At 42.1% G+C, this 132,558-nt stretch overlaps 3 protein-coding genes and 1 pseudogene across 4 annotated transcripts; 1 reads left to right on the forward strand and 3 right to left on the reverse strand.

Annotated features, from left to right (window-relative positions):
- Positions 1-10,253: 10,253 nt before the first annotated feature.
- Positions 10,254-26,006, reverse strand: LOC121329958 (synaptojanin-2-binding protein-like). Of its 2 annotated transcripts, none has more exons than XM_041276084.1 (4): positions 25,728-26,006; positions 16,872-17,008; positions 15,970-16,065; positions 10,254-12,455 (listed from the first exon to the last, which is right to left on the reverse strand). In XM_041276084.1, exons 1-4 carry the CDS (start codon positions 25,816-25,818, stop codon positions 12,309-12,311), a joined length of 471 nt encoding a protein of 156 aa, XP_041132018.1. In that variant the 5' UTR covers positions 25,819-26,006; the 3' UTR covers positions 10,254-12,308. The 2 variants fall into 2 exon arrangements, with proteins under 2 accessions (XP_041132018.1, XP_041132019.1); XM_041276085.1 differs by lacking the exon at positions 25,728-26,006 and adding an exon at positions 23,638-24,074.
- Positions 26,007-36,318: 10,312 nt separating this feature from the next.
- On the reverse strand, positions 36,319-51,021 carry LOC121329805 (mediator of RNA polymerase II transcription subunit 6-like). The gene is made up of 8 exons (XM_041275646.1): positions 50,985-51,021; positions 49,769-49,928; positions 43,002-43,093; positions 42,443-42,525; positions 41,652-41,760; positions 40,446-40,561; positions 37,891-37,918; positions 36,319-36,875 (listed from the first exon to the last, which is right to left on the reverse strand). The coding sequence occupies exons 1-8, from the start codon at positions 50,995-50,997 to the stop codon at positions 36,748-36,750; spliced, it is 729 nt and encodes a 242-aa protein (XP_041131580.1). The 5' UTR covers positions 50,998-51,021; the 3' UTR covers positions 36,319-36,747.
- A 10,263-nt stretch (positions 51,022-61,284) lies between these two features.
- LOC121329806 (tetratricopeptide repeat protein 9A-like) lies at positions 61,285-68,359 on the forward strand. Its single transcript, XM_041275647.1, has 3 exons — positions 61,285-62,148; positions 65,873-66,055; positions 66,404-68,359. The coding sequence occupies exons 1-3, from the start codon at positions 61,668-61,670 to the stop codon at positions 66,481-66,483; spliced, it is 744 nt and encodes a 247-aa protein (XP_041131581.1). The 5' UTR covers positions 61,285-61,667; the 3' UTR covers positions 66,484-68,359.
- Positions 68,360-84,846: 16,487 nt separating this feature from the next.
- LOC121329658 lies at positions 84,847-110,966 on the reverse strand (annotated as a pseudogene).
- Between the last annotated feature and the right edge of the window lie 21,592 nt (positions 110,967-132,558).

The following is a 132,558-nucleotide window of genomic DNA, read 5'->3' on the forward strand; positions in this document are numbered from 1 at the left end:
CTCGGAGACAGCAGACGTGCTGAGCAGTTCAGTAACAGTAAAAAGAACACACCAAAATGATATACTATTGAGTGAACAATAAGAAATATTATTGGTTGCATTTCGCTTTTCAGAGCAACCCAGTCTCATTAGATGTGTGCAGTCTGAGCACAGCTTTCTACATGGTGGAGACTCAGCAGGGTGATGGAAGGTGTTCCAAGAGATTAACCCATTCAGTCAGTAATATTTCACGCACTTGGTGCAGAGGGGCAGTGTGAGGCGAGAGTGTATTAAATGGAATGTCCAGACAGTAATTTATGTGTACAGAAATAAAATAATTTATTTTTATTTTCTATACACAACAAAAGGATTAAATAACAAACGAAAAACAAAATGGTGTGAGGGAAGGAGTGCAGGGGTGAAATCCAAAACAAACTGATGACTCGTCTTTAATTTGTCTTCGTGGTGACCATAAACAAAAAAAAGACAAAAGAAATGTTAGTATTTCAAAAAATCCCGCTGCACAAAACCAGTCTCTCCCTTCACCCGTTACTCCTCCTACTTTACTTTCGGACCAACCCCGAACACAGTAGTACGTTCCCTTTAGTATGTAATGTCCCGCCTCTGTAGTCAGTGGAACACCAATCCCCAACCGACACGTGTCCTTCTCCTTCACTTGACTCCAGTGGCTGGAAGTTACATACTCGTACTTCCGCCCCTCACCAAGGTGCCGCCCCTCAAAAGATGACTTTTGCCATGGTCACGAGATCTTGGTAAGGGAAGTCCCGAGTTGGTTTGATGCCATCTACTGTCGGGAGGCTGAATCACAGACCGAAACCCCTTTGACTCATCACATATCCCACCCCTCAGAGTGGAGCCGAAGGAACACTCGGAAACCTCTAACCCTTCCCTTTTACCTCCCTCCCGGGAAAAAAAATCAGCATTTTGATGTAACTTACCCGCACGATACCTTATTTGAAAGGCGAAGGGTTGGAGCGCCAGGTACCACCGCGTAATCCTAGCGTTTGAATCCTTCATCGTGTCTAACCACTTTAAAGAAGCGTGATCTGTGATGAGTACAAAGGGTCGTCCCAGAAGATAGTATTTTAAAGATTCCACTGCCCATTTCACTGCCAGGCATTCTTTCTCCACTACCGAATACCTCTGTTCTCTGGGCAGTAACTTCCGACTGATGTATAGTATCGGGTGTTCTACACCATCTCTCTCCTGGGACAGAACCGCCCCCAGACCAGTCTGCGATGCATCTGTCTGCAGGACGAACTCTCGGCTGAAATCCGGGCTTATTAATGCTGGGGCCTGACTCAAATTAGTTTTAATAGATTCAAAGGCTGTCTGACACTCTGCACTCCACTTAATTTTATTTGGAGCGTTCTTTTTAGTGAGATCAGTGAGAGGGGCGGCTATAGTGGAAAAGTGTGGAATAAAGCGGCGGTAATAACCAGCCAACCCTAACAGTGATCTCACCTGGGTTTTCGTGGTAGGTACCGGTGAATCCAACAAAGCCTGGACTTTTGAAACCAACGGTTTCACTCTACCCTTACCCATTATGAAACCTAAATATTTAGTTTCTTCTTTTCCAATAGCGCACTTTGCCATGTTCGCTGTGAGCCCCGCCCTCCTCAGAGACTGTAAGACGGCTTCTAATCTAGTCAAATGTTCTCTCCAGGAAGAACTATAAATGACTACATCATCGATATACGCAGCTGCATACTCTCGATGAGGTTGTAAAACCCTGTCCATTAGTCTCTGAAAAGTAGCAGGCGCTCCATGAAGTCCGAACGGCATAGTACAAAATTGAAAAAGACCCTCTGGGGTTGAAAATGCCGTTTTCTCACGAGAGGCTTTCGTTAATGGAATTTGCCAATATCCTTTCGTCAGATCCAGAGTTGAAATAAACCGAGCTTGCCCCAGTTTGTCTAAGAGTTCATCTACTCGAGGCATGGGATATGCATCAAACTTGGAGATAGCATTCACCCTCCTAAAATCGATACATAATCGTAGTGACCCATCTGGCTTGTCTATTGGTACTATTGGGCTACACCACTCACTTCGGGAAGGTTCAATTACCCCAAGTTTCAACATACACTCCACCTCCCTTCGAACAGAATCTCTCCGACTCTCTGGAATGCGATACGGTCTCTGTCTAACTCTTAGACCTGGCGGAGTGATAATAGCATGTTCGATCAAATGCGTTCTTCCAGGCACGTTAGAAAACACATCACTGAACATTTTAATTAGATTGCTTACCTCTTCACGCTGATCAGGAGTTAATTGTTCCCCCATCGGGACCTCAATTGCTGACTCTGACTCAATTGAGGGTCCAAAATCCTCTCCCTCCTGTACAGGAGATATAAAATGGACTTCCCGTTCTTTCCACGGTTTCAGGAGATTAACATGATAAATTTGACTTTCTTTCCGACGCCCAGGCTGTCGGATCTCATAATTGACTTTACCAATTGCTCGAATAACCTGAAAGGGACCCTGCCATTTAGCAAACAACTTAGATTCCGATGAGGGCAACAATAACAACACTTTATCTCCAGGTCGAAAGTTCCGAATTCTTGCATTTTTATTGTAGCTTTGTTGCTGCTTCTGCTGTGCCGCTTTGAGATTGTCATGTGCCAATCGACCGACTAATTCTAAGCGATCGCGTAACTGCAACACGTATTTTACTACATTTTTAGACTCCTTTGACTGTTCTTCCCAGCCTTCTCTTATGAGATCCAAGATACCCCGCGGCTGCCGACCGTACAAGAGCTCAAACGGGGAAAACCCCGTTGAGGATTGTGGTACCTCGCGAACTGCAAAGAGCAAGTAGGGAAGCAGTTTAGCCCAATTGCGTTTTTCTTGATCTACAAAGCGGCGCAACATATTTTTCAAAGTCTGATTAAATCGTTCAACAAGCCCATCCGTTTGTGGATGAAAAACTGAGGTTCTAATTGAACGAATTTTCAATAATTTATATAGTTGCTGAATACAGTCTGACATAAAATTAGTGCCCTGATCAGTGAGAATTTCTTTCGGGATTCCCACCCTAGAGAATATTTTTACCAATTCATTCGCTACAGCTATTGCATTCATAGAGCGTAAGGGAACAGCTTCTGGATATCTCGTTGCGTAGTCCACTACTACTAAAATATACCGATATCCTGACTCTGTTCCCTCCAGAGGGCCTACTAAATCTACACCAATCCTTTCAAACGGTACCCCAATAATTGGAAGTGGAACCAGAGGTGCGGGGCGAACTGACTTAGGGGCAGCTAATTGACATTCAGGACACTCCGATACATACTTCCGCACAAGACCATAAACCCCAGGCCAAAAAAACCGGGCCAGAATTCGTTCCTGAGTCTTTTCAGTTCCCAAATGACCTGAAAATGGAATGTCATGCGCCAATCTCATGACTTCTGACTGAAAAGGCCTAGGAACCAATAACTGTTTTACGAGCTGTCCCGTCCCGGGAGCCCGGGTTATTCTATATAATAAGTGCCCAGATACAGAAAAATGCGGAAATACCACCGGTTGTCCTTCCTGCATATCCTTCCCCTCGATATATCTAACCCGTTTCCAAGCATACTGTAACGTGGGATCATTTTGTTGTTCATATCCCAAGTCAATATCTCGGTCCCAATGGTTAGGTACACAGAGAGGAGTGTCTTTTATTACATGACCTTCCACCTCAGTAACCTCGCAGCCCCGGTTACACTGAATACCTACTCCCTTTCCTTGCCGTTTCAGCGATTGGTTTACTTTTGTGTCAGACCCCTCCCCTTGTCGTCTCAGAGTTCCCTCATATTTTTCCACCCGACGCTCTCTTTTTGTTTTTCTTGGGCGGATTTTAGGGTTAAACAGGTCGGATTGCAACGGAAAAATCTCGCCAATTGTTTTCTCCTGTTGCTTTAATTGTCCCCTGGTAGAAACTAAGACCATTTCCCGACCTAAAATACGATCAAAAAACGGCCAGTCTCTTCCCAGGAGAACAGGGTATGGTAAACATTGCGCTACAGCCACTTTAACGCAAGCTGAATAATCACCTACAATAAGTCTAACTTTAGTGGTGGGATAAACCCGAGTTTCTCCATGAATACAGGAGATAGCCACTTTACCCTGTGGCTCCCAGGCTACCCCATCCAAGAGAGCTTGCCGAATCAATGTTTGTGCACACCCAGAGTCCGCAAATGCGTAAGTACTCTTTCCCCCGACCTGTACTCTTAACTGATAAGGGCCCTCCCGACATTCCCCAGTGTTCCTACCTGTTACTGCTGACCAGGATCTTGTCGCCAGGTCCACCTTTATTACTGGACAATTCCTGGCAATGTGTCCAGGCTCATTACATTGGTAGCACACTTGGTTAGGAGGCATCAACGGAGTTAATCTGTCCTGCGAGTCCGCGACCGGCAGGTTAGGGGGATTCTCTCTCGCCCAGGATGGGGCTAACCTCGACCTCCATGGTCTGAAGGTCCGGTTACCCCCTCTGGGCTTCATTGGTTGGTTGGTCCGAGTTAGTTTAGGGGCAGGAGTGGGGTCTGACCCGGCACCTTCGTTTGCGTCTTCGTAGGCCTCCGCCAGGAGGAGGGCATCCTCGAGAGTGGTAGGTCTATTCCTCTTAATCCACTCTCGATTCCCTGGCGGTAGTATAGACGCAAACTGTTCTATAACTATTTTCTGCACCAGTTCTTGGGGTGTATGTTCTTCTGGCCGCAGCCACCGGGTGCACTGATCTAAAAGATATTGTCCCGCAACCCGGGGCCGCATCCCCTTGGACAGCTGGTATTCCCGAAAACGGCGCCGGTATGTTTCCTCCGTGATCCCGAGGCGTGAGAGAATGGCTTCTTTAACTTTAACATAGTCCCCTGCATTCGTGGCCGTCAGGGCTCGATACGCTGCCTGAGCTTCCCCTGTCAGGCAGGGTGCCAATTTCATGGCCCAGTGTTCCCTAGGCCACTCTGCAGCCTCTGCCACTCTCTCAAACGTAATCAAGAAAGCCTCGGGATCATCTTCCGAGGTCATCTTCTGAAGATTAGGCTGAGCTGCAAACATCCGGGCAACCGCTCTCTCTGATGTTGATATTGATAGTTTTTCTACCAGCTGTCCCAAGAACTGGGCGAGCTGTTCCAGGTGCCGTGTCTCTCTCTCCTCTCGCTTCTCCTCCTGCTCCCTAAACATTGTCAAAACTGTAGCTGGATCCATTTTCACTTCTGACACCACGTGTGAGGCGAGAGTGTATTAAATGGAATGTCCAGACAGTAATTTATGTGTACAGAAATAAAATAATTTATTTTTATTTTCTATACACAACAAAAGGATTAAATAACAAAAGAAAAACAAAATGGTGTGAGGGAAGGAGTGCAGGGGTGAAATCCAAAACAAACTGATGACTCGTCTTTAATTTGTCTTCGTGGTGACCATAAACAAAAAAAAGACAAAAGAAATGTTAGTATTTCAAAAAATCCCGCTGCACAAAACCAGTCTCTCCCTTCACCCGTTACTCCTCCTACTTTACTTTCGGACCAACCCCGAACACAGTAGTACGTTCCCTTTAGTATGTAATGTCCCGCCTCTGTAGTCAGTGGAACACCAATCCCCAACCGACACGTGTCCTTCTCCTTCACTTGACTCCAGTGGCTGGAAGTTACATACTCGTACTTCCGCCCCTCACCAAGGTGCCGCCCCTCAAAAGATGACTTTTGCCATGGTCACGAGATCTTGGTAAGGGAAGTCCCGAGTTGGTTTGATGCCATCTACTGTCGGGAGGCTGAATCACAGACCGAAACCCCTTTGACTCATCACAGGCAGGCAGAGAAATATGTTGTTCAACTTCATTCCAAATCAAGGGACACAGGATATAACATGCCCCACACCAGGGCAATACTGAATCACAATCAAGGAACCCAGGATATAACATGCCCCACACCAGGGCAATACTGAATCAAAATCAAGGAACCCAGGATATAACATGCCCCAAACCAGGGCACTACAGAATCAAAATCAAGGAACCCAGGATATACAGTGGCTCTCCTTGGACTTTTCCACATTTTATTGTGTTACAACATGGAATCAAAATTGATTTAATTAGGAGTTTTTGCCACTGATCAACACAAAAGTCCATAATGTCAAAGTAAAAAATAAAGTCTACAAATTGTTCTAAATTGACACAATCAGTGGTAGGATATAACAACATTTCCAAGGCATTGAAAATCCCCCCGAGCACAGTAAAGTCCATTATTAAGAAATGGAGAGAATATGGCACAACTGTGAATCTGTCTAGAACAGGCCATCCTCAAAAACTTAGTATCCAGGCGAGAAGGGCACTAGACAGGGAGGCCACCAAGAGGCCTATGGCAACCCTAAAGAAGTTACAGTCTTCCACAGCTGAGCTGGGAGACACTGCATATGGCAACAATAGCTTGGGTGCTTCACAAAACTGGCCTTTATGGGAGAGTGGCAAAAAGAAAGCCATTGTTGAAAAAAACTCACATCAAATCTCAGCTTTTGCCAGAAGGCATGTGGGAGACTGTGAGACCAAGTGGAAGAAGATTCTATGGTCTGATGAGACCAAAGTAGAGCTTTTTGGCCTCAACGCTAAGTGCTATGTTTGGCGCAAGCCTAACACCGCACATCATCCTGAGAACACCATCCCTACCATGAAGCATGGTGTTGGCAGCGTTATGCTATGGGGATGCTTCTCTGCGTCAGGGCCTCGAAAGCTTGTGAAGATAGAGGGCAGAATGGATGAAGCAAAGTACAGAGAGTCTGCAAGAGACTTGGGACTTGGGAGAAGATTCATCTTCTAGCAGGAAAATGACCCAAAACATACAGCCAAAGCCACACAGGAGTGGCTTAAAAACAAAAAGGTCAAAGCCTGGACCTCAATCCAATTGAGAATATGTGGAAAGAGTTGAAAATTGCTGTTCACCAAAGGTCCCCATTCAACCTGACGGAGCTTGAGCAATTTTGCAAAGAAGAATGGGCAAAAATTGCAGTGTCCAGATGTGCAAAACTGGTAGAGACTTATCCAAATAGACTCATGGCTGTAATTGCTGACAAAGGTGCCTCTACCAAATATTGACTCAAGGGGGTGAATACTTATGCAATCAATTATTTTCTGTTTTGTATTTGTAATTAATTTGGAACAATTTGTAATTTTATTTTTCTCTTTGACTTTTTTGTGTTGATCAGTGGCAAAAACTCCTAATTAAATCAATTTTGATTTCATGTTGTAACACAATAAAATGTGGAAAAGTCCAAGGGTGGTGATTACTTTTGAGAGCCACTGTAACATGCCCCACACCAGTGCAATACCAAATCATAATCAAGGAACTCAGGATATAACATGGCCACACCAGGGAAATACTGAATCAAAATTGGGTGAAGAAGTTCCTAATGAAGTAACCACGTAGTGTGACTGGATTTTTCAGTCCATTCCAAACCAGGACCTTATTGCAACCAAATCCTTGCACATCTACTGTAGGTTCAGTTAGACAATGACGACTCAACCCTGCTCTGTTCAATAATCAAGGGCAGAAGAAAGGCTTGGGCTGGTATTGATGGTGAGAGCTACACAAGCACCACTGCTGTAGAGCAATTCTGAGTTAATTTGTTATGCTTTTGAAAATAGTGTATTTTTGGCACACTATTTCATCAACGCTTCTCAGCCCATGTGAGCTAAAGTGGTAAATGATGACAATGACAATTGAGCTATTGTTTAGGGGAGCCAGAGTGCTCAACTCAGCAGCGCTTTCTGTTACAGTGAGTGTAGAAAACAAAATAATCCCATCACCCTGGCCTGCTGTGCACTTCCATTAGTTACACAGGTCTCACATGTAATTGTAATTGTACACATGACATCAATATAGCAAACTTTACATCTGAGACCTATACAGCAAACTCTTTACATCTGAGACCTATACAGCAAGTACAATTGTGAGCTTTAAAGTGATTGTAGCCAACAGAAGAATTCCATGAATCTGAGCCATTTTTCACTTCCATCAGTTTGTAATTGTACACATAACATCAATATAGCAAACTTTACAATAGACCTACACAGCAACCTCTTTACATCAGAGCATGGCAGTTCAGGGGAAGCAGCCGATTGGCTATTGATAGAAAAGAAGCCAGTGAAAAGGGTTGCACAATGTCACTGTCCTGATGGAAATGCAAGCTTGTGTAGTACCAGATATCATGTTTGCACAAAACTACATACGTTGAGACCCTTGTAATGAATGGCTGCGCATGGCAGAGAAATGCACATGGGAGACCTTTAAATCGAATGGCTAAGCTGGCAGAGAAATGTCATGGATGATTTTGTTAGCAACAGCCACTTTTAATTTGAGTGACCAAAACATTTCGCAAGTCCAAACTAGCCCAGCTACAAATACGATGCTAAGAAATGATCAGTAACATCCACACAGCAATAAAGAAATAAACAAAAGATTCATCTTTACATTTATTGATTGTTCTTAATAAAAAGCCTTGCTTTGTACAGATACAGAAAAGGCATTAAAGAAATAATCATAACAATCACAATTTCCGCCAATAACATACAAGACAGGTTACAACATCGATCATCGTTCTTCTCATCCTCTTTCATTGCATACAGTATGTGATCAACAAGGGCGTAGGGCACAGCCCAGCAGGTACTCCAGCACAGTGCACTGGTATTGTAGATCACAGGAATTCAGTTAATTCTGCACTCAGCTCCCACAGACCAATCACAAGCCCTTGTTTTCAAGGCTCATCATTTTTTCCTTCACTAAATGATACACAAAGTTTCATTCGGTCCTCTGAGCAATAATAATATCAATATATACATAACTTTTGGAGCAAAAGTTTAGTGCATTAGATACGTATCTTAAACTGGAATAAAGGCACACAGGTTGAATGTGAATGTCTAAACAGTCATTTAAAGCAGTGCTTTTAAATCCAGCCTTACTCTTGTTAGTACTTGAAAAAATATTTTTTTGCCATATGTGTACAGTACTAAAGACAAGTAGCTGCTTCCTGGTGCGATTTACTTCAGTAATGTTAAAAAGACACTTTGTAAGAAAATTTTATTTTTAGAATTACTAAATATTACTAAACAACCTAATAATAGCTTCCTGTTCTGTTTGTCTTGTTCAAACCATGTGACCTACAGGATGTAACTATGCACCAGAAAGCAGCATTTACATTTATTATCTTGATTTGGAGTTGATATTTGGACCAATATACTTTAAAGTTTATTATAAATTACATTCATTGTCTTTTAAACTTGGTCCAATAAAATAAACCTAAGCAAAATTAAAATTAAAAAGAAATTAAAAAGTTAAGCAAAGACCCAGAGGAACAGCTTGCACAGGACCAGTGAGCTGGAGTCCCAGAGGAACAGCTTGCACAGGACCAGTGAGCTGGAGTCCCAGAGGAACAGCTTGCACAGGACCAGTGAGCTGGAGTCCCAGAGGAACAGCTTGCACAGGACCAGTGAGCTGGAGTCCCAGAGGAACAGCTTGCACAGGACCAGTGAGCTGGAGTCCCAGAGGAACAGTTTGCACAGGACCAGCATTGGTACTTTTGCTCTGCATGCAAAAGTTCCCCCAGTTAGCAGGGAAATATTAGCAGTTATTTTACCTGTTTCACAGCCCTGGCAGTGCCTGTAGTATAAAGTGTGACCTATGCATTGCTATTGGGTGAGTGGCATTAAAGCATATCTAGTATACTGCTTTTTTCTGTAGAGCAGCATTACATGCATATTGTTCTTTAAGGTACTGCCCTGTCACACATTAGCAAATAATTCCATTTTCAGTTTGCTGGTGATCCTTCAGGATTTTGCACCAACAGTTATTCAGACTCTCTGTGTACAACATTTTAATTTGCTGTTACTTGTACACTTGCCCTGTAAAGCTTGACACAAATGAGTTCATTAGCACAATGTGTCATTTACCCTGCATATACAGTAGAACTATGACTACTCTTTCTGATTAATCTTTCATTGATCCACTGTACCATCCTTATGATGCAAAACTATCTCTTATGAATTTTAGATCTGAATTAAATTAGCCAGGCCTCACGTAATCATGACTAAATAATTATGCAAGTCACAAACAAGATGTCAAATTAACAATCAAGATCATTTTTTAGGTTCAAGCGCATCCATACTAAATTAATCTACTCTCAATGTACAAATAAAAAAATATGCAAAAAGCCTAATTTCTAAACTTAATGAAATGCAATGATCAATGCGTTTCAGTCCATGCACCAGATCAGGACAAACAAGATTGCAAATTGAACTTCGCTTGGGTAGAATATGACTTGCAGGAAAGCTCTATTTAATGAGAAACCTGCTTTATGAAGCCTTCGTATTAATGGGCAGACAGAGGGGAAGGCAATCATTGCAAACAGAACAGACACAAAGTGCAGCGAACTTTCTAATCAACAGAATCAGGTTTGGACAACAACAAATAAAGACAGCTCAGAAAGATGCATGTGGTCCTTCAGGATAGATTGTGAAAACAGAAAGATGTTATAATACACATATTCCATACATTTTGGTAATCATCAACCACAAAGCATGCAACATGCAGACACAGCTTTGTGTCACTTTCATTAGCATGCACAATTCTTCCTAGTTTCACTTCACAAAATATTGGTGGTAAATGCTTTGAGGAGATCCTTTGAGTCTGTTCTTCGAGGTTGTCAATACATTATGGGTGCTGTGTAATGGCTCAGCCAAAACCCTGTCCTCACTGCTTTATAGCAGGTCCCAAAGTACAGGTGAAGAGACCTTTTTTCTTTCCCCGATATTGTTATCAACCACTTCATAGAGTACTATATACAATGGAACAGTGGGTAAGGGTTTAGATATTCACAGTCACTCTTGGATTTCCTCTAAATATCACATGCCGGGACTTGACAGAAAGCTGCTATGGTATACCTTGATCAGATACAGACAGTACTGCTGTAGTGTAGTTCTACCTGATTCTACAGAACAGCAGTTCACTAGCATTGCCTTGTGTGTGGAGGACCGGAACAGGGTCTGTATACAGCCTACAAAGCAAATCATAATTCTACATTAAACATGGAGACACAGTGGATATTAACACACGTGTGCGCACACACACACACACACTATGCTCATGCGCATTTAAACAGTTCTCCGATTGGCTTGTACAGATGACATGATTTATAACTACATCTATCACGATTCTCTTTCTATAGCTCCGACACGGTCTCTGCCTTCTTATTCAAACCTAATTCTAAGGCTTTGTTTTTGTGGCATGTAGATCAGATACAAATGTACTAAAAAACAAAAATTAAAAAAAAAAGTTGAGGACTTCACTTAAAAAAATAAAATAATAATAATAATAATAATAATAATAATAATAATAAATCATCTTCAAAAGACGTGCTAGCCAATGCTTCGAAATCAATTTCCTTAGATGCTATTATCTCTCGCAGGTGGTGGACATCCATCCCTGTCTGTCACATTTCTATTTTTTACAGCTACCTAGAGATCCGCTACTCTAATCGTGATGGAACGTGGTCAGGGCATTCTTTATGACAGGCTACAGAGAGAAGCCATGCATGTACAGTGAATGCTGACCATGGTGAAATAGTTCTTTATGCTAAATGATAGCTCTAGTTTTAACTTTACAGATACAACATGTAGGTTACTGACATGTGTTTCAAGCAAACACATATTTCATGGCTTCTATTACCTCTATTGGTGCTTTGCTTTTAAAAAATTACATTCACTACATTCACAAAAATGAAAGTAATTAAAGAAAAAAAAGGATTGTAATGTGCTGGGTTCCAACCCTTGCTGCATAGACGCAACAGAAAACACGTGGGTCAGCTGGCTAAGGAAATGAGAAGTGGCCACACAACTGCTTCCACACTGGGTAAAGTGAACTGTAGTAACACTGAGCTCCCAGCAGGTGGTACTATGATTCCTAGCTTGCTTTGGGAAGTGTAGAAGTATCTGGCACTTGAATTCATTAAGTAGCTCCTGTTTTACTTCCACGCTAAAGCTGCTGTCCCTTTTCAAACTTATTCTTAAAGCGGATACCAGTTATTTAAATACATATTCAGTTTAAAAACCCTCTCCTTTGTCCTGTACTTATCGTGCAAGTAAGTTTCAAACTTCTGGCTTCAAAACCTAAACCCTCTACACATGAATCTTTCCTTTGGAATAAGCAGCAGTAATTTACAATAAAACATATCAGTGAAATAGTGGGGGAAAAAATTAAATCAGTCTGGTTTTCCATAAAGAAAAAAGCAAAGAAATAAACAATAATAATAATCTAATCAATAATAAATAGTGACGCCGTGTTTCAACGCATGCCGATCTGGTGACGGACTCTCAAATACACAATCGCTGTGAGCGCCAGCACTCCCGTTACAGCCAGGACTCCGAGCAGCGGGATGGGCGGCTCGGCCCAACCCCTAGACCCCTTCGGACCGTTCATCTGAGCGGAGTGCTGCGGAAACAAAACACACAGACAGTCAGCGCCCGCGCTCTGACAAGGACCGCACAGGGAAATCACACAGAGGGTCATCAGAATGGCTGGATTTTCATTAGAAAATTGGCCTTTTATTTCCTGGTATCTCATTGACTAGTACCCTTGGCTGGGGGGGTATATTAACTTTCAATAGATGACCAGAAAACAAAAAGTACCGACATAATGGCCTTTTCACCTGGACAGATATCCTTGAGCCACCTACTCGTCAGTGACCTCTTACAGTTTCCCATTTTCTAAGCACATTAAGACCCTCCAGGATGGGTGGTATTGGGCAATACCAGACCTTCAGGGGCTATAAGGCCCTCCACCAGGGGTGTTGGGCCTCATTACGCCCTTCAACAGTCCAGTATTGCCCAATACTGCCCTGGAGAGTCTATCTGCTATCTGTCCAGTACAAGAAGGGGTCTTTTCACGTGTCTGTTGTTATTTTTACATTTATATTTTTCTTTTGTTGGAGTATTATTCACTGATGGTGAAAACAGAATGTCTTTAAAAGAAGGACATAAAAAACTAAATATTCTACAATTTCGCATTTAATAATAATAAATAAAAAATAGTGGACCACCATCACAAAGGGCTTTATAAGATACGAGTTTAAGGTGTGAACCATGCAACTTTGGACTGTGAAATGCAGTGAACACACAATTTTCTAACGATATAAAAAATACAGTCCTAGTCATCACCCCTAATGTCAATTACAAATTAATTATTTTTAGTTGGAGAGTACGTATGTTACATTAAATTACATTTTATAAACATTTAAACTTAAGAATTAAACACATTAAGTCACTTTATTGTGGTGTAAATACTTGTAACCAATCAGAAAAGCAATCAAGAGAAGCTCTCCAGTGGATGCACTGCAACGTTATTGTGAGTGACACTACACATGTACAATGAGTATCCTGAAAAGACTTCAAATGTAATACACAAGCTTACACTGTACACTTCTTACTATGCAAACCATACAGCTGACCTCTACATCTGAAATGCGTACCTCTGACAATGGTAACAGTCAATTGTAAATGTTTAGCACTTGGAAAATGTTTCAGTTCTCAACTATTAACCACCTTGTGGGAAAACCTTTGGCCATGATACCCCCAGCATTGACATAAATAAGGTTATTAAAATGGGCTGCTTGAGTTCCACAGCTCTTCTTTGGCAGGCACACTGTCCTGGAACCCTTGCCTTTATCACATCTGCATCATCACCCACAGAAGAGGGGATCCAGAATCTGCGCCAGGGAAGCTGGAATGCCCTGTGGCTAAACTTTATCAAAGACGACATTGGTGCTAATTCAGGCCCGTGAAGCTTTAGGATAGCTATACTATGTCATTTTAGTATCTTTATTTATTTTACTAGGAATCCATTGAGATCAAAAACCTAATTTATGAAGGTGTACTGGCAAGACCTCAAAACATACAGACAGTAGTTTCAGATAAATGAATAAAACACACTTCAAACAATTACACCCCAGAATACAAATACACATAAAACAGTTAACTGGAGGGAAGACTGGTACAGTGATCTCAGTATTTGAACTCTGACGCATTCAGAATGGTTGAAGACATCATTACAATGTACATGAGTTGTACATGTTTTAAATAAATGATAAATACTTCATCTTGCGCAGTTTTGGCAGCTTTCCTTTGCTGTTCAATCCCCCAAACAACTTGACATCACTACCACAATAAGAGACGCCTGACATGCGGATTCCAATTTCAGACAGGGTCAGCTGTACTTCAGTGCAAAAGAACTGACAGGCAAATCGATCAAACCCATCATGAGAATTGATATTGGTGCATTTGCTTAATATGCAGTGTTGTGCAGAGAACAAAGGTTAAACTGCAGGGTAGGAAGTAGTGTGCCAGTTGATCCTTTTCACTTTTAATTCTCTACGTGGTTTGTTTTGAAGTCACTTTACCAAACAAGAAACAAACCACTACAGTCTAAGGCATCTCGGAAATAGCTCCTGCTACATTGTGCTATATTTAGAAAATGTCCATTCAGCTCAATCTCTTCAGCACAGTGATAATGTTGCAGGTGCTACTACAGCAGTTACTGTAACAATCTTTCCACCTCTTTGAAAGCTTTGCACTGGAAACAAAGATTGCAGCATGTTCCACAGTAATTTTCTAATCATTTTGAACCGAGTGCCAGCTCTGCACTGTGACTTGTTACATCAGGTACCTGCCCAGGGTGAATCATGAGAATGGGGTGTTTGCTGTCAATGAAGAAATCATTTCAATTCAATATTTATAATCTCCTGTTCTTGCAGGGAGAGAATAAGTCTTGGTGATGAGCTGAATGGACGAGAGGGGTGGGTTCAAAATACAATCTAGTCTAGCTGGCACAGAGTAATCTGGATTAGAAAAACACATTGGTACTTAAGGAGTGGAAACTGTTTGGATTAATCAGAACAGCCACCAATTTTTGGTGAAGAAAAGCTGAATCCAGCACAGTTCACAGTTGCACAGATTAACATAAAAAAACTGGTGAGCATGTTTCAGAGTGCCAGTGCATACTGCTGCCTGTTTCACCACAGTCACAGAATACTGCAACAGGCACAAATGAACACAGTTAACCCTGACCAGTGCAACATTAATACAAATGTAACCTGCAGTAAAAGACACAAGTGAAAACACCCACAATCTTGATTCACTGTATGTACATGAAAAAAAGGACACAAGCACGGCTGGATGAACCCAAAGACATAATCCATAAAATGACCCCAGATTATTGGGATGTGCTACAGAATATCCAATAGTGTCATCACTATCGGATAGTCACTTCTCAAAATACATGCACAGATCTGTGTGACATACTTTCATTGTATCCACTTTGCAGTGGATAGGTGGCAGGGAACATTAAGAAAGAAGAAAACTGTGGATAATAAGAAATAAGGAAATGCATCTGGAAAGCCTTGGTTTGTGATTGTGAAGTCGAAGTGTTACCCCACTGGGATAAACCACCGCTGAACTTTACAGTACCAACCTCCAATAAATAACTGATGCAATCCAAGTGAATTTCCTGGTGCTGTAAAATGATCAAATCAACCCCAAGTCTTAACAGAGTGATTACCAAGGCTTTCAGATACAGTGCTCCCCTTTATAAAGAGGTCCTTTCTACTGTGCAGCAGGCTATACAGCAGCATGGTCATGGCTCTCATTATCCACACAGTGCCATCCCACTAGCACTATTATTCAAATTCTATAAGGCAGAATTCAAACAGCAGTCTTATAACCATGGCTACAGCATTATAAAGGGAAGTTCTTCCAATACTACAGCATTATAAAGGGAAGCTCTACCAATACTATAGTGTTATTTAAAGGGGAGGTCTGTACCAATACTGCAGTGTTATAAAGGGGAGCTTTGCAAAAATACTGCAGTGTTAAAAAGGGGGAGGGGGGGGGGGGGGGGTTGCACATTTCCTTTTTTGTTCCAGTCTCCTCTGGTCCCGAAGTGGGATACCCACCCCCTGCAGCACCCGGAGCCTCACATCCTCTCCGGCCGTTCTGAAGAGCTCCACAGCCTCTTGGTGGGACAGGTTCTGCAGCTCACACCCATTGATCTGCAGACAGGGAGGAACGCTGTTACACAGACAAGCAGCTGCCACTGTACAGGGGATCATTCAATACCTGATGCACGCTGCCTAAATGATTTGTGACTGTCCTGTTTGGAAAACGTAGTCAGGAATGAAGTAAATGGCATTTTAATAGTATGTAGTGTAGATAGGATATAAGACCCTTTGCATACCAGCTTATTAAACACAGCAGGCACCTTTTGAAAAGGTAACTAAAAAGTTAAGACTGACAGGAAAACCTGGAATGGCTCAAAGTGCTAGTCTTAAATAATTTTTCTATAGACTTTTGCAACATGGACCAAACTGGGCTTAATTGACCAGGAAATATTGCGGGTCTACCATTATACATGTCTTGAACTTGCATTCTCCAGTATTGTTTGGTGTTCTGAGCTTAGCCCCCTGTTGATATTAGTTTACATCACATCAAGAAGTGCAGTCTCTGCATGACAGAGGCGCAGGACTGGCAGGTGGTGTTCAGGTCAGGATTGAGGTTTGCTTGCTTGCAGAGCTTTGAGGGGAAGCTCTCCAATTGCCATTGTCCCTCAACTTTCAAATATTTATAATACAAAAAAAAAATATTTTAACATTACTCACACATACTTTTATAATTATTTGTATTAGTATTATTCTGAACTTAGTATTTATAAAAGTTGAGTGATACTGCACTCGCTACTTGTGGTGCCTGTCAGTCCTCGCTCACTAGCAGCTTATTCCAATTTCTAAATGAATAAGTTCACTAATGAAAACAATGTTCTAATATTTCCAGCACTCCTCTCCACGTGCACCGTGCTCACCGCCAGGATCCGGTCCCCCTCCTGCAGCCGCCCGTCCAGCGCTGCCGCCCCCTGCTCCTTGATTTTGGCGACGTAGATGCCGCCGTCGTTGGAGATGTACTGCTGGTCTCTCCCCCCGACAATGTTGAACCCCATGCCTGAGGACACAAGCACGCACACTTGGATCAGAAGTTTATTTATTTATGTTTTCTGATACATTATTTTTAAAAAGTGTAATCAATAAACCCTATTTGAAATTCACATTTTTGAACGTCGTCTCAAATGCTGCAAAGCAATTACTGCTCAGGAGAATTGATCATCAGTAGCTGTCCCCTAGTACTGCCAAACCAATCACCTCTTATCTCTCTGCAAACCTACTGTATACCACAGGTCAGCAAAACAAAGAGCCGAGGTTGTCTTAACTACTGGTGCTCTCCAGGGAACCGAGGTAAGACAGGCAACTCCCACTCACACTGCACTCCAACATGTGAACCTCACTCACACTCACTGCAACATGTGAACCCCACTCACACCGCACTCCAACATGTGAACCCCACTCACACTCACTCCAACCAGCTGTGCCCTAGTTATGTCACTGGGGAGCCACAAGCTGGGTTTAATTTTTATGACAATTCTGGTGCACCTCACTCCGAGTTCAATCTATTAAAAACATGGTCTTTGCAACAGATGCCTTTCTTTTTTTGCTCTCCTGGTTTTCAAAGGCACAGAATCCCTTGACTGAATTCTATTCTTTTAATTAATTGCACACCACCTATTATTTATAAATATATTCCAAAGACATTAGATTTAAAGATAAATACATGTGTGGTTATCATGGCATCAAAAGCCTATAAATACCTCCAATACTTTCCCTTGACAAAGGTATGTTAAATATACTGAAAAGCTCAAGTTGGCTCTTTGAGCAAAAACACACACACACAGTAGCAAACTGAGTTCCCGCAGGCAGGCGCCTCACACAGGCAGATGGCGGGCGCGAACCCGGGACCTCTTGCAGTAAAGCACAGTGCCAATACCGCTGCACAAAAGAGCCGGCTCCTTTGCAAGAAGTGTATATCGGGCTTATGTCTTTGTATGTGATTACGCCACCTACCAGCTGCCTTTCCCCATGCATGCTACATTAGATACACACACGTCACGATACAATGCGTATCACGATACTTATGAAAAACTAATCTTTGCTTGACAGACTTGAAAATATTTCAGATCTATACACAGATTAATTTGGAAATCAATTATATGTATTTACCACTTACATCCAACTGATTTCCGTATAGCATTTGTTTAAGTATAAAGACAAAGCTGTATGTCAGCCACAGTTATCTGGGATATCAGATTTAACTTAACTAACCAAATCTCCTTACCACATTTCTGAGAAAGGAAAAAATACTAAGCAATGTGTTTGATAACTATTAGAAGTACAAAGTTTGTCCAGGTGTTTCTTTAGGTAAATCTAAACTAAAGTCTTCAGCATTAAGTTGTGATGTTAATTTTTTAAAATGTACATCAGCATTTTTGATTGCATCGTACTTAACTTTAACGCAATAGATTATTTTATTATTTTATATATATTTTATTTTATATTTTATATATTTTTATTTATATTTTATCACTAAGTATTTGTTTTAAGGTTAAGGTTGAGTATATAATTTTATTTTGTATACTATTCTGTGCTGTTTTTAAATGGGGTTAAAAATAATTTAAATTATTAGATTTAAATGAATGATAACGTGTATTAAATAAATGGTTTTCATCAGGATTAACACATTTCTTTAAAGAAAGTAACATATTCAACCAAATCAAAGTTTAAGGATCATTCAACAAAATAAAAACATTATTAGGATGCACTGAAAGGTGAACAAATATAAAATAAAACTCGGAAGAAGTGTAAAAATGTGATATGCTTTGTCATCTATAATAAATAGCTTTACAGGAAACTAGAGATGCACCGAATCCAACTTTTTAGGATCTGGCCGAATACTTAATCCATCTCAAAAGATTCATCCGAATACCGAACTGAATACCGAATCCTACAAAACTTGAAAATATTATCAAGAAAATGTAATGAAAAGCATAGGCACTAGGGATGTGCACAACCTATAGCAGCAGTTATTTTGGTAAATAGTATTTTTATTATCAAATTGAAATATATCCCCAAATAAGATTTTAGTTTGAAACACAATTTACCGCTAGCCGATGCCACAACAGAAACATCAAAATACAGAACAGTGTACTGCTATATGTTTGCATTTAAAAGGAGAGCAACATCTTTGTACTAAGCCACTATTTTTTAAAATCTGAGGTTTCAACTTATCACCTGACCTAGAAGCTTTTATGAAAAAATGGCCGCAAGTGACCTGAATCTCCCTGCAAAATAAAACCCACGTTGATTTAAATGCATCTGTGTGTGTAACACATATCAAATACACTACAAAACAGTTTACAAATGATTTTAATAAAACACTGCAGTTCCCAAATGGTTCAACTTATATTTGCATTACAATAACTTAAAATATTATTTCCTAAAGCATAAGCTATTGTTCAACAACGTTCTGAACATCTGAAAGTTGTAAAGTTAGAAAAAAAAAAAACTATTGTGCATCAATTTTTATTTAACTCAGGAGTAACTCGGTATGATTTCAAGAACACGTTTTACAGACAGAGCAACAAACCACAGACAGTTTGTCGTTACTATATTACAGGTTTTACTGCATAATTTTACTCCATGAAATGTACATTTGCTTTAAAAAAATAAGTGGTTCTGCATTTGCAGGTGAAAGTCTGCAGCAACTGTGTGAGCAAATGTCCTTAGCAGTACTGAAAAGTTTCTCACTTGGGACAGATTCTGTATAGACGGGACGGAATGCATTTAAATAAAAAGGGAACCAATCTACTTGGAGAAAAGATCCTCGAGCAGGTTCAGAAGCATTTAAACTAGAAAGGAAGGGGGGGAAAGCAACAAAAAAACAATATGGGGCAGAATAACGGACAAAAATTCAAAGGGTATAATAATAGAAGCATGCTATAGACTGCCAGATTCAGACGGCAAGCAAAACAATCTGTTATACAATGACATTAGAAATGCGTGTAGCAAAGGAGAAGCCATACTAATGGGGGATTTCAACTTCCCCCATATAAAATGGGAAAACCCGGTGGAGACCATTACAGACGAAATTGAAATGGTGGAAATGACAAATGACTGCTTCCTGACACAATTTTTCAAGACACCGACTAGACGGGAGGCATGCCTTGATTTAGTCTTTTCAAATAACGAAGACAGAATAACTAAAACAGAGGTCAGAGAACCACTGGCAAACTCAGACCACAACATGGTCTCATTTGAAGTGCTTTTTAAAACTCCAAAAGTAATGACTAAAGCTAAGGTTTACAATTTTAGAAAAGCAAACTATGAAGTTATGAAACAGAGACTAACAGAACTAGATTGGAATAAAATAGAGAAAACATCTACAGAAAAAGGATGGTTCTTCAAAAACGTAGTATTAGAGGCACAAAACAATTACATCCCTACAGTAGACAAATCTAAATGTAAAACTAAATTGCCAAAATGGTTTAATAGATCAATTTAAAAAAATATTCAGCGAAAAAAGGCGCTTTACAGAACGTTAAAAAGGGACCAAAAACAAAGTACACAAAAAGAGAAAACAGAACTGCAAACGCAAGTCAAAAAGGAAGTTAGAAAGGCCAAGACAGAAATAGAAATGAACATTGTAAGGGGGTTAAAACCAATTCCAAAATGTTTTTCCAATACTACAACAAGAGAACATTCAAAGAGGAGGTTAAATGTCTAAGAGATAAAAAGGGTAAAATCATAGACGAAGAAAAAAAAATAGCAAATATATTAAATGACTACTTTTCACAAGTTTTTACAAAAAGGAGGATATGGACAGCATGCCCCACATGTCAACCTGTTTCTATCCAGTTTTAAATAACTTTAGCATAACCAAGGCAGAAGTGTTAAAGTGACTAGGAGCTCTTAAAATAAACAACTCCCCTAGGCCTGATTAGATCCTCCCAATAGTACTCAAAGAAATGAAAGAAGTTATTTACAAACCACTAACCAAGATCATGCAACAGTCTCCTGACAAATGGGTTGTACCGACAGACTGGAAAATTGCAAACGTAATAACGATCCACAAAAAGGGAAACAAAACTGAACCAGGTAACTACTTACTAATAAGCCTGCCTTCTGTTATATGCAAACTTATGGAAACTATAATAAGATCCAAAATGGAAAATTACCTATATGGTAACAGTATTCTGGGAGACAGTCAACATGGTTTTAGGAAAGGGAGATCGTGTCCAACTAACCTGCTCGATTTTTTTGAGGATGCAACATCGATAATGGATAATTGCAAAGCATATGACATGGTTTATTTAGATTTCCAGAAAGCTTTTGACAAAGTTTCGCATAAAAGATTAATTCTCAAACTGAACGCAGCAGGGATTAAAGGAAACGCATGTACATGGATTAAGGAGTGGTTAACATGTAGAAAACAAAGTACTGATTAGCGGAGAAACCTCAGAGAGTGAGGTAACCAGTGGAGTACCACAGGGATCAGTATTAGGTCATCTGCTATTCCTAATCTACATTAATGATTTAGATTCTGGTATAGTAAGCAAACTTGTTGAATTTGCAGACGACACAAAAATAGGAGGAGTGGCAAACACTGTTGCAGCAGCAAAGGTCATTCAAAATGATCTAGACAAGATTCAGAACTGGGCAGACACATGGCAAATGACATTTAATAGAGAAAAGTTTAAGGTACTGCACGCAGGAAATAAAAATGTGCATTATAAATATCATATGTGAGATACTGAAATTGGAGAAGGAATCTATGAAAAAGACCTAGGAGTTTTTGTTGACTCAGAAATGTCTTCATCTAGACAATGTGGGGAAGCTATAAAAAAGGCCAACAAGATGCTCGGATACATTGTGAAAAGTGTTGAATTTAAATCAAGGGAAGTAATGTTACAATGTAACAGTAACTGTACAATGCATTAGTCAGACCTCATCTTGAATATTGTGTTCAGTTCTGGTCACCTCGCTATAAAAAAGATATTGCTGCTCTAGAAAGAGTGGAAAGAAGAGCGACCAGAATTATTCTGGGTTTAAAAGGCATGTCATATGCAGACAGGCTAAAAGAATTGAATCTATTCAGTCTTGAACAAAGAAGACTATGCGGCAACCTAATTCAAGCATTCAAGATTCTAAAAGGTATTGACAAAGGTATGTCGACCCAAGGGACTTTTTCGACCTGAAAAAAAGAAACAAGGACCAGGGGTCACAAATGGAGATTAGACAAAGGGGCAATCAGAACAGAAAATAGGATGCACTTTTTTTACACAGAGAATCGTGAGGGTCTGGAATCAACTCCCCAGTAATGTTGTTGAAGTTGACACCATGGGATCCTTCAAGAAGCTGCTTGATGAGATTCTGGGATCAAGAAGCTACTAACAACCAAACGAGCAAGATGGGCCGAATGGCCTCCTCTCATTTGTAAACTTTCTTATGTTCTTATGAGGGCAGAGATATACCTGTGGTAAGCGATACCTGTTTGCCTTCCACCACTAAACTGGATCCTCTGTTCAAGAAATGAGAGGTTCAAGATAAAAGGTGTTTATCTCTGTCTCAGCAGCATTTGTAGCTGTGTGTGTACTTTCCCCATAGCAAAATAATTAATCCCAAGTGTTCCATGTCCCAGTACAGTGTCTTTTGTTGGAAGCTCCCTGTTGAACAACTGCAGCTGTTGACTCATTTGTTGACTCAGCAGAACAACAAGCTACAGCATCTTAAACAAGTAACTTTGCCTGACATCGTTGTGCATCACTTGACCAAAAGTTAACTTTATATCTGGGATAGAGGCTGGTAGCAACAATTAACAAACTATTTTCTTCAACTGGCTCATCAATACCCAAGCTTTCATTTGCTTAACTCCATGGTCTGCTACTTTAGTTTGAATGTTGCGTTTCAACATTGCCACTGCTGGGAGGATAGTTGAAATGCATGCATCTGCTGCACTGATTTCTCTGGTTAACTCTTCAAATAGTTTGAGAAGTCCCACAACACTCGCCATAAGAGTCCAATGTTGTGCATGTACCGTATATGCTGCATGTCATCTGTCTCAGAGACACAGAGATTTACCGCACGTTCTGTTCCAACAGACGCTGGAACATAAAATAGGTAGAATTCCACCTTTTTGTTACATCCTGAATTAACTGAATTAGTTGGTAGACCCAACTCAGTTATAGCTTATGAAACCTTCCATTTGCGCTAGAAGAGTGCTTGAAGTGACCCACAATTTTCCTGGACACTGCTATCATGTCAGAAACGCCACACTGTATGAAAAGGCTGTCATTTATGCACAGCTGGAGTGTGTGTGCAAAGCATCCCACACTAGAAAGTCCAGCATCAGACATTGCTTTGCACATGTTAGCTGCATTGTCACGTAAAACATGTCCATTATGTTCAGTAACAAATCTGCTATGTGTCTAGCTGTGTGCTTGCATTAAAAGCTTTGCATTGTAAAACTACACTTCTGCGATTGTAATTATTATCAAACCAGTGTGAAGTGAAACTCATGTAAGACTGAGTAGCATACTCAGATGTCCATGTATCACACGTAAAGGCTAATGCAGTCGATTTCTCAACAAAGTCTCCAATTTGCTTCATCATACATTACCTCATACTTTATCATACATGTCAGGTATAATTTTATCAGTAAAAAAACAACAAGATGGAATTCTGTACCTTGGTTCAAGCAGTTGTAGCAGTTCTGTGAAACCAACACCATCGATGACTGAGTAAGGCTGCATGTCTACTGCCATCATCTTTCCAATAGCTATGTGGCTCTTTAGAGCGTGAGGTTTGTCCGATGTCCAATGCTGTTTTTGCGCTGCAAAGTCCAGCAATGTTATCTGAATAATGTTGTTTCCTTTCTGATGAGATTTCTGTGGTATTCCCACAGCAATGGAATTGTCCTCTCTGCTATCGACCATTTTAGGACCAGCAGAACAGATGTTCTACTCCACAGAATGTTTCAAATGCAGGTGTTTTAACAACAGTGATGTTGTATACTGTTTTGCTTCCTTGCCACTGCATTGGATAAAGTACATGTTGCTTTACTGAAATCAACAGTATGCAGATCACTCTTGAAATCAGGACTTGCTGTAAGAATACCTCTGTTAAGAAAGGGGAACAAGACTAAAAGGCACAAAATATGCACAAGAACACAAAAATTGGACTATGGAACAATGGTCAAAGGTGCTTTGGACTGTTGATGGATAGACAACGACACCTGTGCCTTCTGCCAGTTCTGTTGCCAATTCAACACTTGTCAAGTATTGCTCATCCTTAGTAGACAGCTTTTTGGGTCTTCCAGTTCTGGGTTTGTCAATTCCAGATGATGTTTCTCTTTACTTGTTGATTATGCTTTGGATACCACACCTTGAAAAATGGAGTGATGCAAGCTATTTCACTCAATGTTTTTCCTTCTTTATGCAAGTCAAGGTTGTCATAATAGTAGAAAACACTAATGGAGGCTTTGAGTAAATTGCTGATGCTCACATCCATCAGAGTAGAAAAATGCAACATATATATATATATCCCTCAACTCTAGCCCCAAACTTTGGAAATACACTACTTGATTTTACAATTACAGGACTAAGTTGAATTCCTTGCTAATACAATACCTTTGTTTCACTTGCAAATGCAAAAATCTAGATTACTACATTTAACGACAAATAGCTGACATCACAGCAGTCACTCGATTGAAACCACACCCTCGTCACTTCCCTGGGTCCCTTCCTCCGATGGGAGCAGACGAGTGAAACAGAAAGGGAGATTCGGAATACGCAACACGGGGCAGTGCAAACGTAGGCAGTTCCGAAGTACAGGCAGCTCGAGATTATGCACTTCAGGAGTTGCAATTATGAAATCCTTCCACGTTGCACAACTAAACTTTGCGTTTGTAACACGCTGTCACTGCAATACATGCACACATTCTTATGGCATTAGCACTTCACCACGAGTCTGAAGATGGCTTTTTATTCGCCTGTTTCTTATTCAGACTGATTTGCTCCAAATAATGATTGACTTTGTATTTAAGGGTTTAAGTCACGTTGGGCTGCTAATTTCTCGGTGGATATTTATAGAGGGGCAGCGCCTCAACAATATTCATTTCTGTTTTGCTCAGCCCAACACTGATTTCAGGGTCAAAACTGATGGCACACATGCCAATGTATGTATTATAATTTATTTATTAATTAGCCGCCCAACATTATTTAACCTCTTACAGATCAAAGCTTGAATAAGAAAAATTCGAATAAGAAGCCAACTTCAGCCTCGTCAGTTCACCTGTATTGTTCAGTGATTCGGGAGCCAGTACTTTGCCCCGGGAAAGCAGTAAAGCCAACTACCTGGGAATAAAGTACATATACACAGCTATTTTTTTTTTTTTTTTTTTTTTTTTGTTCAAGCTTATTAACTGCAAAGTTATTTTAAGGGATATAGCCAAGCTACAATAAATAACCTAGTTTCAACGTTAAACAAAAATTCAACGCAACTTCACAATTCAACATTCAGCCCAGAGGCTGGTAATACATCCACAACACACAACACTTTTTTTTTTTTTTTTTTTTTTTTTTTTTTTTTTTTTTTTCCCCCCTAATAAACCTGCTGTGTAAGAACAGCAAATAGCAGTACTATATAATAAAGAGTCAAGTAAGTGGAACAGCTTTCAAGCCACAGGCCCGAGCCTGCGCTCTTCATCTCATAGTCTCCCGAGTTTCGGGGCAATACATAAATCCCACAGCCGCCGAGAAACTTCTACCCTTCCTTACCGGATTGTCCCCTTTTCAGACAGATCTCCACCTCAGGGGTAGCATTGTGCATTCTGCCGTTCATATCGGCTGGAAAATCAACACAGTCCATATGATAATATATATATATATATATATATATATATATATTGAATTTCTGTTTTATTTTTATCAGCAAACTCTGCCGCTGAAGGTGATTTTAAAGATTATCATTCATGGAACCCTCGCTTCGCGTAGGTTGCTGGGAGATTAAGTATTCACTGCGGAGACGGAACTACAGCTCCCGTAGTAAATAGAAAATGAAAGTTCCCTTTCAATTCGAAGATGGCCACCAAAACATCGTTATGGGATATACTCCAGCCTATTGGTAAGTGTTATTGAGCTCTTTCTATCAAAGCTGCCGATAGGCCCTCTCCCCTCGATGACCCCCCTCGGTCCCGCCTACCGAGGGTACATAACCGTCAGGCAGGAGAGACTCACCCTCATTTCACTGCTCAAGATTGGTACGGTAAGATCTCTCTGTGTCGCATTGAGTCCTTTTTTTTTCTAAAAAGCACTGCCTAAGCAACTGATAGTTTCCCTGCACTTCGTGCTGAAAACCAGCCTTCTCCGCTTTTCCCAGAATCAGTAGTTTTAAATTCGTAGCCTTTTTATTCTATTTCTGATTATCAGCACCTGCTCGCTCCGCCTGTCAGGCTGCTTCTCTCTGTCTGTCCGTAAGGTAAGTATTATTGTTAAGAATTGTTGCATGCACACAGTGCTCGGTGCATGTGGTGAGCACGGTACTCGGTGCACGCGGTACTAGGTGTGCATTAGACCCAGTGCTGCACGGTACTCTGCGCACGGTGCACTCAGTGAGCACAGTGTTTGGCCAGTGCTTCAGACCTAGCGCAACAGTGCCTCACTGCCTCTGCCTGTAGACGGTGCTCCACTCCACTGTCTGCCCCGGTCGTGTGACTTCGCATAGTCCAGGCTAGACACCCCTGTCCAGCCACTATGCTGTGGTACTCTTTTTCTGTGCAACAGCCTGCATCGCTTTGCGATTGCAGTCTGCTTAAACCTTACAGCGCTTGCAGTTTTGTGTTCCCTTTCAAGTCTAAAATAACCGTCAAGGTATGGGATATTGCCGTCAGGCAGTAGGATTGGCTGAACTTTATAGCAAAGCTGCCGATAGGCCTCCGCGCGAGCTGACGTGTAAGCATGCCCCCCTGGGAGCTTACTATAGGCAGCGCGCAGAGACTGTCTTCCTCTTTTGTCTTCAGCCTTTGTAGGACTTTGAGCTGGTAAGTTCTCTCTGAGAGATTTACTTCCACTGATTGTTCTCGACAGCCTTTGAGCTTGAGAAGCTGGCTGCTGCCCCTTCTCTGAGTTTATTTCAGTGTTTGCTCCTTTGAGCATTATATATATATTTACTTCTTTCACTTTCACGCTTTGCTTCAGCATTGTGTTCTTTCCGCATTGGCTCTCTGTCTTCCTTCACGCTATTTCATATTATATATATATATATATATATATATATATATATATATATATATATATATATATATATATATATATATATTTATATTTTTTTTTTTGTTGGGTTTTTGTATTGTCTATTCTTCCCCAGGTGCATAATAGAATTCAGAGGACACGTTGCGCGCCTGTAAGGCCACGCAATTTTTGCAGCCTCGGTCTCGCTCCCGCCAGACCCAGAGTTTGGCCTGCTACTGCAGCCACTCCTAAAACTACCACCCGCGGATTGTGAGCATCTGACCGCGTGGTCGCTGTTTTCGATAGCTACGCTACAAATATCTGCACTTAGTGCTGCTGCAGTTCCTCAAAAAAGTACTTTTTTTCCCATACAACACATTAGGAAGACTACCGCCAACGACACTTTCAGTTGCCCCTTACTAAACAGGTAAGTATAGCACAACACCATTGTCTTTTGACTAGACACTGTACTAGCACTTAACGCCTCTGCTCTGTGGATCAGCGAACGCTTCAACGTCTAGTGCATAGCGTCTTCCCGCTCAGTACACGTGCCTTGGCGCTTTGGTGTAGCGCCTCAGCACTTGGGGCTTGGTGCACGCACCTCTACGCTCGGCGCTTCGGTGCTTGGTGCACACACCTCAACGCTCGCCGCTTCGACAATCGACGCACGCACCTCGACACTTCCGCGCTCGACTCTTGGTGCAAACACCTCGTCGCTCGGTACACGTACCTCGGCGCTCACCGCATTGAACACACAGCTTTACGCTCACGACGCATCCCATCATTGAGATGTCTGGGTTTCACCGTTGCGTCACCTGCCAGGCAAAATTGCCGGCAAGCGACCCGCGTGAAGACTGTGTGGCGTGCCTAGGACCAGAGCACGCCGCGTCTGCCTTGGCAGACGGGTCGTTTTGTACATTGTGTGCTAACTTTCAGCAGCGCACTCTTCGCCAGAGGGCGAGGAAAGCAGTGGGGAGCCACTCCCCCTCCTCTGGGTCGTCTTACACGGTGTCTGCTCTACTGTCGTCTACAGCGACTTCGCCTGTAAAACTGCAGCTATCCAGGAGCCCCTCCCAGCTTACAGCTGATCCCTAGATCATAGACGTGCTCGGAAACGCTCTCGTAGCCCATCTACCCAACCCCGAGGCCCCTCCCCTCGCAGGGAACGCCCTCGCTGGTCACAGTCTCGCTCCGTGTCACCCCGTCATAGGGGACGCTCTCGTTCTCCTCGTCGGGACAAACGTTATAGAGACAAGTCAGGCGTGGCAGAGCTCATGTCTAAGATGTCCCAGTTTATGGACATAATGATGGGTCAGCAATCGCTACTCATGTACCACAGGCCACTGATGCACAGGTCAGGCCGACAGCAAACCAACCGGCTCTGCCCGCCCCAATCGCCCAAAAACCCCAAGGGGTTTGGGACGTAGACGCCATCTCCAGGGATGCTTCAGAAGGGGAGCCTCTCATTGAGGAGGACAGTGTGGAAGCTGAACTAACCTCTCACAACTCAGAGCAAGACACTGAGTTGGAGGTGCTGGACACCAATGATCCCTTGTGGGGCCAGCCGTAGAATTACCTCGGCGGTCACTGTTTGAGTCGCGGTCTATGCGGTCTCCACAGCCCGGGACGCTCCCAGCCTTACCTGATTTTATTAAGGAGGTACAGTCCACCTGGGGGGCCCTAGCTTCTTCACCGGCAGCTTCGTGGAAGGCTTCCTTCCGCGTTTGCCATGCAGGGAGCGAGTGACCAAAGCACCTTTGACCATTGTTCCGCCACAATCGGCAGATGTGATTGCAGTAGGAAAAGATAATACGGTAGCAATAATGAAACCTGGTGAAGAGGGCTGGGAACATGTCCCAGCTACTAAATGTTATATAAGAGAAAACTAATGAGTTGTGAGTGTGTATGTTTGTTTGCAGATTCACCATGAAGCACTGGGTATGGTGAACGAAGGCGATATTGGCAGTGGTGGGGATGCTGCAGGCCTGGTCTCCAGGACATCAATTAACAAAGCTGGATCGGGTCACGCTGAGCTGGAATAACTACACCAAAACCCGAACCCAAGATAACTTCACCTGCAATGGTAATACAAAGTGTTAATTCGCCAACGTCACTGGGACACTGTGGTGCTGTAAAAATTGCAATGTCGACAATCGACCGGCGTGTGTGGTGACGGCAGGTCCCTGTGTGAATGTATCAAGTCACGTTTCCCTCTGTGTGGCAAATCGTACCTCACTTACATGCTTACAAAACATTACTGATCAAATATGTCCTAATAAGACGATATGGATAATGAACGCTACCAAGATAACTAATCGCACCACATATTTGTATGACATCTGGGTTATGCCTGATCGACCAAAGAATATGAATGCTCATGTAATACCCCTCATACATACATGTACTCGTATGGCACATCCTCTAGTCTCAACTCATGTGCACTTTACGATTAAGTTTCCTCCACTTCCTGAATGTACCTGGCGTACTAAACGTGCCTGGTATGATACCCTACTGGGGGGAACAGGGACTGGACTAGGACTCATGAACACAATTGACGGACAAGTAACGGCACATAAATTGCAAAATGTGGGCTATAATACTCGGATGGCCCTGGATAAAATTGTACAGTGGATGCCCGACGGTGCGCTCATGCATGTGTATCAAGCGTACTGGGACCGAGTAGCATCCGAGCTGGTCATAGACATAACTAACGTAACTCTACAACAGTGGCAGAACATTACCAAGTGGATGAACTGGACAGAATGTACATTACAAATGTTATATGCATCTCATCAACGTACCAAAGTACAATCATTGATTCTACGACAAAGTAATCATGAATATAAAAAAATTTGGAATATTTCAGAGTTATGGGTGAATGTGGTAAAAGAGTCTACTATGTGTAACAAAACTATGTGTATAGGGAGATATGTTACGCATAATGTAACGAGAGTGACGCCTGTATGTAAGTACTATGTGCATCCTATAATTGCTGGGGGAGCTCACTGGTATCTTCAGGTTACAGGCATGTGGTTGGATACACATACTAATCAGACATATGATTTACTAGATTGTGACAAGACAGACCAAGGCATGGTTTGCTTATTAAGGACAGGATATACTAACCCGTGTTTTACAGACGGACAGGGGTTGTGTGAATGGAGACGTGAGCCGTTGAGGGAAATTTTGCACGAAGTTGGCCCTCATAAATTATGTGTAAGTACGGTGCATGCCCATCCACAACTTACTTATGTGCCTTATTCTGGGTGTTTATCAGACATATATCTTTGGCATTGGGGAAATGATACTTATTTGTTAACCAATCATTCTCAGCAAGAGCTTCTCACCAGGATCCAGTGGGAAGTTCTGCATTCAGGAATTCACATTTCCCTGCAAAAACATCAAGTATTGCTGAATCGATCGTCTGAATTAGTTGACTTAGCAAAACAACATCAACACAATGCTACTGTATTAAAAATTAGAACGATAATGGCACAAAATACCATCTTAGGGTTAGGGAAAGTTATTGAACGTAATGCACAAGATGCATGGTGGTCCATATTTGAGGGATGGTCACCAAAGGCTAAAGGAACATTAACTATATTAATCCATCCCATCTTAATATTATTGGGAATTGTATTTCTTCTGTGTGTATGGCAAATATGTTTATGTATCTATCTTCGTAGAATTACACAGCGAACAATGTATTTGGCAGTGCATAGATGAATCTCGACCGAAGGACCGAATGTAATAAAAAAAAAGTGTGTTTTAGAAAGTTCTAGAAATGCGTTCGAGTTCATCTTTGCCCTTGCCCTATAATAACCCCATATCTTATATAACTTGTTTTTGTCACGTTTATATAACTTGTTTTGGTTAGAATGTTCTAGGGAAAGGAATAGTTTATTCAGAGGGCCGAGCCTCGAGGGAGTGATCTGGCCAATTACTCTCTCGCATGCAAAAGCCTAACTTGGTAAGTTATAAAGGACGGGGTTCTCCTCTGCTCTGATGAGAGTCAGCCTGAGGATTAGCGCGCAGTCCTGCTCGGTAATTTCTTGGAGACAGCTGCTTTCTCTTACCAGGGTCGAAGGGCTCTCCCGATCCGCTTGGAAGGGTAAGAATTAGTTCAGTTGCGTCTCATGGATTGTATTGATCTGTGATTAATATAATCTTTGTATGTAACCTTGTTGGGTTATGTCCCGTTAGGGATATCGTTATTCGCAGTATAGCATCTGTGTATGTAACTGCGTGTGTGTGTGTGTGTGTGTGTGTGTGTGAAATAATAAAGGACCTTTTAAAATTACTCTGTGAAGTAATTGCCTTATTTACTTCCACATCAACTTCCTTTTAAATTTAAAGTAATTAAATTTCACACAACACACGTGTTGCAGCGTATATCAACCGCCAGGGCGGCCTACGGTCCCCTCGCCTTCACTGGATGATAGCACGGCTGTTGCTATGGGCACAGCCGCATTTGACCCCTCTGCGCGCGGTTCACCTACTGGGCAGAGTCAATTATGCAGCGGATCTCCTATCCAGAGGAGGCCCTCTTGCACGCCTCAGGGAATGGTTCGGCATCGCGAGAGACCACGCATTGCCCCCTATGGTTCTGGGTGAGGGACCTCGACAGTCCCCTAGGAGTTGATGCACTGGCTCACAAATGGCCGCCAGGGCTCCTATATGCATTTCCACCGATTCCGATGCTCCCCGCCTTCTTAGAGAAGGTCAGGGTAGAGCAAGCGACAGTGATCCTGGTCCCTCCTCGGTGGCCTTGGAGGATGTGGTTTCCGAGCTTAGTACAGTTGCTACATGGTCAACCGTGGGAGCTTCCCCTGCAAGCAGACCTATTATCCCAGGCCGAAGGTTGGCTTTGGCACCCGAACCCCAAGCTCATGCAGCTATGGGCTTGGCCCCTGAACGGGAGCGCCTCTCAGCCTTAGGGCTCTCGACGGCAGTGATTTCGACCATTCAGAGTGCTAGAGCGCCCTCTACTAGGTCGCAGTACACGTACAAGTGGCAGTTGTTCCAAGATTGGTGTTTGGCGGGGGGCCATGACCCAGTATCTTGTCCTATGGCAGTGATATTACAGTTTCTACAGAAACTGTTAGATGAAGGGAAATCTCCCTCTACACTTAAAGTGTATTTAGCCGCCATATCAGCTTGCCATGTACGCATTGACGGGTTATCACCAGGTTGCCATTTTCTGGCATAACAGTTCCTCAAAGGCACAAGACGTTTGTGACCTCCAAGAACAACCAGTTTACCATCATGGAGCTTTGACATGGTGCTAAAAGCCCTTACCAAGGCACCATTCGAGCCTCTCCACACTGTGGATATGAAGCGCATGTCTATTAAAATCGCATTTCTGCTGTCAGTGGTATCAGCCAAACGCGTCAGCGAGTTACATGCACTGTCAGTGCATCCATCATGTACTCGCTTCGCAGGAGACGGTTGTAAGGTCTCCATGCGCCCAAATCCAGCCTTTTTACCAAAGGTCATATCTCCGTTTCACATGAACCAACCAGTCGAGTTGATGGCGCTCCATCCTCCTCCCTTTTTTTCCCCAGAGGAAGAACAGTTACACATGCTCTGCCCCGTGCGGGCATTGAGGTGTTATATTGACCATACAACGACTGTGAGGCAAACAGAACAATTGTTCATATGCCATGGTTCTAAGACCTTGGGTCAGCCGTTGTCTAAACAACGCCTTTCCCATTGGATAGTGGATGCTATTAAATTAGCTTATGAATGTGCAGGCCTTCCACCACCAGGGCAGTTGAAGGCGCATTCCACTAGGGGTATGGCGACATCCTGGGCCCTCTTCAAGGGAGTGCCGGTGTCTGACATTTGCGCGGCAGCCAGTTGGGCTACACCGCACACTTTTATGAGTTTTTACGGATTAATCGTGCTGGATTCCTCTGCTCTACTATTTGGAGCATCTGTACTACACTCTATGGCACCTCAGGATGCCAATATAGTGTTTACTACTCCACCTTAGCACAGGTGTCATTGCGAGCATAGATGCTGAGGTGCAGCTCCGCATATGCCTAGATATATTGCCTATGCAGTTGCGTTATGATGTAAGTCCTACTGCCGAGAATCCTCCCTTGCGACGGCTTGGGTACACTGTTCCCATACCTTGATGGTTATTTTCGACTTGAAAAGGAACGATAGGTTGCAGATGCAACCCCGGTTCCCTGAAAGAGAAAATAACCATCAAGCCGCGAGGTCGCTCCGGAAACCTTCACGGCCTGAAGAGCAAAAGAGGAAGAGTCTCTGCGCGCTGCGTATAGTAAGCTCCCAGGGGGGCGGGCTTACACGAAAGCTCGCGTGGAGGCCTATCGGCAGCTTTGCTATAAAGCTCAGCCAATCCTACTGCCTGACAGCTATATCCCATACTTTGATGGTTATTTTCTCTTTCAGGGAACCGGGGTTGCATTTGCAGTTTAAAAGAAAGAGACGTGTGATCCGTCATCGGACCCCGGCTCTGCCGTGTTCCGCTGTAGAGTTGACTCTGCTGGACTGCCTCAGCCGGCTACACGGCGCGCTGTTTTTTAAAAAGTGGTGATTGCCGTGGTGATTGTTAGAGGGTATGGTAGGCGCTGAGCTGGATTGCAGCTGGAGCCAAGTGAATCGGTGTCAAAGTCGGCGTTGAGGAGGGCGTGGTAGGCACCGAGCTTGGTTGCAGCTGGAGCTGAGTCAACAGCGGGACAGCGGGATCACCCGACAGCAGCTGACATAAATAGCTCATGCGATCAAGCAGAGTAAGATAGAGTGGTCGAAACAAGCTCTATTCGGTAGAAATCTACCTGAGGAGATTAAGACAACTAGCAATCTCAATATACTCCTAAATGTAGAAACTTACCTTAGCGAATTAGTTTTTGCAGGCTAGGGACTCAATCCTGAGTTTTTCGCCGTGCAAAAGAGCCAAGTTCCAGCATAAGGAGAGCGCAAAGCGATCCGATTGTTGTCTCAGTGAGGTGAGAGAGTAAATGGTGATATGCTACTGTGAGGACATCCCTCTTCAGCAGGAGGTGGGAGGGACTTCCCCCTCACAGCACGGCCCTAATAGGGCAGCTTTTTTATGTGCTCAGTGATTGACGGGTCAGAGAGGCTCTTCCCATTCGGTAATGGTTGTCATTCCACTAGAAAGGGAACCTCTATTACTCTGCATGGATCCCATCAGTAGAAACAGACCAACTTGTAAGCAGATTCCTGTTTAACTGCTTCTGCAACTACCTGAGAAAAGAACCACTGGATTGGAAAGCTGCTTAGGGTTGCTACAGTTAAAGCCTGGGTGAATGAGGGACACCAAGTATATTGAAAGCAAAGGCTTCCACACAGGTGTGGCTCAATCGTTAATAAAGCAAATAACATCCCAGTATGCTTAGGGTCATGTATAAAAATGCTGGACAGGCCTGTTGCCTATAATAATGGCTAGCATGGCTGCAAGAGACCTCAGTGACTTTGAAAGAGGGGTGATGGTTGGGGTGCGTTTGGTAGGAGCTTCAGTGACCAAGACAGCTCAACTTGCTGATGTTTCACGAGCAACGGTGTCTAAGGTGATGTCGGCATGGAACTCCGAGGGAAAGACATCATCAGCAAAGGGCAACAGTGGCCACAAGCACATACTCCAGGATCGTGATATCCGTGCATTAATTCGAAATCCAAGGCAAAACAGACAAGCAACTGCAGCTCAATTGACTGCAAATTTCAACCTGGGCCGTGAGCAGCCAGTTTCATTAAAAACAGTCCGCCGAGAACTCCACAGTGGGGGATACTATAGTCAGGTTGCAGCGCTCATCACACATGGCAGTGCGGGGTCTTCCAGGATGACAATGCCCCCATCCACAGAACACATGTGGTCTGAACCCAACAAAGCAAGTATGGGACATTCTGGAACGACGCCTGAGACAGCGTTTTCCACCTCCATCAGCCAGGCGTGAGTTGATTGACTTTCTTATGGAAGAATGGTGCCGCATCCGTCCTGCAGAATTCCAGAGACTGGTAAACTCTATGCCATGGCGCATACAGGCCGTACTGGCTGCACGTGGTGGCCCAACGCCATATTAAGTAACTTTTTTTTTTCAAATTTTTTTGGCCACTACCTGCATGTCTTAATTGAATGATGATGGGTTCCAATTAAAAATGCAGAAGCATTCATTTCTTTTCATTTTGTTCTTTAACACACAGACTAGAAATAACAAGAGTAGACACAACTTTAGCATAGAACTGTACATGTACAAACACTGCCTGGCCACTTTATTAGAACCTGTACTCAGTATCAGACTGGAACACTGTTTACCCTTGATGTGTCTTGAGGGGTGTTGAGCTTTTCATTCATTAATATATCAAGCAGCAGCTGAAGAAATGTAGGATTGAGATGTTGAATGTGTCATCCAAGTTCATCCCAAGCGTGCTCAGTTGGATTGAGATGGTTTTGGAAATGCCTGTCATGCTTTTCAAACTGGTTGAGCACAATTCTGGTACAGCGCAATATCGCCTTGGAAGAGATGCACTGTTGGGTGGACTTTGCGTTCAGTCTTCCAGAGTAAACAAGGGAACTAGAGTAGACCATGAGAACATGCCCCACACCAGAGCGATGCCAAATCCAAATCGGGTATACATGTCCTGATAAAGTGTCCAGGCAGTGTATGTTACTGTATTTGAGTCTATATTAAAACAGCAATGTAAAAGGTACATAAAGTGTTAGTCCATGATTAGCAAAATACACTGTATCGTAAGTCATTTGTGTTTGTTAACATTATTATGCCCTCAAGATCTGTCTAAGGACAGAGGAGAGAGAAACAAGCTCAATACTGAATTCATTTTATAAAGCTCCCCTCCTTACTGCTTTCAAGTTTCTTTCTGCTGAATCTGCAGTATTACGACAGTGAAATAAATAGCCTGGGAATTTGTCGTAGTATATGTATGGACAAGAGGAGGCCATTTGGCCCATCAGTGCTCATCCGGTTTCTACTAGCTGCTTGTTCTCAAAACTCGTCAAGTTGGGTCTTAAAGTATCCTAGTGTTTCAGCATCAACAACACAGCTCTACGCATTTACAGACACCGCCACAGGATGACGAATTGCAGCATGTTTTAAATGTAATGTCAATTTAAAGCAGAAGCAGAATAAACAGATTTATTATCAATTCAATTTATTTCTTATGAAAAACAAAACTGCAACACATTGCAAGCACAGTATATAAAATTACTTTGATCAGTACAAAAACACAAGAAATCCTAAAGACCCTAAATGTGGCTTAATTCTATGAACAGTATCCACAGGTCATGATGCTTGCTTGCCTGTTTGCTTACAGATGACCTAACGCATGAACATGAGCCCATCTGCCATGGTCTAGATTTGAGTCAGGAACGTTAAATCCTGTCCATGTGGCACTAAGCAGCTCAGGAGCCGTAAGGCAGCCCCTTGTTTTCACTGCCAGAACCTGACACGTGGCTGGAGAAGGTGGGTCTCGCTCCCAAATCCACACACTCACAGCTTGTGAAAAGAAAACGTCACTCCGCAGCCTGTCCCTCTGTGTTCGGCATGTGTGTGTGTCCGTGCCGTCACTGTAGCCGCGCTCGTTTCTCTGGAGGTGCTTTGGTGGCAGGAGCTTGCTGGGGATTCTTGGCAGAGTCTCTCTCTTCCTGCTTCACTGTTTCTGCTGGTGGCTCTGGCTCCTTCTTTATCTCCACTAAAGAGGGTGAAGAAAAGGATATAAATACCTACATGGGATTAATACAGGACACACCATGAACGAAAAGGATGTAAATATCTATATGGGATTAATACAGGACACACCATGAACATAAAGGATGTAAATACCTACATAGGATTAATACAGGACACAGCATGAACGTTCATGGAGTGCTGTAGTTATTCCACAAATGAGGATGGCCGACCGCAACAATCCATGAACGTTCATTCTGATTATGCATGTATAATTTAGGAGGAAAAATGTATGTTTAAATGAAGCAGCTGCATGAAGACAGTTGCTTTCCTTAGATGAAGCTCTCCACCTTCTTAGCAACACTGGAATTGGGAAGAGTTTGATTCGGCCAGTCGTTTTGTTATTAGCTTTGAATTAATGCAATATAGATTTTAAAAAGGTACAAAAATAAAATATTAACCCTGCTGTGCCGAATACACAATAGGTATTGAATGCTAGATCTCTCGATACTTGTCATACTGTATAATATTCAATATCTTATTCAATGCCTTTTAACTCTGAAGGCCTGGGCTTGAATTTGGCTCACATGTCAAATGAGTTTGGCGGTCTCAACATAGTGACCAGTGGACATCAGTGTAATCAACATTACCACAGCCTTGCACAATTCAACACAATTCTGAAACATGATCTTCTTCAGGCCCAGGACTGAATGCCAGGCAGTACTGAGGGCCTCCCTCTCGCTTGCAGAGCTGTGAGAGGAAGCTCTCATGGGATCTTCCTGAAGGCAGCCCAAGCCACTGTCCTTTTCATGAGAACTAAATAAAATTCACTAGCACCTAATTACAAATAAATAATTGAATAACAAAATACATTTAAATATATAGGCGTCAGGACCATGGAATATCAGTAGGGTAACTAGTAAATTTACACCCAGAGTTCTAATCCCAACTGGGAGATTGCTGGATCCAGACAGAAACTGGGAACTAATCCCAACCCAATTATGCACAGAGAATTTCCAATATACAGTACAAAACCTTACCTGGTATAGGCTTTTCTCCAGACTTTGGCTGAAAATAAAACAGTAAAAACATAGTGTTACTGGTATTTAAATTTCAGTTCATTCTGAAAAATAACACACTTTTCTAGTTCTAATTATCTATACGCAAACAGAAAAGGAATTCATGTAGGATACAAGCAAGAAAATACTTGATTCAAAGTTCTCTAAGGTTGAGGTGACCTGTTCCTAAGCCAATTACCAACCTCAGAGTAAGTGCATCACCAATACAGTGTGAAACTGTAACCTGTGTTTCAGTCACAGGAACATTATAACTGTCAGCACCACCTACTCCCTTGTATGTAGAACAGAGAGCAGAATGAGTGCAAACACCCTCAAATACTACAAGGATTCATTACGAAGCTACTTTAAACAGAGTTTAACTGGATTTTCAGCATTTCTAGTTTGGACTTGGGTCAACTGTGACACCCCTGTGCAAAAACAAAAAAACATTACAAATACATTGTTAAAATAAACATTGATGTGCAGCAGTACAGTATAAACCAAAAATCAGAATATTCATATACTGAGGTCCACAATACAGGGGCCTGTTCGGAAGAAATGCTATGAAAGGAATTGACCCAGTGTAAAGGCTTTGTAACAGGATATATATACTAGCTCAATTATTGCTCCCAATAGTTTGCTTGTTTCATACTTTTAAAATACGTACAGGCACCTCCAAAATTATTGGCACCCTTGATAAAGATGAGCAAAAAAGGCTGTATAAAATAAACAACACAGGTAATGAGCTATATTTTATGCTCAAAAATATGGGAAAACTACATTCTTTTATACTAATACAATTCCTCAGGGAAAACATTTATTTTTAACAAGTAATTTTTTTTTTTCTCAAAAAGAGGTTTCAAAATTATTGGCACCCCTAAAGATTCTTATAAATAAAATCAAACAAAATGAAATCTGCATTAACATTCTACTTTCTTAAGTACATCTCAGTCTTAAGGAACTGTATTGTGGCCTTCCATGGCTTCCTGTTTCACTGGGGTATAACAATGAGGTAATACACATGTAAAATCCATTTGTCATCCATCACCATGGGGAAAGGCAAAGAACTCACAAATGAAGAGACACAAATGGTTGTTGACCTTCATAAATCAGGCAGTGGGTACCTAAATATACCACTTACCACTATTAGGGCAATAACTAAGAAGTTCAAAACCAGTGGAACAGTGGTACATTTGCCTGGTAGAGGACTCAAGTGCATCTTGCCCCCACGCACAGTGAGGAAGATGGTTCAGGAGGCAAAGAATCCAAGGGCCACAGTTGGAGAATTACAGAACTTAGTTGCATCTGGGGTCACCAAGTCTCCAAATCTACAATTAGACGCCACCTCCATGCCAATAGCCTATTTGGAAGGGCTGCCAGAAAAAAAGCCTTTATTGAGAGCAACCAACAAATGTAAGCGTCTGTAGTTTGATAAACAGCATTGGCACTTGGATTGGAACCAGGTGCTATGGTCAGATGAGACGAAAATAGAGCTCTTTGGCCACGCACACCAGCGGTGGGCTTTGGCGTCAAAGAAGGATGCGTATGCAGAAAAGAACCTCATACCTACTGTAAAATATGGTGGTGGATCTTTGATGTTATGGGGTTGTTTTGCTTTCACTGGTCCTGGGGCCCTTGTTAAGGTTAATGGCATCATGAACTCTACCAAGTACCAGGACATTTTAGCCAAATACCTGGTTGCCTCTGCCAGGAGGCAGAAACTTGGCAGCAAGATAATGACCCCAAGCACACATCAAAATCGACAAAGAAATGATTAACCACAAAATCAACATTTTGCAATGGCCATCTCAGTCTCCGGACTTGAATCCTATTGAAAACCTGTGGTTTGAATTGAAGAGGGCAGTCCATAAAGGCAGACCGAAGGATATCAAGGACATGGAAAGATTCTGTATGGAGGAACAGTCTAAGATCCCTTCCAATGTGTTCTCCAATCTCATTAAAAAAATTATAGAAAAAGGCTCAGTGCCATTATCCTTGCAAGGGGAGGGTGCACAAAGTATGAAAACATGGGTGCCAATAATTGTGACGCTTAATTTTTTTGGAAATAAATTTATAATTTGAGAAACGTGTAATTTTGGTTGATTCCCTTGAATCATTAATAAAGTACAATATATTCCACGTTTGAAAATTACAATATAGCTCATTACCTGTGTTGTTTATTTTATACAGCTTTTTTTGCGCATCTTTATCAAGGGTGCCAATAATTTTGGAGGTGCCTGTATATTATCTGAAGATGTGTCTTTGCACTTGCTTTAAATAAAGTCTTCTAGCCTTTTTGCAGGCTGTACTGCAGACAATCTCATACTGTGTTATCAACGTAGAAGGCAGTAGTGCTTTATTCTGCCTTGTTTAACAGTGAATTCTTTAAGACCATTGATGTCCTCTCCCTCTGAGGTTAACCCTTTAAGACAGTCGATGTCCTCTCCCTCTGAGGTTAACCCTTTAAGACATTCGATGTCCTCTCCCTCTGAGGTTAACCCTTTAAGACAGTCGATGTCCTCTCCCTCTGAGGTTACCTGGTAAAACGCGGGAGGGAATTTCTGCCGCAGGTCCAGGAGCAGCATGTCCACCCTCTGTCTCTGGAACAGTGAGCTTGGCTCTTCCTTCTTCTTGGTTTTGGGCTTGGATTTTTCTACAACAGAACCAAACACTGTTCAAAGATTGTATTCTCAGAATAACATTCACACAAACGTTTCATACTTGATCTTGACTGACTCTGGGTGAAGAAATATCCTACCACCACAAGATACAATATATTATCTTCCTGTGTACCAGGTATCAGCCCCCACCTAAGCCTCCTTCATTATGCTGCCCACAGGACTCTAGGTGATGTCAGGTCGGGTGCTATGTGCTGTAACACAGGAAGTGAATGAAGAGAGAAAACCAAGAACTTCAAGTGCAATGTCAAAGCATGCTAGTACTGAGTGGTGTGGCAGGACTTACTTCACTTGTATCTATATCAGTATACTGTGGACTTGTGTGAATTTAGTTATGCTAATGAGGATGGCTGTCCTTTCAGAAGTTACACAGCCGAGCATCTGAGTTGTATTAAAGGTAGTTCTTGCTACACTAACAGCCCCTCCTCCTACAGTGTTTTTCATGCAAAATGGGAATCAGGTGAAGAGTCATGGGATGGTAAAAAAACAAGTAACATTTCTATGCTGGGAAAAGGGTCCCACCTGTGCAATAAGCTGTGCGATCACCACTAAGGGAGTGACTAAATACACACTTAATACACACATACCTGAATATATTTTGCAATGATGTTGAATGTTTCTGGGTTCTGTTGATCCAATATTGAATTGTTACATTTTTTCTCTGTGTCTGTGTTTACCTGTCTGTGAGCTTGTCTGGAGAATCCCAACTGACTAGCACTGAACAGACTTCATTATTCCATTCAAATCACGTGCCAAACTAGCTATTCAACTTGGCTGGTCCCACCTACTCGCCCTCTCTATATATGTATAGGCTGGGTCAGCAGAGCTGAAAGGTCACATTGTCACATGGTTTGAAAGGAATGCAGACGTATGTTTAGTGCCTAGACAGCAAGAACGCTCCAAACAAGACACAGAGAAAAATGGGAGCTCAATATCGCAGAATCAGAAGCCAGAACCACTTAATGATTGCAAATGAAACAGACAAAGGAAACAACAAAATAAATTGTTAGGAGCAGTTTTGTTCCCCAGTGATTGGATAAGCACCATGCGCCCCACTGAACTGACCTCGCTCCTCCTGGTCATTGAACTGCCACCAGTACCCTTTGGACGGGTGGTACCTGCAGTAGGACATGGCCTCGTCGAACGCAGACTGGACCCCGTGCACAGCTGACAGCTTCAAAACAAACACACACCGCCTTTAGAACTTCTACAGGGCTCACGCCAGTGTGCTCGAGTGAAACCCTCCCCAGAATGGAACGAGAAGGTATGCAGTAGTACAAAAATACAACACAACTGACAGACGTTAGGATGAGAAGTCTTCAAAGACAGGACTTTTTCTGTGTTTGTTTTTTTTTTCTTCATTTTATTAGATCAAGGCTGTTTAAAACGGCAAGCGAAAATATGAATTCTTAATGGAGTCTATTTTACAGTCCATTTAACATCAAATACACTGTTTCATCAGTATGCGGCCCTGATTGTCTCTATTTTTCTATATATGCACTGGATAAAATGCATTAGGCAGGTGCAAACAGTCTCTCCTGATTTCGCCTGATAACACAGGATATTTAAGGATCGTTCCTAATAAAGTGGCCACACCCTGTCTATCATACTGTGAGTGACGGCTTGTACTGGCTTCCAGGCCGGCACACTCAATTATTATTGTTTTGCGAGATGGGCATCTTTACACATAGTAGGTCTGATCAGCTTCCCAATCACAAGCACAGTGCTGCAATGAAGGCATGCTCAGTACAAAAACACAGAAAGCTTTTTCTGATCTATAGAGTTACTCGATTATCTTGCAATTGACTAGTTCAGTGTAAAAAATAAATAAATCAATAAATACAAATTCTACTCACCACTCTGGAGCCTATCACAGATCCCAGGTCTGGAGCCTGATACACCACACCAGCTATGATGTAGTAATCAGACAAAGGGATGACTTCAATTCAAGAAAAGAAAAAGGTGTTAGAGTCATTTTAAATGCCTTTTTTACATCAGGGATTGTGCTAGAAGGCAGGCTGTAACCATGCATTGTGCATATTTTATATTGTATTGTGATGCCAGACCAATATTACATGGAATACATGCACTTAGTCATTAGTTTGACCTTACGACACATCAACACCACCACATGCATTGTGATATGAAGACCAGGATACGCATTTAGTGCATCAGACAACCCTAGATTTACAGTTTAAGTGCTGCTCTGAACACCATATTAGTAGCAGACTGAAACTAGATTCAATTGAAGTGCCTCTTTACAGTGCTATTCAACTTGTTGACAAAGGAGAAACTCCACGAACTAACCACTGCATAAGCAAAAGGGTCGTAACACTGCGTTGAAATTCTGCAAGCCCTAATTGAGATGCACTGTACAAGAAAAAGCAAACGCCTGCATCAACACCTTTTTCTCACCTTGATTTGGAGACTGTCTTTGTTGTTTTCGGATGATATAAAGAATGGGCTCCTGTGCATGAAGCAGAATGTATTCAACTCCAACCATCTGGCTGTGAAAATAATATATAAATTAAAATATTTTATTACAGAAAGTCAGCTTCAATAATGACTACTGAAACAAAGGCGTACATAGCCTAGTTGGGTATAGTTGGGTTTTCATCTGGGTCTTTGTGACAGAGATTGAATGACGCTTGGTGTTAGATCTCCCTCCTGACCTGAGAGGGTACTAGATAAAGAGAGCAGAGTACCTTGGACTAAAAGGCATGACACTTTATTCCCGTGGGTAGGTGGAAGTCAGCTGGCTAGAAAAGGTACTGAGCTACGGTACCTGAACTCAATGACCTGAACGGGAAAAGACGTGGCATCCGCAGACTGGAGAAGCGGATGCACTCGTTAACCAAGGGGTCATGAGGGAGGGTATAAAATAGGGGCGTAGCAAAGTAATCTGCTCCTTTGTAAATGGTTGGAGTTAACCTAAAAGGAGTAAAGGTATTGCTGAGAACCGTGAGTGTTTGTTTTGTGTTTGTAAAGTGTCGGCTGTAACTGTTGTTTGTCTTTTTAGACTATCAGTAACACAATCCGATGCTGGAGTACAAGCCAGCATTAACCCGGGCATCACTTTTCACCCCAGCATTTCACAGAGTACTGTAATCACCACTAGTACTTAAATTCACTCACTGTCTTATGTTTGTTTGTTTTGCGTTTAGTGTGGGTGTGTATAAAACTTGGACTGGTTGCAGGTCAAAGCCGGGATTACAGTTACGAGTGCTACACGCCGCTGTATCACTCCAGCATTTATTATTTACAGGTGTTTGCCTAAGGGCTCTGGACGTTGTTATTATTATCAATAAACACCCCTGCACCTCAAAGTAATTGTCTGCTTGTTTTGTACCTGCACTGCACTGCACTGCACTGCACTCACCTGTATCCACTCGCCACTTTGCCACACGTGGTGTAAGAGAAGTGGGATGGACTATGCAGCACTGTCGGTGCTGCTGGACAGCAGATGGGAGGATAAGGAGAGATGTAGAGAGGAGCGGTACATGGCTCTGATTGAGAAGGCCGGGTTGGCAATAGCGCCCACAGCAGCAGCAGCAGCAGCACCCGTTATGGCAGCCCCAAAGGTGAGGATGCATAAAATGATGGTGGAGGATGACCAAGAAGCATACCTAGTGGCATTTGAGTGGCTGGCTACCACCGCTTCATAGCTCCGACAGTTCTGAACAAGCCAATTGGGACCCTTCCTGATTAGTGAAGCGCAGGCAGCATACCAGGCAATGGCTGATGACAACGCCAATCAATTTGACCTGATAAAGCTGGCCATTCTCCGCCGTCTCAATATAATGGAGGAAACCCATCGGGTGAGGTTCAGGGAGTACCGACGGTCCCCAAATACAAGCCCCAGGGTGGTGGCGAAAAAACTTTGTGACCACATAGTACATTGGCTTAGCCCTGCACTAAAAACAAGCGCACAGATGGGGGAGCCCATTGTAATAGAGCAGTTTTGCCATGTGGTCGGCGCCGAGACCCAAGCGTGGATAAGACGCCACAAGTCCGACACCCTGGACCAAGCCGTGAAACTGGCAGAGGACTTTGAGGACTCCCAGGTGTCAGCCCAGTCCAGGCTATTCACCGCTCCAGTTCAGCGGAGTATCCGAGCACCACCCCCTCAACCGGGACCGGGTCAACGACCTCCTAGACCGCCGGCTCCATTAGGCAACCTTGCCTCCCTTCCATGGAGATCAAGGTTGTCCCCCAGCTGGGGTAGAGGTGCTTCCCCCACCCCGTTACCTTACCAGCAGCAGAATAAATATCTAACCCTTGTGCCCTCCTTTCCCCCTCCCTGTTTTAGGTGCCATCAGCAGGGTCATCAGGCCAAGTCATGCCCACCTGCAGGTATGACGTGGCCACATGCAAATTGGCATGCAAAGCGGGTAAGCGAGGGGAAAATGGTCGGGAGGGGCCTTGCATTGTTAATGTAATTTTAGGAAATGTGAAAACCCATACATTAGTGGACACAGGCTGCCTTAATAAGAACGTCTCTCTTGGGCGATGTGTTGTGGCAACCACAAGATCTCTTGTATCCATGGAGACACGGCAACATACCCCGATAAAACATCACCTGGTAGTTGGGGTGGTGGAAAGGCTACCATATCCAGTAATTCTGGGTCGAGACTGGCCAAACTATAAAGAATAGGTGAAAATAATGGCAGTCCCGACCGCACACGTAAACTTGGCAGAAAAAAACGAAAGGGAAATGATTGGTAATGTTTTTCCCTTTCAAACTGAAATGTTTTCTCCTCTGTTCCACCCAAGAAAAACAAATAAAGAGGGAAGGATTCGTAAATGGGAAGGAGCATTAATGAGAAAAGGCTGGTGGGAGCCTGCTCTAACGGTAACAAACGCCAGGCAAGGGGGGTCGGAATGCAGTGTGACCGAGAGGGCGAGGTTACTGGGCCATCAAGGGCAGATATTATTCCCGCCCCTCTCAATATACCAGACATGTGGCACTCAAGCACGGACGAGTGTGCCCCAACCCTTTGATCCCACAGCCGATTATTTCCACTCCCTTTGAACGCATCGCAATGGACATAGTTGGCCCTTTGCTACCTTCTGACTCTGGGTATACGCACATACTAGTGGCGATAGATTACACAACATGATACCTGGGTGCAGTTCCACTGAGGTCCACTAGTGTCGCTGCGTTAGCTAAAGAATTACTGCAGATTATGGCTAGAGTAGGGATCCCCATGGAGATTTTGACTGATCATGGAACTAACTTCTTGTCCAACACGTTACAGCAAGTATGCAAAATACTAAAAATAAGTCCCATCAGGATGTCTGTTTATCATCCACAGATGGATGGTTTGATGGAACACTTTAAATCAGACTTTGAAGTCGATGCTGAGACGGTTTGTAAAAACATTGGGCATCACTTCTTCCCTTCCTCCTTTTTGCAGTGAGAGAGGTGCTGCAGAGTTCGATACGGTTCTCCCCCTTCGAGCTCTTGTACAACTGACACCCTCGTGGCATCCTCGATCTGTTGAGAGAGGGGTGGGAGAAGCACAAAGGCTTGTCCAAAAATGTAGTGCAGCATGTGCTCCTACTTAGAGATCACCTAGATTTGGTCGGTCATTTGGCCCAAGACAATCTCAAATTGGCTCAGCACCGACAACAGCAGGATTGCAACAAAAATGCCGCAATGAAAAATAAATTTACAACGTAAATTTATTAAAGCCCTGGCAGGCAAGGGATGCCTTATTTATGACACTTCTACATTCTATACATTGGCACCCTCCCGATATGTACCGTTTGGCCCGTGCCTTGTACCTGACTGTTGTATTTACATCAATCCAATGAACCTCAACGTTGCACACTTGGGAGTACATGGCCAAATTCTTTCCAGGTGTCCAGTTAGATTAGGTGATCATAGTAAAGCCTACTGGTGCTTTAATGAAACTATTAATTTGTTTTCTGCATTAGTACAGGTGATTATTAATAAAATAAAACCATCAGCAACATTTCACCATGAGGTTCTAGGATTATAAAATACAGAGTCTAAGACTGCCATCTAGAGCAGCCTGGTGTAGTAACACAAAACAATTTTATTATACAGTGTAAAAAATGGGCAGAACCCTTCCAGCACTAATAAATCAAATATTACAACGCCTGCAAGGGACTAGGCACTATCGATCCCTGAGATGTGCTACCGGCTCTACTGCCTTGGATGTCAGGCGTACCACTGGGAATGTGAAGATATCACTCTGGGTATGAGCACTTTAAAACTGGATATCACGCCCTGGCTTTGTTGTTCTGGTGTAAAACAGAAATAACTCAACGCTTTTCTGAAAGCCTCACACAGCATTTATTCAACCCCTAGTTCTAAACGATCTACTCTTTATAAGTACTCTTGATGTTGTGTGGTTTCATCGTAATTATTCACTGAGCCTCCAATGAAAAGCAGGACCCATTCACTTTTAATAACCTTTCCTCCAGGTCCTTTTTTGCTGTTAATCTTTTTATTTGCATTAGGGGTGTTAGATTCCGTTTCATTCCCTAAACTTTAGGATTAACGCATTTAAGCTTTCACATAATGGGGATTTTTTTAACCAATCAAAAAAGCTGTTGTAAGTACTCAATAAAATACTGTTAATTTTTATTATATCATTGAATGTGGATTTGACAAAATGCATGTGCATGTGAAAAAATACTTATTAAACTAAAACGGTAAGCTACTAACATTGCTGGCTATGATGTTCAACCTTTAGTCCACTTTCTGTGTTGCAGGGGCCTCAAATAGTTTTCTAGGAGCAACACAGTGCTTTCCTCTTAGCTTTGTAATATAAATAGCATAGCAGTGTTGTTCAAAAAGGTAAGATTTATATTTTGTGAGGACAAAACATGAGGAGATTTTTAAATTTCACATTGGTGACAAATATGTTCACATTACATATTTGTTTTCAAAATGTGTGTTTATTATCCTTGTTGATTGTCAATTTTATTTATTATACAGTCTCTTGTAGATTTGTATGTAGTTATAATTAGGGATTCTGATTTTTGTTTTTAACTGATAAAAACCGTTAAACACCCCCCCCCAAAAAAATGAAATCAGTGTATATCCAATAAACACCGGAAAAAATGCTGGAAATGGTTAATCAATTCACGTTGACTTCACCCTTTGCCCATTAAAAAAAAACAAAAAAAAATAACATAAAAAAAACTAAAACAAACTACACTGCAGCTGGGCAATGTCCCTCCTTCCTGATCCTGATCTATCACTGATTTGATCTGAATACATTAAACCCACCTCAACTTCTGAGTGGCAGCACATTCTTACATTTCTACTGGAGACTCTGCTTGTGAGATTTAAAACACGATTACAGTTATAAACAGAGGCTTGTTTGCAGGATTTAAAGCTGTATTATAGTTAAGATATGGAGGATTTAAAACAAAACTGCAAATTGTGGCAAAATGTAAAAAAATGCCTACACACAAAAACCCAGAATGCGCTTGTGACCGTAAGGATTTTGTTGAGAAAGCCAGCAAAGGAAAGAAGGTACAATTGAAGTGTGCAAGTACTGTCAAGTTAGTATACATATTGTGACAGAAAAAAACACCCAAGCATTTAGGAAAAGTAACCGAAAACAATAATTTTGTACAGTACGTAAAAAGCGAAAGCACCGCAAAAAAAAAAAAAAAAAAAAAAAAAAAGATTTCGGGGTATCTGGAAAATAGCTAAAAATAAGCACTGAAAAATGTAAATAATAAAAAAATAAGCCTTAATAATTAATATAATAATAATAATAATAATAATAATAATAATAATAATAATAATAATAATGGGGTTAAAATAACAAGTCAGAATTTATTCCACAGCAACAACACACTAGATGGCAGTAAAATATTGAGTATGATTGTTGGAAAAAGGCAACTACAATGTTTATCACAATCTTGAGGGTGTATAAAGGACATGTGATATATCCACCTACCAAAGTGCTCTATAACAGTATAATATAACTTGCACGACTACAACACTTTTAGCACACCTGCCCATTGCGTGCTTGCTAGAAACTCTCTTTCAAAGCTGGTCATATCTTCTGTCTTGCTGTCCCACTACTCCTAAAACTGACATGCAACAAGGACAAGCCGTCTGTATATACAGTATTATAAACTTTTATAAACATCTTTGTTCAGTTTTCTAAACATTGAACAGCCTTTTTCAAGAAGGTTTTGTTTCAGGTTCACTCCCATTGTCTTCCAAGCTTTAGTCTCACTTTGATCAGGTGTTTCTTCCTGATACAAATTCAGGTCACTTCTTACATTGTAGGCTAATAGGATCCCCACCTGAGCCCTAGACTCCTGTTTATGTGTACCATACAAAGCTATGTTGGACCAGGTGGAGTATAATTAAGTGCTTTACCTGAGTGAAGACAAAGCCTGAAAAACAAAATGATCAGCAACAACGTATAATAAAAGACCTATGAATGGTGTTAGAAGAGTTATATTGTTGGAAAACATGGATTGAGAATTGATTAGGGGTTTGCTACGCATGTGGACTAGCAGAGCTATACTGGTGTTCTTTTCTGAAAAGAGACTAATATTGCAGATAGCAGACTGTTTGGTTCAAATTGCATGTACTGCTAACCACTGATAGAGACGATGCGTCTACAAACTGCCCAACAATGACTGCAAGCTAATGAGATAACAATGCTGTGGACTAGAAGGGAACAGGTTATAAAGACTTCAGAGAGATCAAAAGAGATAATCCCACTGGCATCAAAGGGGGTCGCAAGGAGATAAAAAAGGCAGATGTATGGACCTTTTGTCTCCAGGAGGTGAAGAATGCACTGAGTTCAGAGGTTGTCACACTAGACTACACACACAGACACACACACATTAACACTCACACAATAAATTAAATTACCTTGACCATTGGTTAATGTCAGAGAAAGGGGAGGTGGACCATCTATACAGAAGGGTATTTAATGTCATGCAAACATTGTAATGTTGAGTATTGCTTGTCCTGTACCTGGGACCAGACTCCCTGCATATTTCAATAAACCTGGCAACTGATTGAAGAAAAGGACTCTGTGCATTTTCTTGAATCTACTTAATCACCATCTATTTTTTTTGTAAGTTACTTCATATATGTATTGATCTGTTTTATCCTTCCTTTTTGTTAAAGCAACAGCTATTACAAGTTTCATAAACACACCACCACCTACTTTAAATGTTCCAGGGTGAGCCTCTGCATTTTGACCACTTCGTTGTTGCAGGTCCTGTCATAGAAGGGGTTACTCCTCTCAGAGAAATAATCCAGAACATTCCCAGGGTTGAGAATGGGAATCCAGCCACTGTCCACCCACGAGATTCCCAGCAGGTTATCTGATCACAGGAGAAACACAGGGACATGCTCAAAGGGGCGGAATGCAGCCACTTGTTCAGTATCAGGGTATGATACAAGAGGAAGTCCTCTAGGCCCCCACCTTTATTAACATCAATACCATTGCCCCACCTGGCAATCAGGTTCTTACCTTTTGCATTATTTCTGGGTTGATTCAGACTAATTTATTTAAACAGTAGAGAGACATGTTAAAAACATGTAAGAAGTAGTTGCCTTCTAGTGATTAGCTAATCTCAATCAAGTGTCATTTTGTTTTGCTGGAAATACATTGCTGTATGGTATTGGTGCTTACTAATATAAAGAGACTTTCTAACCCACCTACATTATGTTTGTCTAAGCAGGCAACTAGAACTGAACAGCTCCTGAGCTCAGGTAAAAGCCCCCTCAGTGCATTCTGGTAAGTGTAATCCTGATGTGAAAGGTACCCGAGACAGGTCAAACTACCATAATACACTGATGTGTGTTGAAAAACCTGAACTGTCCTCTGTACACATGGGAGTCATAACCCAGCTTAACAACTAAAAAAAGAGAGGAATTGGGGGGAAAAAACTAAATTACTGCAAATATCATAAAAGGCTGACGGAACATAAAACAATGTGTTTTAGTAAAACCTACAACATATGGGTGAATACAAAAAGGCTCTGGAATTTACATTTCAACAGTACCTAATGCTCACCCACTGAAAAAATCCTTCCCTCTAGTGTGTTCAGTAGCTTCCGAATTGCCTTGTATATTATATTATATTAGGCACATATTTTAACTTTATGAGTTTATTTATTTCCGGCTATCCAGCCAAGCAAACTCAGAGCCATACATTACATTATTAACAACGTTACCAATTAAAGAAGTACGCATCTCTCTGAACACTACAGCACACCGCAAGACCCTGCGCGTTTACAGAAAGGAAAACAGCGAAGACTAGGTACCGGTGCGGTGCAAGGGGCCGGTTTTATATGTTTCGCCTCTCAGTAACTTCCGAACAAAACATATAGCAGAGAGACAAATGAAGACTAGCTGAAAAGCATATGAAAAAATACCTGAAGTAGCCATCTTGAATGTTGAATCTTGTGCACTTCCGGCGCCTGAAGCCTTTCAAGCGGGCGAAGTTTGTGACGTTAACGATACATATGAATCACCATTAAGGTAAGGGCATTATAGACCTATGTTAATGGTACTGTAAAGTATACTCTCTATAATGCATTATGTTTTAATAACTAGTTCATAATCATATCTAATGTGATAACGACATACTGATGAGCATTTTATTCAGTTGATTCCGGACGGTTTTTACGGGAAACGCGCACTACAAGTCCTTCAGGAAGAAGCAGTGCTGTAAAAAAGCTGTTGTTATAGTAAGTTGTGTTTCAGAGTTCTGGAGGATGATGATACAATGACTTCAGAATAGAAGGTGTTAATTCTTATACTTCGTAGATGTTCCACAAAGCGATCAGCTGAACAATTATTCACATTTTTTGTGTACCAAAAATTACCTGTTTCTTTTTTATTTTTCAGTTTTGGTGCACAGCAGTTTTCATTTTTCAAATTGTAAATGTATATATAACTGTCTGTTCATCTGTACATCTGTATGTCACAATGCGATTGGAAAAAAACTGGAATGATGTTATACTGGTGATGCGCGTTAATGAATAGACATAGCGCTAACAGAAATGTAATACATAGTTTTTTTTTGTTTTTTTTTTTTTTTTTGGGGGGGGGGGTGTTTTGATTTTTTTTTTTTAACACGGTGATATAGCTTATAATTAATCATGTGATCGGCAAAAACAAAACTTGATTTTACATTAAGTAAATAACTCCGTGGCTCTACCTGTAGGCGCATTTGCTGTTTGGTATTGATTCTGTATCATTATGAATGCTATGTGACTGTGCAGTACAGTGCAGTACAATGCAAGTACAGTACGGACCTCTTGAAGCAGATGCTGACCTAAACAACAAGACAGATGCAGCCTGTGCCAGCGCGCCTCGGCCCATCTCTGCAGCTCACTTGCTTGGTGATCCTGTACTGCCCTGCAACGCATGTAAGCGCCTTGTGTTCAGCCCTTTTTTGCAGCTGTAGCAGGGCAACAGGAAGGTGAGTGCTGCTCTATTTAATAAGCTAGTTGCATTCAAAATATCCATTTTACTCAGATCAGCTCTCCTCAAGGTTCTGATGTTGCTGTCTCTCTCAAATTCAAATGTTCTTTATTGGCATGACTATATTAGTACAGTTTTGCCAAGTAAATTTATAATACAACAAATAAACATTACTAAACATTACACATCTATTAGCAGAACAGAAAACAGAACATCCCCTTTCCCCAGAAACAGTAGAACTGCCCCCTCTCTCCCTCTCCATTAACTGTAACACAGGTCATGTGTTGCTGCAGGGTGTCTCCACACTGTCTCCTAGGCTGCGGCAGGCAGATACATATTTGGCTGCTAGATTTGGAGTCCGCTCCTCCTCTCCCAGTAGGATGGGGACTTTAATTGAGACCGAGAGGAGTTTAAATTTTGGTATTTGGCTCTCAAATTTAGGAATATATTTCCCCCGTATTTCTATGTATTTTGGACACGATAACAGGAAGTGCATCTCTGTTTCATCCTCCCCTAGTTCACAATGACAGCACAGCTGTGCCTCTCTGGTAACCCAGGATTTTTTTTTTATTTTCAATGGCCAGGCTGTGGTCACTAAATCTTAGTTATAATTTGTCTTTCTTTTGTATTTTGTACCAATTTTCAGTGTGTTTGTTCTTCAAGTTAAGGTTAATTTTTTGAATTATTGTTATTGGAATTTTTTTTTTGTTGGTGGCTTGTATATGAGGCTCACTGGTTTGAGTGGGGCACGGTTCTGTGAGCCTCAGAACCAGTTGTCCCATGGGGTCCTGGTTGCTTGGTAGGGCCTTGTATTTATAGGAGTGCTGGTGTGCATGTTTTAAGTGGAACCAGAACTTGGCTGCTCTCTTCTGAATAGGGATTACAAGGGGGAACAGTCCCAGCTCAGCCCTGCAGGCGTTACTGGGGGCGTTTCTGTGATCCTGTAGGATATTTTTGCAAAATTCCAATTGTAGGATTTCTGTTGGGCTTTTGTCCCAGTTTTTGTATTTGGGATTTGCGAGGGGTTCCCACACTTAACTGTCGTATAGCAGGATTCGTTGTATGACGGAGTTGAAAATTTTGAGCCAAATTTTTATTGGTATTTTGGTTTTGCCAAATCGAGTCTTTATGGTATAGAAAGCCCAATGTGCCCTTTCTTTTAATTTATTTATATCCAGGTTGAAACTCCCTGAAGCACTGATGGTCAGACCCAGGTAGCTGTAGTTGCTGTGATTTAATACAGTGATGCCCAGAGTGAAGAGGTACCTGCTTTCCTGAGATCTGGATTTCTTCTGGAGTACCATGACTCTGGTCTTGTCCAGATTGACTGTCAGTGCCCATTTCTGACAGTACAGCTCCAGCAGTGCCAGGCTCTGCTGCAACCCCTGCTCTGTGGGGGACAGCAGAACCAGGTCATCTGCGTAGAGCAGGAATTTAATCTCTATATCGTGGAGAGTGAGACCAGGGACTGCAGACTGCTCCAGCACTAGCTAACTCATTGATATAAACACGCCCCTGTGAGAAGAATTCTGTCCTTTTGTTGTCTATTTTCATACCTCATTTATTTTCTGAATACATTTAATTTATTATGTCATATACTTTACCTTCTACACCACTTTGGAGGAGTTTAAGGAAAAGTCCTTCATGTCAGATTGAATCAAATTCTTTTTTTAAATCAATAAAACAAGCAAATATTTTTCCTTTATTTTTTTTTTTGATGGACATGTTTATTTATTAGTGTGTATGGTGTAAATATGGTCAGAAGTGCGGTGTTTTGGTAGAAAGACCTTATTCAAGACACTGTGTTCGGTAAGGAAGGCCAGTATCCAGGCCTTACTCAAGACACTGTGTTCGGTAAGGAAGGCCAGTATCCAGGCGTTCATGATACTGCAGAATACCTTCCCCAGATTACTGCTCACACAGGTACCTCAGTAGTTACTGGGGTCAAATTTGTCTCCACTTTTATAGATAGGGGTAATTAATCCTTGATTCCTGGTTTCAGGAAACACCCAGCTTCCAGTACTAAATTAAAAAGTTTAAGCAGGGCCTCCTGCATTGTAGGGTTACTTTGTTTCAGCATCTCATTGCTGATGTTATCAATGCCACAAGCTTTCCTAGGTTTGAGGGCCTGGAGTTTCTCCTTTAGTTCCTGCAGTTACTGGTGAGTCTAACACAAGTTCTGGTTGCCTTTAATCGTTTGTTCTAGTTCTTTTAATTTTTTTAGGATTGAAATTTGTTTAGAATTTAGTTTTTTGTTTTATATTTTTTGGTAAAGGTTTTCAAAATCGTTTTTCCATATATTGCCATTTTGGATTGCCAAATCTTTTACATTTTTTTTAGTGTTCATTTTTTTTCCATATTTCCCAAAAGGAGTTTTGATCAATTGATTTGTCAGGTTGGGTCAGTTTTTTGGACATGCAGTCTTGTATTTTCTTGTTCAGGGAGGTGCAGTAGTTGGTGGGGCTCCCTGTGTTTTGGTTTTGACAGCTGTCTCAGGTGTTTCCTTGCTGTGCTACACTCACCGTTAAACCATTTCTCTTTTAGAGTTTTTTTTTTGTTATTTTTTTCATTGATATTTTGCATAGATTTTATTTTTTTTGACAATTTCTCAAAAATACTATTTCAATTTTCAACAGCTAAATGTACTTCTTTTTGGTTGTTTTGGTAGTGTTTTGTTTGGAAGCTGTTTAGCATACTTCATCACTGGTTAGTGCTCTCTGGTAGTCTGTAGTGCTTGACTGTGTCCATTTGTACCCGGGTTGCAGGGTGACCACTTTTTTGGGAGGGTTGAGGTCTGTGGTGGGCTGCTTTGATCTTTTTAAGTATAGGGTTATCTGACTGTGGTTTGTCAAGGGAGTCTGTTGCCTGACCATAAATGCATTAATATTTTTGCGTCTATGTCAGTTATGGCATAATCTACCACACTACTACCTAGAGCTGAGCTGTAGGTGAATCTCCCCAGAGAGCCCGCCCTGATCCTGCTATTGACTGTGTACAGACCCAGGCCTTTACAGAGATACAATAACTGTTTACCGCTCTTATTTACCACACTGTCATGGCTGTTCCCCTGTGTGGTAATATGTGTGTGGTATGGAGGGGTGTCTCCATATAGGTGAGTGTTCCCATCTGTGCTGATGTAGTTGATCTCTCTGCCTGTCCTGGCATTGAGGTCTCCACACAGCAGCACGGGTCATTTCAGTTTGGAGGTCATGGAAGCTGTCCTCTTTGTAGTAGGGGAGTCTGAGGGCGGTACGTAAACAGCACACAGGTAGATTTCCTGATTAGATTTTAAGATCTCTCCTTTGATTTGGAGCCAAATGTGTGTCTCACCTTTTAACATGGGGAGTTTTTGAGTTCTCCTCTGTACCACACTATTACCCCCCCCCCCCAAGTCTCTGCCATGTTTAATGTTGGAGTTTTTCAGGGAGGGCACAATAAGTTCCCTGTAGCCACTGGGACAGTGTGTAGACACATCTGTGCGACACAAGGTTTCATGGAGAATGGTGATCTCCATTGTATTTATATAATTTACAAATTCAGGGTTTGTGCTCTTAGTTCCAAAGGATGGGGTGCACAGACCCTGAATGTTCCAGCTGCTAATTTTAAAGGAACCTATTAGTTATTTATTTATTTTTTCCAGGGTTCAAGTAACAAAGAAATAAGTTGTGATAAAAAGAGACCTTTTACATATTCATGTAATGGTGAGCTCCTGCCCCTCGGCCCTGTCCTCGGTCTTCAGCCTGTACACCTCGTCCCTGAGCTGCTCTGACGGGCTGGCCTTGTTCAGGGTTGCCAAGGTGTGCTCCCTGAACTCAGTGAACTGCAGCTCCAGCACTGACAGGCATTCCTTCAAGGTTCTGATGTTGCGCTCTCTCTCTCTCTCTCTCTCTCTCTCTCTCTCTCTCTCTCTCTCTCTCTCAATTAATTAATAATTTTTTCAATTTCAAGTGCTTTATTGGCATGACTGATTTTTTACAAGTATTGCCAAAGCAATGATGGGGAAATTCCATCTTTACAAAGAACATTTAAAACGTATGTAAATAAAACAAAAACAACACAGTACTTCAAACACATCACAACAACAGTGATAATGATTGGAATTGCTATGTTTGGCGCAAACCCAACACCTCTCATCACCCCGAGAACACCATCCCCACAGTGAAGCATGGTGGTGGCAGCATCATGCTGTGGGGATGTTTTTCATCAGCAGGGACTGGGAAACTGGTCAGAATTGAACGGAATGATGGATGGCGCTAAATACAGGGAAATTCTTGAGGGAAACCTGTTTCAGTCTTCCAGAGATTTGAGACTGGGACGGAGGTTCACCTTCCAGCAGGACAATGACCCTAAGCTTACTGCTAAAGCAACACTCGAGTGGTTTAAGGGGAAACATTTAAATGTCTTGGAATGGCCTAGTCAAAGCCCAGACCTCAATCCAATTGAGAAGCTGTGGTATGACTTAAAGATTACTGTACATCAGCAGAACCCATCCAACTTGAAGGAGCTGGAGCAGTTTTGCCTTGAAGAATGGGCAAAAATCCCAGTGGCTAGATGTGCCAAGCTTATAGATACATACCCCAAGAGACTTGCAGCTGTAATTGCTGCAAAAGGTGGCTCTACAAAGTATTGACTTTGGGAGGGTGAATACTTATGCACGCTCAAGTTTTCTGTTTTTTGTCTTATTTCTTGTTTGTTTCACAATAAAAAATATTTTGCATCTTCAAAGTGGTAGGCATGTTGTGTAAATCAAATGATACAAATCCCCAAAAAATCCATTTTAATTCCAGGTTGTAAGGCAACAAAATAGGAAAAATGCCAAGGGGGGTCAATACTTTCGCAAGCCACTGTGTGTGTATATATATATATAAAACCTTTTCCCACATCGCAGCTGGGTCACTCTCATGCTTTCTGGCAAACTCCAGACGTGCTTTCAGATGGTACTTTTTGAGTAACGGCTTCTTTCTTGCCACCCTCCCATACAGGCTAATGTTATGCAGAGCTCTTGATATGGTTGACTAGTGCACCATTACTCCACTCCCAGCCACTGAACGCTGTAGCTCCTTCAAAGTGATTGTTGGCCTCTCTGTGGCTTCTCTCACAAGTCTCCTTCTTGTTTGAGCGCTGAGTTTTGAGGGACGGCCTTTTCTTGGCAGTGCCTGGGTGGTGTGATGCAGCTTCCACTTCCTGATTATTGATCCAATTGTGCTCACTGGGATATCCAAACACTTGGATATTATTTTGTACGCTTTCCCTAATCTATGCATTTGTATTACTTTGTCGCTAACTTTTGTAGAATGCTCTTTGGTCTTCATTTTCCTTCAGATTCATAGCCTTACCAATGATCCTTCAATTTTATCCAGAAAATGTGACAGCAACTTTAATGGTTCACAGGTGGAGGCCAATGGTAAGGTGTCCTCGTTAGGGCAATTTCTTTCGTTGGTGCAAACTGGGAGCTTCCACAGCACAGGGGTTGATTACTTATGCAAGCAAGATATTTCAGTTTTTCTTTTTTTTTCTTAAAAATATTTCCCAACATAAAACCAATGTCACCTTACAATAATTTTTTCTGAGTTTCAGTGTTTAAAAATAAAATAAAATATCAAACAGAACAAAATTTCAATGTACCATTTGTAATTCAGTAATATGAGAGAATTGGTCAGGGGTCTGAATACTTTTGCAAGGCACTGTATATACAGCTCTGGAAAAACCGATCCTCAGAGTTGCGGAACATTGTCAGAGCAGAAGGAAGCAAGTTTTCTTCCAGGACAACCTTGTACTTGGCTTGATTAATGCCAAAGCTGCCCCATTCCAGCCTTGCTGAAGCACCACCAGATCATCACTGATCCTCCACCACATTTCACAGTGGGTGCGAGACACTGTGACTTGTAGGCCTCTCCAGGTCTCCGTCTAACCATTAGATGACCAGGTGTTGGGCAAAGCTGAAAACTGGACTCATCTGGGGGTGCTTCAGCAAGGCTGGAATCGGGCAGATTTGTCTTTGTGAAGGACGCATGAATCAAGCCAAGTACAAGGTTGTCCTGGAAGAAAATTTGGTTCCTTCTGCTCTGACAATGTTCCCCAACTCTGAGGATTGGTTTTTCCAGCAGGACAATGCTCCATACCACACAGCCAGGTCAATCAAGGCGTGGATGGAGGACCACCAGATCAAGACCCTGTCATGGCCAGCCCAATGTCCAGACCTGAACCCCATTGAAAACCTCTGGAATGTGATCAAGAGGAAGATGGATGGTCACAAGCTATCAAACAAAGCCGAGCTGCTTGAATTTTTGCGCCAGGAGTGGCATAAAGTCACCCAACATCAATGTGAAAGACTGGTGGAGAGTATGCAAAGACGCATGAAAGCTGTGCTTGAAAATCAGGGTTATTCCACCAAATACTGATTTCTGAACTCTTCCTAAGTTAAAACATTAACATGTTGTTTAAAAATGAATATGAACTTATTTACTTTGCATTATTCGAGGTCTGACAACACTGCATATGTTTTGTTATTTTGACCAGTTGTCATTTTCTGCAAATAAATGCTCTAAATGACAATATTTTTATTTGGAATTTGGGAGAAATGTTGTCAGTAGTTTATAGAATAAAACAAAAATGTTCATTTTACCCAAACACATACCTATAAATAGTAAAACCAGAGAAACTGATAATTTTGCAGTGGTCTCTTAATTTTTTCCAGAGCTGTATATATCAGTCCCTGTTCCTCAATACATCTTGTCTGCTCTCCGAGGAGGATGGGGAATTTTTCTGGGTCTGGCAAGTCTGGGAATTCTGTGCAGAGATCTTTAATTTTTGGGAAGGAGGCTTCTTTTATATTCTTATATTTAGTGCACTGCAGTAAAAAGTGTAACTCGACCTGAAATCTTAGTTCCTAGAAATCCTAATTCTCACACATAATTTATGCTTGGGATTTCCATGTCTGCCTGTGTCGGCCCTTCTCGATGGCCAGGCTGTGCTCACTGAGCCTTTGTTAAGGTCTGTCTCTGTTTACTGTCTTTCACCTTGGTCAAGTATTCAGCCAGGGTGTAGTGTCTTTTTCGGGACTGTGGAGGAGTGTCCCGCCCCTATATATACATATATGTGTGCGCTGTTTTATTATTATTTGTATTATTATTGTTATTATTTTGGTTTGTATCATTTGTACAATATATATTTGTGTTTTGTGCGGACGGACGGAAGCTGTCCGATATTATTATTTGTTGTGTGAGTCCGGTGAAAAGCCGGTCTCATAATAGTCACATGAATGGGATTAAAATCCCCATTCATAAAAACCTTTCAAGTTTAATTCATTGATTAATTGTTGCTAATCAGGAAGTGGTCACCTCTATAAAAGCCTGCAGCTTTCTGCGATCAGGTGGATTGTCAGAGGAGAGACGTGAGTAAGTAAAAGGAATATAACAATTGCTAGTGTGCTGGTTTATACACCAGCTCAATACATGTTTTGTTGCTGTTTGTTAGCGCCTCAGGTTCACCGCCATTCCATATTTTGGTTTCTGTTCTGGTCTGACGTCACCTCTGCAAGCCATCCTGGTCACAGGGCCTGATAGCATTCCACTTTGCTTTGTGTTTCTGACGTCACCTCTGCAAGCCATCCTGGTCACAGGGCCTGATAGCATTCCACTTTGCTTTGTGTTTTAGTGTGTGTGTCCCAATGAATAAGGTATTCTTATTTGTTTTGTGCTATAATTTGGTTGACTGATTGTATGTGTTAAAGTGGTGCTGTCCTGAATCTGGTTGGTATTGGTGTGGGTTAGTGTAGTGAACTTCAGGACCAGCTGGCTGAGGGGACTCTTCTCTGGGCTCAGCTCTTGGTATTGCAGGGCTTTATGGTGGTAAGAGTGTATGTTACTATTTTTTTGATGGAGGCAAAATTGAATTGCTCTTTTTTGGATATTAGTAGTGGGTATTGGCCTAATTCAGCCCTGCATGCATTGTTTGGAGTTTTTTTTTGTATTTGCAGGATACTTTTGCAGATTTTGTATAATCCTGCTCTGTGAGTGGACCCCACACTTCAGTGCCGTACAGGGCAATGGGTTGGATGACACTTTTAAACATTTTTAGGAAAGTTTTAATTGGGATCTTTGAATTGTTCTCTTAATAGCATAAAATGCCTTGCATGCTTTTTCTCTAGCTTGAAGCCCCCTGACGAGCTGATTTCTAGATCTAGATAGGTGAAGTGTGTGCAGTGTTCTGAAGTGTTCTCTCTCAGGAAGGTGAGTGCTGCTCTATTTAATAAGCTAGTTGCATTCAGAACAGTCCATTTTACTCAGATCAGCTCTCTCTTCAAGGTTCTGATGTTGCTCTCTCTCTCTCTCTCCCTCTCTCTCTCTCGCTCTCTCTCAACCAGAACTTAATTTCAGTTCCACTGATTCCTTGGTGTAACCTCTACTCTGCTAAATTAGAAACAGCCATCAATTTACTTATCCGTACAAAATAGTTTGCAGAATCAGTAAGCAGTTGAAAATACGATGTGTCCTGAAGAGCCCAGCATGTAATCCTGGAATCCTTGGCAGTACCTCGCCATTCTGGAATACCATCAGCATTCCTAGCTGAATGCTGAGTGCTTGTGTATTCTAGTTGAATGTTGTGTGCTTGTGTCCGAATAGAGCTCTCAGAATCATGTCTGTGAATATATTAACACTTAGACTCCAGCATAAGGTTACATTAGGTAGCCAGGATTACTGCAAATCGGGGTATGTGAAACCAGCCTATAAGGTGCTGCAGAATCATGCATTAGTAATAATGATGGTATAGTACTGCAGATACTTAGTATAAATACTAACGGTATAATTCCATCGCGTGATTCTGATGACATAATGAACCATCGTTCAATATTGACGAAATATTGTTAATGGCTTCTTACAAGAAAATAAACATTTACCAATAATAATAATAATAATAATAATAATAATAATAATAATAATAATAATAATATACAATGATTAATGTTCTTGTAAAAAAAAGATCCTAAGAAAAAAGTAACAAGATTTGGCCCGAATTTAACAGCAGAATGGCAGAATTATATATACATTTTTTTTTATTTATGATTATCGATGTAAAATGAAAACATAAAAAGTTGCGCCTCCTCTACTTCCCTTCAGAACCGCATATGAATCGTTTCGATGACTCCTCGTTGAGATACCGACAGCAGTGCAACACGCCTGGCCGAGGTTTGCATTGAGATGCGTTGATGAGGTAAGAGAAAGGCAGGCAGCTCCTGACATGTTTTTTGTTTCATATCAGAGGATGTTTGCGTACTTCTCTCTTGGAGAAAACAAAACAACAAACCGGCTGCATCAGGTTACGGGGCGTTTTTAATCTGGCATCAGGAAAACCTGTCTGTGTCAGCTAAGCAAAAAGAGCAAAATAGCTGTTGTTAGAAACTAACAAAACGAACCTACTGTATCAGCAAAACAAACCAAATCGATTAGCCATGGAGAGGGAGGAGCGGGGAGTCTGAACAGCAACAAGCATCAACATGCAACACAACACGACAGAACACTGAGTGAGAGGAAGCACTCTGAGTGACCGAATAAAACACAGGACAACACGGATCTCCGCACTGGAGCTGTCTGTCTAGTCGGGTATTTTTGGGGGGTGGGGTTGGGAAGATGCAACCGAGTCGGGCAGTGGTACAAGACGGGAATTCGAGCACAATAATACTGGGTTCGGGCAGCGTGGCCAGGCTGCTAGAACAGAGCAACGCGTTGCCAGATAACAGCCGCCGAGACCCCGAGCGTCCTGAGTACCATCACAGCCAGCAACAACAGCAGCACTACAGCTACCACGGCTCCACCCTCACGAGGGATCCCGGCCAGCGGCGTCCAGAGCAGGCGCAGCTGCTCCACAGGGCGCTGGAGTTCAAGAGCCAGGGGACCCAGTGCTACAAGGTGAAGAAATACAGGGAAGCCATCGGGAAGTACCACAGGGCGCTACTGGACATGAAAGCGCTACACGCGTTGCTCGGGGACCAAGGTACCACGACATGTCAGTCCTCAGCGGAGCCTCCGCCGGGGGGCACGCCGGGGCTGAGCGAGGAGCAGATGGAGATGGTGGAGAACATCGAGGTCGAGTGTTACAACAGCCTGGCAGGTAAAGTAGTATCGGTGACTACAGATAGACAGGCAGGCAGCTGTGTTCTAATGACCACTCAAGTAACAGCCTCTTAAATTAATGTTATGTGCAGTCCAATTTAGTACAGCTGGCACCACACGGGCCATTTATGAGATTTATTATCATAACTGTAATAGGGTTACATTTATGTTAAGAAGCCTACACTAGTTGTGGTTACAGTTTATTTTACATATTGTGCGTTTTATTTTCTTATGTTCTAAAATAAACTTAAAGTATTGCTTTGATGTTGTTGTTTTTGTTTAAGAAAAAACACTGTCTAGGCAGACCTTGCCTAATGGGATCTTTGAACCAGCACACAAAAGATTAAATAAGATACTGTATTTTTATAATAAAAATAATCTGTCCTCAAAGAGAATGTACATGCTTAAATGCTTTCTTTGATGATCATAAAACCAGAGCTGATGATGCGGGCTGTACTGGTTAGAACCAGAGCTGAGATCCTGGTTACAGATCCCAGTGCAGTATATGTTGTCCCTATACAATGGCTAAGGAGAATCCTTTCAACTGTCTGCCAGATCTCTCCCTGAATTGCTTAGCCCCTGTTACTTGACCTTTTTGGTAGCAGTGATGAAATACCAGAACAAATTATGCTGAGCCCAGAATCAATGAGGTCTTTAAATGATATATATATATATATATATATATATATATATATATATATATATATATATATATATATATATAGTAGTAGTAGTCTTTGCAATCTTAAAAGGAGTTGACATAGTAAACCCTAACCGATAACTAAAGTGCAGCACAGAAACCAGGATCTGAGGACACAGTGGAAATGAAGTGGAAACAGTCTTAAGACAGAAGGTAGGAGACACTTCTTCACACAGACAGTGGCAAGGCTATTAAATGGTTTGCCTAGCCATGTTGTTGCTGATGAATCATTTGGATCCTTTAAGACCCAGCTTAACAAAGTTTTTAGATCAATCAGCTACTAGGAACTGGATGAGACTTGATGGACTAAATGGCCTCCTGTCATTCATAGATTTGGTTCTTTTGTTCTTATGTGATTCAACCGTATTATTTTAAACAGAACCTGTGTTCCCAAACCACAGCTCTGAACACTGTAGCTAGAAGATTTGATCTGAGGGTTTCACCCAATGAAGCCTGATTGTTTTGACATTAGATTTCACCTGGAAACAGTTTAAACAAATTAAACGAGGTACGACAGATCCCTTCATTAATGCTGTGATCCAAAATGAAGCACACATTTCTTAACTAGTGACTGAATGCGTTTCTTAATTCTGTTCTATCCAGGGATGGCAATAAGACTCCTATTGCACAGCTGTTTCCCCCATTCCAGGTTTTACTATCAACTTGATTAACCACAGTTTATAGATAACAAGTTCAGATGTGTCTTATTAAACTCAAAGTAACACCAGGAATGGGTCAAACTGCTCTGCAAAAGGAGTCTTATTTCCATCCCAGTATTCCATCACTTGGATTTAGAAATGCTCATAGAAAGGTAATCAGTATAGTGACAAGTGTTCCGAGTTAAAGTCTTTCAATCTGTCATTCCGCTTATATTTCCAAATTGTGTTTGACAAAAATAGAAACCAGATTTGATCCCATTTCTTCCTACTCCATGTCTGTGCACGGAAATAACATGAAAGTCTTAATTGAGCTCAATTTCTTTAGCTTGCAAACAGTAGAAAATCAGTACCTCAGCTCTTGGGTGAGAGGCGAGTGATCACGGCAGCAGTGTCATTGACCCCTGCGTGTGACCCTGATCTTATCTCAGTGACAGCAGCAGCTTCAGCAGGGCTCTCCTGAAACAGCTGCTGTATTTACAGAGGCGGGGGCTTTCACAATTACAGCAGTAGGAAGGAAATCCAGCCTGTAATTCCATTGTTTTTTAATGTGATAGTCAAGGGACTTCGGGACCTATTTTCATAGAGTTTACACTCTGTGCTCTCAATGTGTTTTTCATTTTGATACATCAACATGACTTAGTAGCACAATTTCCACCTCCATAATGGAATATTTAACTATTAACTTGACCAATTCCTTCACTAGAGAAGTCAGTATGCAATATTAATTATCACTAGGGCTGGCAATGATATGGCCTTTTCACACTCAAATATTATTTTAAAATGCAAACATTTTAATGCTTTTTAATTTGGAATTATCTGGAAAAACGAACATACAGTTTGTACCAATGTTACAGTAAAAATAAATCCCTCAGGAATGAAATAAAACCTGGTACCCCGATCAACTGACCTATTAAAAATTATATTTCTTCTCTAACATAGAATTTATTTAAGATGTAATTGATGCATTTGTTTGCTTTGCATCTTTCTGTCAGTCCTTTAGACATTCTGGTACATGACTGAATACTAACATGGTCATTCTTGCCACCAAACACATTCTAGCATTTAGAATATTTGAATATTTCTTCTAGCACTAATAATTAGTATTTCATTTTAATAAGTATATTTAAATAGAGCTACAGTTCAGAAGTTTATACCCCTAGTATTGGGTTCTAGTGAACACGTCCACCTAGATTTATTGACTATATTGTGAAAAGCACTCGTCCAAGTGGGATGGAACTTGATACGGACATCTGCATGAGTTCTGGCCTTTGATTGGTCGGGCTAATGAATGATATATCTTGGTAGCCGCTAGCCCATATTTGATAAAACTGCATTCAACATGTGTGAGGATGAGCTAATAACATAACTTTCAAAATTAAGAAAACTTAGACGGAATGAAAAATTGAATTACACAATGACATGGGGAGCTGTGAAAAGTACTGAAGAAAAATGCAGTGTAGATTCCAAAACCTAGCAGACTTTTAAGAAGGGCTACCTGTCTGTGCATATAACTGCCATGGAGAAGAATGCGATGCTGAAGTGTAATTGTTTAATACCTTTATTGATCTCTACCCACGCACTGGATTGTGTTTGCTGGAGGAAAGTGCGCATGAAAGTCTGTAAGAAAGATAGAGGGCTTCAGAACAAAAAAGATTCCAGAGGCATTAATAAACAGGGTTTAGAGACTGGATCAACATGGGAAACACCTTAAATATGTAGCACACAGTTTTGTTTAACTGAACTTTTCAAAATGCAGTGCCGTACTGATTTACTGAGACTGGGAGTAATGCTTGGATGGTGAACAGGGTGTAACAATTCCTTGTGTATCTGAATAGTGGTGTTTTCTTTACATGACATACCGTGTCGTCATAAAGCTGTGTATCATTTGTATCATGATAAAAGCTCAACAGAGTGTGTATTTCACCATCGGTTCTTCAATGAAGAACAAGGGCGTTTTATAGTTGATTTGAATACAGGCCCTCTATCTCATTTCATTTAAGTTTTTTTTACAAAATAATCAATAGTCCATTGTGAACTTTGATTTATTCTTTACTTTACCACAAGCTATTGAGAGTATCAGAATTGGAAGGTATATGGAGGCATCTCACTGTCTGCCTGTATGCATGTTGTCAGGAACTTTCACATACAGTGGTTCAGGCCACGCTGATCTACTTCCTCACATTACTGAAAGCTCTTCATTTTGTATTTACAGCCGTGGCTGGAGGAGAATGTGTGTTACTGGCATACTTGTTTCTACTTTTAAAACAGTTTATGTTAATATGATAACATATGGCTTGGACAGCGAATGGGAATTAACTATGAAATGCACTTAACCTGGCTGTTCCTCCCCCCCCTCCCCCCAGCCTGTCTGCTGCAGATGGAGCTGGTGAACTACGAGAGAGTGAAGGTGTACTGTCTGAAGGTGCTTGGGAAGGAAGGGGAGAACTTCAAGGCTCTGTACCGCTCCGGAGTGGCCTACTACCACCTGGGGGACTACCACAAGGCCCTGTACTACCTCAAGGAAGCCCAGAAACAGCAGCCCACAGGTCAGTGTCCACACAGTCTGCCAGCACCCCAGCCCTGGGCTGCCGTCATTGTGACATACTGACATGGGTTGGGATAGAACCCTGGGGACTGGCTAAGTGGTGAGAGCTGAGGGACTTGGAGGGAAGGCGTATGACCTAATAGCAGTGTGACCTAGAGGTTAGAGCTGAAGGAAAAGGAGCGAGGGAAGCAGTGAGGTTGGTGAGTTTCCTGTTCAGCTCCAGGCCCGGGACAGCACGTTTCCTCTGTGGCTTCTTGTCCTGTGAGTGATATGAGCGGTGGAAAGGTTGAATAACCCTGACTATGCTTTCGTGTCACTCTCTCCCCTTTCTCCGGGCTGTTTCCTGTAGATACCAATGTTATCCGCTACATCCAGTTGACGGAAATGAAACTCCGTCGCTCCGTTCACCGGCAGGAGGAGGCCTTGTAAACAGAGCCTGTTGCTGTGGGAAAACACCAGGAGTAGCGTCTGTGAACTCATCAACCAATCACAACTCTGGACACTGATTGTATATTTGCCTGCCGTTTCTAATGGCTGAGGGGAGGTGGGTGGAACTGGGGCGGAGCCTGGCATGTGGAGTTTTGGGGTTGCTTTGAGTCACTGTTAGCACTGTTTGTCCTTTGTTTATGTAAGAAATTAACCATATTCATATTCTTCCTTGCAAAATAGTTTATTTTTTCACTACCCACACAGAGCTATCCTACTCAAAATCAATACAGACACTTAAACTGCAGTGCTTTGCTTCTCACAAGCTGCCCATCCACTAATGGAAAACAGCTTTGCTCTGGAGCACCAGACAGGGGGGTCATTAACTTTTAAAACACAAGCTTTCAACACTGCGGTGGGTAAACGCTATTGATTCAATGGATTGAAGTTCTTCTAATTTTTAAAAGCATCTGTACTGTTTCCTTATAGACATAGTAACTCATGTTTGAATGCTTTGTGAACAGGACTCTTTATCTTATTGTATAGTACTGCAGTATATCATAAATGTAACAGTGATCTTGCTTGTGGGTGCGTGCATCCACTGCTGAGTGATAGGCAGGAGATCAAGACAGAGGTTTAAGTTAACACGCCCCGCAGGCACGCCCCGCATTCATGCCCCGCAGGCACGCAGGATTTTTTAATATACACACAGTGAGAACAGCTCACGTGACACTACCAACCATGGTAGCTCACAGAGTACATACGGCCAGCATACAAAAAAACCTAAATAAACACAATATAAAAAACCAAAATAAAAGGTGCTGTAAAAACGGCGTGTGCTACTCCCCAATGCATGGAGGTCACGCTTGCTCACCTCGCTATACTTCATGGGGATCTACCATCACCAAACTAATCTTTATGTATCAACACAAACCCCGACTCCAGCCGGCAGCGGTTTTGGCTTCGTCTTTTGTCTCCGATCACAGAGATTGGAGGATTTCAGCAACATATTTTGGTCTCTGTTCGGGTAGCGTGGACAAACTTCAGCCCGTTGTCCTTGGCTTTGCAACGGCTCCGAGGTGAACAAAGAGGACCTCTATACCTGACTCCCCGCTGGAACACACCTACCTGCTGAGTATCCACAGCTGGCAATCACACACAGCAGGCAGGCGCTCCCAGGAGTGTCAGGTACTTAATTAATCATTTATAACAATTACATACATTTACGCAATCCTGTTTACAATATATACACAACACCCACTCTATGCAATTCTATTTACAATATATACACAAAACCCACTCTTCATGTGCAGGGCTCCTGCCCTGCTACAGTACAGCTGAGCTTTTAAACTTCTGGATAAACTTCAACAGAGAAACACAGTCAATACCATACAAGTCATGAGAAACACAGTCAATGCCATGCAAATCTTGAGAAACATAGTTAATACTGTACAAGTCAAACCCATATTTGACTGGGATTTTTTTTTAGCTCTACACAGAATGTAGTTACAGCTAAGACCTCTTCAGGAACTCTGAATGGCCAAAACAGCAAAACCAGAAGGTGGGACAGCAATTCTACCCCCATAGTATTGATAAACAATTAAGGTTGAATATTCAGACACCATGAACCCTAAAACTACCAGGCACTCAGGATGATCTGCCTTCAAATGCTTGGGGCTGAGGCATCATCTCAAATCTCCCAGTCTGGCATGCACCCTTATAACAGTAAAACATGTTTATCAATTTGGTATGTAGCAAACAAACTCCTTGAGTCTTCAGGCTGTATATACCAGGTTTCAGGAGACGGGGCCTTTTTTTTGAGTGATGTAATCTTCTGTATCGTTTTCTATAAACAAATATATAAAATGCAATGCCAGTATATATGGACTCCTAATTATTTTTTTATTTTTTTATTTCAATTTGTTTATTGTAAGTTTTACAAGCAAATGAAAATTTGCGTTGTTAGTGAGCTATGAGGCTGAAACAAACAATGCATTAATTTGCCCTGCCTGTCAGGAAGTCCTGGGTCTCAAGAAGACACTGACAATTTTGCTGTGTTGTGTTTGTTAGTGTGTTTGTGATGTGAATAAACTGATGTCCAGTAGGAGCTAGTTTAATACCACCATCTCATTTCACTGGTTTTGAACCCACATCTCCGCAGGTAAACGTCAGAGTCCTCTGTGACTAATACCTTTTATCCACTATCGTTGCTTAATCCTCAAGTGACTTCGTAACCTTGCGGTTTATACTGAATCCAAGGGTAGCAATTTGGAATTACTTTTGGTGAGACTAAATATGTTACTGTAAGTGTAAGTAGTTTCAAATTCTGTGTGGTTCTGGGTTCTGCTGCTTCCATATCATGCATAGTTATTATCATTGTTCTCTAAATCTGCCCTGACCTGGTTTTACGCTTGCTTGGAGAATCCTCATTCCATTGAAACCATGTGACCCACCTACTCTATATGTTTATAGACAGAGGTGTTAGGTGGAGCTGACACAGCTGAAAGATTTCATTGTCACATGATCTGAATGGAATGAGGAAGGCCTTTTCAGGGTCGCCACTTAAGGTTCTCCAGAAGCAGGTAAACAAAAAATTAGAGTGAAATTATAACTTAACAGTGGTGCAATAGTATCCAGGATCACTGAGAATGATTGCAAACAAAATAGCAAGCAAAATATAAAAACTAAATTAACATCACGTTTGACGCTACCCTTCAGTAGTGTACAGCGATGATATTCTGTGGATGTGCCGCAGTACCGCAGGGTGACTGGAGAGTGAAGAACCCAATGTATTTCAGCCTTCTGTTCCTGAATTGCACAGTTCTGCCAGCAATGAGACTGGAACACAGTGTGATTGTGCTGGAGGTGTGTGTGTGTGTGTGTGTGAGAGAGAGAGAGAGAGAGAGAGAGAGAGAGAGAGACTGCTCTCAGTGTTTCCCAAATCCTACACTCAGGTTTCTGATTTTAGGTGTAAACTGATAAACGATGATAAAATACCCCTGAAAATACAGAGTATCCCATGAACACTGTGCAATACTACAGGTCTTAAGTTCCTTTAGCATGTTAGGTCACCAGACCAGCACCAGACAGACAGAGCCAGTCTGGTCACATTCCGGACAATATAACATAGCACAAGCCCCGATGGTGAAAAACTCCTGGAAGAAACGCAATGCAACATGAAAAACTCCTGGAAGAACGTTAGTTTACCTACTGTAAACCTGTTTCCCTGTAAGAGAAGATGGCTACCAAAACATCGTTATGGGATACACTGCTGCCTATTGGTAGGTGTCACTGAACTCTTTCTATCAAAGCTGCCAATAGGCCCTCTCCCCTCGGTGACCCACTCGTCCGAGGGTACTTAACTATCATGCAGGGGAGACTCTTTTCGTGACGAAACCATGATGTCGACCGATGCGAGCTCATGGTTTGTGGCCATCTTCTCTTTCAGGGAGCCAGGTTTACGGTAGGTAAAGTAACGTTCCCTTTCAATTCGAAGATGGCTACCAAAACATTGTTATGGGAAATTTGTACCCGAGCCATCACAAGGAGAAAAGAATGGCAGCATATGAGGGACGCTAAGTCCTGCCTGACCAAGGTCAGTGGTGCGAGTGTGCAACCTCGAGGACCCTAGTGCCCACAGAGGGCAATGAGGGATCTATCACATTCAGGCGATAGAACCTGGAAAAAGTATGCAGGGTAGCCCAGCTAGCTGCATCACAAATCTCAGCCATGGAGGCACCTCGAAAGAGGGCCCATGACGTAGCCACACCTCTCGTGGAATGTGCGGCTACCCACCCAGGTGGGGGTAAACCAGCACCATCATATGCAGTCAAGACTGTGTCCCCAATCCAATGTCTTTCGTTGCTTTGAAAGGGGCTATCCCAGGGTCCGTGTTCCATGGCAGACGAAGAGCTGGTCAGATTATGTCCTATCCACATAACATCTCAATGCCCGAACTGGGCAGAGAAGATTCAACTTCTTATCCTCCAGTAAGGACTCCAGTTCCACAGACTGATTCACGTGGAAGGCTGTAACCACCTTGGGGAGAAAAGTAGGGTTTGCCCGCAGTGACACCCTGCTACCATTATCCCACAGACAGCATCTGCAGCTCACTAACCCGCTTTGTGGAGGTGATAGCCAAGAGGAAGGCTGTCTTCTTGGACAGGTGCTTCAACTTGATGGAGTATATAGGCTCAAAAGGGGCCTGCGTGAGAGCCTCCAGTACAACCTCAAGGCTCCATTCGGGGAGAGTAGCCCTCCTAGGAGGGTGCAATCACTGAGCGCCTCTGAGAAACCAGGTAGCCAGAAAATGCGTACCTGGGGACACTGAGTCAACAGGTGCATGGCAAGTAGAAATAGCTGCTAGGTAAACCTTCAGTGTGGAAGGTACCTACCAGCCTCAAGCAGATCATGCAGAAACTGAAGATGACAGGCATGGGACAGGAGATTGGATCACGACCGCTAGTTCGGCACCAATCTTGAAAATATTTCCACTTACAGGCATACAGTGACCTAGTGGAATGCGCCCTAGCATTTTTCAGTGTACCCACGACCGCGTCTGACAGCCCTAAGGCTGACCAGCCTTCCCTTTCAGGGGCCAGACCCATAACTGGAGCCTGCTCGGCTCCGGGTGCCAAAGTGTGCCTCTCACCTGGCTGAGGAGATCTTGGCGAAGTGGGATCTCCCAGGACGGGCCATTCAATAGCTGGCACAGGGATGAAAACCAGATTCTCCTGGGCCACCTTGGGGCCTCTAGGAGAACTGATGCCTTCTCCGACTGGACCTTTTCGAGAAAGGCTGGGGGTAATGGCAGAGGCAGGAATGCGTAAAGGAGCGCTCTGGGCCATAAGTGGGCTAGGGCGTCAATGCCAAGTGAATTGGCAGCTTTGAAACAAAGAGCTCAGTGACACCTACCAATAGGGAAGAGTGTATCCCATAATGATGTTTTGGTGGCCATCTTCGAATTGAAAGGGAAACACAACACCACATGAAAAACTCCTGGAAGAAACGCAACACAACATGAAAACCTTCGGAAGAAACATAATAAAACATGAAAAACTTCTGGAAGAAACATAGTACAACATGAAAAAACTTCTGGAAGAAAAGCAACACAACATGAAAACCTCCTGGAAGAAACATAATATAATATGAAAAAACTTCTGGAAGTCTTTTACAAAATAAAGAAAAAACAAACTTTATGATTGAATTAAGTTTCTTTTAGCATTGGTTGTTTAATAGTTATGGAAGAAAAGCTCAAATAAAGAGAAAAATAATGAAATACAGAAGCTATAATGATTGCCTTTGAGTTGGTGTTTGTAATGTAGTGGAATGCTGTTCAGTCTCTGGAGTTGGTGTTTGTAATGTAGTGGAATGCAGTTCAGTCTCTGGAGTTGGTGTTTGTAATGTAGTGTGAATGCAGTTCAGTCTCTGGAGTTGGTGTTTGTAATGTAGTGTGAATGCAGTTCAGTCTCTGGAGTTGGTGTTTGTAATGTAGTGGAATGAGTTCAGTCTCTGGAGTTGGTGTTTGTAATGTAGTGTGAATGAGTTCAGTCTCTGGAGTTGGTGTTTGTAATGTAGTGGAATGAGTTCAGTCTCTGGAGTTGGTGTTTGTAATGTAGTTTGAATGCAATTCCGTCTCTGGACTCTGGAGTCAAAGTGTAACCGAAGAGGAAGAGAAGAGTGTGTTGTTTCTCCATTCAGCAGATGTTGTGCTTAATAATTCCATGTTGACACACTTGTTCCCTGTTAAGAGATGTGAGGCGGCTGGCAGCTGGCAGTGCACAATGCGTCGCTATCTGCAAAGGACTTCAAAGAGAGCGGGCTTCAGTGCTTAATAATGGTAATAATTGCAGAACAATAACAGGACACCTGCCGTAACACTGTCACCAGCAGGGTAAGAAAGACTAGATTTACAGAAAACAGGTGGAAGTGATAAGAATTAGGACTGAACATATTCCTAACATACACTGTGTATTTAGGGCATTTGCTTATGCAAACTAGGGAGCTGCTTTGATTTCCCTAAAAGGCTGAATAATATGCTTGATACACAGTACTGAATGTCACCTTTCAAGATGATGGCACAGCAGACAGCTCCCCCTGGCCAGCGCAATCCCCAGATCTCAAGCCAATCAAGCATTCGTGGGAAGAGCTTGTGTTGCATGTGGGGCGGTAATTCTGTACCTAATGCATTGACCCTAACTCACTATCCTACAAGACACAGCCAGGCACCTTAGGGAGTCTATGCCATGTCAACTCCAGGCTGTCTTATTGAGGTGAAAGACGGGTATGGATTCCCAATTCACTGTAGTACCTGAAGTCCTAGAGCAGAAAGAAGGTCTAGAGGAGAAAGAGATTAGAGCAAGGTGTCACACTGAATTTTACAAGTAGCAATATTGTAGTTTAATATTGGGATCACAGGCCAGAAAAAAAATGCATTTTGCTTTTGAGATTTAAAGAGCAGTAATTGATGCTAGATGTACAAATATGCAATAAAGCCAACACAAACCCTGGCACTGATGTGACACACCTATCTGAAATGTCTTTGTGTCAGATAGTCAGATGGCTTGTATCAGATAGAAATTAGAATACATTAGGATTAGCCATAGAGTGTGATTATTCTTAAAAGCAGGGAGTTATCTGGCCCCTGTTTGCACCTCATGAATCATACAACTTGAAATCATCGCCCTTAAGAGGGATAACACTGTTTGTGTTGTGTTTGATACCAGAGTTGGGGTGATTTCTGTTTTTCATACCAATTCCTTTTTAAAATCAATTCCCAAATCCAAAGCCTCTGAAGGAATTAGAATTAATATTTTAGAGACTTAGTAGTTGTTATGATTGTTCCAGTGCTTTCATTGGAAGCCAATTTAATTGACTAAGAGTGACTTCAATGGAAGTAATGTGTTGTCACTGTGAGAAGCTCATTTTAACAGAATACTGCTAACTGCAATTTTGATGATGTGTTAGAACAAATAAATGGGAATTGAAAAACAGGAATTGACCCCAACCCTGTCTGACACCCTTTGGTAAAATCAAACAACAAAATTCAATAAACTGACACAAAAAAGCTGAAAACAAGCTTACAGTAAAATGTGAGGCCACCAAAGTGCCAAATTGCAGTTTGTATTTTCACCTGATTGAAGCAGAATAACCATCTGAAGTCTGAGAGGCTGCAATTATGTTTTATGAGCAGATGTGTAAGGAAATGGAATAGGCTGTTAAACTTAACTGGACCCACATGTGCAGGTTAACAGTCAGCCCAATGCATAGCCGTCAGCGAGGGGGTAGGAAGTCAACTAAACAAATATTTCATAAATAAAAAGACATTATTTGATATGCTGTTATCAAAAGTTTGAAGAATAAGTGCGTGCAAGTGATTGTGTGTGTCACATTTCAATTAGTGTGTCATGTTTCAGTGCTAGTGAGTGTGTGACATGTTTCAGTGCTAGTGAGCGTGTGTGTGTCATGTTTCAGTTTTTCGAGAACAGACACAAGAACAAAAACACACTTCCAAAATCCTCTTGCTCTGATTTTTATTCAAGTCTGAATGTGCCCCATTGCTGACACCAATCCTAAACCAGTATCTTATTTATTACAATAACAATGTTGCTATCACCATCACAGGAATAATACGAATATTCATAACCATTGCCATAATAATAACAATACATATAATACATCTAGCCACGAAACCAAGCCTGCTTGGCACCCTTGGTGGAGATTGAAGGACACAATGATCTGAAATGAGTGATGACCGATCTCCCGCCTGTACTCAGCACATTCCCACAAAGCTCGTCATTGGTTTGCTGATTTCCAAACTTCATTCACTTTGGACTCCAGTAAAGCCTGTCAATCCAGAACTCCCCATTGGTTAGGCTAAGGAGAAGGAAGAAAACGCTTTTTCAAGTGTTGGTTATTATCACTCCTTTAACTTCATTGTATTTCAATAGTATTTTCAAGTGTTTTTTTTTTTTTTTATACATGGACATACATAGGAAGAAAACAATAGTACTTATTTGTTTGCTTGCTTTTAAATTACAGAGAAGCACCTGGAGGTGGCAGCAGTGATTTTTTTTTGGGTTGTGCCATTTGAGCTGGAGATTGGGGTGCAGTTACTCCTATTTGCCAGAAGGAGTCACTGTAGGTAGCGAGAGAGCTACAACAATCAGCCAGACCACCTTGTGATTGAGGTGGTTGTCACGACAGCCTTGATTGTTTAATTGGTTCACTATTTTTGCTTTGAAACGTACAGTGGTAATAATTTAGGTGCATCAAAAGCAGCTTGTACAAAACTGAACCACACTGCATTAAACACAAGTGCCCCACAATGATGTCCAGTTTCACATTCTCAAGCATCTTCCACAGCTCTCTGCGCACTCTAGTATATCTAAAACAAAGAACTTGTTGACAGTCCAGTTTGCTTCCCGTTCCCAGTCATTTGAGCTGCACAGGCTTTGTTGCCCTTTTATTCCACTGTCACTCTCTGAGCCACAGTCATGCTCCTGCAACTACTTGCACCAGTAGGAGGTTATATATGACATACTGAAGCTCTGAAACAACTTATTTGTTTATTTTTTATACATTGTTTTTGTTATCCTCACACCTACAGTGCTGTTATTTTCTACATGGGTTTTTAAGGTTTGGGTTCTGCAGCAACATTAAGCAACAGAAACCCAGGGTGGGAGAATGGAGCCTGAAACCGGTCACTCCCTGGCTACATAAAGCAGATGAATGGCCAGAACGTGCCCACTTTAAGTTACACGTGGGAGGAAAGAGTGGGAGTCAGGGACTGGTCCAGGTGCTGTTTGAAGCTCTCCAGGTGGGTGTTGACCAAAGGGTTCGCCAGGGACCCGGGCAAGCAGTAGGCCAGCAACTCCTCTCTGTTAGAGTGCAGCAGGAAGAGCATGGAGTTACAGTCGGAGGGAGAGGACAGGGAGGAGGGGAGCAGGGCTGGGGGGAGGGGGCTCTCCTTGGGGAACAGTTTGCGGGAGGTGGGGCTGGCACTGAAGCGCTGGAAGGAGCCCTCCCTCTGGGTCTGCCGCTCCCCCTGCCTGCTCACCCCCAGCAGGTCCAGGCCCAGCCCTACGGCAGCCAGCACAGCCCCACAGCCCAGCAGCAGTGTGAAGCGAAGCCCGTCCCCGGCCAGCAGGTCTGAGCTGGTGCTGCTGGGCTGTGGGGCGGTGCTGGCTGCCGTAGGGCTGGTGGTGGTGGTGGGCGTATCAGGGGTGGAGACAGGAGGGCTATACTCCCCGCTGCCCTCGGTGGCAGGCCCCTCCCCCTACCCCCAATTAAAGAGGATGCAGAGATAGGAGTGGCTGGGGTGGGTTGTGGGTGGGGTTGTGTTTTCCACTTCCTTGATGAAACAGTCTTCTTCATCCTCTGCAACAAAAAAAAGGGAATTATAAAGCAGATAGGGTAAATCAGCTGTGAAGGATTGGTTACAATTTCATCTTGTGTACAATGCCATCCCATGCATTAAACTAATAGCATAGTTGTAAAGTTAGAAAAAACACTTTCTGTATTACTTCAATTTGGCACTGCAGTGTTTATTTTAAATTGATCAAAATGACTATGTCTCTTAAACGAGGGCGACCGTTATTAATAATGCTACGATTTTCAAATGCTGCAATATTTTATTACATGATTTATGACATTTTAGAAGTATCAAGGTTAATTATTTTCTGTAATACGGTAGCCTACCTGTATGCAGTGTGTGTGGCTAACCTACTTTGACTACAGTACATTTATCGGTGACAGTTACTGAGAGACTATTAGGTGGGAGTTGGAAGGTCAGGGGAGTACTGTACCAGCGAATCAGGAGTGTGTATTGGTTGTTAAGGGGCGGTACAATGCTGGTGTGGCAGTGACATCCAAGAGTGTGACGTACATGTTATCCTCCACCAAAAATTACCTCAGAATATCAGCTTGATTTCTGTAAAAACTAAACAAAATAAAATAAAATGTGCTTACTATGTGTATGTACATTAGTTTGTAATTTACATGCTAGATTGCTGCTCCCATCTCTTCAGGTGTTACATGTACATAGTCAGTGTTGTGCATTTATTTGTTTACTGTGTGTTTTTTAGTAGGGGGAGAAAAAAATACCTTAATGTTTCTTTATTAATAGCGGCGTTCATTCGAGGGCGGCCTCTATTATAAAACTGATATATGATTGTCGCGTCAATACGAGGGCATCTTTAATTGGAGGGCAGCGCCAAATTGAAGTAATACTATAATAACAGTTCCTAAATTTTGTGCAATCTTAATTTATTTACATTTTTAGCATGAATGGCTGCTAACAGAAATATAATTTTGCATACATGAGATGCAATAAGTAACACATTCATGTTAATAATGGAGCAGCTATCCTTATAACAGCTCTTACCCAGTGCACATAATCTCACACTATGAGCACTTTCAAGCTCTGAATAGGGTGAGGCGATTACAAATCATTGTCATCTTTAGAACAGCAGCTAGCAAACAAAAATATCAAATCAACAGAGAAAGGAAACAGTCATTTCAGAAGCAACTGGGTTTTTAGGATCCCTTTACTGTAAAGGAACTAGCCTAGAAAGACTGTTCCTGCTGTCTTTTTCATTTGTTTGTTTTTGTAAGTATCAATTTCTCTTGCTGAAAGGACTGCTTTCTGTATTGCAGTAGAGGGATGGAAGTTAGACCCCCATTGCCCAGCATTTTGATTAATCACTGGTTTTATTAGGAGTTCCATAAGACACACCAGAGCATGTTAGCAGTACACTGTGGCTAATCAAGCACATATTAAAACCTGGAATGGGTGAAATTGCTATGCAACTGGAGTGGTATTTCCTCCCCTCAGTATTTGTGCATAGAATATTGATACCAATGGAATATTTACATGTGGCCAGCATTAGTAACCACAAACTTAAAGTGAGTGTTTGCATTGGTCAGGTGTGATTATTGCAGAGGTAACAGGAAGTTGCTACTAGATTATGCCATGTATGCAACTCTTTGGATAATAAAGTTAATGTTTTTTATTTCTGTGCGGTCTAGAAAGAACACAAATGGGTAAGGAACTTTATTAACAAAATCAAGATGTGACGTGCTGTGCTTGAACTGAAACAAGACACATAAAGCTTCTAATTCAATTCCAGTTTCATCTGGGGCTGCAATATAACTACTTGACTATAATAACACATTTTGCAGTAGGCGACTCTGTTGTCCATTGGCTGTACAGGAGAGATACTCCCAGGTCTTACCTATCTCTGTGAGGCTGGGGATCCCTGATCTCCAAATTTCTTGATGAAATCTTCAAACCCTTTGTTGAATCACTGCCTTCCTATATTAAAGACTCCACACATTTTCTAAAACAATTGGATAACTTCTGATAATATTATTCTTTTTACAATGGACATTAAAAGTCTGTACACTGTTATACCAAATAATGAATTACAAATAGTTAATTGCAATAAATTACTTTCTTGAGGAACAGACAGTGAAAGAGCCTCCAACAGATATTCTTCTGGCTCAGTGGCTGAGCTTGTGCTCACATTGTATTGTTTTTCCTTTGATGGCGATTTTTACACTCTAGTAAGGGGTGTTAGCATGGGAACTAAAATGGGACCATCATATGCTTGCCTTTGTGGGATCGGTGGAAAACAAATTTTTACAGCAATACAATGGAAACACACCTAAACTATCTCTTAGGTACATTAACGACATTTTAGGAATTTCCACGAACTCCAGTGAGGATTTAAAACAGTTCATTCAGTCAGTAACAAATTTCCAGTCAGCCCTGGATTTCACATGGAATATATCAGAAACAGGCAATAGTATATCTTTCTTAAACACTTCCATCACTGTTTTGAATTCCACCTTTAACACCACTGTCTACTACAAACCAATTCTCATGCATATGTGCAGTTTGACTCCTCACACTCTAAGGCTTACCGTGACCCGATTCCTGTTAAGACTCAGATGTATTTGCAGTGACGATCAAGATTTCTTCGCCAAAAGCGAGGAAATGTGTGTTTTTTGGAAATTGTGGTTTTCTGGACAAGATAATAACTAAAGCTAAATCCCACATTTCAAATAGAACTAGAAAAAATGCTTTATGTAATAACAATATATAACACACAGATAGAATCTCTCTGGTCCTCATTACCACCCTACCAACAGAAAGCTACAGACAATTCAAAACTCCTCCTTTGACGACATAAGAACATAAGAACATAAGAAAGTTTACAAACGAGAAGAGGCCATTCGGCCCATCTTATTCGTTTGGTTGTTAGTAGCTTATTGATCCCAGAATCTCATCAAGCAGCTTCTTGAAGGATCCCAGGGTGTCAGCTTCAACAACATTACTGGGGAGTTGATTCCAGACCCTCACAATTCTCTGTGTAAAAAAGTGCGTCCTATTTTCTGTTCTGAATGCCTCTTTGTCTAATCTCCATTTGTGACCCCTGGTCCTTGTTTCTTTTTTCAGGCTGAAAAAGTCCCTTGGGTTGACACTATCAATACCTTTTAGAATTTTGAATGCTTGAATTAGGTCGCCACGTAGTCTTCTTTGTTCAAGACTGAACAGATTCAATTCTTTTAGCCTGTCTGCATATGACATGCCTTTTAAGCCCAGAATAATTCTGGTCGCTCTTCTTTGCACTCTTTCTAGAGCAGCAATATCTTTTTTATAGCGAGGTGACCAGAACTGCACACAATATTCAAGATGAGGTCTTACTAGTGCATTGTACAGTTTTAACATTACTTCCCTTGATTTAAATTCAACACTTTTCGCAATGTATCCGAGCATCTTGTTAGCCTTTTTTATAGCTTCCCCACATTGTCTAGATGAAGACATTTCTGAGTCAACAAAAACTCCTAGGTCTTTTTCATAGATTCCTTCTCCAATTTCAGTATCTCCCATATGATATTTATAATGTACATTTTTATTTCCTGCATGCAGTACCTTACACTTTTCTCTATTAAATGTCATTTGCCATGTGTCTGCCCAGTTCTGAATCTTGTCTAGATCATTTTGAATGACCTTTGCTGCTGCAACAGTGTTTGCCACTCCTCCTATTTTTGTGTCGTCTGCAAATTTAACAAGTTTGCTTACTATACCAGAATCTAAATCATTAATGTAGATAAGGAATAGCAGATGACCTAATACTGATCCCTGTGGTACTCCATGTTCTTCAGCATTATCTTGCTGAAGAATAAAGGACTGCCCAACTAGCCGTGATCCTGATGGAATGACATGCCTCTGAAGTATGCTATGATAGCCATGCTGGTTGAGCTTGCCATGGACTTGGTAAAGATCACCAACTCTGTCACCAGCAAAGCAACTCCAGACCATGACACTGCCTCCTCCATGCTTGAGAGTGGGAACCACACATGCAGAACTCATATGCTCACCCTCTCTGCGTCTTACAAATACTCAGTGGTTGGAACCAAATATTTAAAATTTTTGGCCCAGTCAAGTCTCTTCCTCTTATTCTGCACTCTTAACAATCATTTCTTTGCAGCAAGTCTTCCAGTTAGACCAGCTTCACGCAACCTCATCTGAACAGTTGATGTTGAAACATCTGTACTTCTAGTAGCATTTAGCTGAGCTTGTATTTCAGGGGCAGTTAATCACCGGTTTCGCAGACTTGTGACTCGAATGAACTTGTTCTCTGATTCTGAGGTCACCCTTGGCCTGCCTGACCTTGTTCGGTCCTCATGAGTGCCAGTTTTTTCAAATCGTTTGATGGCCTTGGCCACAGCACTTACAGACACTTGCAAAGTTCTTGCGATTTGTCTTGAAGATTGACCTCCATTTCTTAAAGTAATTAAAGTCTTTTTTCTTTGCTTAACTGAGCGTATTTTGCCATTTTTTGCTCCCTTACATTCAGGAATGACAAACTTGTGCCTATGCTACCTATATTTATAGTAATCATGGACCCTCACCTGTTAACAATAATTGGTGACAAAAGGTTAATTAGGTAACATGCTAGTTAACTCAGAGAAAATCTAACAAAGACACTTTTATACTTAGGCCAGTGTTCTAACACCATGTTATACACATTTCAGACTTTTAATTGACTTGGGCTTCAGACTGAAATCCCCTTGCTTTGGGTGACCATTTCATTAAAATGACAAGATTTACATTTTCATTTAAAAATTAAATTTCTGAATGCAATTCACTTATGATTATCAGCTTATATAAGTACACATATCATATAATGAAATATTAAGTGTTTGTAGACAAGTTTATACAGTTAAAAACATAGATAATCATGAAATACCTGGTTTCAAGCAGGTGTACTCAAACTTTTGACTGATACTATATATATATATATATATATATATATATATATATATATATATATATATATATATATATATATATATATAGACACACACACACACACAAAGTTTTTTCATTTTGTTGGCACCTGAGCATTCTCCATGATGCTTTCAAATTAAACTTTATATGTAGAATCTACACAAACTACTCCACATTGATAAAAAAAAATGCATATAGTTAAAATGCATAAAGAATATAAATAAGTAAGATTTACAGAGAAAAACAGATGAATCTCAGTTGCATAAGTATTCAACTCCTGTGCTACTTACTGCATCCCTAAATTAGCTCAGGTGCAAATTATTTGTTTGAAAGGTCACTAAATTAGTTTCAGTCTGTGTACTCAAAATGGTTTAACTTGTAGATAATTTCCCTCGGGTATATAAAGGCAACTCACATAGTGATCCAAAAAAGCAACCATAAAGACCAAGAAACTTTTGAAACAAGTCAGGGATAAAGTGGTAGAGAGGCACAGAGCAGGAGAAAGGTACAATAAAATTTCAAAGGCACTGATTATCCCTCTCAGCACAGCACATCATTAAGAAGTGGAAGATGCATCATACCACCCAGACACTACCCAGATCAGGATGCCCTCCGAAACTGAGCAGCCGGGCAAACAGGAAACTGGTTTGGGATGTCACTCTGAAGCCAACAATGACCTTGAGAGATCTAAAAAGTTCTGTGTCTGAGATGGGATTCAGTGTTCACACATCAACAATAAGCCAGTCCCTACACAAAGCTGGCCTGTATGGATGGGTGGCAAGAAAGAAGCAGTTACTCAAAAAGCCTAATCTCAAAGCACACAGATGATACTGCAGACATGTGGAAAAAGGTTGTGGTCAGATGAGACAAAAATTGAACTTTTCAGTCTAAATTCCAAGCGTTATGTCTGGTGCAAGCCCAACACTGCACATCACCCAGTCAACACCATACCAACTGTCAAGCATGGTGGTGGCAGCATCATCTTATGGGGATGCTTCTCTTCAGCAAGGACTGGGAAGCTTGTCAGGATAGAGGGGATAATGGATGGTGAAAAGTACAGGCGAATCCTTGAAGAAAACCTGTTTGAGTCAGCCAAAGCCACACTGGACTGGTTGAACAAAAAGAGCACTAATGTTCTTGAGTGGCCCAGTCAAAGTCCTGACTTGAATCCAATGAAAAATTTATGGCGAAACTTGTAGAATGCAGTCCATCAAAAAAAGTTATCAGAACTGGAGCAATTTTCCTGTGAAAAATGGGCAAAAACTTCACCATCCTACTGTGCAAAGCTAGTAGAGACCAATCCAAAAAGACTCATAACAGTAATTGCTGAAAAATGTGCTTCTACCAAGTACTGACTTAAGGGGCTGAATACTTATGCAACCAGCAAATTTCATTTTGTACATTTTCTTTGCAAGTTTTGTTGACATTTAACCTCCTCCTCATATAACAGTGTTCAGCTTAACTAATACATCTTTGAATAAAACAAAAGCTTCTTTGAAAAACTGTGCATAGATTATTTGTAATTCAACAAAATGTGACATTATTGGTAGGGTGAATACTTCTGCAAACCACTGTGTTGTTATATCTGACAGATTGTGACAGAGAACAGTGTGTCCTGGATTGGGCGGACAGACAATTCAATCCCAGGGTTAGAAGGAGGAGCAGTTGCAATCGTTAACCAAGGGGGCATGATTGACTAAAGAGACTTACAAAGTGATCTGTGCCTTGTTATGGTTAAGCTCAACCGGAAAGAAAGACGTGTGTTATTATCATGAGTGTTTTGTTTGTTTTGTTGTTATTTAGATGGCTGACATGATCCAGAGTTGTCGCCAGAGGCCAGCATAAACCCTTACTACACTGCACTTTGTTTCACGAATAACTGTATTTGCACCACAAGCACTTAAGTACTCTGTGAAAGGATGGCTTTGCAGGGGTGGCGTCAGAACCAGGAACAGAAACCAAAACACGCTTGCTTGAGGTCAAAACCTAGTCATGGCGCTCAGTTTATTTATTAAATAATAATACAAACAAAAGATTTAAGCAAAACACACAACTGAAAATAAAGGGTGCATTGGCCAAAGTAATTAGATAGACAGGAAGCTCCACCATGGTATTTGTTTTCTGTCCGTCCACTTTGTTTAGCAATTTGTTTAGAAATAGCAATTGTTATCTGAATCTCTCCTTCTCTCCCATTCTCCACTCACGAACACACAACCCTGAGTGAGTGAAAACATGCTGTTTTTATGCAGCTGTACCGAGACTCGATTGCAAATCAATCATTCAATTGGAGTCTTGGTACAACAGCACGTGAATTAATTAAGTGTAATTCCCTGTGCTCACATATTACCTGCATGTGAAGTGTTGTGCAATCGTCGTGCCTAAATACAAATACACATGTTAAACACTTATGCTCGTAATCCATATTTATATCCTGTGTATTTTATACATAAACACCAACATTAACACACTACGTACAACATAAAACAGTTAATAAACATAAAGGGGCGGGACACTCTGCCACATAAGCCCACCCTTGTGCGCTGCACATGTGGCCTCAATGGCCACCTCCCCCCTCAGTCCCAAAGTCCCGGTCAAAGTGTGGATGCACCGACTCCCCCCTCTTGGGTTTAGGACGTTCGGGTTCCTCCCACTCAGGCTTAGGACATTCGGGCTCCTCCCAATCAGGCGTAGGACATTTGGGCTCCTCCCACTCAGACGTAGGACGTTTGGGCTCCCCATCCTCTGGCTCCTGCTCTGGGCAGTCCTCGTCCTCATGCCCATAGGCAATGCACAGGGTGCACCACCTTGGCTCTTTCTGCTTCCTCCTCACCTTTTCCCCTCTCTGCCTGCTTCTCCTCACCTTCCTCTCCTGGGGCTCTAGACGCTCTGGCTCCAGCCACTGGTGTGGAGACTGCCCCTCTTCTGTATCCGGGAGAGGGCAGTCAGCCACTCCATGCCCATAGCATTTGCACAGGAGGCACCATCCTCCCTGGCTCTCACAAGCATCCACAAATGCATCCGGGTCCTCGCCAGGAATTTCCCTGGATGCAGTCATCTCAAACCAGAGCACCTGCTCTGGCTGCTGGGGAGGTTGCTGCTTTCTCCGGCCGCTTTTTCCCTTTTTTTTCCCCAAACACAAAAAAACAACCCACTCCTGGTCTGACACTTGGAGGTGCTGTAATCCCACTTCTGGACATCAACTGTGAAAGTAAGTCAAAACCAGGAACAGAAACCAAAACACGCTTGCTGGCGGTGAAAACTGAGCAGTGGTGCTCAGTTTATTTATTAAATAATAATACAAACAAAAGATTTAAACAAAACACACAACTGAAAATAAAGGGCACGTTGGCCAAAGTAAATAGACAGACAAACAAAATGGACGGACAGAAAACAAGTACCATGCTGGAGCTTCCAGAATGAAAAAGCAATTGTTATCTGAATCTCTCCTTCTCTCTCCCATTCTCCACTCACGAACACACAATCCTGAGTGAGTGAAAACATGCTGTTTTATGCAGCTGTACCAAGACTCGATTGTTAATCAATCATTCAATTGCAGTCTCGGTACAACTGCACATGAATTAATTAAGTGCTCACATATTACATCTTACCTGTTTACCTTTTTTAGTGTTGTGCAATCCTCGTACCTAAATACAAATATACATTTTAAACACCAACATTAACACACTACATACAACATAAAACACTTAATAAACATAAAGGGGCGGGACACTCCGCTACACACTCCCAGTGGACTTGTGTTTGTGTTTTGTGTTATGTGTGGGTGTAGAACATCGGGGCTATTATTTCGGAACCAACACGTGGATTAAAACAGTGCAATACATGCCACTGTATTGCCCATTTCTCATTGTTATTGTTTCCTGCCGTTTTGTCGTCAGACTTTGGATTATAAAAATAAATAACATTGCACCTGGATTATCGTTGTCTGTCTGTTCACTGATCACTGCTGCGTTCCTGCACCTGCACACTGTTAACCACTTTGCCACACAGATCCATTTAGATTTTTTTATTTGTTAGATTAATTGTGTAATTAATAAAACATTCTCCAGGTCGAAAGATTCTTTTAGCTTCACTACGTATGCTTTTACTTGTTCCAATTTTTGTTAACACATTGTGAGAATTCAGAAATTTTCTTTAACCAGAAAATTGATTTAAGTGTCCTTCTGGCCCTCTGTGACTGGTTTACCATGGGCCCTAAACACACAAGCTGAATTTCTGAAGTAAGCTTGTTTTAGAAATGACCACTAGGTGTGCGCATCTACGATTTCTGTCTGCTCTGAAACTATGGAGTCTGCGAGCTAGTGAATGGAAAATCTCAACAAAACCCCATTTACAGAGGGGGCAGAAATTACAGCTGCAAACTCTTAGTGGGCATTCGTCAAAGAAATTCAGCTTTAAGAAGTGTTGAAATAGCTGGAACAGTTAATAATGATCTAAGCATAGCCAACATTAGACAGTGACAGTGAACACACACCTGGGATTCTGAACCGAGCCTCTGGGAGCAGGCATGTTCCCAGCCCTTGAGTCTCACCTCTCCTCCCCGCAGTGCGGCTCTCTGTGACAGAGTGGCCCCGCCCCCCAGGTTCGGCCCTTCCTCCTGTGGCCCCTCCTCTCCTCCTCGTCTCCGTCTTGCTGCGCCCCCAGCCCGGCTCATTGAGCCGGGCTGGATGTCCTTTGGGTGGTGGACCATCCTTGATACACACAGGAAACTGTTGAGCGTGAAAAACCCAGCAGTTCTTGACACACTCAAACTGGTGCACCTGGCACCTACTAACATACCCTGTTCAAAGGCACTTAAATCTTTTGTCTTGCCCATTTACCCTCTGAATGGCACACATACACAATCCATGTCTCAATTGTGTCAAGGCATAAAAATCCTTCTTTAACCTGTCTCCCCTTCATCTACACTGATTGAACTGGATTTAACAGGTTACATCAATTAGGGATCATAGCTTTCACCTGGATTCCCCTCGTCAGTTTATTTCATGGAAAGAGCAGGTGTTCCTAATGTCTTGCACACTCAATGTGTGTGTGTGTATGTGTGTAATATATATATATATATATATATATATATATATATACACACACACACACACACACACACACACACACACACAAACACATAAATAAATTAAGTTTCTTGATGAAAGACAATGGGTTTTAGAAAATTTGGCCTCCTCAATTGCGTGAAAACACTGATTCATACCAGGCTTTTACCAGGCTCTGTTTAAATAATGGCTAATCAAGGTTAACTTAACTAGCTTTACACACTTTAGAATAGGTTGAGAACAAAACTGGAGTGTCAATATTATCCCTGCTTTTAAAATATAAAAATATAAATTTGTTATGTAAATTGAAAAACACAGTCTTTATTATAAGGCAGTTCCTTAGATCAATATGCCATCTTTTAAACCAACTTACTGTGAATATAAATATGCTCTCTTGTAACTTGTAAGATGCAAGCAGTAAGACACTGTGGGGCATATACTGAAAACCTTTACAGCAGTGACTGCCAGGAATGTGCAGCTTTAATTGCTGTCCCCTCTGAAACTGTGTCTCATATAGACATTTCCCCTTTAACAAACTCAAGCTGAACCACCTAAAAGATAATTTCTGAAACCAAGTCACATAACAAATTCAGCTTTTTTTGGAATTGAGAAAGGCCGATTCTGGTGGAAGATTTAAAGCCAGGTAAATAATGATGTATAAACAATGATCTAAACCAGTGCTTCCCAACCTTTTTCAATGTAGGGACCATCTTGGTGTTTGGATTTTTCCCATGGACCACTTGCCATGCATTTTTCACAGCATTTTGAAACTAATTTGTAGGCTTATGTGTATAAGTACATGTCGAAAGTAAAATATTTATATGACGTACCTAACCTAACGAGATCCCTGGGCTTGAATCTTCACTACCAGTTCATCAAGGAACGTTGTCATTTTGAGCACTGAACGCTGCTGAAGGCAAAGTTCCTATTTCTTTTGTTTAACAATGCTATTTTTTCACATTCTGAATGCTTTGTACATAAATGGTGTCTCAATTTTGCTGGTTTAAGTTTTGTTTGACAAAACCTCCTGACAAATAATGGACGGGGTTTGGGTCGTCCTCTGATCCAGTTCATGTAAATACCAGTGCTCGTCCCGCAACACTTATAATGATACTTATCCTACCAGCTTCAGTCAATGTGCATATAAAAAACACACCAGAATACGAAGATGAGGTGGATGGGAAGCAGTTTGAAAAATTAAATGATTGGACAGTGTTTCCAGAAGTAGTGTTAAGAGAATTTCCTTTTAGCATATAGTCTTGTAAGATATTAAAGGGTACATAAGGTCCTTTTTATTTTATTGTGTTACATTTTCCCTTGTGTTGCTACAACTGTATATGTAAGGTGTGTGTATTGCTTTAATTTTTTTTTCTTTCTACATTTTGACCACCTTTTTACACTTTTAAAATTGCATTCCCTGCCTCAAGATGGCTACACATGTATCTGCATAGACCTCTCAGACCTCTCTACATTTCCCACCATCCTCCTGCTCGCATATGTAACTGAAATGGATTTACCAGTGAGCAGGAGGATGATGGGAAATGGTTCTGAGAGGTCCATGCAGGTACATGGGAAGTCATCTTGAGGCAGGGAATGCAATTTAAAAGTTTAAAAAAGTGGTTAAATGTGAAAAAAAATAAAAAAAAATAATAACTAAACAAGTAGCTTTCAAGGCTCTATTGGATCAAATTAATTTATAAACACTCCCGTAATAAAAGAAAACAGATAAAGGGGAAAAATGCAGACTACAACATATCTTATTACATATAATGTGGTTAAAGCTCTTTGTTGTGTTGCTTAGTAATACATACAGCAAATCATTTGATTGTGTAGAAACGGGTTTTTGCAAGAACAGCGTAACTGAATTTTGGGAGTTGTGCGGACCAGCTGGAGTTTACTCGCGGACCACAGGCTGGGAACCACTGATCTAAGCAGTAATAATAGAGAATCACACGCAGCAATATACCCTGTAAGAAATACGATATTCTGCAAATGCAGATAATACAAAACCATCTTTTAAGCCACAATTTAAAACACAAATATTTTAAAAAATCAGGTTGCATTAGTTATTAATTCAAATAACCGATATGGCAGGGGTGCACAGATCTGGTGCTTGAGGTCTGGAGTCCTCCACGTTTAATAGGACTGCAGCCTGAGGCAGTGTCTGACAGTGTCTCCCGTCTGTGCAGTGTAGTGAGGCACTGCGTCTCCCTGTCTGTGCAGTGCAGTGAGGCGCTATGTCTCCCTGTCTGTGCAGTGTGGTGAGACAGTGTGTCTCCCTGTCTGTGCAGTGTAGTGAGGCGATGTGTCTCTCTGACTATGAGTGTAGTGAGGCACTGTGTTCCTGTCTGTGCAGTGTAGTGAGGCACTGAATCTCCCTGTCCATCCAGTGCAGTGAGGCACGGTCTCCCGGTCTGTGCAGTGTAGTGAGGCACTGTGTCTCCCTGTCTGTGCAATGTAGTTAGGCAGTGTGTCTCCCTGTCTGTTGTATAGTGAGGCACTGTCTCCCTGTTTGTGCAGTGTAGTGAGTCACTCACGCTGGATGGCTCTTAGTCGAGGGATGATAGTGGGGCTGGCAGGGGGGCTGGAGCTGCTGCCCATCAGACCTTTCCTGTGGTCCAGCGTCGGGGAGGCCTGTACTGTGATCTTGTGCTGGAAATCTGTAGTGAGAGAGGGGAGAGGGACAAATGAGAAGAGAGAGTAGACAGTGGAGAAGGGGAGGAGAGAGAAGAGAGATAGGGGGTTGTTTTAATATTTTTCTTCACACAAATCAGCTGGACAACACATTTCTCAAAAAGTATTTTCTTTTCTCTTATGAGTATTGCAGTGTATCCAGATAACGCTCCCTCCTGTAACAATGCTGTTTGTGTTCCCACAGTGCGACGCTCATTCCAATCCCCAGTATGCCCCTTTCTGGCTTCGTTTCATTAGCTGCAATGCACTACTGAACTGATTTAACACTAGTACCGCCATAGCCGCTTTTTGAACGGCTTTTGCAATTCAAATTTAAATATCTCCGTGTATGTGAATATCTTGTGCATGTCCGTTCTTAAGTGTTACTAAATATTTCAATTAAATACCCATATGGTGTTTCAGCTGCAGAATCGTAAACATGGATAAGTTAGAAGCACGAAGAGACATGAAAAACAGCTGGCAAATGCCCCTCAGCCTTCAGCCAGCGCTGCACCCACTGGCACATGGAATAAAAGACAATGCCAGGTTGCTAAATGGAATAAAAACAGAACTTTTGATGTCAGCACCCGTTGTGAAAAGGCAATCTGTGGCAAATGTACGTTGTATGTAAGCATGTTTTTTGCATAGATTGTACTTGGAAAGCTGTAATAGAACTCTGACAGACAGAGCCTTTGAACTCTGTTTCACTCAAAACGCTTTCATGTTGCATAAGTTATGTTATAGTTTCATACTATTTTTATAACTAGTTTTTTTTTTATAATTTTATATACAGCTTTCTACACCTGTTTACACAGAAATGTATTGCATAGTTTATTTTATTACACTTTTTCATGTTTATGTGTATGTCATCTTTATGAAAAAATAAGAAACGTTTAATTTAGTTTAAAAGTTTAATTTTCAATGTAAACGCTGTTTCTGCTCTGAAAATGTTATGTATGATGTTCATAAATAAAAATATTAAGTTGGATCCAATTGTTTGTTTTTCATTTTCATATCAAAGCCCTTTTAAAATGGAGCTGCACATTTTGTGAGTGTGGCAGTTGAATGTAGTCTGAATCTAATCTATGAGCAATAAATCCACTTGCAACAGAACCAGACCACTTGGCCTTCATCTCTTCAGTCTTTTTTGACAGCTTCAGTCGGTGAGGTTAGTTTCACTAATGTTTATATGTTTTTTTTATATTATTTTAAATTGCAGCTGGTTACAGGTGTGGAATACCAGTTACAGTATCTCATGCATTCTTCTTCTTGTTTAGATTCAGTTTGTAGTTCATTTTTTTCAGTGGATGTGGTGTGGTGTTTTCTGGTGCACCAGCTACACTTACAGAGAAGATGTGTTTGAGCTGTACTGAGGCCACAGGGATGCTTTAAACTTCTTAGTTTTAAAAAGTCCCCAGGATGTGACTGAAATAGGAAATGATAGGCAAAGTGAATCTAAACAACAAGAATAATACATTAATTAACATAGCAGTGGCATTTCAGACCTGTACTCAGTTATTTTCATTTGGTATGGTTTGACATTAAAGGCACTACATCAATGCAATAGTCTTGTATGGTGCTGTATGATATTGTATGATTTTGTATTGGACTGTATGTTACTATATGGTATTGTATGGTGCTGTGTAGTATTGTATGGTGTTGTATTGTACAGTGCTGTACAGTAGTGTACTGTAGAGTATGGTATTGTACAGCTGTATATGGTGCTGTACTGTAGTGTATGGTATTGTGCAGCTGTATATTTTGCTGTACTGTAGTGTATGGTATTGTATGCTGTATAGCTGTATATGGTGCTGTACTGTAGTGTATGGTATTGTGCAGCTGTATATGGTGCTGTACTGTAGTGTATGGTATTGTGCAGCTGTATATGGTGCTGTACTGTAGTGTATGGTATTGTGCTGTACTGTAGTGTATGGTATTGTGCAGCTGTATATGGTGCTGTACTGTAGTGTATGGTATTGTGCAGCTGTATATGGTGCTGTACTGTAGTGGATGGTATTGTATAGCTGTATATGGTGCTGTACTGTAGTGTATGGTATTGTGCAGCTGTATATGGTGCTGTACTGTAGTGTATGGTATTGTGCAGCTGTATATGGTGCTGTACTGTAGTGTATGGTATTGTGCAGCTGTATATGGTGCTGTACTGTAGTGTATGGTATATGGTGCTGTACTGTAGTGTATGGTATTGTGCAGCTGTATATGGTGCTGTACTGTAGTGTATGGTATTGTGCAGCTGTATATGGTGCTGTACTGTAGTGTATGGTATTGTGCAGCTGTATATGGTGCTGTACTGTAGTGTATGGTATTGTGCAGCTGTATATGGTGCTGTACTGTAGTGTATGGTATTGTGCAGCTGTATATGGTGCTGTACTGTAGTGTATGGTATTGTGTATAGCTGTATATGGTGCTGTACTGTAGTGTATGGTATTGTGCAGCTGTATATGGTGCTGTACTGTAGTGTATGGTATTGTGCACTGTATATGGTGCTGTACTGTAGTGTATATGGTGCTGTACTGTAGTGGTATGGTATTGTGCTGTACTGTAGTGTATGGTATTGTATAGCTGTATATGGTGCTGTACTGTAGTGTATGGTGTATATGGTGCTGTACTGTATGGTATTGTGCAGCTGTATATGGTGCTGTACTGTAGTGTATGGTATTGTGCAGCTGTATATGGTGCTGTACTGTAGTGTATGGTATTGTTGTGTATAGCTGTATATGGTGCTGTACTGTATTGTATGGTATTGTACAGCTGTATATGGTGCTGTACTGTAGTGTATGGTATTGTGCAGCTGTATATGGTGCTGTACTGTAGTGTATGGTATTGCAGCTGTATATGGTGCTGTACTGTAGTGTATGGTAGCTGTATATGGTGCTGTACTGTAGTGTATGGTATTGTGCAGCTGTATATGGTGCTGTACTGTAGTGTATGGTATTGTGCAGCTGTATATGGTGCTGTACTGTAGTGTATGGTATTGTATAGCTGTATATGGTGCTGTACTGTAGTGTATGGTATGCTGTATTGCTGTACTGTAGTGTATGGTATTGTGGTTTTGTATAGCTGTATATGGTGCTGTACTGTAGTGTATGGTATTGTGCAGCTGTATATGGTGCTGTACTGTAGTGTATGGTATTGTATGCTGTACTGTAGTGTATGGTATTGTAGCTGTATATGGTGCTGTACTGTAGTGTATGGTATTGTGCAGCTGTATATGGTGCTGTACTGTAGTGTATGGTATTGTGCTGTATATGGTGCTGTACTGTAGTGTATGGTATTGTGCAGCTGTATATGGTGCTGTACTGTAGTGTACGGTATTGTATGGTATTGTATGTATGGTATTGTATTGTGCAGCTGTATATGGTGCTGTACTGTAGTGTATGGTATTGTACAGCTGTATATGGTGCTGTACTGTAGTGTATGGTATTGTGCAGCTGTATATGGTGCTGTACTGTAGTGTATTGTATGGTATTGTATAGCTGTATATGGTGCTGTACTGTAGTGTATGGTATTGTGCAGCTGTATATGGTGCTGTACTGTAGTGTATGGTATTGTGCAGCTGTATATGGTGCTGTACTGTAGTGTATGGTATTGTATAGCTGTATATGGTGCTGTACTGTAGTGTATGGTATTGTGCAGCTGTATATGGTGCTGTACTGTAGTGTATGGTATTGTGCAGCTGTATATGGTGCTGTACTGTAGTGTATGGTATTGTGCAGCTGTATATGGTGCTGTACTGTAGTGTATGGTATTGTGCAGCTGTATATGGTGCTGTACTGTAGTGTATGGTATTGTGCAGCTGTATATGGTGCTGTACTGTAGTGTATGGTATTGTGCAGCTGTATATGGTGCTGTACTGTAGTGTATGGTATTGTGCAGCTGTATATGGTGCTGTACTGTAGTGTATGGTATTGTGCAGCTGTATATGGTGCTGTACTGTAGTGTATGGTATTGTGCAGCTGTATATGGTGCTGTACTGTAGTGTATGGTATTGTGCAGCTGTATATGGTGCTGTACTGTAGTGTATGGTATTGTAGCAGTACTGTAGTGTATGGTATTGTGCAGCTGTATGGTGCTATATGGTGCTGTACTGTAGTGTATGGTATTGTATAGCTGTATATGGTGCTGTACTGTAGTGTATGGTATTGTATAGCTGTATATGGTGCTGTACTGTAGTGTATGGTATTGTGCAGCTGTATATGGTGCTGTACTGTAGTGTATGGTATTGTGCAGCTGTATATGGTGCTGTACTGTAGTGTATGGTATTGTGCAGCTGTATATGGTGCTGTACTGTAGTGTATGGTATTGTGCAGCTGTATATGGTGCTGTACTGTAGTGTATGGTATTGTGCAGCTGTATATGGTGCTGTACTGTAGTGTATGGTATTGTGCAGCTGTATATGGTGCTGTACTGTAGTGTATGGTATTGTGCAGCTGTATATGGTGCTGTACTGTAGTGTATGGTATTGTGCAGCTGTATATGGTGCTGTACTGTAGTGGATGGTATTGTATAGCTGTATATGGTGCTGTACTGTAGTGTATGGTATTGCACAGTTGTATATGGTGCTGTACTGTAGTGTATGGTATTGTGCAGCTGTATATGGTGCTGTACTGTAGTGTATGGTATTGTGCAGCTGTATATGGTGCTGTACTGTAGTGTATGGTATTGTGCAGCTGTATATGGTGCTGTACTGTAGTGTATGGTATTGTGCAGCTGTATATGGTGCTGTACTGTAGTGTATGGTATTGTGCAGCTGTATATGGTGCTGTACTGTAGTGTATGGTATTGTGCAGCTGTATATGGTGCTGTACTGTAGTGTATGGTACTGTAGTGTATGGTATTGTATAGCTGTATATGGTGCTGTACTGTAGTGTATGGTATTGTGCAGCTGTATATGGTGCTGTACTGTAGTGTATGGTATTGTGCAGCTGTATATGGTGCTGTACTGTAGTGTATGGTATTGTGCAGCTGTATATGGTGCTGTACTGTAGTGTATGGTATTGTGCAGCTGTATATGGTGCTGTACTGTAGTGTATGGTATTGTGCAGCTGTATATGGTGCTGTACTGTAGTGTATGGTATTGTGCAGCTGTATATGGTGCTGTACTGTAGTGTATGGTATTGTGCAGCTGTATATGGTGCTGTACTGTAGTGTATGGTATTGTGCAGCTGTATATGGTGCTGTACTGTAGTGTATGGTATTGTACAGCTGTATATGGTGCTGTACTGTAGTGTATGGTATTGTGCAGCTGTATATGGTGCTGTACTGTAGTGTATGGTATTGTATGGTAGTGTATGGTGCAGCTGTATATGGTGCTGTACTGTAGTGTATGGTATTGTGCAGCTGTATATGGTGCTGTACTGTAGTGTATGGTATTGTGCAGCTGTATATGGTGCTGTACTGTAGCTGTATATGGTGTACTGTAGTGTATGGTATTGTGCAGCTGTATATGGTGCTGTACTGTAGTGTATGGTATTGTGCAGCTGTATATGGTGCTGTACTGTAGTGTATGGTATTGTGCAGCTGTATATGGTGCTGTACTGTAGTGTATGGTATTGTGCAGCTGTATATGGTGCTGTACTGTAGTGTATGGTATTGTGCAGCTGTATATGGTGCTGTACTGTAGTGTATGGTATTGTGCAGCTGTATATGGTGCTGTACTGTAGTGTATGGTATTGTGCAGCTGTATATGGTGCTGTACTGTAGTGTATGGTATTGCACAGATGTATATGGTGCTGTACTGTAGTGTATGGTATTGTGCAGCTGTATATGGTGCTGTACTGTAGTGTATGGTATTGTGCAGCTGTATATGGTGCTGTACTGTAGTGTATGGTATTGTGCAGCTGTATATGGTGCTGTACTGTAGTGTATGGTATTGTGCAGCTGTATATGGTGCTGTACTGTAGTGTATGGTATTGTGCAGCTGTATATGGTGCTGTACTGTAGTGTATGGTATTGTGCAGCTGTATATGGTGCTGTACTGTAGTGTATGGTATTGTGCAGCTGTATATGGTGCTGTACTGTAGTGTATGGTATTGTGCAGCTGTATATGGTGCTGTACTGTAGTGTATGGTATTGTGCAGCTGTATATGGTGCTGTACTGTAGTGTATGGTATTGTGCAGCTGTATATGGTGCTGTACTGTAGTGTATGGTATTGTATAGCTGTATATGGTGCTGTACTGTAGTGTATGGTATTGTGCAGCTGTATATGGTGCTGTACTGTAGTGTATGGTATTGTGCAGCTGTATATGGTGCTGTACTGTAGTGTATGGTATTGTGCAGCTGTATATGGTGCTGTACTGTAGTGTATGGTGTGCATGTATATGGTGCTGTACTGTAGTGTATGGTATTGTGCAGCTGTATATGGTGCTGTACTGTAGTGTATGGTACTGTATATGGTGCTGTACTGTAGTGTGGTGTATTGTGCAGCTGTATATGGTGCTGTACTGTAGTGTATGGTATTGTGCAGCTGTATATGGTGCTGTACTGTAGTGTATGGTATTGTGCAGCTGTATATGGTGCTGTACTGTAGTGTATGGTATTGTGCAGCTGTATATGGTGCTGTACTGTAGTGTATGGTATTGTGCAGCTGTATATGGTGCTGTACTGTAGTGTATGGTATTGTGCAGCTGTATATGGTGCTGTACTGTAGTGTATGGTATTGTGCAGCTGTATATGGTGCTGTACTGTAGTGTATGGTATTGTGCAGCTGTATATGGTGCTGTACTGTAGTGTATGGTATTGTGCAGCTGTATATGGTGCTGTACTGTAGTGTATGGTATTGTGCAGCTGTATATGGTGCTGTACTGTAGTGTATGGTATTGCTGTATATGGTGCTGTACTGTAGTGTAGTGCAGCTGTATATGGTGCTGTACTGTAGTGTATGGTATTGTGCAGCTGTATATGGTGCTGTACTGTAGTGTATGGTATTGTAGCTGTATATGGTGCTGTACTGTAGTGTATGGTATTGTGCAGCTGTATATGGTGCTGTACTGTAGTGTATGGTATTGTATGTATATGGTTGTACTGTAGTATGTATATGGTGCTGTACTGTAGTGTATGGTATTGTACAGCTGTATATGGTGCTGTACTGTAGTGTATGGTATTGTGCAGCTGTATATGGTGCTGTACTGTAGTGTATGGTATTGTATGGTATTGTATAGCTGTATATGGTGCTGTACTGTAGTGTATGGTATTGTGCAGCTGTATATGGTGCTGTACTGTAGTGTATGGTATTGTGCAGCTGTATATGGTGCTGTACTGTAGTGTATGGTATTGTATATGGTGCTGTACTGTAGTGTATGGTATTGTGCAGCTGTATATGGTGCTGTACTGTAGTGTATGGTATTGTGCAGCTGTATATGGTGCTGTACTGTAGTGTATGGTATTGTGCAGCTGTATATGGTGCTGTACTGTAGTGTATGGTATTGTGCGGCTGTATATGGTGCTGTACTGTAGTGTATGGTATTGTATAGCTGTATATGGTGCTGTACTGTAGTGTATGTATTGTATTGTATAGCTGTATATGGTGCTGTACTGTAGTGTATGGTATGTATAGCTGTTGTATAGCTGTATGGTGCTGTACTGTAGTGTATGGTATTGTGCAGCTGTATATGGTGCTGTACTGTAGTGTATGGTATTGTACAGCTGTATATGGTGCTGTACTGTAGTGTATGGTATTGTGCAGCTGTATATGGTGCTGTACTGCACAGAGCTGTATATGGTGCTGTACTGTAGTGTATGTATTGTATGCTGTATGGTGCTGTACTGTAGTGTATGGTATTGTGCAGCTGTATATGGTGCTGTACTGTAGTGTATGGTATTGTGCAGCTGTATATGGTGCTGTACTGTAGTGTATGGTATGGTATTGTATAGCTGTATGTGCACAGCTGTATATGGTGCTGTACTGTAGTGTATGGTATTGTGCAGCTGTATATGGTGCTGTACTGTAGTGTATGGTATTGTGCAGCTGTATATGGTGCTGTACTGTAGTGTATGGTATTGTGCAGCTGTATATGGTGCTGTACTGTAGTGTATGGTATTGTGCAGCTGTATATGGTGCTGTACTGTAGTGTATGGTATTGTGCAGCTGTATATGGTGCTGTACTGTAGTGTATGGTATTGTGCAGCTGTATATGGTGCTGTACTGTAGTGGTATGGTATTGCTGCAGCTGTATATGGTGCTGTACTGTAGTGTATGGTATTGTGCAGCTGTATATGGTGCTGTACTGTAGTGTATGGTATTGTGCAGCTGTATATGGTGCTGTACTGTAGTGTATGGTATTGCACAGCTGTATATGGTGCTGTACTGTAGTGTATGGTATTGTGCAGCTGTATATGGTGCTGTACTGTAGTGTATGGTATTGTGCAGCTGTATATGGTGCTGTACTGTAGTGTATGGTATTGTGCAGCTGTATATGGTGCTGTACTGTAGTGTATGGTATTGTGCAGCTGTATATGGTGCTGTACTGTAGTGTATGGTATTGTGCAGCTGTATATGGTGCTGTACTGTAGTGTATGGTATTGTGCAGCTGTATATGGTGCTGTACTGTAGTGTATGGTATTGTGCAGCTGTATATGGTGCTGTACTGTAGTGTATGGTATTGTGCAGCTGTATATGGTGCTGTACTGTAGTGTATGGTATTGTGCAGCTGTATATGGTGCTGTACTGTAGTGTATGGTATTGTGCAGCTGTATATGGTGCTGTACTGTAGTGTATGTACTGTAGTGTATTGTGCAGCTGTATATGGTGCTGTACTGTAGTGTATGGTATTGTGCAGCTGTATATGGTGCTGTACTGTAGTGTATGGTATTGTGCAGCTGTATATGGTGCTGTACTGTAGTGTATGGTATTGTATAGCTGTATATGGTGCTGTACTGTAGTGTATGGTATTGCACAGATGTATATGGTGCTGTACTGTAGTGTATGGTATTGTGCAGCTGTATATGGTGCTGTACTGTAGTGTATGGTATTGTGCAGCTGTATATGGTGCTGTACTGTAGTGTATGGTATTGTGCAGCTGTATATGGTGCTGTACTGTAGTGTATGGTATTGCACAGCTGTATATGGTGCTGTACTGTAGTGTATGGTACTGTGCAGCTGTATATGGTGCTGTACTGTAGTGTATGGTAATGTATGGTATTGTATAGCTGTATATGGTGCTGTACTGTAGTGTATGGTATTGTATAGCTGTATATGGTGCTGTACTGTAGTGTATGGTATTGTGCAGCTGTATATGGTGCTGTACCCGAGGGCAGGCTGATCCGGTTGTTCCCGTCCCTCAGTTCAAGCCGGCTGCGGCGGAACTTGCCCTTGCGGCTCTCCACACGAGGCTCCTCCTGGTACAGCTGGTGGATGATGATGTTCAGCTCCCTCTCCAGGATATCAATCTCTCTCTCAGCCAGCTCCTGCTCGCGCCTCCTCCTGGTTCTTCTGCTGCAGTGCTGCTCGGCTCAGCTCCTCCTCCCAGGAATGCAGCTCCTGTGGAAGGAGGGCAGAATCCATTATCGATCGGCAGGGATTTTTTTTTGACAGCCTCCATTTAACATTCATTGACAAATTATTCACCCTGATGAATGGGAGCCTCTCATAGCCTGGTACCCAGAAGCAAAGGATTTCCTTAAAGCTCTGAATTTGTTTTGTTATAAGAGATTAGAATTAAATATAATCAAGAGCTGTCATAGTTTTATCAATGCATATATTATAGCACAATGTATAATAATATTCACATGCATGTTTTTGTGCGAGATGTAGAATTCGCCCTTGTGTTGAAATTATCTACCCCATAAAATCTAGACTGATTGTTAATTCTGTATTCTTTATTTTGCTCTTATTTTAATTTTTTTCTACTGATTTTATTGTACTTTACAATTGCTCTTATCTGTAAATGTGATATTCTGTAATGTGATACTTTATAATGTACTTTGTACTGTGATATTTTGTAACACTTGTAAGTCGTCCTGGATAAGGGAGTCTGCTAAGAAATAAATAATAATAATAATAATAATAATAATAATAATAATAATAATAATAATAATAATATTTATTATTATTATTATTAATACAAAGCCCTGTAAACAAGCCTGAAATAATGACAATATTGGAGGCATTAAGGACAGTATTCATTTCCACGATTCTTTTTTACTGCACATGTGAAACCAGCACAGCTGGTAAAGTTCATGAAATTATTTCATTAGCTTTAACCCCTTTGAGGTCAAACATACGTTACTGATTGTGGGGAAGTGAGGCGGGGAAGGACATCAGTGTTGCACAGGCTTTAGTGTACAATGCCTCACCCAGCGGTGTCGGTGCACAGCGCAACACTAATATGGTTCCCCATCTTACTTCCCCACAATCAGGAGACTTTTCAGAAACCATTTTGGAATAGCTAGTAAGCAAATAATGATCAAATCAGAAAAACCGTCATGAGGAGCCCTCCATCACTTTTTAATAAATGACTGCAACATTGAACTGCATTCAGAGAATGAAGAAATGTTGAATATGAAATATATTGGCCTCCACTGCACACTTCTTACAGTGTAAACAGACAGATTAGGCTTCCATATTTATGACAACAGACACATTTTTGCTAAACATGTATTTCTTTTAAAAATGGACATTTGAGCTAATGGAAGTATAAACCAGTAAGATATATGGAATGGTTTCGTCAGCTACAATTACCTTAATACTTGGCTAACGTTTAAACTTTATTTCCACAGAAATAAGAAGAACAGAGAAGAACAGAGAATGAGAAGAACAGAGAATGCCCCGGGTGACAGAGCCCAGCCTCTGTATTTGGCTCTCCTTGGCTCGCAGCTGCTCAAAAATCTTCTCCACCTCCAGCTTCCAGTCGTCCTGCAGGGAACAGAAGGGCTTGCAGGGCATCTCGAAGAAGCCAGACTGCTCGATGGCAGTCAGCTGGTCTAGGATACTGGTGAAGGAGGTCCGGGCATGGGGGTCTGCATTCCAGCAGTCTGAATGAAACAAAGCCACAGGAACTTCCAGAGCAAGCAAAATCATTCCTCTAAATCAGTGGTTCTTAACCTGGGGTGCAAGATGCCCTTTCTGGGGGTGCGAGACATGTCAGATTTTGTTAGAAGGTAAATCATCGAAAACACAAATTAAGCACAGGCAGATAAGTACAACTACTCTGTTTCATCAAAACTGTGTATTTATTAACATGATACATTTAACAATTACTGTAATATACAAACAACATTATTTTTTCAAGTTTTTAAGCTTATTGTAGTGAAAATACAGTGTACCGCCACATTGCAGGGTTTTTCTTGAAAGCATGCGCAGATGTGGCAGCGGCGTGCCTTTGTTTGAATTCAGTTGGCCGCTAACTGTAGCGTGTTGCTTACAGTTTACTTCAACAGCAAAACTGATTTGACTCCCAGTAATGAGTAATTTCATTTTTTCATTTCAGTAACCCTTGCCATGTCGAAGAAACGCAAATGGAACAACGACTATGTTCGTTACCTGTTTCACTTGTAAGACAGAGAAGGATGGAACTCAACGACCTCAATGTGTACTGTGCAGCTCGTTATTTTCAAATGGTAATCTCAAACTGTGACAGAAATACAATGAGTTCTGGTGATAAATCTTCTTCCCGACCTGTGAGGGCGCTAAAGAACGGGAGGAGAAGTATCTGGAAGGGCTGGCCTGACAGTTCGTTTCCAGGACCGGGAAGTCTCAGCCTGGAAAGAAGCGAGACTCTGTTGTAAGACCGTACTAACCTGAAAGGTAAACGAGGGGCAGGTGCAAGCAATAAGGCAGCTGCAACCGTTTACCTAGATGTCGTGCGGGATTACATATAGGGGCCAGGGTAACGCTGATCTTTTCCTTCGTTTGGGTTAAACGGTGGGAGAGAGAAGGACTGAGAGAGGAGCTCTCAGAGTTTAGAAACCCCATATATGTGTTGTGGGTTAGTTCTGTCTATCGGTAATTGTCTGTTCTTTGTCGCACCGATAGACAGTTAAAGCACACCTCCGGAGCTGTAGCAAGGAAAGCACTGTCCAGAGCACCACCGCACTGAGCACCTGCACGTTTGCATTCACCCAGGACTGGTGACCCTGCCATTGTTTTTGTTCAGGACTGTGCCGTGTTTTTCGTCATCCCTGTGCTTTACATATTGTTGTGTATTCCCGGGGATTTATTATTTGACGGTCACCAGACTTGGAAAAAGGAATAATAAACACGTATTCACCGAATCACAGTTGTCTGCTTATCACTCCTGCACCGCATCACCGCTACACCTGTTCCCCTTACCAGCCACTTTGCCACACAAACCATCAAAGCTGTCTGAACATTTCAACAAACAGCATGGTGATGCAGCTACTGGACATGACCTTGACACCCTGAAGTCTACGAGGGCATGATTTGATCGTAGCGGAACCTCGAGGACGTTTGGGTTTGTGTCACTTGAGAAACCCTTGTTACAAGCATCTTATCAAGTTGCATATTTTTGTGCCAAGGAAAAGAAGCCTCATACAATAGCTGAGGAAGTAGTGAATTGGAAATGGCAAAAATAGTATTGGGACAAAAGAAGCTTCAGCAGGTTCCCTTGTCAAATGACGAGATCTGTTCTAGAATTCATGAGATGAGCCAGGATATCTTGCAGCAAGTTATAGAAGATATCAAAGCTAGTCCTCTTAAAGTGGGTATTCAGCTTGATGAGTCAACTAACATTGATGGCTGCAGTCAGTTGTTGGTGTTTGTGTGGTACGTAAAGGAGAAAGAAATCTTAGAAGAATTTTTGTTCTGTGAACCATTGCAATTAACTACGAAAGGAATCGATGTGTTCAATCTCGTCAAAGGCTTCTTTTTGAAAATTCAGGATTTGTTGCCTATGTAAAGAAAGAAGTACCTCATATCATGATCACACATTGTATGTTGCACCGTCAGGCACTTGCACTACCGGTGAGCGCAGTAAACTTCATCAGAGGACCTGCTCTAAATCACTACCTCTTATGTACTTTTTGCGAAGAAATTGGTGCCGAGCACACTGTCCTTCTTTTCCATACAGATGTGAGGTGGCTTTCCCGTGGCCAGATGTTTACTCGTATTTTTTAAATGCACAAAGAAATAAGTCAGTTTCTTTGTAACCAAAGCAGTAATTTAGTTGATGACTTCGTAAATAGAGAGTTTATCCTTTGCCTAACATACATGGCAGATGTATTCACACACTTAAATGAACTCAACACATCTATGCAAGGAACTGGGATGAACACGGTAACGGCCAGAGAGAAGTTATCTGCTTTTATTCAGAAACTTCCAGTTTGGATAAAGCATGTTGAGAAAAGAAATTTCACTAACTTTCCTTTTCTTGAAGAAACAGTTGTTTCAGAAAATGAAGGAATGACCATCACAACTGAAGTGACAAAGCATTTGCAACAGCTGAGCGACTCTTTCCAAGGATATTTTTCCACTGGAGATCTTGATGTGGCAAAGAAATAGATACTGGATCCATTTATTTTTAACCTGGATTCCATCAATGATAGTGATTTGATGAAAGATGATCTCATTGAATTACGAGCCAATGGCCGAATTCGAATGGAGTTTGAGACAATGAAGCTTGAGAATTTCTGGTGTGCTCAACTAGCACCGTTTCCACAACTGGCGAAGACAGCGCTGGAGATCCATGTGCCATTTACGACTAAATACTTGTGTGAGATAGGATTTTCATCATTCTTACACATCAAAACAAAGGCCAGAAACCGCTTAAATGCGAGTGATGACATGCGTTCACCATCAGCAGAGCTGGGACGAGTGGGGCTTTCTTACAAAATAAAAATAAAAAAAAGATTTGAATTAGTTGGAAAACAAAAGTCTCTCAGGAGAAACCCTGTACATCAAAATGACCTGAGAAAGAAGAGAACACACATTTATAAATGCTGCTCTGCTGACACTGTCATTTTTATCACTGAATACATTTCAAGCCGTGTTTGTCTGAATATTCAAATGTATGTCTCAGAACCAACTCACATGTAAAGTAAGTGTTGCAGTACAAAACTGAAATATTCCGACATATAAACGAAGTGAAATATATTATACCGATATATCATACATGTTTACAACCTGCAGTGTCAAATATTATATCACTATTGACCATCTGTTTTGCATTATTTTGAGATAATGCACTTGCGTCAGTGGTTCATTGTATTTTGTCCGTGTAATTCCTTGAGCTATTATTTAAAATGTGAACTTTCGGTATTATAAATTAGATGTACTTTTAAAACATCAAAACACATCTCAAAATAATGCAAAATTCAGCATTACATACACGTGCTTAATACTTTAGAGGTAAGTCAACATTTACACGCAGCAGCTGAAGATTCAATTACTTCTGGATTGGCTAGAAAGTGTGAGTAGTGAAATATAGAAATATTTTGGTGTTGAGGTGGCTGAATAGTAAAACCATATAACAAAACCTTGTTTTTCTCCATGGATATTGTGAAGCAAAGCACCATTAAGTTAAAGCAATGTATTGCTTTTCATATGTAAATATCTGTTACCTTCTGTATATGTATATATGTTTGATGTTGCAATTGTGTTATTGTATTTCTGTGTTCTGGAAGACTTCGATAGTATCGATATTGAAATACACGCATGATATCGAGATATAATTTTCATATCATCACTCACCACTAGTAAAAAGACTCCTTTTGCATAGCAGTTTCACCCATTACAGGTTTAAATACAAGATGATTAGGCACAGTGTATAGGTAACAAGCTCAGGTGTGTCTTATTAAACTTATAGCAAAACCAGGACTGGATCAAACTACTAATCAATGGGAGTCTTATTTCCATCCATGTTTTTCTCAGCCCCTGTGAAGTGATATTAGAAAGGTTAGACTGCACTAATGTGATCACACAGGGGCACGATTCCTCCAAAGAGCTTTGAAATCTATTGCTGTTATAATAGGCCAGATTTGGACAAAATCTATTAACAAAAGCCAGCCTGTGCAAGTGGCACAAGAGAGGGCTCTCTTACCCTCCATGAGCCTGGCGAAGGGCTCTGGGCAGGTGGAGGGGATGGGCAGAGCCAGCTTGTTCATGGCCACGCCATACGCCACGGCCAGTCCATCGATTCCACGGAAGGGCACTTCACCGGTGAGCAGCTCCCACAGCAGCACTCCGTAACTGGGAGAGGGGAGGAGGGAGAGGGGGGGTTGGAACCATCAAATCATATTGCATTCACCACTGCTCTTACGTAGAGATGATACTGGTGCTTCCCTGTATCTCAAGATGCTGCTAAGGAAAGCCCTGCCCTTGCCAAGTTTATTCACAATTAAAATCAGCAGTTCTCTAGATGAGTGGTCCTCAAATCCACAAGCCTGCTGCAGCAGCTAACATAAGCTGGAACACTACAGGAGAACTAAAGTCATGACAATCTCTGTAGCTGCCATGAGATAAATCAGCATTTTGTTTTACATTGCGCAATAACATGTTTGTTTAATGTTACAAAAGAACAATGATCATGCCCTCGACCTTTTGAGAAATACACAAATGTCCCTGTGTCCAAAAGTCTCTGAGGAGCACTGACTGCTGGCACTATAACTGTGGAGGCCTGCCATTCATTTAGCACACACACACACACACAGACCTGATTCATTTATCACACACACACAGACCTGATTCATTTAGCACACACACACACACACACACACACACAGGGAGATAATGCATTAGATGTTATTAAATATCACCCCTCAACTGGAGAGATCCAGAGACGAGTGGAAGGAAACGGCACACGGACGCATTCCAGAACATGCTTTTCAAAAAACAAGTTTAGATGTTAATGCTTTGCTGTATTGGAGAGCACAGTACAGTCACTCACATTCCAAGGCCAGTAATACAGTTACTGATAAATCCTGCTATTACAGTTTTTTTGTGAACATTGCTGGACAACACTGATAATAGAGCTTAATTAAGAAAATCATAAAATGCACCACATATTTAGACAATAACTCAAAATGTATGGTGTCTATACCCCAGAAACCTTGAAGTCACATGACCTCAATATGGCAGCCAAATTAGGTCACAGGCAGTGGTGTAGTCAAGCCCATTCCGGAAACGAAGAGAGAAAGGAGGAAAATGTGAACAGATGGGACAAATAAGGAGGGAGGAGTGTGAGACAGAAAAGGAAAGATTTGTTAATGAAGCCAGACTGCAATACAATTGAAGCCCCGAGTGAAAGTGACTGTAACATGACTGTAATGTTAAGCAAGAGACACAGAGACATGGGAGCCTGAAACACTTTTACAGCTTTGCTACACAAGCACAGAAACAACTAGACGATTCTCTTCAAAATGCTATTCAGAAAACAACATTGAAATTCCGGTGTAACTAGGGATATAACTAATTGCTGTGTAATCAATGAATCAGGATACTGTCTGTACACGACATACTGTATAGTAAAAGATGTTTGCATCATCTGTATTGTTATACCAAGACCAAAAGCACAACATGGCATAGTGTAGTTCACCAAATGATTCTTGAATTAAGGTGTGTGTTTATGGTTGGTATGAACATGGCTTTTAACAAAACAGTACATTACCAAAAAATTGGTTGATCTTATTTTGCATCATCAGGATCATCCTGTGTATTGTGAAACATATCACATCATAACCATGGGGACGTCTTGTATCGTTACAGTCCTAGTCTTAATAAAAAAGTATTTTCCCTTACCAGACCTGAAACAAAGCCCAGCAAAAACAACTCTCCACTTTCGCATGGCATCTCTATCGCCCCCTGCATTGCCTCATAACACTGCAATCTGCCTTGGTGATCCAGTAGAATTCAGAAATCACAATGCTAAAGTTCCCTGGTCCATTATCTCACTATAGTCACAAACCCCAAAAAACTCAAAATCAGTGAAACTGGCAGCAATTAAACTGGGAGCCCACAGTGTGTAACCACTGCGACAGAAGACAGCATGAATCCAGGGACATTGGAGAGAAACAGTCTCCCCAGCTTGCAGGAACAGTAGGAGGCTTCTTGATGAAACTGCACATCTTTACAGAAATCTCTGAACAATAAAAGCCATGTGAGTAAGATAAGCTCAACTGTACCACTGACATGTACACAGCTTAAAAGAAGGTGCAGTGAAAAAGGAGCATTCCTAATGGACACCACCCAGAACCTTACTGAGAGAATCATAGAATACAGTTGTGTACCACGTATGAAGACAATATGTACGGAAACAGAAATGTAAAACTGACTCCCAATAGGCCTTCTTAGGTCACAGGTCAAAGTGAAGGATGCCGTTAGATTTTTTCCATAACACTGAATATAATACATTTCTATTTGAAGTGGTTATGAGATATTAGCAGTAGTCAGTGTGGCAGCAGGTTTGCAAATCCCCTCACAGGGACGTTTATGCGATATTGTATAGTGGCCTGCATATTATGAGAAGCATTATATTGTGACGCTTATTATGGCTAAGTATTATTTTATGACTGTACACCCCAATCTACAACAAGATCTGTGCCTCTTAACATCCTAGTATAGTTGCTGTTTTAATAAGTTTTACAGTATACTACATCAAACTACCCCTCGGATGCTGCAAGATAAACACTGTGCTGGTGGAACATAACCATGGAAAAGCCAGCTCCTGTTACTGTACAGCCTGCCCTATATTTGAGTGTGCAGCCCGCTGGAGTCATGCTGTGCACCCTACCTCCTCAGGCAGCTGCAGAAGCTGAATATCAATGCCAGCTCTGATCCTGGATTCAAAAGAGATCCATGCAGAGGTACGGCTGTGTACAAAATCATACATTTCGGGAGGCTTTGTCATGTAAATCAACACAACCTGGCAAGCTAGAGTTTAAAAATACTTGCTCTAACCCCTAGATCACACTGCCTCCCTCCTTCCAAGTCCCCTAGCTCTAACCACTAGGACACACTGCCTCTCTCCCTCCCAGTAACTCAGCTCTAACCACTACACCACATTGCCTCTCTCCCTCTCAGTCCCTCAGCTCTAACCACTAGACCATTGTCTCCCTCCCTCCTAGTCTCTCAGCTCTAACCGCTAGGACACACTGCCTCTCTCCCTCCCAGTAACTCAGCTCTAACCACTAGACACACTGCCTCCCTCCCTCCCAGTCCCTCAGCTCTAACTCCTAGACCACACTGCCTCCCTCCCTCTCCCCCAGTCTCTCATCTCTAACCCCTAGACCACACTGGCTCCCTCCCTCCCTCCGTCTCTCATCTCTAACCACTAAACCACACTGCCTCCCTCCCTCCCAGTCACTCAGCTCTAACCACTAGACCACACTGCCTCCCTCCCTCCCTCCCAGTCTCTCAGCTCTAACCACTAGACCATACTGCCTCACTCCCTCCCAGTCCCTCAGCTCTAACCACTAGACTACACTAACTCCCTCCCTCCCAGTCCCTCAGCTCTAACCACTAGACCTTTGCCTCCCTCCCAGTCCCTCAGCTCTAACCATTAGATCACATCACACTCTCCCAATCCTACAGTTCAGACCACTTGGCCGTTGCCTCCTTCTCCGTCTCTCAGCTCTAATAATTAGGCCACATGCATGATATAGTCTGATATACATGAAACTGTTCTGGACTGATGTAGGTTTCTTTAACAGCATCAGAGAGTTTCACAGACATGAAATTTCACTGTATTTATAGAAAATGACCATGAGGGCGGTACAAACGAGAAGTGTAACCCAGCCCAGGTGATGTAAGCAGGGAAGACGAACTAACTGCTAGGCAACACCCAGTTTAGGTTCACTGCCAGTGCAGGTTCACTACTCAAGTGCAGGATAAATCCTCTCTAATAGGCTTGGGGCTTTAGGAGATCCAACAGGGCCAGCCCTACCAGCAGCATTAGCAGCCCCTCCCCCTGCACTGCACAGTGTAATGCAGGGATATACAACAAGCTGAACCTTCACAGTGCAATGCAGGGATACACAACAAGCTGAACCTGCACAGTGCAATGCAACATCTGCTCCCAAGCCTCTTAATTAGATGACAAGTTGTTTATTTCTGGTAACTTAATTAGGTGTGTTTTTACTATGCAAAAATGACACGCTAATGACGTTTAGAATCTGTTCTTCACTTTGAAATACAAAATCGCTGTAAACAAAAACACTTATGTGGAAGCTGTCTTAGGTCACAAGTCAAAGTGAAGTGTACCTATAGATTCCTTAACAGATTCCTTCCACGGTGTGAATATCAAGTCTGAAATCATCTCCGATGGTGTATGAGGCATTAACACTATTAGAAACTTCAGAACTGTCATCCACCAATCAGGAAACTCCATTGCAGGACACTACCACACAGAAGAATGTACGCCATTAAAAACAGTAAAGGGTTTACCAGTCTCTTGCAATCAAACCCTGCTCACCAGGGCTGCAATCAGACCCTGCTCACCAAGGCTGCAATCAAACCCTGCTCACCAGGGCTGCAATCAAACCCTGCTCATCAGGGCTGCAATCAAACCCTGCTCACCAGGGCTGCAATCAAACCCTGCTCACTGGGGCTGCAATCAAACCCTGCTCATCAGAGCTGCAATCAAACCCTGCTCATCAGGGCTGCAATCAAACCCTGCTCATCAGGGCTGCAATCAAACCCTCCTCACCAGGGCATGCCTTGATAGCTGACCTTGTCTGTAAGACAGCACCCTCGCCAATGGCTCATGCTGCCTAACATGGTCAACTATGGCAATGCCCTCTGTTGCTTAAGCAGAACAGAAAATAGGAGGCACTTTTTTACACAGAGAATTGTGAGGGTCTGGAATCAACTCCCCAGTAATGTTGTTGAAGCTGACACCCTGGGATCCTTCAAGAAGCTGCTTGATGAGATTTTGGGATCAATAAGCTACTAACAACCAAACGAGCAAGATGGGCCGAATGGCCTCCTCTCGTTTGTAAACTTTTTTATGTTCTTAAGTTCTTATATATTGGGTGAGGGAGGCGGGCACATACTATTGCTGGACTTGTGTATGGTCTCGGTGTATGATGGGCACTATGGCCTGGCAGTGCAGGTAGTGCATGCCCCTGGCAATCTGCACGGCCCAGTCCACCAGTGTGTGTGGGGGGGATCCTCTTGCCAGACAACGCGCGGTTCAGCGAGCCACCGTGGGCAAACTCTATAACCCCGCCAAAACACCCGGTATACCTTCCCAAACCCACCCACCCCAATGATCTCCTCCAGGGCCAGCTCGGCAAAGTCAATCTCCAGCACTGCTGGGAGAGGGGGAGAGGGAGAGGGAGAGGTGAGAGAGAGGAAGGGAGATGGAGAGGAATGGGAAAGAGAGGAAGACAGAAAGAGAATCGGAGAAGGGAGAGACAGTTATTGTTATAGTCCATTCAACATGATCCACCTGTGAAGGTACACAACCAGAAGGCAGTAAAATGTAATTTTATTCGTGCTTTTTAAAAATTATCACTATCACTCTCTCTCCACTTAACAGAGACCTAGCCTACCATTGACTATTACTATCATTAGCTACTTTATCGTTGGTTTCATAGTGTTTTGAGAAATAAATAGATTTTTGTTTTGTGGTGCACAGGTTTGCCAGTCTTGTGAGCACTCCTTTTACCCATGTCTTGTTTTGTTTTTAATAAGGCGGTCTCTGTTGAAGGGTATGTTGAAATGGGCGTGTTCTGTGGTTCCAACACTGAACTAGAATCATTTCTCTCTGTATTAGTATCCTCCTGGCATTCTATGTACCTGTAGATTGTTAGATTAGTGTTTTAAGAAATTTCTGATTCCAAAATCGTTTGGTGGCCTTTCAGCTGTGCTGGTCCCATCGTCTTCATACTGTTGAAAAGTCATGTGGTTTCATTTGGTTTCTTTGCCTTCCTGTCTCCTAATCCTTCTATCAAACACAGTGAAGCAGCCCTGTTTAGCCTGTTTCAATGCAATTACCCAAGGGTTTGGGTAACTCTTGATCTGTTTAGTCTGTTTCAATGCACTCACCCAAGGACTTGGGTAGCTTGTGGGTTAAGCTCTGTTTAGGGAGCTAGGATTTGGATGGTTATCACCACAGAAACATATAGTCCTCATTAAAGGGGTATTAGTTAATAAAAACATTTCATAAACCCTTTAATTCCATTCACTATATAGGTCCCACATGTTTTAAAGCGAGATATGTGGAACTTTACTAAATTAAAGAAAGTTCTCAGCTTGACATCCTTGTTATTAGGAAGTCTGTTAACGTTTCACTTCCTAGGTCATTTCACCTCAGGAATGTCTTTGGGGTCAGAGTTACTGCCTGCAAGGTGTGAGAGCAGAGAGCAGGACTCACAAATACCTACACAATACTGGTGTGGTTTGGATGCAGTAACAGCACCCACACATTATAATACAGCTTTCGAACACCTGCCATAACACTGTCAATGAGGTGCAGCACCAAAACCTTGTGAGGCAGGGTTGGGGTCAAGTCCTGTTTTTAGTTCCAATTCCAATTCCTTTTCATACATTCTAATTGATGAAGAGAAGGAGATTGGGAACTGATTTTAAAAAAGAAATTGAATTGAAAATCTGGAATGGAGCCTGACCCTGGTGTGGGTATACTATCCCTGTGTACACACATTGCATTGTACTGCAATTGAATATACAGTAGCTCCAGAATGATATTGCAGTAATGTGTACGGGTTATATCATATTTATGTGTAAGAAACAAGGCTAGGGTGGGAGATACAAACGTAGTGCTGGTGAAAGGAGGGCGTGAAATAACAGAGGGACAAAGAAAGAACCGAGAGACAGCGGGGGATGGAAGGAGCGATTCAAAGAGGTGAGGGAAAAGACTGGGTGACATTATGCTGAGACAGGCAGACAGGCATCCTGCCGGCCTGCCCAGGCGGTTGCTTATCACAGAGTGTAGCTGTCAAAGAGCGTTTGTACAAAATGCAACAAAACAAAGGATGTTACTGTACAGCAACTAGTTCAGTTATCTGACAGTACCGAGCCATGCTCATCTCACACGAGTAGACACAGTGTGTCAGATCGTTAGCTAACTGCAAGTTCGGTAGTTTCACTTAAGGTGTAAGGGCAGTGCGGGGCACCCCGCATACTCGTCTGCCGCCTTGCCCCTCAGCTGGTCAGAAATGGTATGCCCCTTGCTCACTTAGTTGCTAGGGAAGATGCCGACCCTCTCCTCGATCTTTCCCGTCCACCAGCCATTGTCCCCGGAGACCAGCGAGTCCTTGGACAGGACCTCCACCCAGTCCCCCTTCCACGGGCTAAGCTCGTCCTCCGCGCTGGCATCGTAGTCAAAGATGGCCGTCCAATATCCAGAAACCACAGGTGCTGAGGCTGGCGACGGGGCGGGACAGCAGGGGCGATGGAGGGGCTCCGCTGACAGGCGACCACCGCAGCCGCCACCGCAGCGCTGTCAGCCTTGGCTGACTGGGAAACAGATTCAGTGGCACTTGAGTTATTATTGAATGGGGATCTGAAGGCATCCATTGAACCGATCCATAGGGGCAGTGTGGATGATCTCCGCGGCTCATATACACCTGAGAGGGGATAATTTAAACAGGCTTAATAACCTCCTCCACGAAGAAGGTACAGCCCAGCTGGAGTTCACACAAGCCAACGGCGCTGTTTTTAAAATCAGCGGCATTTAATGACAGCCCATCGCGCTCTCCTCCTCGTTCTCGAGGAGATTTTCGCCGCTAGTGCTTTTTGGGAATTGTGGCTTTGCTCTTAGTATTGCCCCGTCCTGTCCTGTTCTCATCCATCTACCGACCATACTGCGAGGACGCACCCCGCTAGAAACGCCATAGGACAAATCTCCTCGCAAATACCCAGATACAAATTAGAATGGTGTATTCACCTTTCAATCTCTTTTCCGTCCTGCTTTTCTGTCAGATTCAGAACCTCCCCTACCTGATTATGCACCACGCCTGGTATCCGGTTGGGCACTGTCACCTGTCAATCACTGTCAATGCCCGACGCCTCAATCACAGCAAAAATATGATACAATATTTAATACTGCGGGAATACATCTAGTAGTCACAGTACTGTATTCAAAAGTACATCTGAGACTAGTTAATACGTTGTGTTGGGATTGAATGGGAACACTTGTGGTGTTTGACTCCAGTGTCTAGGCCTAGCAACATAATTTGCTTTTTTGTTTTTATTGGTTTACTAAAGTCAAAATTTAAAATGCATTTAAATTTCTGCTCACAAATATGTGCCCCTGGTCATATTTCACTTATAACGGGCTCACACACGCACGCACGCACACGTACGCACGCACGCATACCATTGCACTTGGAAGTTGGTAACTTATTCCCAGTTCCTTATTTGCGGTGTAGATGACAAAGCAGTGTGTCCTTTTTTTGTGTGTTTTAACTCATTACACATCATGCTCAATTAATATATTGGTACTATTTTAAAAAAAAAATCGCTCCTTCTTTAAAAAAAAAAAAAAAAAACGAAAATATTAATAACAAATCTGTATCAGCACCATAGCGGTACCCTATATTACCTGCTTGTTTTGCCTAATTTACCCACCTTAGACGCCTTGCTCACTAAATATCGTCTCCTCTTCGCAAAAACACTCACGATTTTAGTGAGCAAGCCGTACCCCACAGTAACCGAACCCCAAAGTGTAGCCCATTGTAACCAATATAGAACGCATGGGCACACGTCTTTGATGCCTAATTTACCCCCCTTAGATGCCTTGCTCACTAAATATCAAGGTATCCCTTGATAGGCTATCGGCTCCTCTTTGCAAAAACACTAACGATTTTAGTGAGCAAGCCGTACCCCACAAGCAGCAGCACCCCAAAATGTATCCAATAACAATGCATAGGAATCCCTTTGCTCTTACTTGTTGATAAACGGGGTCCAAAGTATGATGCTAAAGTTGGCTTCTTATTCGCCAGCTTCTTACACGCCCAGCTTCCTATTCACATTCCAGCTTCCTATTCACATTCCAGCTTCCTATTCGCATTCCAGCTTCTTAATCGCATCCCGCAAATGTAACACACATTGAGTAAGTAACTGGGGCATTTCAAAGCTGATTCTCACACAGGGGAACCCCTCAATTTCACCCATATGTATTTATACCGACCCAAAACTGATTTTGATACGAAAACAACGTGCAAACATGGCACAGACTGCAAGTTGGACAAAAACGCAAATTGAATAAGTAACTGCGGTATTTCAGGTGTTAAATAGCTATGGGCCTCTTATTTCAAAGCTGATTTTCACACAGGGAGAATCCCTCTACCTCATCCATGTGTATTTATCCTGGCCAAAATGGATTTTGATACAAAAACAGCAAAATCATCCAATAATCCGGGACTAATCATTTGCAAAGACTAACTCAGTAAGAGTTTCTGCGCTCATCCAAGATGAGTGAATTCAAAACCTGTCGTATGAAAAATAAAAATAAAATGCACTTTTATTTAATATATAATGAATTCTAAAAAAATAAGCCACTTTAGCATTATACTTTGGACCCTGTTTATCAACAAGAGCAAAGGGATTCCTATGCATTTTTATTGGTTACACTTTGGGGTGCTGCTGCTTGTGGGGTACGGCTTGCTCACTAAACCGTTAGTGTTTTTGCAAAAAGGAGCTGGCGGCCTATCTCGAGGGATACCTCGATATTTAGTGAGCAAGGTGTCTAAGGTGGATACATGGGGCATCCAAAGACGTGCCCCCGTGCTTTCTGTATTGGTTATAATAGGCTACATTTTGGTGTGCTACTACTTGTGGGGTACGGCTTGCTCACTAGAATCTTTAGTGTTTTTGCAAAGAGGGGGTTATAATCTATCTAGGGATACTTACATATTTAGTGAGCAAGGCGTCTCAGGGGGGTAAATTGGGCATCAAAGACGTGCCCCCATGCGTTCTGTATTGGTTAGAATGGACTACACTTTGGAGTGCTGCTGCTCGTGGGGTACGGATAGCTCACTAAAATCGTCAGCGTTTTTGCAAACAGGAGACTATAACCTATCTAGGGATACTTCGATATTTAAAACAGAGCGTGTATTCACTGGGTGGAGTTCTCAGTCAGGGTGCATTAATATGTTCGGCGGCTAGGCAATAACTCCGATATAACCAAATATACAAAACGTTTTTATTTTCAATATAAGAAACAATATAATATGCTTTGTACAAGTCCTAAAATTAAGATATAATCTTCTACAGGTTATATATATATATATATATATATATATATATATATATATATATATATATATATATATATATATATATATATTATGGACATCTTAAGAATATAGAATTATATCTTATATCTTAATTATCTTACTCTTAAACACTGACAGTTAAAGTAACAAACAAGAAACAAACAAACAAACAAATAAATAAATAAAAAAACAAATAAATAAATAAATAAATAAAAATCTTTCTTAATATTTCCCTCACCTGAGATGAATTTAAATCAAGGGAAGTAATGTTAAAACTGTACAATGCATTAGTAAGACCTCATCTTGAATATTGTGTGCAGTTCTGGTCACCTCGCTATAAAAAAGATATTGCTGCTCTAGAAAGAGTGCAAAGAAGAGCGACCAGAATTATTCCGGGCTTAAAAGGCATGTCATATGCAGACAGGCTAAAAGAATTGAATCTGTTCAGTCTTGAACAAAGAAGACTACGTGGCGACCTAATTCAAGCATTCAAAATTCTAAAAGGTATTGACAGTGTCGACCCAAGGGACTTTTTCAGCCTGAAAAAAGAAACAAGGACCAGGGGTCACAAATGGAGTTTAGAAAAAGGGGCATTCAGAACAGAAAATAGGAGACACTTTTTTACACAGAGAATTGTGAGGGTCTGGAATCAACTCCCCAGTAATGTTGTTGAAGCTGACACCCTGGGATCCTTCAAGAAGCTGCTTGATGAGATTTTGGGATCAATAAGCTACTAACAACCAAACGAGCAAGATGGGCCGAATGGCCTCCTCTCGTTTGTAAACTTTCTTATGTTCTTATGTTCTTATGTTCATAATATGGCATGTTACAATTTGGCGTGTTACAATTTGGCCAATCAGCTTCAGATTTGTCCTGAGTTGCATGGCAGATTTCAGTTAAACTAAGCTCTAATTAGTAAAAATGCAGCCATATACAGAGGGTATGTAATTCTGTATTTAAAAAAGAACCAATAGGACTTTAATTTACAAAAAGCTTTAAGCGGACAATTAAAAAAACAAAAGCGCCTCGATCTGATGCCTCGGAAGGCACTCGGGGAAGGAGGCGGGGCTAGAGTTCCGCCAAGTATTGTAAATGGAAAACTGCTATTACACAATATCGACGGTTCAAATGCACCAACTAAAAATGCTATGGAAAATTATTTCAAAATCCAGACTCCAGTAAGTATGCCAAAACGAGTCCTAACTAAGTCCAAAAACAGGTTATGCTTCTGAAAAACAAAACTAAGGGTCCAATTTAAAACAAAATCAGAAGTAATTCTGACACAAGTCATGCATTTCTTCCAATACAGAAGTGTAGAGAGAAGACAGATAAGGCAGTTTGCATAAAAACATTTAAAAAAGTTACAAATATAGGCATGTTTTTTTGTTTGTTTGTTTTTTAATTGAACTCGAATTTCATCATTGAACACTTGAGCAGGGACAATGTAAAATGCTGTGTGTGTGTGTCATGCGGTATCCAATCTAGCCAGAATAAGCTCATTCTTTTGAAGTGATTATTTCCAACAGCTAATTTGTTGAAAGTAGAAGGGGGATATTTATATTGGGTAGTCAAAAATTAAGTTTATCAAAATGCTTCCATGTTAAAGTGTTTCGTGCAGTAGCCTGTTCGTGGTAAATCAGCTGTAAAACAATTAAAGCTTGTTGATAGGCACTCGCTGTGTGATATGAACACACTCAATAGGTCTGGAGTAGGGAATCCAATTCCAGACACTTCTCCCAATCCCAGGATTTCGGGATTGATTGATTTATGTTTTTAAATCGCGGGATTCCGTTTTTGTAATAATAATAATAATAATAATAATAATAATAATAATATCGTGCTTTTGGTTGTATTAATAATTACCGTTGTCGTGGTGTAGTTTAATGCACTCACACGACAAAGGAGATCATCAACGAATTAATTAAAAATGAAAGAACACATACAAGCATTGCAAGTAAAGATAACAGTCGTGTCACTACAGCTCCAGCGCAGTGATTTCACTGTATGTAGGGTGGCCCAACTGCCTGCTCAACTCGATAATACTGTTATTTAAAAACATAAACTTAGATAAAACACACTGAATTAATTAAACTACAAACACTGAACATTTAAACTCCAGAGAGGAAACTTACCTAGTAAATACTACACATTTTTAACAGAAGCAGCAACATACACTGACGATCTTTGGTTTAGCCTGCAGACTGCAGTCCCACCACACTGCTATTTAAATATGTAAATTAGCCATGTGTGTGCTCCACTCACTGTCAGCAGCCAGCTGGGTGTTTATAGTTACACTGGCCCAACAGAATGGAAATGTACACCATTACAGCTGTGGGTTTATTTCAAAGCAGATTCAACATTGTTGATTTGATTGCTAAGTCAAGTAGGCTACTACAATGTGGCAAAAAAAAAAAAGTCAGTGTCCGCCATTACAGGATTTTTCTCGCGTACAGGGAGAGCTCGAGTACCGCCAGGGGTACACGTACCCCATAAGAACATAAGAACATAAGAAAGTTTACAAACGAGAGGAGGCCATTCGGCCCATCTTGCTCGTTTGGTTGTTAGTAGCTTATTGATCCCAAAATCTCATCAAGCAGCTTCTTGAAGGATCCCAGGGTGTCAGCTTCAACAACATTACTGGGGAGTTGATTCCAGACCCTCACAATTCTCTGTGTAAAAAAGTGTCTCCTATTTTCTGTTCTGAATGCCCCTTTTTCTAAACTCCATTTGTGACCCCTGGTCCTTGTTTCTTTTTTCAGGCTGAAAAAGTCCCTTGCGTCGACACTGTCAATACCTTTTAGAATTTTGAATGCTTGAATTAGGTCGCCACGTAGTCTTCTTTGTTCAAGACTCAACAGATTCAATTCTTTTAGCCTGTCTGCATATGACATGCCTTTTAAGCCCGGAATAATTCTGGTCGCTCTTCTTTGCACTCTTTCTAGAGCAGCAATATCTTTTTTATAGCGAGGTGACCAGAACTGCACACAATATTCAAGATGAGGTCTTACAAGTGCATTGTACAGTTTTAACATTACTTCCCTTGATTTAAATTCAACACTTTTCACAATGTATCCGAGCATCTTGTTAGCCTTTTTTATAGCTTCCCCACATTGCCTAGATGAAGACATTTCTGAGTCAACAAAAACTCCTAGGTCTTTTTCATAGATTCCTTCTATGAAAACCGCTGTGGTATGTCAATCACAAATAAAATATTCAAGAGCTCTGATCTGCCTTTGACATGAGAAGTTGCTATGTGGCAGCTGCAGCCAGCTGGCGAAGGTTGGCTGGTTGCAGTTGTTTCCTGTGAATGACACTGGCGATTTGGTCCCACAGATGTTCTATTGGAGTCAGGTCAGGAGAAAAGCTGGTCACGGCAAGACCTCGACATTGTTTTTTTGAAGTCGTGCAATTATAATCCTAGCACTGTGTGGTCTTGCATTGTCCTGCTGGAAAATCGACACTTCTGGATTGGCTTGCAGGAACGGAAAAACTGCCTCAAGGACTTTGTCAATGTATCGCTGAGCAGTAAGGTTATCCTCAGTCTGCACCAAAGGTGTTCTTGTGTTAAAGGAGATTCCTCCCCACATCACCATACTTCCACTGCCCCTCCCTTTGGCTTGAACAATGCAACAGTCAGCATTACTGTCCTGGGTCGGTGTGGTGACCCTCTGTCTTCCAGGACATGGCCTGTCCCTCACGGAGCTGGTTTCCTGGTTTCTCTGGACTAGTCTGCTGATTGTTGAAGCAGAACATCTCATTCTCCAGGCAACTTCTCTCACAGACAGGCCGCCTTCAATCATGCTGATAGCAACCAGATGATCTTCATTACTCAAGCAGGGCATGGTCATATCTTTTGCAGTTCTTGCGTTAATTAAAATCATGTATGTTCGAAAGGCTATTTATGCAGATTCTTAGTCAGCTCATTTTGGCTATTTTAACTCAACTCAAATACCAAACACTGAGCACCTGGCATTTTTATGAAATCACATGACTTGAGCTCAGTATTTTCTTATCCCAAGGAACGATACTACTCAAACAATCAACAAACCTGTCTGCTCACTGTTTAAATGTAATGCTATAAATAACAGTATATATGTGCCCAATGAGCTATTGATGTAAAACTTAGACTGTTGCATTTTCATTGTGCATTAGTGTATATACACGTATATGCACTTTCTGTAAACTATACTGTATTTCAATCTGAATTTTGCATTGTAACCCTGTACTGTTCTGAAACACCTGGAAGTCATCTTGGGTAAAGGCACCTGCCAAATAAATAAATAATAACGACCCTAAATGGCCCCTAGTAAAAACATAGAGTGTAATACAGCAAAGTGAAAGCATGGTAAACTGTAATGCAGCACAGTGAAAGCATGGTAAAGTGTAATATAGCACAGTGAAAGCATGGTAAAGTGTAATACAGCACAGTGAAAGCATGGTCAATTGTAATAAAGCACAGTTAGAGCATGGTAAAGTGTAATAAGACACAGTGAAAGCATGGTAAAGTGTAATAAAACACAGTGAAAGCATGGTAAAGTGTAATAAAGTACAGTTTGTTTATTGTATTTATTTATCAGGGACACACACAATTATAACAGAAGGGTCACTTACATGACACAAGGTTCATTTCCATTGACAGTCCCAGGGCAGAGAGTGATGAAAACTGTAATAACTCTCCTTATTACTTCTACTCTATACTATAGCAATAACCTCCTATTGAATATCTGATAAAAAAAATACATACAACGTTAAAGTAATAAATTACCTATTAAAAGTACATAACAATCCTCAGCTTACATAATCAAGTTACAGTACAATTTATGTCATATAAATACCCAATATACACAATTCAAATGCATCCTGAATAAATAAATGATTGCAATTGATTATCATTCAACCAAGCATTAAGTTCATTGCAAAATATTTTAAAATCCCTTAAGACCTTAATTTCTGAAGGAAGTGAGTTCCAGAATAAAGTACCTCTTATATAGAGATAACTGTTTGGGCAAATGCTGTTCTGCAACTTTCCACTTTACAGCTTCCCCTGTGAGCTTATTAGTATCTTCGGAGAGCTTTTTCATGAATTCCTTTAAGGGTGGTGTACATAATCAATGCAAAGTTTTAAATACCATTTTTGCATAAGAAAAGTTGACATAATTATCAAAACTCAGCAATTGGTACTTATCAAAATGTTACAGTGATGGTATCTCACAGGTTTTTATCCAAGATATCCAGAGCTTGCTTATTAAGAGAACGTATTGTTCCCTTTTAATTCGAATGAGAACCATTACCGAATGGGAAGAGCAAATATACAAACGCTGCCCTATCAGGCCCCTGCTGTGAGAGGGGAAGTCTCTCCCACCTCCTGCTAAAGAGGGACATCATCACAGTAGCACATCGCCATTTTCCGTCTCATCTCTCTGAGACAGGTCTTACATTGCTTTTGCTTTTTACATACCGAATTTGGCTGATTTGTTTGGTTTTCTGAATAAATTAATCATCAGATCCACTGTAATCACACTCTCAAGCGTTGGTAAATTGGCTCTTGTTATAATTCCTGCGTCAGTTTTCTGGCTAGAGCTGGTTTCGACCCCCCCTTCAGGGATTAGCGAGCGGCCATTACTCTCTCACTGCACAAGGCTTTGTGTAGTTGATTCACCGTGTGAGAGCTGCTGTGGTGCTGTAAGGAGACTCGGCGGGTTCACGGCGTCGTCCTCTACACCGATTTAATCGGTCACGGTGACCAACAAAAAAAAAAAAAAACACAGCTTGGGCCTAGCGCCCCCTTTCAATCCTCGGGCTGAATCGGCTGCACAACCCGACAATCGACTGCATTTTTTCCCGCCGAACGGAGGTTGAGCGCCTACCCGGACCCAATTGACTCGGCACCAGTGTAAACATCTTTTGCGCCACCTACAGCTGGCCCCGACAGTGCCTACCATCGGCACCGACCTTGGAACAGGTCCACTCGGCACCAACCTCTCTCTTTTTGACGCCGATCCCAGTATCGATTGATTCGGCATCGGAGAATAGCTTCGAGGCAGTCTACAGCCCGGCACCGACAGCACTACACGACAGCATCGACCTCGGCGCCAATCGACTCGACACCGACCTCTCGGCACTGACCGTGCATCTCAACACCAACTGATTCGGCACCGGTGAATCGTTTTAAAAACGCTTCTGCAGGCTGCTCATTGAGGCGCAGGCACCTCTCAGGGGAGGTGAGATGGTGACCGCCAATGCGGTACCACTCAAGGGGACGCTCACCAGGGGACACCACCACCGGGCAGCCCCAGCCCCCACAGTCTCATTCCCCGTCCCCTCTGCCTAGACCACCTAGCCCAGGCGAGCTGTTCTTCACGGCGTCCAGGTTAGACGTATCGGACCCAGCCACCTCCGTCGGGCAGGCCACAGTGGAAAGCACCCTGCCGCCTTTGCTACACGTGTCCCAGAGGGAGGAGCTCCGGGCAGCTGCAGCCACGGACGTCCCATGGCCGGTGGAACAGGAGGGAAATGGGAATCGCTTCCTCCAGCAGAGAGGGCACCCACAGCATACCCCCCACTTATGCCAGGACTTCCTGGATTTGGTGCGCTCCTCCTGTGGCACCCCCACGATCGGGTACACGGTCACGGTGTTGGTGCAGCGATGGTGGCCACGCGCCGGCATTTGTGGCTGACGCAAGCCAAGGTCATAGAGACCGAGAAGGTGGCGCTGCTGGATGCCCCCATTACACCTGGGCAGACTTTCGGGGCGACCATTGATGTGAGCCTTGAGAGGTCCCACAAGGCCACGGAGGTCATCTCAAAGTTTTCGTGCCTTCCGGCCTACAGTCAGTGCCCAAGGGGGCATGCACAGCCTGCTGGGGTAAAAGGGTCTGAACACCGCCCTCCACCCCAGAGTACGCAAGCAGGCAGAGGAAGAGGCAGGGCCAGCGGCAGGGGACCACCGCAGGCCAGGGGTAACCGGTTCTCTGGCTGGAGACCGAGGCCGGGGCCTAAGAAAGACTCGCCCCCTCCCAAGCCCAAGGGAGACCTCCCCTGAGGGACCCTGGCTGCCACAAAAACCACCCCACAACTGGACTTACCAACGGCAACGGCCCATGGCAAGGCTGCACCCAGGACTCCTGGGTGCATTCGACTATGAGACACGGATACGCTCTACAATTCCGCATAGGTCCGCCACCCTTCAAGAGTGTGCTCCACACCACCGTTGAACCAGCGAGGGCGATACTCCTTCAACAAGACATAGCAAATCTTCAAAGGAAGAACGCTGTACGCTTGGTAAGTCCAAACAATGCCCTCACTGGTTTTTATTCCAGGTACTTCCTGGTGCACAAAAGGGATGATGGTTTCAGACCAATCTGGATCTCACAGTCCTCAACTTGTTCATCAAGCAGAGGAAATTCAACATGTTTTTTTTTTTTTTTTTTTTTTTTTTTTCAGATGTGATACTAGATATTTCTTTTTACATTTCACTGAACCAAAACTACTTCTGTCAATAGCAGCCAGTGGGCGGTATCAACAACTCCATTGGCTGATGATTAATCAATGGCGTTGATGCCGTCCACTGGCTAAACCAATAGTTGATTGTTGGCAGTGAAATTCAAACTAGGTTGACCAAAGTTACAGTTTATGAAACAGAACCTGCCTTGTGTCGTATTTTTTTACACATACATGTGTGTAGTGCCTCACTAGTTAATTTGAAATAATTTGCAGCAAAAATGAAATGAGACTTGCGAATCAAATCGATGCAAACTCTGTGTCTATATATATATATATATATATATATATATATATATACATTAGAATATTATATATATATATATATATATATATTTATTATGGTATACCATGTAAAATCATAATTATAATATTAAGCCCCGTGTTAGTGGGGCAAGGGGGCATTTGTGTGTGTGTATCGTGTTTTGTTAATTTACGATCAAAGTAAAAAATAAAAAAAGGCCTTCTTACCATACCCCATGTCCCAGTTTCTAAAGTTCCTGTCTACTATATTATTACACAAAACTGCGGGATACAAAATTAAATGAATTGGGAGTGCTAACGAGTGGCAAACAGGGACAGAAATGTTGAATATTTCTGTCAGCTCAATAAAGTATTGCATAGAATATCTGTAACTCGCAGTATAACTGAGAAAACTTGTCAGATCAACATCGATTGTGCATGCCCGGAATATAGAGGTGGAACAATCTCTGCCAGCCAATGGAGTCGCTGATACCGTGCACTCTGTGATTGACAGAAGTAGTTTTGGCTCAGTGAAATGTAAAAAGAAGTAGCTAGCGTCACATCGAAGTGTAAATAGCAACGCAGAAAAGGAAATGTCATAATGTAAATGGACAGAGTGAGATGTAAAAAGCAAAAATGAAATAAATAAATGAATGAATAAATAAATAAATAAATGTCCATGTATTTATTTCAACATCAATGTATTTATTCCTGTATTTATTTATTTATTTATTTATTTATTCTTAATTTTTGCATGGAGTATCCTCCATAGTTTTCCTTTTTCAAATGTATATATGCAGTGGTTTGCATAAGTATTCACCTCTACCAATAATGTCAGATTTTGTTGAATTACAAATAATTTATGCACAGTTTCTCAAACAACCTTTTTTTATTCAAAGCTGTAGTAGTTAAACTGAACACTGTTATATGAGGAGGAGGTTAAATTTCAAGCAAAACTTATTTACTGGTTGCATAAGTATTCAGCCCCTTAAGTCGGTACTTGGTAGAAGCACCTTTTGCAGCTAATAGTGCTATGAATCTTTTGGATAGGTCTCTACTAGTTTTGCACAGTAGGATGGTAAAATTTTTGCCCATTCTTCACAGGAAAATTGCTCCAGTTCTGATAAGTCTCGCCATAAATTTTCGATTGGATTCAAGTCAGGACTTTGACTGGACCACGCAAGAATGTTAATTCTCTTCTTGTTCAACCACTCCAGTGTGGCTTTGGCTTTGTGCTTCGGGTGGTGGTGCAGCGGTGATCCGGATAGTGCTGACCCTCAGCGACAGCTTCGGATTTGTGCTTTAACTGTCTGGTGATGCAAAACACGGACAATTACTACACAGACACGACACAACACAAAACACGTAACATGTCTCCTTTTAATGAGAGCTCCTCTCTTGGTCCTTCTCTCTGCTGAGCTTTACCCAAACGAAGGAAAAGATCAGCGTTACCCCAGCCCCTATATGCAATCCCATATGACATCTTGGTAAACGGTTGCAGCTGCCTTATTGCTTGCAGCTGCCTCTCGTTTACCTTTCAGGTCAGTACGGTCTTACAACAGAGTCTCACTTCTTTCCAGGCTAACCAACTTCCCAGCCCCGGAAACCAACTGTCAGGCCAGCCCTTCCAGACATCTCCTCCTGTTCTTTAGTGTCCTCACAGGTCAGGTGGGATACTCATTGTCTCATTGTCTTTCCGTCACATATCCCACTGCTCAGAGTGCAGCCGAAGGAACACTCGGTTAAATCTACCTTTCCCATTACTCCCCCCTCCCGGGAAAAATAAACTGCATTTTGGTGGTCTTTCCCTGCCCGGTGTACCATGTGGTACATGAAGGGCCGCAATGCCAGATACCATCAAGTTATCTGAGCATTGCTGTCCTTCATTGTGCTTAACCACTTGAGTGGGGCGTGGTCTGTGACCAGATCAAATGAGTGTCCCAGCAGGTAGTATCGTAAAGAGTGAGTAGCCCATTTAATAGCCAAGCACTCTTTTTCGACTATGGAGTAGTTACGTTCCCGAGGTAACATTTTTTTGCTTAGGTATGATATCTGGTGTTTTACTACAGCTACTTTTTGGGACAAGACTGCACCCAAACCTACATCCGATGCATCGGTGTGGAGGATGAATCTCTTGGTGAAATCCGATGTGATAAGAGTGGGGGCCTGGCAAAGTCTACGCTTAATAGTATCAAACACCCCCTGACACTCAGCTGACCACTTAATCAAATTTGGAGCACTCTTTTTGGTGAGGTTGACTAACGGGTTAACCACTGTGGCGTACTCGGGGATGAAGCGACGGTAATAACCGTCTAAGCCCAGTAGTGACCTCACCTGAGTCTTGGTTTTGGGGATCGCTGCATCAACCAAAGCCTGGATTTTGTGTGACCACAGGTCTCACCCTTCCATTCCCCATTAAAAATCCCAAATATTGAGTCTCTGTTTTGGCAAACGCACATTTCCTCAAGTTAGCTGTCAGCCGGGCTGCCCTTAGAGACTGAAGAACGGCTGTAACCCTAGCCAAATGCTCTCATCAGGTGGAGCTGTAAATCACCACATCATCAATATACACTGCTGCATATTCATGATGTGGGTGTAAAAGCTCGAGCATATCCCATACCTCTTTGCGAACTCAACTTTGTCGACTTTATGGGATCCGGTATGGTCTCTCTCGCACTGTGACACCTGGTGGAGAGATAATGTCATATTCAACCAAGTTTGTTCTGCCGGGCAAGTCAGAAAAAACATCACTGAACTCCTCAATAAGCTTACGCAGCTCTCTTTGCTGATCCGGAACCAATTGTTCCCCCGTTGAAATTGATCTTGTGCTAGGAGTCTCTGGACAGGGGCCTAAATCAGCCTCTGTATTGCCTGGGGCTATAAATAAGACCTCCCTTGCCTGCCAGGGCTTTAACAAATTGACATGGTAAATTTCACGTTCATTATGGCGATAGGGCTGTCTAATTTCATAATTCACTTTCCCTATAGCCCGAATCACTTCATACGGCCCCTGCTATTTAGCACACAGTTTTGATTCTGATGAGGGAAGTAGCAGCATTAACTTGTCACCTGGTCGAAAAGTTCCGAATTCATGCATTTTTGTTGTAATGCTGCTGCTGTCAGTGCTGAGCCGATCTGAGGTTGTCCTGGGCCAACTGAGACCAAATACAGGCGATTTCTTAGTAGGAGCACATGCTTCACTACATTCTTGGACGAGCCTTTGTGCTCCTCCCACCCCTCCCTCAGCAGGTCGAGGATGCCGCGAGGCTGCCGGCCGTACAGGAGCTCAAAGGGAGAGAACTCCGTCGAACTCTACGGCACCTCTTTCACTGCAAAAAGGAGGTAGGGAAGAAGCGATGCCCAATGTTTTTGCTCTTGTGTTACGAATCGTCTCAGCATTGACTTTAAAGTCTGATTAAAACGTTCCACCAGACCATTCGATTGTGGATGACAGACAGACGTCCTGATGGGACGTATTTTTAATATTTTGTACACATGCTGTAACGTATTGGATAAAAAATTGGTTCCGTGATCAGTCAAGATCTCCTTGGGGATCCCTACTCGAGCCATATTCTGCACTAACTCGGTGGCTATTGCAGCGGCACTAGTGGACCTCAATGGAACTGCCTCCGGGTATCGCGTTGCATAATCCACCACTACTAATATGTGTATACCCAGAGTCAGAAGGAAGCAAAGGGCCCACTATGTTCAAAAGGAGTGGAAATAATCGGCAGTGGGACCAAAGGGGCGGAGCTACTCGCTGGCAGTCTGGGCATGTGGCTACATATCTTGACACATCAGTATGAAGACCTACCCAGTAGAATTGAGCCAATATCCGTTCCCTTGTCTTCTCGGCTCCGAGGTGCCCCGCAAAAGGGATATCATGCGCCAGCCTCATGACCTCGGTCCGACAAGACGGGGGAACCAATAATTGTGTTACAGGCTGCCCTGTGCCCGCGGCTAGGTTTACCCTATACAGTAATTGCCCCTTGATACTGAAATGTGAATATACTAGCGCCCCAGCGCCATCAACATCAGTACCTTCAATAGACTGGACCTGCCACCAAGCGTGCACTAGTGACGGGTCGTTATGTTGGCCCCACACTATGTCCGCGCTTGAGTACCGCAGGTCCGGTACATTGAGAAGGGCTGGAATAACCTCTGCCCTAGCTGGCCCAGTAACCTCACTCTCTCGGTCACACTGCGTTCCCACTCCCTTTGACTGGCGTTTGTTACCATCCCAGCACTTTCCCACCAGACCCCAGCCTTGTCTCAAAGATGCTCCCTCCCATTTCGCAGTCCATCTCTCCTTATTTGTTTTTCTAGGATGGAAAATAGGGGAAAACATTTCAGTATGAAAAGGAAACACATCACCAATTTGTTCCCTTTTCTTTATTTCTGCCATGTTTACGTGTGTGGCTGAGACTGCCATTATTTGCATTAATTGTTTGAATTTTGGCCAGTCCCGGCCCAGAATAACTGGGTGTGGCAACCTTTCCGCCACCCCTACTACAAGGTGATGTTTTATCGATCCTACTGATAGATATACTTTTAGTGTGGGATGTGCCGCCGTGTCTCCATGGATACAGGAGATGGCCACCTGACCTTGTGGCCTCCACGACACACCACCCAGGAGAGCTGTGCTAATCAAGGTTTTCTCACACCCTGTGTCCACTAATGTGTGGGTTTTCACATTCCCTAAAACAACATTAATCAGACAAGGCCCCTCCCGACCATTTTCCCCAAGCTTACCAGTTTCAGGTGCCCAATTACACATGGCCATGTCACACTCCATGGCAGGGGGGCATGACCTGGCCATATGTCCCGGCAGGGGGGCATGACCTGGCCATATGTCCCGGCTGTTTGCACCTAAAACAGATTGGGGGGACAGAGGGAACAGGGGCAATGGGGCAGGGGCAGCACCTCTCCCCCAGCTGTGGGCCAACCTTGGTCTCCATGGGGGGCCAGGCAAGGGGGCCCAATGGAGTCAGCGTTCTCGGAGGTCTGGGTCCCGGGAACGAGAGTGGTGGTTGGAGGAGAGGGAGGGAGAGGTCGGCTACTGTGAAGGGCAGAGGCCGACCCGAGCAGAAGACAGGGAGTCCTCGAAGTCTTTGCTCAATTTGACAGCCTCCTCCAGGGTGTCGGGATTGTGGCGCCGTACCCATGCCTGGGCTTCCCCCATTTCTTATGCGGTCTTCTTAAGAACATAAGAACATAAGAAAGTTTACAAACGAGAGGAGGCCATTCGGCCCATCTTGCTCGTTTGGTTGTTAGTAGCTTATTGATCCCAAAATCTCATCAAGCAGCTTCTTGAAGGATCCCAGGGTGTCAGCTTCAACAACATTACTGGGGAGTTGATTCCAGACCCTCACAATTCTCTGTGTAAAAAAGTGTCTCCTATTTTCTGTTCTGAATGCCCCTTTTTCTAAACTCCATTTGTGACCCCTGGTCCTTGTTTCTTTTTTCAGGCTGAAAAAGTCCCTTGCGTCGACACTGTCAATACCTTTTAGAATTTTGAATGCTTGAATTAGGTCGCCACGTAGTCTTCTTTGTTCAAGACTGAACAGATTCAATTCTTTTAGCCTGTCTGCATATGACATGCCTTTTAAGCCCGGAAAAATTCTGGTCGCTCTTCTTTGCACTTTTTCTAGAGCAGCAATATCTTTTTTATAGCGAGGTGACCAGAACTGCACACAATATTCAAGATGAGGTCTTACAAGTGCATTGTACAGTTTTAACATTACTTCCCTTGATTTAAATTCAACACTTTTCACAATGTATCCGAGTATCTTGTTAGCCTTTTTTATAGCTTCCCCACATTGCCTAGATGAAGACATTTCTGAGTCAACAAAAACTCCTAGGTCTTTTTCATAGATTCCTTCTCCAATTTCAATATCTCCCATGGTATCTTCCCAGGGGTCAGGTTCCCGGGGCTCTCCGGTACTCCCTAAACCATGCCCGGTGGGTCTCCACTGTTATATTAAGGCAGCGGAGGATAGTCTCTTTGACCAGGTCGTAGTCGGTGGCGTGATGGTCGCTCATGGCTTGGTAGGCTGCCTGAGCCTCCCCGATCAGGCAGGGTCCCAGCTAGTTTGCCCAGAACTCCCGCGGCCAAGCCGCCACGGTAGCCAGCTGCTCGAACGCCACCAAGTATGCCTCTGGGTCATCCTCCGCCAACATCTTCATCACCTGTGCCTTCGGGGACGACATCAGCGGTGTTGAGGTAGGGGCTGTCGCTGCGGCAACAACCAGCCCTACCCGCTCAATGAGCGCTGTGTAGCGCTCCTCCCTCCTTCTCTCCTCTGCATTGCGCCTGCTCTCCAGTGCCTGCAGCAGCTCCGCCAGTGCATTGCGGTCCATCCCGGATCTGACACCACGTGTGGCAAAGTGGCTGGTGAATTGAGGAACAGGTGTAGCGGTGATGCGGTGCAGGAGTGAAAGGCAGTCAATTGTAATCCGGTGGAAAGTGCTTTTATTTATATTACAGGTCTGGTGACTGTAAAATAATAAATCCCTGGCAATACACAACAATGTGTAAAGCGCGGGGATAACAAACAGGGCACCGTCCCGAACAAAAACGAACACACGGTCACCAGTCCTGGGTGAGTGCAGTCGTGCTGGTGCTGAGTCACGGGTATTTCGTGGCCCCTATATGCAATCCCATACAAGATTCTACATGTAAAGTCTAATTTGAAAGCGTTGTGGAGTATGCTCAGGTGCCAGCAAAATGTGAAAACTTCTGCAAACCACTGTAAATACTATTTCACAAATACAAGCACATATTTATGTGGGGTTATTATTATTATTATTATTATTATTATTATTATTATTATTATTAGTAGTAGTAGTAGTAGTAGTGAGCCGGGACACACCCTCCTGTTCCACACTGACACACAGCTCAGTGTTCATTCCCTGACCTTCACTCTTCTTTGTATTTGAATGTTCCCTGCCCTTATCATGCTTGGGTTGGATAAGCAGCTTTATATTCATATAGAAATGGAAGTGGAACACACAGACATCCTGCCTGCCTCCGTTGCCCCAAGCTTATCATATTGTGTTCAAGAATATCCTTAGCAAGTTTCATCACAATTTCTCCAGATAGATCCCTAGCAAATTGTATAACAAATGGGCAACTTTGTGATAGCATGTTAATCCTTCTGCAAGTTTACCACAGTATTTCTGCATGTTATTTTTGCAGTTTTGTCTTGCTTTTCTCATGGTAGCACTATGCATGTACCATTGTTTGCCTAGGTTTGCCGTGCTTATTAACATCCTTTACCACCCTCTCTGTGCTTTACAATGCTTGCCTATGCTTTACCGTGCTTTCACTATATATTTATTACACTTTGCAATGTATTTACTATGGGAAGCTTTTATAAGGGATTGACAGGATTTCCTGAATTGTAATGATATTGTGGGTGATATTGTATCTTGTCTCAAGCCTTTTAAATATTCCTTGGTATTAAGAGTAGGAGAAGGGTTCGGGTGGGTTGGATGGATTGCCTAGTTTGTGGAATCTCTGATCCAGTAGATCTGTGTGAATGGCTTGAATCAGCAGAAACACCTGCTAATACAGTAGCAGTAAAGAGAGTTGAACTCTCTCACTGCTGACACCCCTGAGAGAGAAGCAATCCACTGCCAGATATCAGACTGGAAACAATTGACGATGATCTATGCATTGAGACTTTGCTCTTCAAAAGCAATACTGAAGCCTTTATAGACAGCAGAAAGCATGCCTGTGCCAGTAATGTGATTGTTCTATACGTGATGTTCAAAGTAGGGCACTTGGGCAGTTGCTAGCCCTCCTCATAGCTGAAATAAGTTCTCTACGCAGGTTCTTCTGCTCATATTTCAGTTTCATTCAGAGAATGTCTTATATCAAGTGCAGCCACTGCTCAGCCACACAGCATCGTTTGGAAGTGCAGTTCTCCCAGTCATTCTGAACCAAGCTGTTCACTCTGTTATGTTAAATACGGAAAAAGTTATTCTAGGCTAGATCTCTCCATGCATGAACTTGAAGTGCACTTCTTTTACTCCCTCTGTGTCCTTTGTGTTTCTCCCAAGCTATGTATAATATGGTGTGGAAGGGTGGTGGGTAATTCATTGACACAGAGAACAGACAGGTGGATTTGGCAACACAGCACAGGTGCCCAGTTTTATTTTCGGGGTGCTGTTTTTCAGTTTATCCCGCAGATGGCGCTGTGGGTTCGTGGTCTGATTTACCAACGATGGTAAACAGAACCACGGGCATACCAAGCGATGGTACACAATGCCGGTACCTTGCAGGTGCTCAAAGAAATAACAATGAAAACAGAAGGCAAAAATAACCAAGGACAAAATAACACAATAACAAAACTACAAATAAAAGGTGCTGCACTCTGCAGCAATATCCCGGTCGCCGCTGCCTGTGCAACCCGGATCTCCGTCCTACGCTGCCGGCTACCTAGCCTGCTTTGTTATATTTTTAAGGGGTCTGCCCAAGGGTTCCCCGTTCTCATTGTCTCACTGTGACACTTTCGTGTCTTTTTCTCTCCCTGCTTGCTCTCGGTCTGCGACCAGCGTTTCCGCACTCTCAGCGCGTCTATAAGGGCAGACCTGAGGAAACAGCAGAGCGTTATTTTATAGGACCAACAATCTCCCAAGCCATTCAGAGAGGGGGAAAGTCCACACACCCACTTTCCCACCTCCCCGTGTCACTGCCATGACTCACAGGCGGTTGTTGGGCGACTGCCGCCCTCTTCCTGCAACCCTTGAACACACCAGCAGAGTCAGCACAGATCTCTCCCTGCTGCATATGGGTTTAATTATTCATTTTATGGATCCTTGCGTTGTGATCAAACTTTCCGCCCTATAAGTTTCATTCTGTGAGAAACACAAAAAGGAGTTCCAGGTTAAAAGTCCTTCATTCTCCACAGGTGACTCTCGGAGTCTCGGTTCTACAGTGAACTGCTGGAAGAAAAATTTGACAGCAGTCACCCTTTTTTCCTAAAACTGGAATAAACAGCTCCAGTGTTCATACTGCACTTGACCAATGATCTGTGGGAAAGGAACTGGGCCAAGACTAACACAGTGGTATGTTGAAACATGGCGCAATATGTATGCAAAGGAGCTCACTTGACTATACTTGTTAGCATTGTAAGAAGATTGCTGTGAGCATGAACTTGAATTTACACAGCAGCCTGAACTTTAACTCTCTTTTACCACATCGATTCCATTTGATACAAGCTGTCTGATACAAACACATTTCAGGGGGCTGCTCTATAGAATATAGATATTCTATTCATACAAAGGTCTTTCAGATCTTAAAAGGAGTTGACAAAGTTAACCCTAATCAATACTTTAAGTGCCGCACAGAAACCAGGATCAGAGGACACAGTTGGACATTAAGTGCAGATAGACTCAGGACAGAGGGAAGGAGGCACTTCTTCACACAGAGATGGAATGGGTTGCCTAGTCATGTTATTGAGGCAGAATCACTGGGATCCTTTAAGACCCAAATTGACAATGAGATCAATCAGCTACTAGGAACTGAGCAACCTTAGATGAGCTGAATGGTCTCCTTCATACATTTTCTTATGTTCTTATGTTCGAACAACTTTGCAAACTTACAATATAAATGCATCATTACATTCAAATGCTACCTAAATGCAGATTCTCAACAAACTGCTGTAATATTTTAGCACTACCCTATTTTTCCCAAGCATTAAAAGCCATTAAAATAAGCATTGCTACAGATAGGTTAAAATGAAGAAATAAGTTGTTTTTTTATAGCTGGGCCATTCATGTTCCATGTGTTAGAAAGAGATACCATCACTTACCACCAGTCAGACTGTGTGGCACCATATCACTAGCATTGGCACACAAGGCTCTGTACAAACAGCTGATGCTAGACGGGGCTGGAGTTGTGAATTGACATTTTGGCTACCAATGAAAAGTAAATGAATGGGTAAGAAACTTCAAATGTAACTGTATTCATGTTTTCACTTGAGGGATGGACAGACTAAACATAATTCTTTATTAATATAAATGTATCTACTGAATAAAAAAAATTCTTGGTCTAAATTAATCAATCAATCAATATTTATTTTATATAGCGCCTTCCATAGTGGACCACTATCACAAAGCGCTTTACAAGATGGTGAGAAACAATACATAGTACATTAAATACAGTGAAATACAGGATATAGTACATTAAATACAAGAGTAAAAAAAAACGCAAGTCCCATCACTCAACACCCAGGATCCTCCCTGGCCAAAGAGCACTCATGAACAGAACCACCCAGACCATCAAAAACCTGCAGCAACAGGACTTCACCTTTTGGTACACAGCATAATTCACAGTAATACTATGCTGACTGGTAGCTTTAAAGAGCAGTGCTTTTGGTCTGTATATTGTAATGACTAATTGTTAATAACACTTCCCTTAAGAGCAGTGCTTTTGGTCTGTATATTGTAATGACCATTTTTAATACTTACCGTTAGGAGTAACACACCTAATAACACAGACTCCACGTGTAGTTTTGTGCAGTGCAATCAAATCTGCGCAGGAGCAGCGCATGCTTTTGTGTCGTGCATGTTTTGCAAGTTACATTAAGGAGTAACTTCCCATTTGTACTTGTATTAGTTTGTTTAGTTCACTACAGTTTATTGTAGACCTAAAGGGGACTTTGTTCAAATTGTTTATTCTTAATAAAGGAAGTCTTTATTTTTACTTTCTGTCCTGCATTATTTTCAATGTGAAGAACTGCCTTAAAAAGAAGATTAGAGCTTCCCATCCTTTACAACAGAGACTCAGATAATACAGAAGCAGATAGAACAATAAGACTTGGTGTTCAATGGAAGGGGCTCCGAGTTCAGGAGGTGCTCTCCAGTTCTAGTTTCTTGCCATAGATATTTGTGTATCGTAGGCTAGATCAGCCAAAGTTTCTTTATAGATGTAAGCAGCAGCGCCATCTAGTGCACAGCAGTGTATTGCAAGACAAACAAAAAGAACCTTGATCCAAAGAGCAGCACCTTAACAGAGGCTTACCCCAACACAACTACTGCAGAGCAGCATCTTAACAGAGACTTAACACAGCCACTGCAGAGCAGCACCTTAATAGAGGCTTACCCCCATCACAGCTTCCTGTGACTAGGCTGTTCAATGT

The sequence above is a fragment of the Polyodon spathula genome, chromosome 17, assembly GCF_017654505.1.
Source record: "Polyodon spathula isolate WHYD16114869_AA chromosome 17, ASM1765450v1, whole genome shotgun sequence".
Taxonomy (NCBI): Eukaryota; Metazoa; Chordata; class Actinopteri; order Acipenseriformes; family Polyodontidae; genus Polyodon; species Polyodon spathula.

Excerpts from the sequence above, each read along its gene's own strand:
- LOC121329806 (XM_041275647.1), top strand. The coding sequence starts at position 61,668 with ATGCAACCGAGTCGGGCAGTGGTACAAGACGGGAATTCGAGCACAATA. Across the intron at positions 62,149-65,872 it reads GTGTTACAACAGCCTGGCAG|CCTGTCTGCTGCAGATGGAG; the intron begins GTAAAGTAGTAT and ends CCCTCCCCCCAG. Across the intron at positions 66,056-66,403 it reads CCAGAAACAGCAGCCCACAG|ATACCAATGTTATCCGCTAC; the intron begins GTCAGTGTCCAC and ends TGTTTCCTGTAG.
- LOC121329805 (XM_041275646.1), bottom strand. Across the intron at positions 42,526-43,001 it reads AAGACAGTCTCCAAATCAAG|TCATCCCTTTGTCTGATTAC; the intron begins GTGAGAAAAAGG and ends CTTGAATTGAAG. Across the intron at positions 37,919-40,445 it reads TCCCTCCCGCGTTTTACCAG|CCAAAGTCTGGAGAAAAGCC; the intron begins GTAACCTCAGAG and ends TTTTATTTTCAG.
- LOC121329958 (XM_041276084.1), bottom strand. The coding sequence starts at position 25,818 with ATGGACTGTGTTGATTTTCCAGCCGATATGAACGGCAGAATGCACAAT. Across the intron at positions 17,009-25,727 it reads TCTGAAAAGGGGACAATCCG|GCATGGGGTTCAACATTGTC; the intron begins GTAAGGAAGGGT and ends TTGTGTCCTCAG. Across the intron at positions 16,066-16,871 it reads AGGGGGACCGGATCCTGGCG|ATCAATGGGTGTGAGCTGCA; the intron begins GTGAGCACGGTG and ends CCCTGTCTGCAG.